Here is a 133146-nt window from a genome sequence, read left to right as displayed (position 1 = left end):
CAACACGGACACTCAGCGTTATACCACCAAAAGGCACAATTGCGAATTGCTATTCCTACCTAGTATACTTCAAAGGGACCAGACAGAGGTCCACCTCCCACACTGTTTGACACCCCCCCCCCCACGGTGGAATAAGGTCTGTCCTGTTTGATTACATTCATGTTCTCCGCATGATCAAAGTTAGATTTGTTATTATACTGTTGCGTTACTTCTCATCTTCTTATAACGTTACTTCTCATAGATATGAAAATTGTTAGAAGATAATGGAGGCACTGTTTGGCTGGGATCCGTGATGTAATGACTTCATCACTGTATGCTACCACCTAATCACTCTATACCAATTTTCTTTATTCTGCATCCCAATGCTTTGCTTCAATAAAAATCATATTTACAAAAAAAAAAAACTGTTCTTGTTGCATGAATATAAAATCTATTCTCGAGTAGCGTTTGTGGATCGTAGAGTAGTGGGTGTATTCCCTGTCATCGGGATGCATTGCGCGCCAGCGAGGTACCTGCCATTTGCATCCGATAGACGGTCCTCTTCGCGGAATTGTAGCTTAGCCTTTAGGAGGATAGCTACCCCCGCCCTGTGGGCCGTTGGGTGATTACTACAGGCGGCGTTGGGATAGTGCCTACTTGAAGTGCGTCTCTTGTAAGAAGGCTATAGATATACGTCTGGCGTAGAGGTCCCGTAGGAGCTGTGCCCTACGTTCCGGGATGTTGAGACCATGGCAGTTCAAAGATAAGACTCGGTATGGATCGGGCTCGTGGGTCATGAGGGGGTGAGGGGCCATGGCCACTCTCTGCGGCATCATGACCCACACGGGCGGAGGGGGGGTCGTAGAGAGAGCAAGAATTGAGGGATGAAAAAAAAAAACGGGAGGGAAGGGAAGGAGGGGGTGGAGGTTTTAAGAGATAGCTTGAGAGAATAGAGGGGGCGACAGTCACCCCTTAACTCCCCTTCCCCTTTCAAGCGACGTTACCTCAGTTAGAATTGAAGTTAGTAAATGAGAGGTAGAGTGCTCGCCTCAGATGAGAAACGGCAATTACACATATATGTAGGTGCAAAGGAACCCTCCTAGGAGGTTGTTTTCGTGTGACCACGGTGGCAAGCGACAGTCGGGTCTGCTAGAACAAGTCCAGCAGCGTCCAACTACCGATTCCCTGTGGGAAGGGTTTGTTCACACGAGTATGTTCGGGGTTAGTGGGTGTGTCCGGCAAGCATCACCACCCTGTGTGATTCCTCTCCTGTGTGAAGAGTTAGATTAGGGTCGTGGGTAACCTACGGGTGCTCTGCCACCTCGTCATTAGTCATATGTCACTTACGTGGATTAGTGTATACAGCAAGTTGTATCATAGGCCTAAGTAGACCTCAATGATGGGGGGTCATACGTCGCCTTTTTAGGAAGTACGGTGTGGTCTTGGCGGGGGCTAACCTGACCTATATCACAGTCTTCTGTGAGGGCAGTATGAGTCAGTGTAGGTCGTCAAGTATTGTTGCAAGGGGGGGGGGGGGCGGGTGGGAGCACAACATAACCTCGGGCAGGGGGACTAAGGTCCGTAAACAGGGGTGTCGACCGGTCAAGTTGGATGCGCCCAATGCTCATCATAAGGTCCAGTGTAGCGTGGGGGTGTCGGGAGGGGGGCCAAGCCACCACCACCAGCAGTAGCTCATGCAGCGTTTTCTGTGTGACACGAGGTGTTAGTGGTCTAGGGGGTGGGCTAGGTCAATGTCATCTGCCTACCCGAGGTGGGGAAGGTGCAGACATGTCACATGGGAAAAGGTGTAACATACATGACATGTCACCCATCGCATTGATGCCTAAACTTGAGACAGCCAGGTATATAAATGCCTGTATACATGCACATGGTCAAATGCATAATACACATTACATTCCTCCCTTAGCATGTAGGCCTGGATTTGAGACAGTTGGTTAAATAATAGCCTGTATATATCACACAGTTCCCAGGGTTGCCCCTCTTCCCCCTCCACCCCACCCCCCCCACACCCCTGCAGAGCATCGTTATCTGTTTATTGTTCCACTTTTTGCTAATTCCTTTGTATTCCTGTAGTTTTTTCCCCCACCCAACCCAACCCCCCCCGTTTCCCTTTTTTTGTTTTTTTTTTAATTTAAATTATATTATAGAATAGTGATTCATGTATGCTCTTCCCCTTCCACATCCCCCTGCACACTGAGCTTCCCAATCCCCCCTCCGCCCTCTGTTCTCCCCATCCCCGCATAAACCTGCAGTGGAGTGTCCTGCATTCCGCCAATCATTCAGGTGTAGGCAGTCCAGGTGTATCCAACAGCTTGGAGGTTTCAGGTGTAGGGGGCGGTAGCGCAGAAGACAGACGTCCCATGTCCCATGCTGGTTTCAGCCAACCTCCTCAGGCGATAGAACTCTGCCAAGCTAGTAATGCCCATCCCAGGTTCCCCTCCCAAAACAGCCCGGCCAGTTCTAGGAGGAAGAAAAAGGAAAAAACATGGGGGCAAGTGGGGACCAAGTCGCCGTAGGAGAGACATGTGGTGGTGGAAGGCCTGTATCCTGACCTCCGCAGTGAGACGAGGGAGCCTCCCACCCGGTCCATGGCAGCAATACCTGTAAACCTATTCCCGTCTCCCACCCAAAGACACAAAAGAGAGAAATAATAAAAGAAAAAGAATTTAAAAAAAAAAAAAATTCAAGTGGTGGGCCTGGTGCCCCCCCGAACCGGTCGGCCAGCCAGCCATGGCTAAGGTGTAGCTTATGGACAGCCTTTCACTGGAATTCCGTCTTGTGTAGACCTACTGGGCCATCAGGTCATAGGTGGGCTTGTTTCCGGCCGTAGCATCTATTCTTCTGGATTAGTCGGGTGGGGGGGTATGACGCCCGGGTGGTTCTCCCTGGAATCCCTCCATGTTCGCCGTGGTGGTCTCTGGGGTCTGGGTTCCCTGTCCAATGGTTCCAGGATCCAGTCCGGCACAGCTGTAGGTGGTAAATCCAAACGCTGCAGGAAACGCGGGATTTCATTTGGCCAGCGTGCGGCTACCCACTCATTGCGGTGGCGCACCTGTATGCTGAAGGGGAAGCCCCATTTATATGACATATTGCGTTCTCTGAGGGCAGCTGTTATGGGTCTGAGGGCTCATCACGCTTCTAACGTGGCAGGGGAGAGGTCTTGGTATAGAGAGACCTCAGTGCCCTGGTATTGCCATGTGGGCCGTGTTCTGGCGGTGCGCATTATGCGTTCCTTTAGTGGGAAGGAGTGAAGACAGCAAACAAGATCTCCGGGGTCCCCCTCTCGGAGTCGGGGTCTCAGGGCCCTGTGCGCTCATTCAAAGCGTATCTCCGCTGGCGCATCTCCCCCTAGTATTGGTCGGAATAGCCCGGTCAGCAGGACCTCCGCATTTTGTCAGCAGCTGATGTGTGGCGTTGCGTGGTCTGGGCCTGTGCTTCCAGAGCCTGTATCCGGCCGTCCTGTGCCTCCATGTCAGTCCTCAGTGCAGTCACTGCTGAGGTGAGGGATGCTGTGAGGGTAGAGGTAAGAGATTGCAGGTCAGCTTTTGTGACCATGTTACTTGCCAGGCGCCTTATCTCTGCTCCTATATCTGCCAGCGTAGGCTGCTCCTGGTCTAAGCTGGAGGAGGCAGGGGAGACCGGTGCCATTTTGGAGCCGTGCGCGTCGTGGCTAGACCCCAGCGGGGTTTGAAGAAACCCGTCAATCGGGCCCGAGGAGGATGCCTGGGGTGCAGCCCAGGGGGGGCTGCGGGTGCTCCGCTCGCTTTGTGCGCCCATCAGGGTCGGTGTGCATGCGGTAAGTGGCTGTTAGGAGCGTGGTGGTGAGGAGCTCAGGGTTTAGGCGGCCATGCTGCTTGGACCTCAGGCCACGCCCCCCTTTTATGTTTCTTATCCCTCTTTGTGACTTACAACTTCCTTTAGTGTATTGTATTCCCACATTTTCCTATTTGTGTTCTTACACCGCCTTGTGTGTCTCTTAAACTCCCAGAGTGGCTGTGCATGAGTCCAGCCCAGGTTTTCTGAGGAGATGGGGCTCACTGCCTAACAAGGTAATTAGCCTCACCTGTAGGAGCTGTGATCAGCTTTATAACTGCGGTTAAAGCAGGGTGAAGGGAGGAAGTGTTTCGTGGAGAAAGAAGGTTGGAAGGTTTTCTACTATTTGTAAGCATTGCTGCTTTGTATATCCTGTTGTATCTTGATGTACCTGGCTACTTACTACCAACAGAAAATAAACAGGCCAGTGGCCTTTTAAACTAGACATTGTCTTGACCTGGCTTCCTTACCCTAGAGGGCTGTGCAGTTGCCCAAAGATCCTGGACAAACACATGGAGGGAAGAACTTTTGTCCCATATGGTGGAGAATGCGGGCATTGCACTGAAGAAGCCTGTGGGTATTAACTGGGAACCAAACAAGTCTGGAGGAATAAGGGGGAAGATGTGAAAGTTTTGTTGCAAACTACAGCGGCACAGCAAAAGGCTACAGCCATACAACAGGAGGCTACAACTGTACAGCAACAGGCCACAGTGGCTCAACAGGAAAATATTTCAGCCCTAAAGCAATTTGTAATCATGCAAAAAGCCAACACAGATGCCATGATCTTGCAGGTTGTGGCAGCCAAAGCTGAGGCAAACCACCTGCTCAGGGAAGAGCAACATCAGGCCACCAGCATGATACAGAAGGAGCTACAGGCTTTGACCAAGAGACTGACCAGAGTTTCTGATGGGACACAGTCTGACGTTAAGGCGATCAAAGCCAGCCATTACATGCAAAAGATGACACCTACAGATGATGTGGAAGTACACCTTCTAGCTTTTGAGAGGACTGCTGAGAGAGAAGAGTGGCCAGTGAGTGTAAGCATACTGACACCTCTGATTGGTGAACCCCAGTAGGCTTTCTATGACCTGGAAGCAGCGCAAGCAGGGGTCTATTCCAAACTGAAGGCTCCTTTCATGACTTGGTGTGACTTCCCCGTTCATGCCCAAAGATTTTATGCCTGGACTTTCTACCAAGAGAAACCTATTCGCTCCCAGATGTTTGACCTGATACACCATGCTAGAAAGTGGCTACAAGATTTTTCAGGGTTTCAGAGACACAGAGACACAGAGACACAGAGGAACAAAATACATATTCTCAGAGACGCCATATGCTTATGCCTAGAAATGTTAATCCTGGAAAAGGGTCTAGGTGGGGGACAGATAATAATATTTAATGTTTTCAGTGTAATGAACTTGGACATAAAGCTAGATACTGTCCCTTGATTGCTGTGCTGCTGTAGTTTGCCACAAAACTTTCACAACTTCCTCATATTCCTCCAAACTTGTTTGGTTCCCAGTTCATACCCACAGGCTTCTTTTTTTTGTGTATCTCTTTTGCTAAATTCCCTCTGTGTGTCTCTTTCTCCCCCAGCCCCTCTGTATGTCTCTTATGCCCAGCCCCTCTGTGTGTATCTTTCTCTTCCTCTCCAGTCTCTTTTGTGTATCTCTTTCTCCCTTTCCCCAGCAACTCTGTTTGTATCTTTCTCCTCCAGCCCTCTAAGTAACTCTTTCTCCCCCCAGCCCCCTGTGTGTCTCTCCCCAGCCACTTTGTGTGTCTCTGTTCCCCTTCCCCAGTCCCTCTGTGTGTCTCTTTCTCCTTCAGTCCCTTTGTGTGTCTCAAAAACAGGGGAAAGGGGGAATATTTAATGGATTTCTCCTAGATGGGGGTTATCCCCTAGTCCATTTATTCACCAAAAATACAAAGGTGGAGAACGAGTAGGGAGAAAGATAGAAAAAACTGTATATGAATAATCCTAATGGAGTGGGTTTCCCTCTCGCGGGAGAGAAACAAGGTGGGAAGTGCATGATGCCTGATTCCTAATTTCCCATGGTTTAAAACTTAGCTTTTAATCTAAAACTAAATAAAATCAAAGATCACGGTTAGTATGGTGACCCACCAAACAAACTGTATATATATAAAAAAGAGAGAGAACGGCAACTATGAGTGTACGGCCAATATAACACTGAAACTGTGGGTGATGAAAAGTATTTTGGTACACTGTTAGCAACAGAGTGTCTAATAAAGTTCATTCGGCGGTCTGTGATCTAATAGTCTGATTGAAAGAATGTCAAAAAAGTAACGTTGCTGCAACTATGTGACAGAATCAGTTTTAAAGAATTGATAAATAGTTAGCAAGATAAATTCTTACAAATACGCTTAGGTGAAGGAATCAATTTCCAACAATTGTTATAATCACTTGTGCCAGTGAAAATAGCCAGGTGGCCAGTGCTAATTCAGACGCTCTGTCCGATCTATATACGGATGAGAAGGGGGGATGAGGGGGGGGGCTGAGACACCCTCCCTAAATATAAGCCGTTGCAACACCCAAAGTTATTAACGTGCTGGCTCCTGAACTATGCGAAAGAGCCAATGATGCAGTGATCGTAGCCCTGTTGTGATAATAGCAGGGATACGGAAAATATGCACTGATGGTGCAGTGGATTAAGGATAACGCCAGGTAAGAGCCCCTGACGCACGTTTCGCCACTCTGGCTCTTCAGAGGGGAACTGTGCTCATGTTAGAGTCCGGTTTAAGTAAGAGGTGAGGTTGGATCTCATTGGTCCATTTGAAAATTTGTGGACCAATGGGAGGTTCGGCTTCAAAGGTGGGAGGTGTAAAGAATACTTAACCCTTTCAGTGCCGTTTAATTAAATTCCAACCTTTGTCTTTGAAAATCAAAGACATTATATTTATAAGTATCTAGCATTATCCATATTTAGAGGAGAATGAGAAAGCTAAATAGTATTCACAGGAATGTATTCAGAGATAAATGCATTAGATAGAATATGGAATCATAATATTATACTGAAAGAAGTGCTGTACACGAAAATAAGTTAAATAATATGTACACATAATAATGCTTTTTTAGCTGAGGAAAATAAATGGAAAATATATATGTGAAACTAAATTCACAAAGAGACTATTATTTATAGTTATGATTTTGCAGAGTGGACTGTGGCATGCCGGAGGGGGATCCATGGCAAAACTCCCATGGAAAATTACATAGTTGATGCAGAGTCTGGTTTTAATCCATAAAGGGCATAAATCACCTAACATTCCTAAATTGTTTGGAATAACGTGCTTTAAAACATCAGGTATGATGTTGTATCAATCAGGTAGTGTAAGGGTTACGCCCGCTTCACAGTGACAGACCAAACTCCCCGTTTAACGCACCGCAAACAACTGCAAACAGTCCATTTGCACAACCGCAAACTCCCCATTTGCACATGTTTTAGTGCAAACTAGTCTAACTACTAATATAGTTGAAACATGCTACTTTTATTCATGCCAGACAACCATGCAGGCCAGACTAACAAACATGCCAGGGCCAATCATAGTTAACCACCTCAGATAGTAACATGGCTCCCTCTATATACAGAGTAAACATGGCTCCCTCTATATACAGAGTAACATGGCTCCCTCTATATACAGTGTAACATGGCTCCCCTCTATATACAGAGTAACATGGCTCCCCTCTATATACAGTGTAACATGGCTCCCCTCTATATACAGAGTAACATGGCTCCCCTCTATATACAGTGTAAACATGGCTCCTCTCTATATACAGAGTAACATGGCTCCCTCTATATACAGTGTAAACATGGCTCCTCTCTATATACAGAGTAACATGGCTCCCCTCTATATACAGTGTAAACATGGCTCCTCTCTATATACAGAGTAACATGGCTCCCTCTATATACAGTGTAAACATGGCTCCTATCTATATACAGAGTAACATGGCTTCCCTCTATATACCGTGTAAACATGGCTCCCTCTATATACAGAATAACATGGCTGGCTCCCTCTATATACAGAGTAAACATGGCTCCCTCTATATACAGAGTAACATGGCTCCCTCTATATACAGTGTAACATGGCTCCCCTCTATATACAGAGTAACATGGCTCCCCTCTATATACAGTGTAAACATGGCTCCTCTCTATATACAGAGTAACATGGCTCCCTCTATATACAGTGTAAACATGGCTCCTCTCTATATACAGAGTAACATGGCTCCCCTCTATATACAGTGTAAACATGGCTCCTCTCTATATACAGAGTAACATGGCTCCCTCTATATACAGTGTAAACATGGCTCCTCTCTATATACAGAGTAACATGGCTTCCCTCTATATACCGTGTAAACATGGCTCCCTCTATATACAGAATAACATGGCTGGCTCCCTCTATATACAGAGTAACATGGCTCCCTCTATATACAGAGTAACATGGCTTCCCTCTATATACAGTGTAAACATGGCTCCCTCTATATACAGAATAACATGGCTCCCTCTATATACAGTGTAACATGGCTCCCCTCTATATACAGAGTAACATGGCTCCCCTCTATATACAGTGTAAACATGGCTCCTCTTTATATACAGAGTAACATGGCTCCCTCTATATACAGTGTAAACATGGCTCCTCTCTATATACAGAGTACTATGGCTTCCCTCTATATACAGTGTAAACATGGCTCCCTCTATATACAGAATAACATGGCTCCCTCTATATACAGAATAACATGGCTCCCTCTATATACAGAGTAACATGGCTCCCTCTATATACAGTGTAACATGGTTCCCTCTATGTACAGAGTAACATGGCTCCCTCTATATACAGTGTAAACATTGCTCCTCTCTATATACAGAGTAACATGGCTTCCCTCTATATACCGTGTAAACATGGCTCCCTCTATATACAGAATAACATGGCTCCCTCTATATACAGAGTAACATGACTCCCCTCTATATACAGTGTAAACATGGCTCCTCTCTATATACAGAGTAACATGGCTCCCTCTATATACAGTGTAAACATGGCTCCTCTCTATATACAGAGTAACATGGCTCCCCACTATATACAGAGTAACATGGCTCCCTCTATATACAGTGTAAACATGGCTCCCTCTATATACAGAGTAACATGGCTCCTGAGCTGCGGGTGGGGGCCCTATAAAAGAATAATGGGGGGGTGGACCTACTGTCCTCCCCCCGCCCCCACCCCTGAGCGGCGGGTGGGGGTCCTAAGTTACAATAAGAGGGGGGGACCTACAGTCCTCCCCCCGGCCCCCACCCCTGAGCTGTGGGTGGGGGCCCTAAACAACAATAAGGGGGGGGGACCTACTGCCCCCACCGGCCCCCACCCCTGAGCGGCGGGTTGGGGCCCTAAATGAAAATCCCCCCCCTCCCCCATCAAAGGTGACTAGGGGTCCCCAAGCCCATAGTCACACACCCAAATAAAAAAGCCCCTACCTACCCCCCTCACCCTAAAAAATAGCGAGGGGGGAATAAGATTACTACCCTGTAAAGTAAAATTCAACTTACTATTCAACGCCTTCTTTTTTCTAAAATCTTAATTTTTCAGCCCCAAAAAAGGCCAAATAAAAAGCCATCATACCCGTCGAACTTAAAAATAAAATAAAAAACCCGAGCGCAAAAAAAAATATGAATCCATCTTCACCCATGGAGGGCTCCGCGGAGACTAGGGTATTAACATATACCCTATTGTTACAATTGTTACTTGAAAAGCATGAGGAATGCCGTTGGGGTACCACATGCTCATTTGTTATACCTCCATGCACTACAAAAATAAAGAATTAAAAAAATAAAAATAAATAAATAAATAAATTTAAAAAAAAAAATGTATGCTGCTTCCAAATGAATCTAAAATGGATGCTGTCCAGGAGGAGGGAGGGTCTGCTAGGGAGGGTGTGCTGCTGATTGGCTGGAATGTGTCTGCTGACTGAGGTACAGGGTCAAAGTTTACTCAATGATGACGAATAGGGGGCGGTTCGAGCCGTTCGGTCTTTTGAAAGGAGCATCTTGGTTACCATGGTGACACACAACTCTGTACGCCGTCAATAGGACACATTAGAATACAGTGAGTAATCTAATTGTTTAATTGTTTGTGCTATACAAAGGTTTATTATTATGATGTACATTGTCTTGAGAAACAATTCTATGCCTACAGTCACCTGACATGTAAATCCGTTCCTGGAGAGGTGGTGAAGATTAAACTGCATTCCTTACCTTAGGTATTTCAGACTGGTTCTACTGTTGAAGGAGAAATACGATCTTGTCATAAGTGTGAAAAATAATTTAATTTAATTTGCTAAAATAAATTATTTTACTTCCTTTGGGTAATCATTTTTAAACTGTTTTGTGGTTTGATATGTTTAATGAAATGTCTGTTACTTTGCTATTTATAAATACTCTTATGCATGAAGTCAATCTGTGTTTTTATGTATGGGTTCTCTACATATTTGGGTTATAATCCTTCAAAAAGATTATCCATGTAATTTTTTTTTATGTTTAATGAAGTGCTGTTTGATATACTGCTTAATACTATGGATACCTTTAAAGGAACACTCTGAGCAGTGAGCACCAGCAAAGCTTAAATAAACACTTCTGACATCATAGCCACTACAGCATATGTAGAGTTTTGGTGGTTAACCCCTTAAGGACACATGACGTGTGTGACATGCCATGATTCCCTTTTATTCCAGAAGTTTGGTCCTTAAGGGGTTAAAAGTACCACCTGTACATTTATTGAAGTAATATTTGGATTTCTACTTTTTATGACAAAGGCCATACTGCATTACAAAACCTATGTAGGATAAATAAGGAATGAAGGTTGCCATTTGCTAAATACAAATATCCAGCGGGTCATTCTTCTTTTTAATAACCCCTCCATGTTGATCATTCCAAATCTAGTTAATGATAGCTTTAACCCAGAGCTTGCAACATTGCTATCCACATTTGGATTCATAACAAGTAAGGGAAATTCCTCAAGAAATCTCATCTTACTGTAATGCCCAATTTCAATGATCCTACTAGGAAATCCACTGTAAACATCTATTCCTAATGCTATAGTGATAACTTTCTAGGTGGCGGGACCCTCTCCTGTGCATTAAGATAATTTATTTCACTCACCTTGTATTCCTTGTCACACTGGTATTCAAGCTGGTGTCCCTCCTCCAATCTGATGAGCTCAGCCAATCCAATGCTTCTCCATAAAGAAGCATTGGAAAACTGGTGTGCATACGTGGCAAATCACCACGCTGCAAATTTGGTCTAAGGCAAAGGTTAGTTATTTTTTTACAGTAAATACAATAAGGATGTGGAATTCTCTGTTCGAAGAGGTGATTTTATAAGAGTATGTACAAAAGTTTAAATAGTGGATGAATACTTTCAAAAAACATCAATTTCAGGGTTGTAATTTTTAATATGTGGGTAATCGCTTCTTGATCCAAGGAGAGATCTGACGACTGCCATTCTGCAGTGCATGTCTGATGCATGTCTCTTTTCAGCCTATGTAACTATGTAATGCATCTCTACGGTGAGTAGTCAACTTCTCCATGCACAAGAGTTTGGAGACGCTGAACATAGGGCCTGCAAAAAATATCTTGGAAATCCCTCTAATGGCTGTCCACACAACCACTAATACAATATCTCTACCAGTCCTGTGGAGAAGGTCACCATCTCTTATGTGAAATGGGGAGTTGCTCTAATATGTAGGTATGCTGCATTAAGTAGGTCTTGACATTTGATGTTCCAGCTTACAGCACTCTCACTTACTTACTTTTTCTCCTGTATTTCTTTCTGTATTTCAAACTTATCTAGAGAAACAAAGAAACTGAAGAAAAAAAAAGGAATGTCCATGCGATATGCCATCATTAAATGTTTTATTCGATCTAGGTTGGGTCCTCCTTTATTCAGGAAAGATCTACAATTATTGGACAAGGTAGCTTCAACCCATTTGCTAAAGTCTTGGAATTTAAAAAAAACTACCCCATTTTCAGCCTCTCCCTCCCAGTCTCCCTCCCTCCCCAATCCCCATTATATCTTTGGTGCACTTTCTTTGCTTTGTGAGGATATCTTTTCACTGGTGCTCAGTAGATTCAGTATTCTATCCACTGCAAAGACTTTGGTACATGAACTCTTGAAAACCACTGATCTGGGTTCAGTGTGACAGGTATTAGCAACTTAGTCATCTCCACCGCAGATGGCCAGCAGGGCTTTGCGGTAGTCCCCAGAGGTTTCACTCTGTAAAACAGAATAATAAATAGTGAATCCATTCACCCATCTATCCATCCATATCACACTAATTAAATCAATGCATGGCTTAGAGCCGAAATGATTACTGATAGTATTGTTTCTTCCTCCCTGGCTCATAAGCATACCACAAGTTTTAGTTCCGTGTTGGAAAGTTCAGCAACGCTAAAGTTTGGAAGAGGAAAAACACGCTAAATATGCCAAAAAAAAATTGATAGGGCAGTTCTAAAGTTCTAAAAGATTATTTTTGCAATTTTACAAGAATGTTGTGCCTGCTTAACAAAACTATCCTATTCACCCTCTCTGTAGTCAAGTAGGTCCTTCACTTACAGTGAATTCTATTTAACAGAGATTTAAGACTTATCCCTTTGATTATACTGGTAAGCTCTTAGTTTTAACATAAATGTGTTCTTTAACATAGTAAGTGAAGAATACTGACTAAGAGAAAACATTATATATAATAAATATATATACATAACACTAACCAGTTTCCTGGAGAAAAAGCCTCATTCATTCTGTTCGCTCTGCAGGAGTTGTTGCGTGAGGTGTATATTTACTTTTTTCATTGAACAAAGTCAGAGAGGACTTTTGCTCAATTTAGTGGTTGTTTATGGATACAGATACTACTTTTTTTACTTGAACTTTTCTTATATTTAACTTTTTCAGTGCAAAATCTTTCCATTTCTAGTGTCCTCACATCTTTGGTGAATGTAAGTAAAAAGAGAACTAATATTTAGTCACACATGTGCTTATTTTGTCACCCCACACCCACAAAATGGTCCTATAAGATTAACCTCAGTTTTGTTGCTCACCTCAATACAATGATGCAGAGACTTCTCGTACATAGTCTTAAACTCATGACGGATGTTCAATAAGTCAGTTTCACTCCTGGAAATCAAAATCCTGTTAAGTGTCCTTTCATCTGTACCAGCCCCCTGGAAAAGAAACAGATAGAGATACATTTCCTTTGAATTTAGCAGTGGAACGCAGTCAGTACTGAAAGTAATAATATAGTGCTAGCACTGAATACTGCACAAACTTACAGGGTTATTCACTAAGGTAGAAAATTGATGATATACTTGCTGTAATTTTCTTTTTCTTGGTTATGTTACATGGCAGTATCACTTAAGGGTAGCTCGTCTCTAACCTGAGAGATGATAAATTAATCAATTAACTACAGATAAAAAGAACCTCCTCTCTGAGCTCCTCAGTATGTTAGAAAGCTGTATACAAATCAACCTCGAAAGGAGGGAGCGTGATGTTACCATGTAACATAGCCAGGAAAAGGAAATTACAGCAAGAATGTAATTAATTTTCTGCTTTTCTGGTTAAACATGGCAGCATCCATTATGGGTACTATCCACCCTCCACAGAATTGAGTGAAAAGAAACACCAAGAGATTTATATAATGCAAAGAAACTTTATTAGTCATGAAAAACCACCAAGGCCAGAATACCTTTTCCAAAATTAGATCAAGTTTATAGTACTTGGCAAAAGTGAGGTCTGAGGACCAGCATCTTTGTCCTAGAAACCCAGAAAAGTGCCAATCCTCTCGTAAATGAGTCCACTTTGGAAAATGTGTCCACTACAGATTGTAGTCTTGAAAGCTGCTTCCCCTTTGCATATCTCAGAAGGAAAGATGAAAAGTCTGCATCAATTTTATTCCATGAACATTCTTGTGGAGACTTAGGATTGGAAAAGAATGAAGCAACACTATCTCATGTTGAAGGTGGAATATAGAGACTACATTGGAAAGAAAGTATGGCCTGGGAACCAAAACTTTATGCAATTTAGAAACCCTTCTAGCTGATATAATCGGAGCCAGTAGCAGAGGTTTTAAAGAAAGCAAAGAGAATTCTATCTCTTCCAAAGGTTCAAAAGGTGAGTCCGATAGGACTTGCAAGACTGTCTGAAGATCCCAAGGAGGTGTAAGGTATTAAAACAGAAGTCTAAAGAACTGCATTAAGAACCTCATGCCAGATATGCTTTCTCAGGTCTGAGTTCAATCTTTTCTACATAGGCTCCTTCAGTTATGTCACTCTGTCAATATGTAGAATAGCTTTCTTTGCCAATCTCATGACTGCACCATCTACCTTAGGAACTGCACCCCATGGTTTAGACTCCTTTGGACAAAAGGGGTATTTTTGGTCAACTTGGATTAAAAGAACAACCTTTATTTCTGTTTTGCCCATTCTGATTAGATAATGTCTTTAAGTCTTCAAAATAGATGTCAGACATCCTGACATTTGAGCCTTCTCTATACTAATGTTCAGGGTATATCTGACCAAGTTTATTAATTAATCCATAGTTGTGGATAAATTAATCTGATTCCTGTAGAAACTGCATCTCCAGATTGTCATTCTGCCACGTCTTCCAAACATTGTAAACATAGGTCCTCTCCTTCAGGGGCTTTAGAACAACAGCCTGAGCAGTAATTAGACTATTGTTTCTTCTTTTTTGGAGGAACATCTTGTGATTATCTAGGGCTGACAGGGCCTTATGTTAGAAAACATTTAAACCGTCACTGCACTTTTGTTTATCCAAATGCAGGTCTCGCTCATTTTGAATTAATATAAAATGCACCTTGAATTCACTCTCAATTTTCTACTTTATTCTTAAGGTATAAAAAAGTCAGGTATATATATTCCAATATTCCAACATGACAGCTATAATACACAGGGGCAAATACAGCCAAAAGGAAATACAAAGTACTTATAACAAAAAAAAAAAAAGGTATTTTCAAACTGTGATCAGGTGAGCAGTGTTTTGAAGGATATGTGTTTCATATTTATTTATATCCATGGATTCATTTTCCATTTGTTCATATATTTATCCCTGTTGCCTGGTAAATGATCCTTTAAACATGGTTAAACTAATCTTTCATACTCATTTTTAAAAATATATCTCTTTTTAGAAAATGATGGTGTAATTGTTGTTAAAGGATTGAATGATTGCTTAAATGCAAGATTAGGTACATTCAAAATGATATTCAACTTTGAAACAAGTATTAAATTAAATAACCAAGACATTGTTTAAAATCATTGGCCCTTTCCAGGAAGCTACAAATGTATGCTTTGCAATAAATGGACTCAAACAAATCTTTGTGTTTTCCCATGACTGTGTGTAGAGGAAAGAATAGAACCAATACAATCTTTCACAAAATGCATGGATGATAAAGTCAAAATCAGAAAGCTATAAACATCCCATTATGGTTTAGCATTCATTAAAGGGACACTATAGTCACCAAAACAACTTTAGCTTAATGAAGCAGTTTTGATGTACAGATCATGTCCCTGCAGTCTCACTGCTCAATTCTCTGTCATTTAGGAGTTAAATCACTTTGTTTATGAACCCTAGTCACACCTCCCTGCATGTGACTTGCACAGCCTTCCTAAACACTTCCTGTAAAGAGTCATCTAATGTTTATCCTTCCTTCATTGCAAGTGCTGTTTAATTTAGATTTTCTTGTTGCCTGCTATGTTAATAGCCTGCTAGACCCTGCAAGAGCCTCCTGTATGTGATTAAAGTTCAATTTACAGAGAAAGAGATACAATTGTTTAAGGTAATTTACATCTGATTAAAAGTGAAACCATTTTTTTTTTTCATGCAGGCTCTGTCAATCAAAGTCAAGGGCTGCATAAACAGAAACAAAGTGATTTAACGCCTAAATGGCAGTGAATTGAGCAGTTAAACCTGAGAAGCATAATCTATACACTAAAACTGCTCCATTAAGCTAAAGTTGTTAAGGTGACTATAGTGTCCCTTTAAAGTATGACAAAAGATTAACCGTACCTTCATCGCTTTCTTGAGTTGTTCTGCAAAGAAGGCTGGCTTATTTTTCACACTGCGCACTAGAGAAGTAAAAAAGTGGAAAATCAGCAATCCAAAAAGACATAAAATATTTTTGTGTTAAAGACTTAGGGCTCACAATCCTTGTCTTGTTTCTGTCTGATAATATCTGACCTTCAGCCAGTACTGTATGTTAACTTAAAGGAACATTATAGCATTAGAAATATGAAACTGTATTCCTAATGCTACAACATCCTCGACTTACGTACTCCCACCCTCCCGCCTGGCTTTGAAAAGGTTAAAACCCTTTTTTCACTTACCTGTTTCCACCTCTGAGATTGCTCGGCACTGGATACGGATCTGGATTCAGTGCATAATTTACGTCTGTCACTAGCGTGTACAGCATGCTACTGACAGATGTAACAGCTTCTCCCTTGCAGAAAGAGCTCCTGCAAGGGAGAAGCTCTTGTCTCCTCTTCCTCCCACATTATTTGTACCCTCCAGCTTCCCTATCCCCATGCTGATATATATTTTCATCCCACCCTCACTCCTACTCTTTTACCTCCCTCCCACTCTTCCTTTCCCTCTCCCTGTGCGGGGTCAGAGCGTAGGGTATACATTCATTTGCTAAAAAGTGTTGTCAGTTGTTTATTAAATTATTTAAAACTGTAGAATTTGATAATGATAATGGCTCTAATAAAATGTATGTTGATTGTTTGCAATCTCTTCACTGCTTCACCACTTAACGAATAGGGACATTTTTTGTTAAATCCAAAATACCAAGGCCTCACGTGACTATTGGGCATTTAATGAGACAAACACACATTTTTTTGCACATTTAGATATTATAATTACCAAAACATATGTAGATGCATCTAAGAACTGTGTTGAGAACTCACCTATAGCTACAAAAGCACTCTTTACATCTCCTGACATTTCTTTCTTTATGGTGTGTTCCACATCATGGTTTGTCTGCTTAATAAACTCCTGGAAAACTAACAAGACAGAATTGGAAAGATATATACCGTAAGTACTAAAGAGCAATGCAGAGTGAGCAACAAAGACAAGTCCAAATAAAGAAAAAAAAAAACAATAAACTAAACTAACTAGATTAAATGAGAGAGAAGGATTACCCAAGGATGATAAATTATTCAAACCTGAGGTTTGGTGAACTCTAAACTATCTGTCTATTAGTTAACCCACCAGAGAATAAATTCCACATGTATGTGGACAGCTTTACTGAAAAGTAACTATCTCTATGATCTGCAGCTCAAATAATCTAATGATTTATGGTTATATTTGGAGAATCTACTGTTGATCATTTTCACTCCTGTTCTATAGGAACTAGAACCTCCTTAGTCAAATGTACTTATAATATAGAGCAATATCCTCTGTATATTTTTTCCGTCCTTTGTATTCCAGTGTTTTCATGTTATTTTTTTTTATAAATTCTTTATTTTGTTTGTGCGTTATTTGGTTTCATGCAATATACTGACAAATACAAGAGGTTAGAATATGCATTTCACGGTATGTAGTCAAGTTGTTCAGCACAAATTTTTCTTTTTTATAACATGTTATGTAACGGTTGTGTGTATTAGTGCTTACATATGGTTCAGGGTGTATAACCCTTTGTGTAGTAGTATTAGCCCCTATTGCTGCTCTTCGTAGTTAAGGTCATATGTTTTTACTCTTAATGAGGCTATGAGTTACTATGTGTAAGTGCACTGGTTTGTGGTGTTCATGAGAAGGCATGGGTGGTCTACCCGTGGTGCTACTTTGGCTGTGGTCAATCTCTGTGAGCCAGTCGGCTATAAAGTAGTGTCATCGTGGGGTCACAGCTCTTTCCACGGTGTTGAGGTCCCCTAACCTAGGGGGACAGCGGGGGGGGGGGGGGGAGGAGGTGTAGGTAGCTTGTCTGGAGCTTCCCTGCGTTGGTGAGGTCTCTTATGGTTGTCTCTGTGTGTGTGACTATCACTTAGTGCGTGGGTGAATGAGTGCGTGGGTGAATGAGTGGCACAGAGTGTGTGGGTTAATAACGGAGGTAATAACAGGTAAAACAAAATAACCAATCAAAGATATAAGAAGAGTAACAGTTCAGTGTGCAGGTGTTTTAGAGTCCGCTTGAGCCGGGTTGGCTATGTCTGCTTGCAAGTTGCGTCAGGTTTCCGAGCCGGTGCTTGGGGATCGGGGGGTAAATGGTCTCGTAGTGGCTGTATCTCCCATCCGGGATGGTCCTGTCTGGACTGTTGACTGGGGAGCGTCCGATAGTCCCAGGAGTGGTAGGATTGCAAGAATGTCTGCCTCCGACATGGCTCTATGAACGGTCCCGTTGTGCGGAATCAGCAGGGTCCGCGGCATGCCCCATTTGTACTGAATGCCTGCGGTTCTCAGGCGTCCCGTTAAGTGTTTTAGCGATCTCCGCCAGTGTAGTGTCGCTCGAGTGAGGTCCTGGAAGAAGAGCAGGTTGGAGTTTTCGAACGGTAGGGGAGTCTTGCCTTTAATTGCTGCCAGTATTGCTGCTTTATCATGTGTTGTAGCACATTTTAGTATAACGTCTCTAGCCTCCGCGGCTGGTGTGTTGTTCCCTGCTGGCAGACGAAATACGCCCTCTAGGGTGAGTTTTCTGGCTGTGGCTGGCGGTAGTATGGAGGTTAAAAGCCTCCTCACAAAGTGGGGCAACTCCTCTGGGGTGATTCCTTGTGGGACTCCCCTGAGCTTGATATGGTTGCGACGCAGGCGGTCCTCCTGGGTGGCCACCTGGGTCGCTAGTGCTTGGTGGGCTGTCTGCAGGGATTGCAGGGCTGCAGTGAGATTTGATGTCCCACTTGTCAGTGATTGCATGTCCCCTTCCATGGCACTCACCCTCTCCGCGGTTTTACGTACGTCCGTCTTGAGGGTACCAATATCCGCGGCCAGTAGGGATTGAATCTCCTGCATCCATGTTTGTAGGTCTTGTTTCGTAGCAAACATGTTCTCGCTTAGCTCTGTGCCAACCAGGGGTGATTTGGGTCGCTTGTCCTCAGGACTTAGCTCCGGTGAGTGAGCCCGCTCTGGTAGCGCCGGCGGGAGGCCTACTGTGGAGGATCTCGTGGCGGCCATTTTGGAGGGTGCATGTCGTTGCAGCATTTCCCCGATGTTCGGTTGGTCTGCTGCCGATGTCGGGTGCTGTTTTTGCGTGCGGCGCCCCATGCTTGCAGTGGGACTGCTGTGTGGTGTGGGGGTCGTCTCCTCCAAGTCCGGGCTGTATTCCGTCTCGATGCCGTCTAGGAGAGACCCCAGGCCGTATCTCGTGGGAGTGAGGTAGGCCCGGTGTTTAAGTTTCACCTTTCCCGGCTTCGTTTGGTGAAAGAAGGGCATTAGTCGCCTCCTCTCGGTTACCCAATGCTCGGAGTGGGGTTGATGTCGGCGAGAGGATTAAGATGCTTGTGATATTTTCAAGATTATCGTTGCAAGGTCGGGAGCTGTTGGAAATGGCGTCCGTTCAGCTCAGCTCCCAAGCCCCGCCCTTTCATGTTATTTTATCTTTTTAATAATATATATTATATGTTGTATTTTATGTGGCAATTTTATTATGGATGTGTTTAATTAGGATAGATTATGCTCTTTCGTTTTTTTGTTGAAATGCTGTAATATGTATTTGCGAGATCCCACACATGGGTAGATCTGGTGTCCATTAGTTATACCCGGGCAGATTTGGCCTGCGTTTGCTTCAGGGCCTTTAAAAATATTTCTGTGGCTATATGCGTCAGGGTGCAAATGGGTCTAAAGCCAGTACCGTGCTTGCCCGTCTGGTAGGCCGCCATAGGTAATGCTACTGTAGTACGGGTCTCAGGGCTTGTGAGTACGATAGGACAACCTAAGAGAGTGAGTGCTGGATTCATAAGCCCCATGTGGAGGTTGCAATATTTGTGTGATATGTGAGAGGCTGATCTGAAGAGTAAGAAGCTCCATATCCCTGGAACTTAAGGGGGAGGGGGGGGGATGACGGGGAGAGGTGATTGCAAAGCACATCAAGGGTTAATTAGGTGCTAACCATAGTGGATAGTGAAATGGTCAGTGGGACCAAGAGGGCATGGAACCACATACTAAAAGGTCTGAGTCATAAGTTTCATAACGGTAAACAATGCTAACATATTAAATGAAAAAAACAAAAAACTGAAAATCATATACAGTAGTGTTGGTGAGTTAAGCGCCCCTGTAGGTAGCTTCAGCCAGGGGCCGATGAGCCTGCTGGTTGGAAGATCACCATATTAGTCTTGTCCCACTGGTGTGCCATTCTGGTGGAGTTGGTTGCTGTGGCAGGGTCAGAAAGTCCCAGTGAGTGCAGGAACATGTCAGCTTCAGATGCAGATGTCAGTCGAAAGCGTCGGACATCTTTTTCAGCTATAAGGGCTCACGGGTGTCCCCAGTTGTAAGTGATGGCGGCTGACCGTAGCTGTGAAGTTACCCCCTTCAGTGATGAGCACCACTGCAGCTTTGGGCGACTCAGGTCTTGGAAAAAACTTAAAGATTGTGCCTCAAAAATATAAGGTGTTGAACCCCTGATTGCCTTCAGTAGTGTGTCTTTATCAGACCTGGATTTGAAGATGACATCATTGGGTGTCAGGGTGTTGGCATTGGGCCTTCCCGGGATTCTGTAGAGTCCACCTAAAGATAGTCCCTGCGCCTGTTTAGGTGGTAAGGTAGCCTCCGAATGAATTGCGGAATTTCTGCTGAGTCAATGGTGTCAGGTATGCCCCGCACCTTCAGGTAATGTTGTCGCGTGTTGTCCTCTCCGCACACGTGTTGGTAACCTCCAGTAGTTTCTCTGCTGTTGAATCATGTTTAATCCGTATGTCATGGATATCTTCCTCTGTGGCTTTGATGAGTCCCGTCAGCGTGCCCAAGTCTTCCCTCAGCACCGCCATCTCTGAGGCAAAGAATGCTTTGAGGTCTGTCACCATGGAGGTAAGATCTGTTTTGAAAAACAGGGGAGGTTCGGGTCTTGGTTATACCCTGCTGCTGCGGCGAGGGGATGGTGCTTCCGACAGTTCGAGGTCCTCGTCCTCCGAGGCCGAGAGGAAATCTTGTGGCGATTTAGGCCATAACTCTGCCATATTGGGCCTACATGGCTGCGATAGAAGCATGCAAATATCTCAGGTTTGGCTCTCGATATGCCCTCGGAATTTTCGGGAGTGCTTTCCCATGGTGTATTGTTTCCCTTTGAGGTGTTTTCAAGGGCCCAGGTGCGTGAAAAATCAGCTTTAAAGCGAAGTTTAGCAGGACCTGAGGCGACATGCGTCTAGTCTGATTGTTGGTTAGCTCCCACCCCCCCCCTCCTCCCCCCCTCCCCCCACTTTGGTGCTAATTTTAACAGCTTACATGGAGCTGGGTGTTGGCACCCAGGAAATCCGCCAAGATAAGTGGTAACTTACATATATTGTTGTTAGCTAAAAAGCCAAATAAGATTTATTTAAACAAAGACTAAAATCAACTCCAAAATCTACTTGAATGTAAAAATATTTTTCCTCCTTTGAAATTTTCTAATTGTCAATAACATTACCAACATGCTATTTAGTTTTCTATTGCGTATAGAACCTGATATCAGCTGAAGCCTTCTAGAGTGTTGAAGTTTGTATGAGTAGGAGAATATTAGTAGGCTTATTTGTAGTGGAGGCCAGGCCATTGAATCCACCCAATGACCCAATGGATTACATAAGGTGAATCACCAGTTTCACATGTAGCATATATGCAGTAAAAGTTTAATAATAATAACAATGAATAGACAGCAGAGTCTCATGCATAGATCTTCAGAAGGGTTGTGACTGACCTCTTCTTAGATGTGGATAGCTCCGAGTGCACAGGATGGTCATAAAGCGTGTTTCCAAGGAGCTAGCATCACCTGATCCAGAATCAGACACTTCCTACACAAAATGATTGATTCAAAACAATGGTTGATCAATATCAGACAAAAAAAAATTAATATTTAAAAAAATAATAATGCATATAGCATTTAAGAGTAATGACAATCAAAACACAAAGCATGCTAAACCCCAGATTAGCCATGAATTTTTATAGGTTGTAATATATGGATTTATAGAAAAGCTCTCATGACACAGAGAGTATAATTGACATGGGCATTTACTCACCAAGACTGAAGCAAGAACCTATAGGCAGAATGAAGAGAAAAAGGGTAAGGTTAATACACAAATTTAAATTAACTGCTTCAAGACATGGTTAGGCTAATTCTGTGTTCTTCAACCATACTGACATGTCACTGACATTTAACAATATAAACATTTTCAACAATATGATTTGCAAAAATGTGGGTTTTTGATTATTCTTATTGGGGTACATGGAACAGTTTTATAGAGGTTATATAAAGAACTCAACTGCAGCTATAACAAAGTAGCATTAAAGGACCACTCTAGGCACCCAGACCACTTCAGCTTCATGAAGTGGTCTGGGTGCCAGGTCCCTCTAGGATTAACCCTTTTTTTTTTTTTATAAACATAGCAGTTTCAGAGAAACTGCTATGTTTATAATAGGGTTAATCCAGCCTCCAAATCCTCTAGTGGCTGTCTCACTGACAGCCGCTAGAGGCGCTTGTGTGATTCTCACTGTGAAAATCACAGTGAGAGCACGCAAGCGTCCATAGGAAAGCATTGTAAATGCTTTCCTATGAGACCGGCTGAATGCGCGCGCAGCTCTTGCCGCGCATGCGCATTCAGCCTAAAGGGAGGATCGGAGGCGGAGAGGAGGAGGAGATCTCCCCGCCCGGCGCTGGAATAAAGGTAAGTTTTAACCCTTTACTCTCCCCAGAGGCCGGCGGGAGGGGGTCCCTGAGGATGGGGGCACCCTCAGGGCACTACAGTGCCAGGAAAACGAGTATGTTTTCCTGGCACTATAGTGGTCCTTTAAAGAGACACTACAGGCACCTGGACAAATTTGATACATTTAAAGGTGATTTTTTTTGTGTGTGTGACCATTTTATAAGAATGAATGTATTGTGATCTCACCTTGGCATCCTCACTTGCTTTATCCAAATCCTCATTATTTTCATCTCGGTTACCCTAACAGGAGACAGATATACTTTTTAAATAAATAGTCCCACTCCACGTTGTCCTATTGTTTCACAATGGCAATCATGTTTGCAAGTGTATTGACAGTAAATTTAAAATATATCATTGGTACACAAACATTTCAGATAATCCTCTCATCTTGGCAATCTTGTACTTTATCATTAAAACACATATAGGCATCTATAGCTCCTTATTGATTTATAGAAATACACATTTATGAGTTCATTGCACAGCATTATTATTTCATTATTGGCAAATGACATGGTACATTTATTTATTCGGTGCTAGGTTGCTCCTCCTATAGGTTGAAAAGAAGTATAACAATACAGGAGGTGAACATTTAAATACAAGATTCACTTCGCCTCTGCTGGCAACAACCTCGTACTTTCTAGAGATCCATCTTAATGATGGATGTCCAGTAGCCAGCAGGCTCTTTCCCTTCATGGAATGTTTTTTTCTTTATTTTTTTTCATACTTCCTTTAACAGCTCCATTTTATTAGAGACCAGGAGCCCAACTATGTGAGCTAGAGTATAATAGGTGGGAGAAGAAACTATCAGTGCAGCTAAAGGCACAGCTCTGTGGCTACTTCTTACAAGATCACCAGGTAGAGATTTGTAAAAATGGGGGTAATAGTATAGATTTCTAGTACTGCAATTTCTGTTTGTGGTGTTTTTCTCAGTGAATGATCTATTTTCTTTGATATGGGCATATCATTCTTTATCATGTCAAGAACATGGTTTGGAAATACATGGTAAGTGGACTACCAACCGATGACAGTGATACAAGGATACGTTTGAAATGTCCGGATGTGTCAGATCGTACAGCATCTTCCAGGGACTTATGATAAGCTGTTTGGAAAGAGGAAGACAAACAATGTTAAAAGGACAAATGTACGATATATGATATTACATTTTGTTTTACAGGGTTGTGGTATCTTTTATTGTCGTAGGTAAACCTGTGGGATTTGTTGTTGTTTACTCAGCTATAACAATGGAAGACAAAATGTTTGACCAATACGTGTAACAAAAAATAAAAACATCTCAGCTTCGAAAAAAATCAAACCATCTTATAGTCTATCTTTATTTTGGTAGATATTCTTTAAAAAACTCCTGTTATTTTATTCAATAATGTATCATAATTGTAGACCGGTGATTGTTTTGCATTTTGTATTGAGCACCTTCATTTCCAATAATACACAATCTATGCTTTCCAATAATACACAATCTATGCTTCCAGATCAGCCACTTTGGCAGATGAAATTAATCTTGAATTCACTTGAATTCAACTGAATTGTTGCTTTAGTAAAGACACCTGAATAATCCACGATTTGCCTTAATTTCATTAGGGGGAGATCATGTTTCTAAATTGTATTTCATCGTCTTACCTTCCTGATAAGCCTGATTTATGGCATGGATGTCTGCATTTGTTCTTGTGGCCAAGATTTCAATGAGGGCATTTTCATCCGTTCCTGCCCCCTGTAAGTACAAAGAATGTAATCACTGCCTGGGTGATGTTTGGTTGTAGTAAGGGATCTATGGGTTTTAGCTATATATTTACAAGGGCAGGAGACTAACTTGTGATTTTAATCATCTTATTAAAGCCACAGGTCACCAATATTTTTAATGAAAGAATTTTAGCATTAGAAAGTTGTACCATTTTATAGTTATTGCTTCAACAGACTATATAGGAAACACAAAAATGTCACTGTGTTATTCATTTGCAATATGTAACGTCCCTAACTGTATGCAGTGGGCCTTTAAAAGCAATGGTTGTTATTGGAATACAACATTCAAGCCATGTGTTCAGTGCAACCCAACCTCTCTACAAAAAGAGAATGTTTTATTAAAGGAACACTCCAAGCACCATAATCCCTTAATGTATGTAGTGAGAGTGTTTGCGAATGGATTGACTTTTTACCTGAACTTCTGCCAGACACTAGTCACATCCCGCCATGCAGGATTTACCTCAATGCAAAGCGCTCTTAGCGAGGTGGTGACCGGTGTTTGGCGGAGGATCCCAGGTATGAAGTTAAATCATTATAATTGGGGGCATCATTCAGAAATAACAAATAAAATAGCAGAGAAAAATTCTGAATGGGATGGGAAGACGCAGTGAAGACTACATTAAACCATATTCAATGGTAAAAGATCGATGAACCAACTCAGCACTGTGCAATCCCCTGGAAAACTCCAATAGTCAGCCTATAATCTTCTTTCCATCAGGTATAAGCCCCCTAACTGTTACACTCTGTAGCCTCATCGCTGCAGCTGCTACCTCCTCCATATACGGTGGGACTGCCCTATTATGACCATTTTGGGCTAAAATCCTTACTTTTTAAAAGACATTTAGTAATAATGCCGCTCCACTGTTACACGCACCAATGCTACTGCATCACACAACTATTTGAACCTCATTATATAAAAAATATATGACAATTCAAGTATTGAATATTGCCAAGGGGCTCTTGGCCAATTTAACTGTGACATTCAAAAGGCACCAGAATGCAGAATCATTTAATATTTAGTATTTAAACTTAATTGAATTTTGCTGTAAAGCTTTGCCTTCACAGACCTGCTCAAACAAATAATACAAACAAAAGTAGAGAGCTCAGCTGTGAGAAGAGATGTACAACCAAAAAGGTAAATTTATGTTGAAACATTGAGAAAATGATGTCACTTTCTAACTGGTTACAAGAAAGATACTTTCTCCTATGCTTTTGGGCTATTGTTTTTCTCCTGTTAAATTTCTCATGCATTAAATAGCTCAAATAATTCACATTTAGCAAAATGTAGTTACATTTTTAACATTTGCTTATTGCAGTAGAGGGTAATGCATCATATTATTTAGGGTTGTAACAATTAATACAAGTATTTTTAAATTTATATTACTATGTAACTATGTAACAATACAGAAGATTTATTAAAAACACTGAAGCAAAGTTGTGAAAATAAGAAAAAAAAGAAATACCGCAATGGCTTTGTTTATCTGTTTGGCATCAAACTGGGCAGGAGTTAGCATAAGACCGAGGATCACTTTGCCCAGAGTACCAGAAACTTCTGATTTCAGATCTGCCATAAGGTCCTACAGAATAAGACAAAAGATTACAATTATTTGATTATTGCCGATTCACGCTATAGTTAATAGTTAATAGAGAATACAAATTTAAACGCATGCTATTGTCAGCCCGAGTGAAACTACAGCAATTGTCTGGATACATTTGATGTCCTGATTAAAATCTCTGTTTTGCATCCAAATCCTATACAAAGTATAGGATTCTGAAGATTTACAAAGCATTGATATTGATAAATACATTTCAGCAGGATATTAACAAATTGTTGTTTACTTGCTTTTATGCCATTTGAAGTATTATTGGCCAACTGACAGTGCTAGCACCCAGTGGGCAAATAGTTAAATCGCCCTCAGGATTATAATGGTTAACCATGTGGTGGCTGGCCAGCTCTTCTTAGACAGCCGTCCCATTAAAATAGTAAATATTGACCCCCATATTACTACAACAGAGGTTTAAAACCGCCCTATGCCTTCACCTAACATGCAGGAGGTGGGAAAATGGGTCCCCACTGAATATTATAATTAAGGCCCTGACCCATAAGAAGGGTGCGGCCCTTGAGGAGAACACTAGGTCCTCCCCACTTTAATATTATAGCTAAGATCCCCAGACGCTAGACATGGGTGTGGGCAGAGGGTGGACAGTGATCAGTCCACCCCTCATTATATTTTTAATGTCTACCAAGCAACTGATACCCACGGGACGAATCACAGTTTTTTTTTAGTTTAACAGATATGCCCACATCTGCTGCATTACAAGCAATGGGGGTAGGAAGGAGTAGTACTTTTCTGAAAGTACTATAGGATTCTAATTTACCCAATTAAGGACTTTTATAATGTTTTATTTTACTTTTTTTAATGTGGCGGCTGCTCGCAAATAGGTTTGATTTTTTTTTTAAAAGCATCTGGGCCTGAAGTAAAAACATATGTTCTGACTTTTAGCAGTCTGAAATTCGCTGTCTGCTGAATCTGGTTTGGTGAAATGCAGGCCTGGTCAGGGTTTGAATTGCAAAATCTGGACATTGTTGAATAACGGGAACAATGTCTGGACTTTACAGTTCACATGACATATGGAGCTGGATGGATTTTCCCCATCTAGTATGGAGCCATATGGACTTTAGTGAATAACCCTGTAAAATATAATATGCCACACAAGATAAGTCCAAGTTACACTATACAACCTGTTATTTTGATGAATTACATTTATCCTATCTGTACAATTGCATTTTCCACCATAAATGAGAGATTGAAAAACTTGGTTCCATCTACCCTATATGTCATAAATGGCTTAGCTGCCCTTCCATAATAAAACTATCATGTTTTAATTAATCACATTTGTATTTAATGCTGGGACTTCTCCAAAAATACTTACTCGCCCAAAATGGGACTTAAAAGCCTTCAATATTTCTTGCCTTTGGTCATTAGTGCGCTTGGTAATTATATCAATAATGGCATCTTCATCGGTACCTGTAATCAATAAAAATTCATTATATAAAACAACATTATCATATTACATGATCACCACTGAAATTACAGAGCATAAAGCATGCACATCCAGAAGCATTTTATTTTAAAATGGACAATGTTGGTCACTTGGTCAACACCATCAACAGTATAGTTTACCTCAATCTTTTTGGTCTCATACAAAGATGCTGAGGCGAAGCACTAAAACATGCATTGGGCGTTATGGCATTTCCAGTATTTAGGATGCTTTCAGGTAGCAATTATAATTTTTGTATGATTTTAGTTTCATTATGTTTAGGCATTAGGTTTGGTAGTCATGTATAGGAGTTTGGAAAAAAGTGAAGATGACTCTCTCAGTCACTAAGGAATGGTAGCTGTTTTGGTATTTTCAGTCACTATGTGAAGTCTGTGATTGGTCTACGAGCGACCTCTGTGACATCAAGGGAGGCGTGGAAGTCAGCGCAGAAGCTTTGCTTAGTGCTGGATTCCAGGTAAACTTTTTTTTACAGGTTTGCAGGGGAAACCTTTTCCATAGTGTCCAATAGGGCATTTTATAGTGGAAATGTCCCCACCTCATAATGGTTGGAGTAATCCTTTAAATCGACAATATAGTTACCAGAACCACTGCAGCTTAATGTAGTAGTTATAGTGTTTATATACTGACCCTGCAGGATTTTCAATGTAAATGCTGCCTTTTCAGAAATCAGGCAGTGTTTGTATTGCTGCATACTAACATCTCTAATGGCAGCCCCTCAGACAGCCACTAGAGGTCCTTACGGGTTCAGTTTTGCAATGTTTGCAGCATTTATGCTCAGTGTCTTCATGCTCTGCATTGAGAAGCTGAACACTCCCTACAGAGATATGCATTGGGAAGAGAATACTGAAGACACGATTTAGTAATTTACCATAGCTCATTGACCAGATAATTGAAAAACAGATCAGGGGATGTTCGTGCAACACCAAGCTGGACAGACACTAATCTAGCATGCACCTGTAGACTTGCTGATTTTAAAACCAATTCTGACTTGTACTGTACACCTATCTAACTTGTCTAACTTGTGAAGCGGTTTGCCCTGTGTTACTCCACAACTGAATGTTATATATGCTTTTCACAACTAAAACCTTGTCTTCAATCCTGGAGAAGGAAACAGCGTATCCCTTCCTGAGTTGGTTGGAGTTATCCTGGTCCCCTCCATGACAGCTCAGCTGTATTTCACATGTTATGGCTTTTTATGGCGCAGATAGAATGAATGATATAATTTCCTACGTTTGCTGCCATTTCCGATCAAGGAGAAGCTATCAGATGGTCCTAGGGTTTTTACTCTTGGGAGTTTCCCATTCCTCATCAGCCTTTTATGGTGAATCGGACAGTATCTGTAAACTAGATATTGGGTGACCATATTTGTTTACTACCTGCAAATGAACACACCATTTATGGCTATTTTATTTTTTTCTCTATTTCACATGTTGATAGTCCCTGTTTTGCTCTACGTGGAGCCTGCAAAAAAGGAATTGCACTTGTTTTGTCTGTCTATGCTTACTACTTACAGCATTTGATTTTGTATTTTGTTGATTTTTATTGTGTTATATGCTAATGCCACAATTTAAATAAAGATTAAACAAACAAAAAAAAAAGAATAGCTCACTGAGACAATGTTGCATTTGAACAATAGTTCTTCATGCTAATGTTATGTGCATAATGTGCGTAATTTGAGTCCTTAATAAAATTAGTTACCATTGGCAAGAAAAGTTGGTTGATACCTTTGGACATGTGTAGTTATCGCATACTTTGGAAACCAGATAACATTAAAGGACCACTATAGGCACCCAGACCACTTCAGCTCAATGAAGTGGTCTGGGTGCAGGGTCCCCCTAGTTTAAACCCCGCAGCTGAAAACATAGCAGTTACACTGCAGGGTTAATCCAGCCTCTAGTGGCTGTCTCCCTGATAACCACTAGTGGCCGCTTCTGCGATTTACATGGAGTAAATCGCACTTATTTGATGCTGGGCGTCCTCATGGAATCCAGCGTCAAAAAAGATCCCCATAGGAAAGCATTGAGTAATGCTTTCCTATGGGCGGGTTTGAAAGCGTGCGAGTGCCTCTGGCCGCGCATGCGCATTCGGCTCCACTCTGGAGCTGACGTCGATGGAGGAGGAAAGGTCACCAGTGCCGAGGGAGCTGGATTAAGGTAAGCAAATAAAAGGTTAATGAATTAAACGGTGACTAGGGCTCTATTGCATTAGGAACACATATTTGTATTCCTAACGCTATAGTATTCCTTTAACATTTTAAGACAATGAGTCTGGCTCATTGTACACGAGCATGCCATCTTACTTAATGCTAGTCACTTTTGCTACCATGTCCTGCTGGCTCGTGTAGGAAAAAAGTATTGCTAGTTAGCTTTCCCATAGAGCTGTCATTAAGGGGCACTTTGAGCACCATAAATGCTACGGACGATTGTAGTGGATATAAGCTGTCAATGCGAATTCCTCTACAATCTACACTTACATCTCTTTAATGTGATATTGGAATGAGAAATCAGAGAGCTTCAACAGCAAATCTTACCAAATCCTTTCATTGCTTTCCTCAGAGCCTTGCCGTCATTGTCTGCATTGAAATTATCTGCTGGGTATACTGTTCCTTTCACCTGGAGAGAGGTAGATTGAGAGTTATTAGTAACCTTAACATCTAGACAGTTTTCTGTCTTAAAAAAATTATTTAACTTTTTGTGATCTTTGCCATTTAACCTTTTTAGACATATGCAACAGGTGCAGTATAATTTCCCATTTATATGGTAAATTAGATTATTATCCTGGATGAATAGCTCCAGACACTTAAATTGTAATGACTATTTACAATACTTTGTATACTGAATTAATCTTTCAGACATCCCAAGCTTTATGACCTGATTAAAAGAAATGTAGAACGTTGTGCTGTTGTATGAGAATGTATAAGGAATGTTTGTTGAGCACTGCCATTTTACACTTACAGTTTCAATTTATTATTCAGCCTAGCATTCAGGACCTTGTCAATGACTACATGCTATATCATAGGGCCTTGTGTACTCACTGAAGCTTGACTTCTATTGTGTTGTTGGTGTATAAACCTGTATGGGGCCTTAAACTGGGACTTTAACTAACATCAATTTATGCATAGTTCTGGAGTTTATATACAAGTTATTTTTACGTGCTTCTTACATCTCTCAATAATGATATTTCCTTATGGTTATTAATGGGATTAGGCAAAAACATAAATGTAAAACAAACAGTAGGCCATGATCATCTTTTTTGGAAAGCATTATTATGTTATTTGTAGTCCAACAGAAATTGGGAGGCACCTATCAATTGTCCTAGCCAGTGGCGTACATACCGGGGTCGCAGGGGTCGCGGCTGCGACCGGGCCCGGCCCACCAGGGGGCCCGGCCGCCCTGCGACCCAGGTATGTACCCACAGGGCCAGCCTCTTCTGCTGGGGGGCCCAGGAGCCAGCCACCTCCGGGCCCCCCGAGGCTGGCCCTGCTGTCACCCGGCTGGCTGGCAGGCGCGCGAGGGAGCACTGTCCCCTGGGTGCTCCCTCTTCAGCTCCCTCGCGCACCGCACTGAAACCGGAGCCGGAAGATGACGTCATCTTCCGGCTCCAGTATCAGTACGCGGCGCGCGAGGGAGCTGAAGAGGGAGCACCCAGGGGACAGTGCTCCCTCGCGCGCCTGCCAGCCAGCCGGGTGACCAGCAACACCACTGGACCCCAGGGAATCCCCCCAGCTCTCACACAGGTAAGGAGGCTGGGGGGATTAAATTTAAAACAAAATAAAACAAAACGTGTGATTGTGTTAGTGTGAGTGATTGTGTTAGTGAGTGTGTTAGTGTGAGTGATTGTGTTAGTGAGTGTGTTAGTGTGAGTGATTGTGTTAGTGTGAGTGATTGTGTTAGTGAGTGTGTTAGTGTGAGTGATTGTGTGAGTGTGTTAGTGAGTGTGTTAGTGTTAGTGAGTGTGTTAGTGAGTGTGTTAGTGTTAGTGAGTGTGTTAGTGTGAGTGTGTTAGTGTGAGTGTTAGTGAGTGTGTTAGTGTGAGTGTGAGTGTGTTAGTGTGAGTGTGTGTGTGTTAGTGAGTGTGTTAGTGTTAGTGAGTGTGTTAGTGTGAGTGTGTGTGTGTGTGTGTGTTAGTGTTAGTGAGTGTGTTAGTGAGTGTGTTAGTGAGTGTGTGTGTTAGTGTGTGTGTTAGTGTGAGTGTGTGTGTGTGTGTGTTAGTGAGTGTGTGTTAGTTAGTGAGTGTGTGTGTGTGTGTGTGTGTGTTAGTGAGTGTGTGTTAGTGAGTGTGTGTGTGTGTGTGTGTTAGTGAGTGTGTTAGTGTGTGTGTCTGTTACTGAGTATGTTTGTGTGCGTCTGTCTGTCAGTAAATGTGTGAGTCTGTTCATGAGAGTGTGTGTGTGTGTGTCTAAAGCACTTACCTTTCTCCAGCGCCGGGCTCCCTTGGCGCTGGGGATCTCTCCGTCCCGATCCGCCTCTCAGCTCCGAATGCACATGTGTGGCAAGAGCCACGCGCGCATTCAAACCGCCCATAGGAAAGCATTACTCAATGCTTTCCTATGGACGTTCAGCATCTTCTCACTGTGATTTTCACAGTGAGAATCGCAGAAAATCCTCTAGCGGCTGTCAATGAGACAGCCACTAGAGGCTGGATTAACTCTCAGTGAAACATAGCAGTTTCTCTGAACTGCTATGTTTTCAGCTGCAGGGTTAAAACTAGAGAGACCTGGCACCCAGACCACTTCATTGAGCTGATTTGATCTGGGTGTCTGTAGTGGTCCTTTAAGTGTATGTGTTTATGCATGCACTGGCGTACATACCGCGGTCGCACGGGTCGCAGCCCTGCTACCAGGTGCCCGCCGCCATGTGTTGCGGCCCCAGCCCGCGCAGAGTAAGCGCGGGGGGGGGGGGCCCACGGATCAGTTTTCGCACCGGGGCCCCATGGGTTGTGTGTACGCCACTGGTCCTAGCTTTAAGAAAGTAACCAGTAAAAACCCAGCCATGGAAAATCTGAAAAAAATGTGATATGTAAATACTGAATTTATTCTGAATCCACTCATAGGGGTCATATAATACTGGAGTAATTACAATATCAGCAAAATCAAATACTTTGAGAACAGAGGTAAAATTAAAGATAATTAGCCAGGGCCGGATTTTCCATATGGTAAACTAGAGAACTTCCTGTAGTTTTGTTATTTTTAGACAAAAGGACCAGGACAACTATCTAAACCCTACTTCCACCCTTCTTTATGCCATTATCTCACGTCATCAAGAATGTGCCCTTAAAGACATTATTATTAACTTTCCTATCCATAGATGGAATTGAGATGTAAATCCGGCCCTGTAATTAAATCGCTAGCATTGATTAAACAGAATAAGGATGCATTGGAAAGTTAGCAAGAAAGCCAAACCAAACCAGCAAAAAGTTACCGGTGATATCACATGAGTAGGGAGCGTGTTAGCAGCCACAGCACATCTAGTGAAAACCAGGAAACTATTATTAGCGTGTTAATTACAAAGCATAAATTACTAAAAATCAGCAAGCAAGCAGCAGAAGTAGGATAGCTAGTATTGGCCGGTTTATAGTGACCACTGGGGAAAAAAGCAGAAGGTGCGGGAAGGGGAGAGATTATGGTTTCTGTTCCAACCTCAACATGTCTTGAAGCGCTATGCTCCCACATCTGATAAGCTGCTTGGGCTGCTTCTGGGAAATACTCCCCAGCGGCACTAAAAAGGAAAGGAACAGCTGGTCTGTGATAAGTGCTAGAGTTTGAAGAGGTCAGGCATCAAAGACGGAGCACACTGTAGATCAGTTGATTTTCTGGATCTAGTATATATTATTGTTATACAACATACCTTTTACTCATAAGAGACAATATGAACACACTGTGTATCAGTTGATATATTTATTTTTTGTTTTCCAATAGAAACTAGCCCTCTAGTGTAAATTAGATAGATAGATAGATAGATATACTAGTTAATTATATATTTTTGTTTTGCTTTCTTTTTTGTCTATTGTGCCACTGTATATCTGTACAAACTCACAAGTCGGAGATGGGAAGACAAGAAAGAATATATTACCAGACCTTAGAAACGCCAGATTTAATGTATAAAGAGAAATAGTGAAAATGGAAATTCTAGCCAAGATCAGGATAACAGAAATACAGGAGAATTTTTTAACTAGTCAGGTCTGGATTACAGAGATCAACAAGAGTCAGGTCAGGATTACAGAGGTCAACAAGATCAAATAACAAGCCAAAGTCAACATACCGGAAATTCAGAAAATACTATAACACACTGAATGAGCAATAATTTTATTTAAATACTGAGGTGGGTTTTATTGGTCCACGTCACCCCCGCAAGACTAAAAAGTGCAGTAACAAAGTTGTAGTGCTGACACAAATCTTTTGTAGCCAAGTAGAGGGGTACTGCTAGTGCGGTGCATTTGGAAGGCAGAGAGACCGGAAGAAAAACAGAATCACAGCCTCCCGATCAGCGCACGCAAATATGCTGAGCAGCGAGTCGATTTGGTAGCTCCCGTGACAATATCTGAATTACAGGTACTAAATAAATCCAGCATTTGTCAGTCGTGTAACAAGTGGACAAAAAAAATGTAGGCCAGAATGGGAAATTTGACAGATTTGATTATTATATTATAATTGAAGATGTCCTGACACTTGCTACCACTCTGTAATGCCAACCATGGATGTACATACTCATCATCCCCACCGCACAGGTTCAGAAGCGCCTTCTTATATTCCCCTGATGTATCATTCTGAAACACAAACACCAAGGTAAGACACATTTTATAGCACTATTAATTTCTTAAATTAAATTTGATGTTGAAATCTGAAAATATTACACAATGTTTACACAATGAAATGAAGATTCAGATTTTGGATGCCAAGGTATAAATCAAAAAGTTATGTGAAAAATGTTCTTTAACATATGCAGGTATATTTACACACATTATTTTTCCTTCAGTAAGTTCTATATTGTCTCTGTAAAGGGAAGAATTACTTATCAAAAAGGGTGTATTCAGGTAGTGAGGGCTCCAACCATTGGTGTCCTAGTGGGATGAACATTCTATACACAGATCTAATTTTTGCTTACTCTGACACTCTTCATTGTGTTACAGACTCAATGTGCTAGAATTATAAATCAAGTTACCTTTTCAAGGGTTACCTGCTTGATGTTATTAGGATTTAAACGGAATTATGAAATTCATTGACAATCTGTAGATCCAATGGGGATTTACCTTTATCATTGAGTACAGGGACTTTTCATATTGTGTCCTGAATGACTCCCTAATGTCCATCATGTCAACTTCACTGCGTGAAACCATAATGCGAATAAGAGTATTATCAGCTGTGCCCATGCCCTGAAACGAAATGAGCAAAATGGTAAAAAAAATTAGTAAATTTCTTAACATTATTTAGGCACTCAGATATTTTGTGTAAATAGGGACATTTATAGATACATTGCAATTTTAACTTCCAGTGCTTGCATGTCTAATACAGACTGGAAATCGCTTACCTTCATGGCTTTGTACAGTCTTGTGGCAAAATAGTCCTTTATGCTACGGACACATTTTACTAAAGAGAAAAACATAAATGCGATTATAATAATGTGCGGCAGCCAGGATAAAATAATTGATTCAATATTGAAATTGTCAAAATGGTAACACAGACATATATTTGATGCTAATATGAAAGCCGACATCATGTCTAGTCTGGTTCGGACTGGACCTAAATAGGAATCTCAGGCTAGGTAATTATTTAGTTTTTATGTATTCAGACGCAGCACAGAGGGAAATCATGGTGCAGATAAAAGTCCATGAGGTCTTTACCTTTCCTGACATGGCAGACACAGTTGGAGTTTTAATTTAGCAGCTGACCAGTGGAAAGACCACATTACTATTTGTAAATATTAGCAAGGTTGCTCACTAGATGGTTAATTGAAAGATCCAAAGGGGATATTAAATTTTAGGCTACAGTAACTGAAAACATAGCTAGTATTAATATGATTTGTGTGGCCTAAAATGTTTAATTGACACAAATACACAAAATATAAGAGACATTATGGATTCCGTTACTGATGTGTCTAGCCTTCGGTACTAACATTTTTAGATAAAAATGTTTTCTCTTGTTAGGATGTGCATAAAAAAAAAAAAAAAAACGAAAAAAAACCTTGCAAGTGGAAAATGTGTATCTGACAAAATAATACAATAAGGAGTTGAGAATCAGGCAGTGGAACAGACTGGCACATATAAAAAATAGACAAAGAAAAATAGACTACACTTTCCCATTATTTGATAAAAGTAAAATTGGGTTAATTGTCCTATCCAATGGTTCAAGTCCCAAACAAAATAACTTTTAAGATGCCTGGCATTTGTGTTTAAGTAACACTATGGTGTCAGGAACACAAACATTTATGCCTGACACTGTAGCGCTAAAATAACTATTTAGGTTTCCGGCCCCATCTATTTGCAGTAAAAAGGGATTTTTACTCACTTTTTTTTGCACCCTACGCTGGCCTCACCTGGGCTCAAACTTGATGATCTCAGCCAATCCAATGTTTTCAAATCCAAAATCATTGCTAGGCTTTTGTGCCGTGTCAATCAGGACATTTTCATAGAGATACATTGAATTAATGCATCTGTATGGAGAACGTTCAGCATGTTCATGCAGAGCTTTCAGCATCTTCCAGTGCAACAATGACACTGGACTGCGACTAGAGGTGTTCCTAGGCTGTAATGTAAACACAGCCTTTTCTTTGAAAAGGCAGTGTTTACATTTAAAAACCTGCAGGGGCAGATTATAGACACCAAAACAACAACATTAAACTGTAGTTGTTTGGTGATTACAGTGTCCCTTTAATGATACCTTTTTTTATATATATATATATATATTTTTTTTTTTACTACTTTTGTATAAAATAGAGTATGTTTACCAACATTTAAGATGCAATGAAAATGTGCTCCCCCATAAGTGAGAACTTATAATACAAAAGTAAAATAGGGCTGTATGGAATTATCTTTTTTTTTTAATAATAATTCTTAACTTAGAATTGGTTAGTTGGAGGTCCAGCAAAATATATTAATGCAGATACATAGGTCACAACCATGAAAAGATAAATATAGCTTGACTAAAAAAGAGAAAAAGGCAATAAAAGAGACACACACAGCAATAGCCAGTCATGAATTTAACACTTCACAGAAAGATAGATTTTGATGTACTATAACTGTCACTATTACAGACAATTTATTCATACTTACCGTAATTTTCTTTTCCTGGCTATTCTTCATGGCAGCATTTAACATATGGGTTTAGCTCCTCTCTCTAACCCTCAGGACAGGAAACACAAACAATTAAACAATTAAGCATACCTTCTACTGGTATAATATGAACCCCATCAGCCATCACACCTCAGTCAAGTAACAAGACAAGTATCCAAAAAAGGGTGGGAAAACCAAATGCTGCCATGAATAATAGCCAGGAAAAGAAAATTATGGTAAGTATGAATACATTTTCCGTATTCCTGGCTAATCATGGCAGCATTTAACATATGGGATTCCCCAAGAAATAATGACACAGGGAGGGAAATACATGCTACAAAATAGTTTTATAAATAAATCAGCTCTGAGGATTAAAGGAGTTCAGGACAGACAGGCCAAACTCCGAATCCAAGCGAGAAGCCACATCCACTTTGTAGTGTTTCACAAAGGTCTTTAGGGATGACCAATTTGCAGCCTTACATATGCTCTCTGCATGAACACCTGACTCTGCAGCCCATGAGGTAGCAATAGATCTTGTGGAATGTGCTCTGATGCCTTTGGAAACAGGAACATTCCTAGCTTTATAAGCCTTGGAAATCGCAGATACTGTCCAGGAACGAAGAGTGGAGACAGAAGCGGCTACCCCTTTACGAGAACCCCAAGGTATAATAAATAATTGAGAGGATTTCCTCCAAGCAGCTGAGCGTTCTATGTACATCAGCAAACATCTCCTAGGATCCAGCATGTGACACTTTGACTCCTCAGGAGTAGAAGTATACTGAAAATAGGCAGGCACGACAATCTTCTGTTGGAGATGGAAAGGTGTAACCACCTTGGGAAGAAATTCAGGTCTCGGGCAGAGAATGACCCTATCATCGAAGAAGGAAGTCTAAGGTTCCTCGGCTGATAAAGCTCTGATGTCAGACATCCTTCTAGCTGAGACTAGAGCCAGCAATAATAGGGTCTTCAGAGAAAGGATGTGCATCTGAATTTCGCCAATAGGTTCGAAGGGAGGATGTGTGAGAGCCTGAAGCACCAGAGGCAGATACCAAGGAGCCGCCAGTTGTCTAATAGGAGGTCTAATATGTAAAATGGCCTTGAAAAAGCAAACCACCATAGGATGAAGCGCCCATCGAATGCCAGAAAGAGCAGAGATGGCTGAGCAGTGCACTTTAAGGGTGTTAAGACTAAGACCCTTCTCTAGGCCAGCTTGTAGGAAACCCAAGAGAGATCGTAGGAGGACTCATGTTCTGCACGGTTGTATTTAACCATATCGCAAAGGCTTCCCAAATTCTGTGGTAGGTAGAGGAAGTGGAGATCTTTCTGGAACATAGAAGGGTAGAGACCACCTGGTCTGATAAACCCTATTCCTTTAAGGATTGCCTTTCAGAAGCCATGCATGAAGCCTGAGCTTGTAAGGTTCTGGATGAACCACTGGGCCTTGTGTCAGGCGATCTTCTGTGACCGGAATTTCCTAGGTTCCTCTATCGCCAACCTCTTCAGAAGAGGAAACCAAGGACGTCTCGGCCAGAAGGGGATTACAGTAATCACTCTGCAACGTTCTATGGAAATCTTCCTCAGCACAGCATGAGTGAGAGGAATGGGGGGAAAAACATACTCCAGATGAAAGGGCCATTTCATTGAAAGAACATCTTGATCCAGTGCTTTCGGATGGAATTTTCTGGATACAAAACAAGGGACTTGAACATTCTGAGTCATCGCCATGAGATCCACTTGGGGAAGACCCCACCTCTGGACCAATTGTTGAAACACAGGTCTTGAAAGCTGCCATTCCGTGGCTTCCACCTGGTGTCTGCTGAGGAAGTCTGCTAACACATTCTCCTTTGCTGAGAGAAAGACTGCATGCAGGCCTTCCACATGTATTTGTGCCCAGTTCATGATTGCTGTCACTTCTTTCATCAGCGAGATACTCCTGGTGCCTCCTTGATGGTTGAGATAGGCGGCAGCCGCCTTGTTGTCTACTCTTATTTTTACCCAGGCTCCCTTTATCTGGTGCTGAAAGTGGAGAAGAGCCAGAGATGTCGCTCTCAACTCCCTTATATTTGAAGGCAGGTTCTGTGCCCTCTGAGGCCATTCTGCTTGGTTAAAAGATTTTCCCAGATGTGCTCCACATCCTTACTGACTGGCATCTGTCGTGATGACTACCCAGTCGATATCCTTCAGAGGAAAACCTCTGGAAATGTTTTCCTCTTTCAGCCACCACCAAAGCTTCCTTTTCAGATCTAGAGGAATGTGGATCTGTCTTTCCCATTCCTCTGAGCTGGTTCTGAAGTTTCTCAGAAGATACTGCTGAAGTGGACGCAGGTTCCATTGCGCCCATCTGACCAGATCTATCGTAGAGGTCAAGGTACCTAGGAGCTTCATAAACTCCCTAGTGGAAGCAGACGTCATTCGAATAAAGGTGCGAACATGATCCTGCAGTTTCAACCTTCTCTCTTGAGCAAGAGATACTATTGCCACGAGGGTATTGAAGCTTGCTCCTAAGAACACCAGCTCCCTTGTTGGTTGTTGATGACTCTTCTCGTGGTTGATTAGCCATCCAAACTGAGATAGAGTCTTGAGGACCAGCTGTCTGTGTCGAAGCATCGTCTCGAAGTCTGAAGCCACTACCAGGATATCGTCGAGGTAGTGGTAGATGGCAACATCCATCCTTCTCAGGAAAGAAATAACTGTGACCAGCACTTTTGAGAAAGTCCTCAGGCTGTACTTTTCCCAAAGGGAAGAGCCTGAAACTGGAAGTGCTCATTTTTTACACAGAATCGAAGAAACGTCTGATGCCTGGCCGTGACAGGAACATGGAAGTAGGCGTCTCTTACATCTATTGAGATTAACCGGTCTCTGTGGTGTACCACGGGAATGATGGAACGGATGGATTCCATGCAGAACCTTCTTACCCTTAAGAAGAAATTGAACTGGTGTAGGTCTAGAATAGGTCTCCACTTTCCTCCCGGTTTCTTTACCAAGAACAGGGGAGAATAGAACCCTTGGAACCTTTCCGTCACTGGTACCGGAGCAATGACCTTTTCTCGTAATAGATTTGCTACATAATGAGTCAAGACGTCTCTCTTTTGTCTGTTGACAGGGAGTCTTGTTCTGATGAATCTTGGTGGAGGGGAAAATTCTTCGAACTCCAGAGAATAACCTGTTGTGATAATGGAATTCACCCAGGCATCTGGAATCATATTCCAGGTCCTCTGGAAGAATGTAAGACGTGCTCTGACATGAGGGACCTGGCCTAAGCCACCTTCAGAACTGTCTGGTGGGGCGAAAGGAAGAATTTTGTGCCTTAGGTCTGGAAGACTTTGAGGTTTGGCCACTCTTCCAATTGGAGAACCGAGAGTATTCTCTGCCTAGTCGATAGGTTTTACTATCCCTGTATCCCCCTTGAGGCCTGTAAGGACGATGGTCCTGTTGCGGTCTTTTCGGACGCCTGTCTTGTGGAAGCATGATTTGCTTGACCTCAGCTGCCTTTTTAATGGCTTCTTCAAGCGGTCTGCCAAAAAGCACCTCGCCCAAGAATGGTAGGGTGCATAAATTATTCTTAGAAGAGAGATCAGCTCCCCAGGATCTCAACCACAGAGCCCTTCTGGCAGTAACGGAGTGTGCCATAACCTTTGAAAAAATCCTGATGAGGTCTGTGGAGGATTCCAACAGCCAGTCACTGGCTAATTTAATCTCCCTTAAGGAGTCAGTCATGTGGCGTCTACTCACTCCTCTCTCTATATCCTCCTCCAAATCGAGGATCCATGAACGTAATGCTCTGGACAAAGCAGAGATAGAGACTGCAGGATGACATCCCAAGCCTGCTGTCCTGAAAACCTTAGAAAGGTCTGCATCTATTCTTTTATTCATGGGTTCTTTGAGAGAAGCATTACTATCAATAGGCAGAGTTGAACTTCTTGCCACTTTAATAATTGGAGCTTCAATCTTTGGGACCGCCGTCCACATTCTTGAATCCTCCTCCTTTATAGGGTACAATTTTGACAATCTGTCCTGATTTGTAATCCTTTTCCCAGGAGTATTCCATTCTGAGCGTATCCGCTCCTTAATGGATCTGTGTACTGGAAAGGAAGTTCTCCTCTTGTGGAGGTCTCCGAAATGTCTATCAGAAGTCGAAACTTCTCTGACTTCTTCTGGCAAATCCAAAGTTTTCCTGACTGCCATGATCAGGTTCCATGGACTTAGCATCTAATGAGCACGGTTGCTCCATGAGCTCTTCCTCACTAGAAGAGATAGGCTCTAATTCTAAGGAACCAGCCGTGTGTCTGAAGTCTGGGTCTTTTACCTCTATTGGATTCTGAAATCCCTTCCGCCACAGCTTGCTTTAGTCAAAAGGCTATATCCTGAGCCGAGGATGTAGACGCTTGAGGTGACCTGCGGAGTTCCGACTCTCCTGCGACCATGGATAAACACTTGCGGCATAGCCTGCCGTTATACAAAGGTCGTTATCCAAAGGCCTTGCGCCACATCCAGGGCAGGCTGCCGGGTTATCCCTCTTAGATGGAGATCTAGGGCCAGACCGGTCTTGAGGGCTGTAAAACACAGAAGTCATATGACTGTACCCTCCATGTACTCTTTTTTAATCATAAGACAAGGTAAAAAATTCTAATGCTCAGCTATGACCAATTGCAGGTCTTGCTGATTTTGCAGGAGATGCTGGATCCATCCTCTTAGAAAAGGCTATTTAACAAAAGGTTATCCCAATTGAATTCCATTGATAAATGCTGGGCAGTGTTATTATGTAAATGAAAGCATAAAACATACCTGCAGAGAATGAATAAGGCACTAAGAGAGCAGTGTAAGACCAAAGGAACTGAAAACACTAGATAATTTCAGGAAAAGACGCCATTTTCAAATTTCCCGCTCTGTGCCTTTAACCCCTTAAGGACACATGACATGTGTGACATGTCATGATTCCATTTTATTCCAGAAGTTTGGTCCTTAAGGGGTTAAGGAGGCGCGCATGCACCGATTGGCGGCAAGTCCGCGGCTTGGATGAGGGCAAATATGCCAAAAATCCAGCCGTGGGCATTGCGCATGCACGGGCGTCTTACCGGAGGGGTGATCATCTTATCGAGGTCTGGATTCTTTATCCTGGTGAACACAGGCTCCAGATGCCAGGGAGACTACCCACCATGGCTCCCAGGGGTTCCCCACTCGTGCAGAGAAAGGGCTACATGTGCCTGGGCTTCCTGTGGAGGGAGGCTGACCTCCATAGGGTGAACATGATCAGGTGAGCATAAAAAAAAAAAAAGTTTTAACCCTAGAAATTCAGGGAGATAAAAAATTAACAACTGTCCTAGGGCTATGAGGACAGGAAAAAAGACTGAGGTGTGATGGCTGATGGGGTACCTATTATACCAGGGGAAGGTATGCTTAATTGTTTAATTGTTTGTGTTTCCTGTCCTGAGGGTTAGAGGGAGGAGCTAAACCCATATGTTAAATGCTGCCATGATTAGCCAGGAAATATATATTTTTAATTTTAACTTTTGCACAACTATATCCAATTGTAACTGTATAGGTCACAGAGAGGCACTTCTACTCCAGTCATAAATTTCAGTACAATTAACTTGATTCAACGGCTTTTAAAATAGAGTACAGTAGACAAGTCATTGACAGGAGGGTAAGGAGAGTGAAAGAACCTTACCTACAGCCAACATCAACTTCTCAAAGTCTCCAGAAAGTTCTCCCTTAATACTTTCTTCTATAGGTTTCCCGGCAATTTTCTCATACTCATCAAGCACTGCATAAGTGGTGGGAAAATGGCAACATTATATTAAACATGGCAGCTGCTAAACAATAAAAAAAAAATTCTCATGTCACGTTCTTATTCAATTTTAATGGACATGAAATGTTAATGAAACCCTGACATTAAAAAGCCATCTTTTGCTCAGCATCAAACAGCTGCTTTTTATTATTCACATTTTATCATCTGAGATTTCAGATCAGTGTTTCTGTGAGTGGACAGCGAAGGGTTGGCATCATTTAAAGTGCCACTGTCAGAAAAATTAGACCTCCATTTTTTTTTGCCATCTCGGTCCTTTTGATATCTGTTTTGCAATTTAATTTTAAGGACTAAAACGTTGGGGTTGTTTTGGTCTCCAAGCTCTAGGTCAGTCAAGGACCTAAACATTGGGTTTGGTCTCCAAACTCTAGGTCAGTAAACCTTGTTTATATTTTATGGGTTTTTGGTAAAAGCACTTTATTAAATATGCATGCAGTTTTGTACATTTAATAGTATTATCTGTACCCCTGTTTTGCACAATTGCACTTTTTCATTAAATATACATCTAAAGCTTATCTGTACCCCTGTTTTGCACAATTGCACTTTTTCATTAAATATACATCTAAAGAAATAAAATAGTCTTAGTACTAAAATATCTGGTGTGTTTGGGAATTATTTGCAGGTTTTTCCCTTTAAGCAAAAAAGTTTCTTTGTTTCTGCATGCCACATCAAAAATGACCCATATTGGTTGAGCTTTGACTTTAATATTTTGTTTGCAATTTAGTTTTTTTTTTTTTTTTTAATTCTTTATTTTGATCGTGCATGGAAGAACACACATTATAACACAACCACATAGCTTGTACTGCAGAACATTATAACATACATTTGATAGCTTTTGTGTGGCCTGTTAAGTCTTGCACTTTTTATGTGTTTTAGTCGCGTCCTAGTGAGTGGTACCTTATAGCTAGAGGTATGTGCCCGGTTAGTGGTGAGGGCTTGTCGACCCTATTAGGTATTGTCGCCAGATATAGCCTGTATGTGATCTGTGGCTTGCTGTGGCGGTGGGTCCCTGACCGGCTCGTAGTGTGTATGTGAAACTGTCCGGGCCATACCCTGTTATGTGTGATGTTCGGGTGGCAGGTTCCCTATTCGGGTAATACCGCCCATGCTTTGTCTCGTCGTGTGTATTACGCCTGGCTGTGCCGGGTGTTGTTGTGTGCTAGACGCTATGCTCCTGTCAGGCGGGGGGGGGGAGGTGAGTAATGGCCTATAGGCCGTTCGGTCGGTGGAGGTATGAATGAGTGGAAAGTCGCGTCCAGTCGGCAATTATACATAGGTGTACTAACGGTGAGAAACAGTTAACGTAGAAAGAAAAAAGTAAAAAACAGAACGAAACATATGGGTTAGACAGTGTCCTTGTTGGGACGTGACTGCTTCAGGTTGCTGTTGCTTCATCTTGGTCCCGGTGCACTCTGCGTGGGACGAAGGGTTGCACTCGGTCAGGATTCCACTGGTGAGTCGAAGCTGACCCGGCTTGGAGTGTTGTAGGTTGGAAAGAGTCTTTAGCCAGGCCCAGGGTGTGTAACAAGGCTGCTGCATCTTCGAGGGAGCTCACTGTGTACCTGGTATCATTCTGTTGGAGCCAAATAGCTCGTGTCTTCAGCCATTTGTAGGGTATTTTTTGTTGTTGCAACAGCGTGGTAAACGGCCTGAGCGACCGGCGCCAGGCGAGTGTGCTTCCAGTCAGGTCAGCATAGAACGAGAGGGTCATCTTCTCGAACTTATATGGGGAGCACTCCCTAGTCGCTGCCACAACCGCCATCTTGTCTTTAAGGTGCTGGAATCTGATGATGAGGTCTCTGGAAGCCGCGGCCGGTGCCTTCGCTGGTTTCGGGGCCCGGAAAGAGCCGTCTAACTGCACTGTCTTGGCATGTCTTGGCGGTAGCAGAGCCGTTAGCAGACGCCTCAGCATGTGTGGGAGCTCCGCGGCCGGGATATCTTCTGGGATGCCTCGAATTTTTAAATTCTTGGTCCGCCTTGCGTCCTCTATTGCTGCGAATTGGCGTTCATGTCTGTCGTTTTGGCTTTTGAGGCTTTGTACTTCCCGCTGTAGTTCAGCTATCTGGGATGTGTGGCCTGTGGTCGATGTCTCTAGGGTTCCGATTCTCCCCGCTAAGCCTTGGATGTCCTTTGGAGGGTCCGTTGGAGGTCTGCTAATAGGGACTTTAGAACCGCCGTTGTCACCGGGGAGGTGTCTGCTTCCCGGGCACTTGGCCTTGGTGGTGCCATCTGAGGTAGGACTGGTGTTTCCTCCCCGGAGGAGAAATCATCTGACAGTTCAGAAAAGGTTTCAGGGTAGGCGGCCATTTTGGGCCTGGGTGCCCCCTGCGTGTGTCGGAAGAGTTCCGCGATGTCGGGGCCTTGTCATGGTTTATCTGGCCTGGGCTTCTTCGTTTTACGCCCCATCTTGACGACCAGGTGCCCAGCGATCTTGTGGGCTATAAGGTTGCCGGTTTGGAGGTGGCAAACGGGTGAATATGCCTCGTTTTTAGCTGGTATAGCGGGAGCTCGTATGCTGTGCGACTTTCCAGCTTGGCTGCTAGCTCTGCCCCCCTGCAATTTAGTTTTTAACTCACAACCATGCACTATTTAATGAGATCCCCTCCTCCCCCCTCCCCTCCACATAGATTCTTTATCTTAATTTGACCTAACTATATAGTGACGCATTAATAAAACAAAGCCTGACTTCCATTCACCTGCTCGTGTTAATTTATAATAGGAGGAAGGATGGATACACAAGCTCAGACCTCTACGTAAGAAAATTAATTAATTGCATATAACTACAAGCATTACTCAAAATCCTGCCCGGATATTACAGTCACATTGCAGTGAGAGTCTTTCCTGTGTGAACTATTGGCTTTTAAAGCTAATGACTAAAACACATGGATTGATGTTCTCTTAAGTGCACATATGTTAGTGACAGGAAGCAAAAATTACTTTCTAATATCACTTTCGTTCCCCAGCTTTCATTGGCTGGAAATTGTAAAATTCACTGTTGACACATTTTCAGACTTGTATGACCGGGTCTGACAAACCCCAGGAACACAGTAACTAATATTGTTTCTTCCGACGCCTAACTGTTTGAGTGAAATGCATAATTAGCTTTCTAATGTTGCATGTTACTCTAACCTTACTTTTCACTCACCCTGTTGAGCCCTATAGATTCACATTTTCATAGATCTTATTCTTAACTAAGCTAAACCCATATTCACTCTAGCTCCTTCCAACCTCTTGGCACGCTCATGTTCGTTAGTGCACAATCACTGATGAATGCTACTAAACATCCACAAATTATAATAAATGGAATCTTTTTTAAAAAGAAGACTGGTTTTCTGCCATTACAAATCTGACAGTTTCCTTCTGTAATGTTGATAAATATTATTTTATTTTGTGGCTTACTGGTACACCTCTGGTACCAAATACACCATGCTACCCAACTTTCAGAATACTACAAATATGGCTACTGGTGTGCACCTTCTCAGGCACAAATGATGTGTGTGTCATGCATTTTGGGTTGGACACCTTTATTAAACACTGCATATTCTGGTGGCCAACTTGCAGGACGTATCTATGATAATCAGGTATGAATAACATATTTGCCAGCAATTTGCTATTACAGTGAAGACATTATATGGGTTATGTATAAATAGTGTCATGTTCATTTATTCATGGGTTTTGTTTTTGGTGGTTTTCTTCTATTTGCAATAAAACAATCCATAGTGTGTCTTTTTCATTATTTCGTGTTCCTGACCCAGTTTGGTTCCTTTTGTTTTTTAATCTAAAATATGATTGCTTCCAATAGGTTTCAAAATTTTGTGGAAAAATGCACATTTACTACTAACAAATTTCAGCTTTTAGAATCTTCATTTTTGCTTTAATCTATAAAAAACATTTTTATTGCAGTCACATCTTTTTAATAAATGGTAAAATAGTAAGAAAAACATGAGAATTTGAAAGAGAAATAAAAAGTTGCAAAAATATGGAATATTTTGGTGCACTACAGAAAGGCAGAAAAAAAGCACCAATGTAGAAAAGCTTTATACATAAGAAATGGCGTGAGTGCACAGATATTATTTTCTTTTTTAGGTAAACCCATATGTAGTTATCGCAGGCCTTTAGTTTTCTGTTATCCACACTTTTAGGGTATCATTAATAGGGCACTAGGGTCTCTATGAAACCAGAAACGTATGCTTACCTAGTTGAAGATGTGTCTTGCTCCTGCTTCCTAAAATATAGATGAATTGAGCCTCATCGGTTCCCCATTTCTGTTCTCCAGCTTCAAATAAGTCCTGGATAAAATTTTCAACAATGTATGGCATTGTTATAAAGAATGCAAATGGTTATGACATGATATTCTATAAAAATCTTAAACACACTCTAAAATTCAGAATGTATCGTTATTAGCAGCATACTGTGAGTTTTTTTTATGGTTAGAAGTAGAAGTACATTTTACTTTACATATATTATCATGAGCAGGTAATTGTTATCAATCTCTTCCGAAATAAGCAGAATATTATATTTGAAACATCTCAATTCTGTCAAGATATTAAAACAGTTAAATAGCTATATCTGAGTATGAAATAAAACTATTTAATGTAGTATACACTAGCTGCTAAAATATCCAACATTGGGGGCGGAGCCAATTGCCTAACGAGACGGATGCACATTAGCGCACTTGGAGCGTTTGCCTTGTTAACGGCAGCTACCGGCCAAAAAAAAACAAGATCGGCGACCAGACTAAGGACTTACCTGCTCCACAACTGATAGGGAAACGATCCAAAAAACTCTGGGCCAATAAGAGCCCAGGAACCCGAGATATCGGCACGTTTATGCAGCAGCCTGCAAGGCCCGCACCAACAAAGATGGCGCCGGCGGCGGTCTCCACCTCAGACTCCTCTGATGCAGAGAGCTTACCAGAAGACCTCTCCACCTTCCCAGAGGTACATAATGCCACACAACAGCTCCCAATAGGGGGAGATACTGCCCCTTCAACCAAGGAAGACATTAAAGCCCTTATATGTGAAATACGGTCCATGTTTCAAGCGGATGTGGCTGGGGTGCGGGAAGAGGTGGCCACCCTTACTGACAGGCTTGTCAGAATAGAGGATGATATGGACACGACAAAAGTGGCACAATCAGCCACAGACACTGCCCTTAGCTCACTGCAAAAGAGCAATGCGGACATGCTCAACTGCCTAGCTAACATGGAGGACAAAATGAAGGCAAGAAATGTGAGGATCAGGGGGGTCCCAGAGACCATAACTACTGGAGAACTGCCTCACTTTATCAGAAGACTCCTTTCCACACTGCTTCCCCCAAAACAGGCGAAACAAGTTGTCATGGATCATTGCTTTAGACTACCTAAGGCCCCTAGAGCCCCCCCAGAGGCATCGAGAGACATCCTGGTTAAACTTGTCCGAGACTCCGGCAGGGGCGCTATCCTGGCGGCGACCAGAGATTCCCCCACCACCGCTTTCGAGGGTCATCAACTGACGTTGTACAAGGACATATCCCGCCACACCATTGCCTGGCGGCAGTCACTCCGCCAACTCACTCAGCACCTCCGGGACAGCAAGGTGCCATATAAATGGGGCATACACAAGCTTACAGTCGAAAAGGGGGGCAAGACACACTCAATTACCCACCTCTCTGAATTACATAGCTTATTATGGGAACTGGGACTGCCCGAGAGCACCTTCCCCTTGCCGCAACAGCCCTCATGGTCTGTGGCCTGGATCACCCCGTTTGTCCCCAGAGAGACCGCAGGGGGATCCCGGGACACACCAACGTGAAGTGGACATTTGCACTACCCTGTTCAACATTCAACATCCAAATACGCTCAATGTGAACTCAAATCGCTCCTCTCTCTAATTGCTAGCGATGACACTATATATTGTTTCAGGGTTCCCACAACCCGATTTGGCTCCGATAGTTGAAGCTACTCTATCTATGACAAGTTGTACACCCCCCACCCCTACCTACCTAACTACTCCGTTGACTATAACCAACAGTATTCCCTAACTGGTAGACGCTACGTGATACAGGCTGGCAATATCTCATTTTACTATAAATAACTCACTATGACAGCAGACTGAGAACAAAACAGCAGATATAGCCATAGCAAATGAGCCATAGTTCTCACTAAAGCCCCCCTCCCACCCATCCCCCCCCCCCCCCCCACCTCTAATAACCAAGAGGTACTCTGGCTTTAATACCCCTCCTGACGACGGACAACTGATCTCCCTGTGTTGTAAAATTTGTCTTAATATTTACACTATAAAATGTGCTGTATAACTGATATGTTCTGTTTTAACACTATGACCCTTGTTACACTGTTGATGACATGTCTTATGACAAGTTGTGCACCTTATAAAGCACAACAAAAATAAAGAATACAAAAAAAAATATCCAACATTGCCTACCACCTGATATATGTGCAACATGTATTCTTTGCACTGTACCTGTCTATATGTCTATATCCCCTTTCTTTCTATGTTCTCCTTCCTTGGATTCTTTATCTCTTCATTAGAGGTACTCCTCTTGGTTAATTATTGAACTGTTTTATTTTGCGTGCTTAACTGCAAATGTTTATTAATATTAAAGGGACACTATAGGCACCCAGACCATGTCATCTCATTGAAGAGGTCTGGGTGTAGTGTCCCTTGTTCCCTTAACCCTGCAATGTAAAACACTCCTTGTTTGAGAAATTACAATGTTTACATTAAAGGGCTAAGACTGTTTCTAGTGGCTGTCATCCATACAGTCACTAGAGGCGCATTGTGAAGTTTCACAGAGTTTTGACGTCCTCATGCTATGCATGCTAAAAATTCCCATAGGAAAGCATTTATACAATGCTTTCTTATGGGGAAGGCCTAATGCAAGCAAGAAGCTCGCCATGCATACGCATTAGGTCCCCCCCGATCGGCTGACATTGGCAGACAAGTGCAACTCAGCACTATATAATATAATATTAAAATATATAATTTTTCGCATGTTTTTCTGGCACTTTTATATTTAGTACAGGGTGACAAACAGGAAGCCAAAGATGACAATATTCTTGTTTCTCCTCTTTGAGTGGGAAATTTCACACTGTTCCTCTTTATGTGTATATTGTGAAGTTCATTAAAATTAGTGTTTACATTTCTTAAATACTATTCTATATACTATACAGATTTGCCAGTAAGCAGGGTATGACTGTCCTTAAATGTATAGATGTCAAGCTGAACACTGAATATTATTTGTTTTTAGACCTATATTTTATATATTTTTTTTGTATCAGGTGCTACATTGTGGGTGGATGGTTGAGATAATGCCTGACTTTCTTGTGCTCCCTCCAAATGGGGGATCAAGTGACAGAGTTCTTTGTTTTTTCCTTGGTGGAAGAAGTAGATGAGCAACATTTGTGTCTAGAGGCACCTGAGATATAAATTTAGCCATACTTATACTGCAGAATGTGTTTACTGCTTAAAAATAGAAAATTAATAACATGCATGATGTGTCTCTGGCCAGACATTACCGTGGCATCCTGCATTACCAGATCCTCACTCACAATGTCATCTTCTTCTCTTGTGCCCTGGTAATAAAAAAAAAAAAAATGCAAATAGTATATCAGAACAGAAACAAATAAACAAGCACACAGACATGTTCAAAAATATACAAAAAAAAAAACAAGTTTGGAAATATCCATGTTTGTGGTCTTTTTCAAAAGAAACATTTTATGAACATTTCAACCATAACATTTGTTGCTTACGTTGCAGACATTCAGCAGCAAATTGTAATAGAAAGTGGAACATGACCTATTTGTATTGCTACAGATGCCCCCTTTGTTTTGGGCAGCTGCTTCACATCTATTTAAGCACCAAGCAAACAGTTTACTAAAAATGAGTATTCCTGGTGATGTAATCTGATTGCACACATCCTACATGATTCTCATGAACAACACTTGGGGGTTATTTTACTACATGGAATCGCCAAATATTTCTCACAGAGCTGTTTTTTAATTAAAAAATGTAGTTCACTAACTTGCACAGTTAAGCAATGATGCCATTAAAATATGGCTGCAATTGAAAACCATAAAAAGTGTGTTGCCATTTATTCTGGTGGAAAACTTATATTTATAGAGACAATGCATAATAAGAAACGGTAACTGATCGCTAGCATAGCCTGACTTCCCTATTAACCCTGAAATAGGAATGGAGAGATTTAAAAAATAATTTAGGGGTTCCTTAAAATTGTCCAGTAGAGGGCTTCCTTGTTACCCCCTCTTTCTTCACCTTGTGTGCAAAGGTTATAGGGTAATTATTACCAAATAGGTACACGAAGAACTTTACCAACCTTTTCCTCCACTCTTTTTGAAGAGGGGGAGGGAATGCATTACAAGTTAGGTTCCTTTTTAGCATTTGCCCCTTCTTCTACCCCCTAGCATACCATTACATTTTATTCCACAAGCTGGGTGCGCATGAAGGTATAAGGGTAATTTTCAGGGTCTCTGCATGGTAATGCTTTCCTTTTACCCCTCCAGGATTAGGAGTGCTCTTACTTAGAAGGTATAAAAATGGCACGAGGATTGATTTCATTCCGTATGAAAGCATGATACTCTATCTTTGCTTTTAAATCATAGCCTGTGTGCTATTCAAATGTTAGATAAACACACATGCGCATGCTCATACATTCACATTACCCTATGCTATGAAAATTGGAAAGGGTACACGGATTGGTGATATAAAGTGGTTTAATTGGTGATTCTATAGTGTACTACTATCTCAAATAGTTTGGGCTTGTATGAGTTTTTGCAATATTCTGAATAGTTCTGCCTGCTGCCCATCACCAAATGTTAAGTTGCATTTTTTAGAAATCACATAAAATAATCAAGGAAGAGTTCCACTTCCACACAAACTGGAAATAACCATAGGAATAAAAAGAACATGCATTACCTGCAGTAGAACAACAAGCATTTTCTTGAAATGACCACTGGTATCTTTAACTACATCTGTCTCCAGATCACGGCCATATGCTGCAATCATATACAAACACAAGTCAACATACAGTATATTTGATGTATACTGATATATATATATATATATATATATATATATATATATATATATATATATATATATAGCAGTATATATACTAGAATATGCATATATTAACAATAACAATGCTATAATATCGGTCCATTTCTACGTTTCTGTGCATACGTAAGATGGGGATTCAGTAGGCATTTCCTCCTGTAAGTTAAATTCTGATCCCTTAGCAGATATCTGGAGGGGATCTGCATTCTGCATGTACTCACCATCTTTATAAGCCTCCACCAGTGCATGAATTTGCTGGTTATCACGAGAGGCCAATATCTCTATAAGGCATTTCTCATCTGTGCCAACACCCTGTAACACAATCAGTATAATGCTTAATGAGCAATCTCCAGATACTTAAGAGCTTCAGTATCTCAATGTACTTTTCTATAAGTTGATGAAGAAGGAGGTTTATTGATCTTACATTAAAATACAGATGTCAGAATAAAAACACTATTGAGTGGTGAAATACCCCATGCTTACTCTGAAAAAGCCTGTGTAATAGACAAATATCAACAAAAACAACCAGTGGTGAGAATGAGATAAGGCAAAAAGTAATGGGGAGTTTATAGGTATAATCTTAAAAAAAGAAACACAGAAATTAGGTTCTCACCATATACTTACAATAAGGCAGCAGCCAATCTTACAAGGATTCCCAAAAACTTGAGGAAATAAAGTTATAACAAAAAACAGACAATAGCTAAGCGCGCCTAAAAAACAATATAGCACATAAGCGAAGTCACATATAAAACATATATACGTACATATGTCTATGGTTCATATGTACGTATATATGTTTTATATGTGACCACAAATGGGCTAAATTGTATTTTAGGCACACTTATCTAGTGTCTGGTTTTTGTTATGAGTTTATAGGTATAGTAATAGATATTACTAAAAACACATACCATTAATCTGTTGGGTATTTAATCTCCCAAATGAGGAACATCCTGAAGATTTTAACACGGTCGTCAAAAACTTTCATAGGCTAAAAAACAATTCTAAAAATATATAGTGCAGACTTTTTTTTTTTTTTTTTTTTTTTTTTTAAATTCTTTATTTTTTTGTGCAGAGAAAATACAATATGGTCCGCAGTGCCACGACAGCAGAGCCAACCAAGATATACATGCAGTTGTACAGTGTCATGTCACATAAAAGAAATGCACATTTAAATTTTTTTTTTAAACACATTACATTTTTACATTGTGGTAACGTAGCTACCCTGCACAATGCTAGTGATCAGCTTATTTACAAGAGAAAACTTGAAGCAGGGGCGATGATTGGTTATTCAGACTAATGTTTCAAGATATTGCATTATAGGTATAGACCTAGGTTTCATTAGGCAAGGGAATACATTGCAGTTATACAGGCTTATGGTTATGTGGAACATTAGCTTATCTTAAGGTGAGTATTGCCCTAACAAATATGACTACATAATCTTAGTAATGTACTGGCTTGGGTAGATCATTGTTTGCAGACTATGCTAGGCACATTACTGGAGCTCAATGTAAACTATAAGTAACAAAAAGGAAATCATATTTAACTTGCAAGGCACAGAACATGGCTTTAGCTGTATTCCAGTCCGAGTGTGAATCTTAAATGCCCTGGAGAGTAGAGGGGAGCAATATAACAGCAACTTGCCCGAGATTACCGGGAAGGCATCATGTGATGTGGTTACTGCAGGCATTACATGCTCACCGAGTGTCCCTGAGGGTGATTCACCCGATGCCCCTTGGTGGGAGGCTGAAGGTCTGTGTATGCCAAAGTCCCATGTGGGTCTGGTCTCCTGTTGGTGGATCTCCATTGGCTGATAATTGCGGGTCGATGTGCGTCGGCATGGGTGTCCACTTGTGTTGCAGGGCTGTCGGTAAGCTCCTGTTGCCGCAAGGTCGATCACTGTTCACCCTCTGCCTGCGGGTGTCTTGTAGTCTCGTGTTCTCTGGGTGATTTGATGCCGGGGGAGCCTGTGCTACCTTCCGCTTAACCTTATGTGGGTGATCATGTGGCTCGGTATCCGGCTCGGCCTCTGGGTCCGTCGGGAACAGGAGGGCCTCCAGCTTTTCCCAGAAGACTTGGAAGGCCCTGTCCAGCCGATGCTCGACCTCTGGTAACTCGCTATAAGTGCTGGTGTGGCACGCCGCCTCCGCCATTTTTGGTGCTATGTTGTTGCTTGTAGTGGGCCTCTGTGTCATCACGGCTTTCTTGCCGGGCTGTATCAGGGTCCCCTGAGGGCGGACCGGGATAACCCCCACCGGTCCATAGGGGGGGGGACGGGGGTCCGGTCTCCATTTGTTAGCCGTTAGTGCCAGCGAGGGAGCGGCCGTCTCCCTCACGCCGGCCATGTGTGTAGGCCTCATGGGAAGAGCAGGTGCAGCAGGGCAGAATCGTAGCTTGTGTGGCATCGATGTATTCCCCTGTGTTTTGCCTGTCATCTGGTGGTCTTTTTGGACCGATCAGATCACGTTTCGGCTATCAAAATTTGTTTATTTAGGGCCGCAGAGCAGGAGCTAAACGAATCTGCATCCTCTGCTCTCAGCGGTCAGGCCCCGCCCCCCATAGTGCAGACTTTTTAACTCACTATTGTTTTTTTTTTATTGATCGATGTCAAAATAAACCTACTTTTTCCAAACCTCATAGTAAGTAATCATTTAGTAGAAAGCATTTGCTATGAACAATGATTTTGTGATAATTAGATCAATATTCTAAATGCAATATATGCGTTCATGGGCTCTGAAGTCTTAGCTTTTTACACCGAACAGGCTCATGTAAATGTTTGGTATTTGTTTGTTTTTGTTTGTATTTCTTTATGCTTTATGTATGTCATTCTTGAACTAAATATGGAATTTTATACTGATACTATACGATGACAAATTGAGTCTTTTTGTTTATGCATGGTCTTAAAACATTATATTTAATAAATAATTATATACTAAATACAATATGTGCTGCCCAGTACATTAGAAACATGAGAGACAAAGACAGACCGTTAATTATACAAGAAAACTATAGAAATATTGAAAAATGCTGCTGTATTGTTTATGTGTACAATTAAAGCACATTTTACTTGGGCTTCTTTCATAATTTCCACTTTTGCTCATTAATAATTGAAAAAATTGATTGTTCGGCTTCATGAGATTTCCATAAAATGCTAGATCGGGCAGATTATTTATTGATTAAGAGGAAAAAGACTTTTGTTACACATGAAGTATGAAAACATTGAAGGGCCAATATAGGCATCAAAAGCTGTGAAACTGAAGAGGCATGATCTATACACCCAAACCGCTTTATTAAGCTAAAGTTGTTTTTGTGCCTGTAGTGGCCCTTTAAACCAAGATTGTAAAAACTGAAAAAGATACCTCAATTATTATTTAATAATAAATGTGCCTCATATATAAATAACAATATCAATAAATGAAAAATAAATTAATTAAACCACTGATTTTAGAACATGTTATTTTTTTTTTACAGAAACTGTGTCTTCCTCTGCACAAAGAGGTAATGATTAGGAGATCAAGAAGTTACAATATTTATTCTGATCAAATATTAAAAAAATGCTGACCCGATCATTCTTCTCGGCTATAGAAATACTTTAATGAAAGAGATAACAAAATGAAGATTGGATTTATTAAACTTCAAGTAATATCAATCTTTATTGGGTCTCATACTACACCCAATGTTAAATGTTATAGCAGCCAAAAAGTAGAACAGAGTTTGGCTTTGTTGGAGTGTACTGAATTTTCACAAATTTTTAGAAGAACCCACAATTTAGTGAACACACAAGTCTCCAAACAAATATAAACTGATAAAAGATATCAAAAGTTTAAGATTGAATTAATGGAAATGACAACATGAAGTACTTACATCTATGGCATCCTTAATTTCCTTGGCATCACAGTATGCAGGAGGGCGCATCAACCCTACTATGAGTCTTTCAAATTTTCCAGTCAGTTCATATTTCAAATCTTCAATAAGATCCTTTGAAAGAGGAAAATAGCTTTTTTATTATAAGTAGCATCTTGCATGTAGCATCTGTATGATCATTTATTAAACACTTTATTTTACTTAAAGGGACACTATTGTCACCAGAACTACTACATATCAATGTAGTGGTTCTGGTGTCTATAGCCTGTCTCAGCAGGCATTTCAATGTAAACATTGCCTTGTAACACCCTAGAAGAGGAGCCTAGTAACATCTCTAGTGGCAGACAGTCACTGGAGATCCCTAGTAGAAGTGCCTAGTAACACCTCTAGTAGCAGTCACTCAGTCACTGGATATGTTTCCTATGCAGTGCTGCACAGTGTGAACAGAACCTTCTTCACAGAGATGCAGCTATACGGGAGATGCTGATTGATTTCCTATAAGAAAGCATTGGACTGGCTGAGATCATCAAGATTGATGATCTATAATAAAGTGAAAAAGAGAGCGCACAAAATAATATATATAATCAACTTATATGGAATGGTACAAAGTACCTCTAGATTGCAGCTGCTAAACAAAAAAAAGGAATTTCCCAAATTCAAAGCAATTTTTGGGGGGATTGTGTTGTCAGCGCTTAGTAGATAGTCCCCTTAGATTGAATTAGGGGTATACACTTACACAAATATACCTGCAACAATTAAATGGCAGGGTCCAAAGAAATATGAGGAAGTCCACAGAGTCGTTGGAAACATGCATTTATGCTTGAAATCCCTTAAAAAAGACAGAAAATAAACATAGTATAATACTGTATTTAAAGGGAAACTCCAGTGCCAGGAAAACGATCCGTTTTCCTGGCACTGGAGGGTCCCTCTCCCTCCCACCCCCCAATCCCTGGTTACTGAAGGGGTGAAAACCCCTTCAGTCACTTACCTGAGGCAGCTGCGATGTCCCTCGCCGCTGTCTCCTCCTCCGCGACGCTCCTCCTGTCCATTGCGTCGGCCGGTGGGTGAGACTGATCCCGCCCACCGGCCGATGAGACCTAATGTGCATGCGCGGCAATGCCGCGCATGCGCATTACGTCTCTCCATAGGAAAGCATTGAAAAATCATTTCAATGCTTTCCTATGGGGTTTTGAGCGACGCTGGAGGTCCTCACACAGCGTGAGGACGTCCAGCGACGCTCTAGCACAGGTTTCCTGTGCTATAGAGCAGGAAGTTTCCTCTAGTGGCTGTCTAGTAGACAGCCACTAGAGGTGGAGTTAACCCTGCAAGGTAATTATTGCAGTTTATGAAAAACTGCAATAATTACACTTGCAGGGTTAAGAGTAGTGGGAGTTGGCACCCAGACCACTCCAATGAGCAGAAGTGGTCTGGGTGCCTGGAGTGTCCCTTTAATGTCTTAGCATAAAAAGGGAATTCCCCTCCCCAACATAGATTTGGGTTTCTATGTTTGGGAGGGGAATTCCCTTTTTATGCTAAGACATTAAATACAGTATTATACTATGTTTTATTTTTTGTCTTTTTAAGGGATTTCAAGCCTCAGTGTATGTTTCCAACAACTCTGTGGACTTCCTCATATTTATTTGGACTCTGCCATTTAATTATACACTTTGGACTGCTATATTATTCTGCTTCATATTGAACCTTTATTGTTACAATCAGCAGCATTGATACTTTTACGTTCTATATTGTATCACATAGCTGTTGTCAGGGCCGTCTTTAATTTTGATTGGACCCTGGGCAAGCATTTACTTGGGCCCCCCTGACTACATATAGATACACACAAATACACTACCTGACACACATGCAGATACACACTGACCGCATATAGATACACACAAGAACATACAGATACACACAGACACTGACACACACACAGATACAAACACTGACATACATGCAGATACAAAAGGTACACACACACTGACACACATGCAGATATACAGATACAAACACTGACACATACAGATACACACACACACAAACGCAAATGGACAACATACAGATACAGAGACACATTCTGACAGACGTACTGACACAGACAGCTATACTGAAACACACATACACAAAGACATACTGAACCACACAGACATACAGATACACTGACAGACATACTGGCACATATACACACAGACAGATGGACATACTGAAACACACATACACTGACAGACATATTGACAAACACAGACATACAGAACCACACGGACATTGACAGACTCACACAGACATTCTGTCACACATACACACAGACAGACATACTGAAACACACATACACACAGAAACTGACAGACATACACATATACAGACATTTCGACACTCACAGACAGCCATACTGAAACACACATACATACTGAACCACACAGACACTGACAGACTCACACACACACAGACATACTGACACACTGACAGACATTCTGGTACACATACACACAGACAGACAGACATACTGAAACACACATACACACAGACACACACACATACAGACATTTTGACACTCACACTGAAACACACAGACATACAGAACCACAGGGACACTGACAGACTCATGCACACACAGACATACTGACACACTGACAGACATTCTGGCACACATACACGCAGACAGACATACTGAAACACACATACACACAGATAGACATACATATATACTGACACACACACACACACACTCAGACATTCATGCAAAATTCAAATGCAACAGTGCTCCGTTTTCCAAAATTCAGTAAACGATTTTACATAATCAGTTGCAATGTGATTATTTTATTTTTCCCAACCCTCTCTTCTAATCAAAAAAAATAGCTCAAGTTATTTAAACGTTTGATATTTAGGTATGACTGCACATAAAGCACATGATGTATGTATTAATGTGTTTCCTCGCAGTGGGTTTACATATCATCCAAAATGGTGAATAAAAAAATACATGTATAAAAAGAGTCAATGACATCTCAATGTCGATAATGATGTCAAATGCCAGGGACAGAGATTTTGCTCTAGATTTACATAACAAATGCTGTTTATTTCGTTTAGTGAAAGCCCGAGAAGTAAAATGGTAACTGATTGCTTGTAGCTGTTTTTAGACTGTGCAGCCGTGGATATGGTTCTCCTGTACATATTTCTGCACATAACAGATTTAATCATATAATACATACATTCCTAAATGTTTACATAAACACTCGATCAATGCAGTGCAGTGTATTTTTGCATGAATCATTTTATGCCTCATAAGGAGTATGTGTATTTCAATAAGTCCCTTCAGTTAAATCATTGTAAGATGAAAACACTTTTCTTTATTCAAACCGAATAGCTTGCGCAGTGAATTATTTAATTTAACTACATCACTGCAGCTTTAAAATTATATACACATTTACAAAAAAACAAACAAACATTTTTTTCAGACATTCTGGCACACATACACACAGACAGACATACTGAAACACACATACACCAAGATAGACATACATATATACTGACACACACACACTCAGACATTCCAGACTCAGACTCAGAGTTTCTTACCTTTTCCTGGAGGTGGATTCCCTGGGGTCCAGTGGGCTGGCTGGGGTGGCTGGGAGTTAAGCTCTCGCTCTCTCCCGGCCTGGCCCCCTTCTGAGCAGCTGGTCCTCCTTCCTCCCGCGCGGTTCCGGTTTCTGTGGGAGGAAGTGACGCGCGGCGGTCACTTCCTCCCAGACGGCTGCCGAAAAGCAAGGGCCTGGTCGCGCTGTTAAAGCGCCACAGCGCCCGACCGGGCCCCTGCTGACACAGGCCCACCGGGTGGCCCTAAGTGCATGGGCCACCCGATGGGCCCCCATAGTCTGCGGGCCGGGGCAAACGGAGCAGCTGTCTTGGGCCCCCCAGCAGGGACAGGGCCCGGGGCAGCTGCCCCGTTTGCCCCGCGTTAAAGACGGCCCTGGCTGTTGTTAATTGTTGCAGGTATATTTGTGTAAGTGTATACCCCTAATTCAATCTAAGGGGACTATCTACTAAGCGCTGACAAGATTGATGATCTAGCCATGGAGTCTAGAGCCAACACAGCGTGAGAAAAAAGGTGAGTAAAAACCTTTTTAAAGTGATGTAGGGGAAAGACCTAAATAGGTAGTTTAAAACTATAGTATCATGTATACATGTTTGTATTCCTGACACCATAGTGTTCCTTTAGGCAATATATATATATATACACTGCTCAAAAAAATAAAGGGAAAAAACAAAAATAACACATCCTGGATCTGAATGAATTAAATATTCTTCTGAAATACTTTGTTCTTTACATAGTTGAATGTGCTGACAACAAAATCACACAAACATTAAAAAATGGAAATCAAATTTTTCAACCCACGTAGGTCTGGATTTGGAGTCACATTCAAAATTAAAGTGGAAAAACACACTACAGGCTGATCCAACTTTGATGTAATGTCCTTAAAACAAGTCAAAATTAGGCTCAGCAGTGTGTGTGTGGCCTCCACGTGCCTGTATGACCGCCCTACAATGCCTGTGCATGCTCCTGATGAGTTGGAGGATGGTCTCCTGAGGGATCTCCTCCCAGACCTGGACTAAAGCATCTGCCAACTCCTGGACAGTCTGTGGTGCAACGTGACGTTGGTGGATGGAGCGAGACATGATGTCCCAGATGTACTCAATTGGAATCAGGTCTGGGGAACTGGCGGGCCAGTCCATAGCATCAATGCCTTTGTCTTGCAGAAACTGCTGACACACTCCAGCCACATGAGGTCTAGCATTGTCTTGCATTAGGAGGAACCCAAGGCCAACCGCACCAGCATATGGTCTCACAAGGGTTCTGAGGATCTCATCTCGGTACCTAATGGCAGTCAGGCTACCTCTGGCAAGCACATGGAGGGCTGTGCAGCCCTCAAAGAAATGCCACCCCACACCATTACTAACCCACTGCCAAACCGGTCATGCTGGAGGATGTTGCTGGTAGCAGAACGTTCTCCACAGCGTCTACAGACTCTTTCTTGTCTGTCACATGTGCTCAGTGTGAACCTGCTTTCATCTGTGAAGAGCACAGGGCGCCAGTGGCGAATTTGCCAATCTTGGTGTTCTCTTGCAAATGCCAAACGTCCTGCACGGTGTTGGGCTGTAAGCACAACCCCCACCTGTGGATGTCGGGCTCTCATACCACCCTCATGGAGTCTGTTTCTGACCGTTTGAGCAGACACATGCACGTTTGTGGCCTGCTGTAGATTATTTTGCAGGGCTCTGGCAGTGCTCCTCCTGTTCCTCCTTGCACAAAGGTGGAGGTAGCGGTCCTGCTGCTGGGTTTTTGCCCTCCTACGGCCTCCTCCACGTCTCCTGATGTACTGGCCTGTCTTCTGGTAGCACCTCCATGTATATACAGTCAGTGGTCACATGCACATTTGTGGCCTGCAGTGGTCACATGCACATTTGTGGCCTGCTCTGGCAGTGCTCCTCCTGTTCCTCCTTGCACAAAGGCGGAGGTAGCGGTCCTGTTGCTGGGTTGTTGCACTCTTACGGCCTCCTCCACGCCTCCTGATGTACTGGCCTGTCTCCTGGTAGCGCCTCCATGCTCTGGACACTACGCTGACAGACACAGCAAACCTTCTTGCCACAGCTCGCATTGATGTGCCATCCTGGATGAGCTGCAATACCTCAGCCACTTGTGTGGGTTGTAGACTCCGTCTCATGCTACCACTAGAGTGAAAGCAAAAGTTCAAAAGTGACCAAAACATCAGCCAGGAAGCATAGCAACTGAGAAGTGGTCCGTGGTCACCACCTGCAGAACCACTCCTTTATTGGGGTGTCTTGCTAATTGCCTATAATTTCCACCTGTTGTCTATCCCATTTGCACAACAGCATGTGAAATTGATTGTCACTCAGTGTTGCTTCCTAAGTGGACAATTTGATTTCACAGAAGTGTGATTGACTTGGAGTTACATTGTGTTGTTTAAGTGTTCCCTTTATTTTTTTGAGCAGTGTATATACAGTCAGTGGTGTATCCTGGTTTTGTGCTGCCCCCCCTTCCCCGCCTTCTAAATACACACACACACACACACATTTACTGACAGGCACGCATACACTAGCTAACAGACATACACACTCACTAACAAACACATACAGTCATTAGCAGACACACACACTCTCTAACAGACACACTCCCTGAAATACACTCACTAACAGACACACACTAACAGACACACACAGACACACTCACTAACAGACACACACACACACTCACTAACAGACACACACACACTCACTAACAGACACACACACACTCACTAACAGACACAAACACACACACTAACAGACACAAACACACACACTAACAGTCACACACACACTAACAGACACACACTAACAGTCACACACACTAACAGTCACACACACTAACAGACACACACACTAACAGACACACACACTAACAGACACACACACTAACAGACACACACACTAACAGACACACACACACTCACTAATACACACACGCAAACATGAACATGACGTCATATTCCGGCTCCCGGCATCACTCTGAGGGCGGCGCAAGGCTAACAAGCATTTGCCCTGGGCATTTAGGGTGGCTTTTTTTGCCGCCCCCTGGAAAATGCCGCCCAAGGCAAATGCCTTGTTTTCCTTGCGGCTAATACGTCCCTGTATACAGTGCCTTGCAAAAGTATTTACCCCCCTTGGCATTTTCTGTGTTTTGTTGCCTCACAACCTGGAATTAACATGGATTAGTTGAGGATTTGCATCATTTAATTTACAGAACGTGCCCACAACTTTGAAGATTTTTTTTTTACTGTGAAGCAAACAACAAATAGGACAAAATAACAGAAAAAGAAAATGTGCATAACTATTCACCCCCCTAAAGTCAATACTTTGTAGAGCCACCTTTTGCAGCAATCACAGCTCCAAGTCGCTTTGGATAAGTCTCTATGAGCTTGCCACATCTTACCACTGGGATTTTTGCCCATTCCTCCTTGCAAAACTGCTCCAGCTCCTTCAAGTTTGATGGTTTGCGCTTGTAAACAGCAATCTTTAAGTCTGACCACAGATTTTCTATTGGATTGAGGTCTGGGCTTTGACTACGCCATTCCAAACATTTACATATGTGACACTTAGATTGCACACAGGTGGACATCATTTCACTAATTATGTGACTTCTGAAGGTAATCTATAAGAAGAAAAACTAACACAACAAGAGGACATAGTCTTAAGTTAGAGGGACAAAGGTTTAAAAATAATATCAGGGAGTATTACTTTACTGAGAGGGTAGTGGATGCATGGAATAGCCTTCCAGCTGAAGTGGTAGAGGTTAACACAGTAAAGGAGTTTAAGCATGCGTGGAATAGGCATAAGGCTATCCTAACTATAAGATAAGGCCAGGGACTAATGAAAGTATTTAGAAAATTGGGCAGACTAGATGGGCCGAATGGTTCTTATCTGCCGTCACATTCTATGTTTCTATGTTTCTAATTGGTTGCACCAGAGTTTTTTATGGGCTTCATAACAAAGGGGGTGAATAGATACGCACATGACAATTTTCTGTTTTCTATTTCTAAAAAATAGTTTTATGTATATATTTTTCTCATTTCACTTCACCAACTTAGACTATTGTGTTCTGATCCATCACATAAAATGCAGACTAATAAAACATTGAACCTAATGCTGTAATGTAACAAAATAGGTCAAAAGTCAAGGGGGTGAATACTTTTGCAAGGCACTGTATAGTTTCCATACCCATAACATCCTAGTAAAGTGAGCCACATCAGAGTTTGAAATCTAGTGCAGAGAGTAAAGGAGTATTGGGGATATCACACTCTCAACAAAGAGCCAGAGTTCAGAGTGTCCCAACGAGGACCACTTAATGACTCTCTGTTGGTGGATTTCCCTGTGGTAAAGGGACTCCTTGTCCACTTCTACTGGGCAGTAATAGCAGATACATTTGATACAGCACACATAAATAAAATCACAAAACAGATATAAGCAACTTGGTTCAAACAGATATAAGCAACTTGTGTAGTGGTAAATATGCCACTACACAATGAGCATCTTGTTAGTAAAAATGTTTTTTTTAGCCCAATGTGCATTCTGGAACATAGCTACTGTACACATGGTGAAAATTCTAGTCTCTGGATTTTTCATGTAATTACTCGTCCTAAACAAGTGGATCTCCACCTTTATTTGATAGGAACATTAGCACAGTGACTACAATTTAATAAATAGTAAAATTCATTATTTCAAAATTAGACCATTCTCTATTTTAGATAGGACAAAGGCAGCACTGCTAAATTAACTAGTTTAACTTGAGAAATTGTCTAAAGATTAATTAATATGATGTTGGGGACCCAAAAAAATACAATGAGCAACCAAATTTGGATCTCATGAAAAACTGTCCTAAAGAATCCTGTCTTGGCAACTAGATAATCTCAGCAGTTAAGAATTTGTGTTTTATGTTTTTTTAGGTACCTAATCAGTTAAAAGATTATAGGTTTGTGTACGGACCTTCCCATAGAGGGATTTGTAGGCCTGGATGATTTCAATACGCTGGTGGTTCCTCCTGGTTGTGATGAGGTCCAGTATGGCTTCTTTATCACTGCCTGCAAGAAAGGAAAATACAATTTAAAAAAAGAAAATGTTTATGACTTTTCAACTTCACATAGATTGAGGATGAAAAATATAACTTTGAGGTTCACACATGACCCAAAAGTATCAGTAAGACAACACAAATGTCAATGAATAGGGGGTCATTAACACATGCGAACGACTGATGCTATATAAGTAATGTTAATGATGGTTTCTCTGTAAATGTTCTCATTGGAATTTCTCACAAGTTGAGCAAAAAGTAACAAAACAGAAAGAAATATCTGTGTACTGAGAATGTCTACACCAGGGGTAGTCAACCTGATCCCTACTGCCCACTAGTGGGCGATTTGGGATTTCAGGTGGGCGATGGTGGGTTCTGCAGAAAATGCCCAGTGAGCCTCGATGGCCATGGACCAAGGCCGTCAGAGGGGTTCCTTTCATCTCCTCTGCCAGCCCATGCAGAGCAAGCCTTACTGTAAGCCCTCAACAACTCCCTCACTGGCCTGCTGGCACTTAGTTCCAGCAGAGGAACATTATGCCCCCCCATCCTGGTAAAAGGTAAGAAGGGGGGTGGGAGGGGGCGACATCAAGATAGATATTCACATCTCACCCACCTACACACAGCTTAGATCCTATGCACCCTTCACACACACCCTACACTACACACACCTTCTGCCCCCTCACTCACATAATGACTGCCCCCTCACACACAGACACTGCCCCCTCACACACACTGCCACCACACACAGATTTCCCCCCACACACACATTACCTCTCACATACATTCTACCCCTCACGCACTCCACCCCTCACACACACTGCCCCCTCACACATCCAAAGCACTCCGCACACACAGCACCCTTCACGCACACACAGCAACCCTCACAAAAGCACAGCACCCTCACACACACATGCACAACATACACACTGCCCCCTCACACACACTACACAATGCATGTCGAACTTGTGGCCCATGGGCCGCATGTGGCCCATAATGGTTATATTTGTGGCCCACATGCCCTGGGGCAACTTTGTGTTGTGACTGCGACAAGCCGCAAGAGAGGAAAGATATTTCCTTTCTGATTCTTGTCTTCCTTCCCATGGCCGATCGCATGCCACACTCATCCCACAAGCAAGCCACACTCATTTTGAGGTAGTGTAACATGGGTTTGGGGGACCATAGTGAGGTAGTGGAAGAGGGGCTTGGGGGACCTTCCTATGTTGCATGTTAAATTGAGGAGGGAGTGCAGTGCATTCATTTGAGGGAGGGCAGGCATTAAATTAAATTGGAGGAGGGAGTGGGCAGTGTGTTTATTTTATGGGGGCGGGGCACTGTATTAGTTTGGGGGGGAAACGCGCAGCTTTTTCCTACACATGCACAATAGCCTTCCAAAGCTTTCCAATAGCCTGCCAAAGTGAAGAACAGACTCATAGGACTTCAAAAATCAACAAGATAACGTTGTTTGTTTTTTACAGCTGTGCAACAGCATACATTCATTATTTCAGTCCTATTACCAAACTTTTCTTAATATATCAAGGTAGTTGGAAACATTGGTTATATGCAAATGCACATCTCCTTTAAATACATTTGCTCTTTTGTTTACTTTAAAGTCCTACGAACGTGAGGACATCCAGTGTCAGTTAGGCAACTTTTTTTATACTCTACTTTTCTAAATAAACCTACATTTCTATGAAAACTGAAGTTTTAGTTTTTTTTGCTGCCTACATGAACTTAAAACTTGTTTATTTGGTCCGTGTTAGCCTTTGAGTTGACATGCTTGCACTACACCCTTACACTCACTGCATACCTAACACACACACTGCACCCTTCACACACACACACACTACACCCTTCGCGCACACACACACACACACACGCAGGGCCAGCGCCACCGTTAGGCGAACTAGGCATTCTTGTGTCGCCCCCAGTGCCGGGCCGATCCTCATGGTGCCTGAAGGTGGGGGCGCCCACAGAAGCCTTGTCGCAGGGGGCCCAGGAGGTGGCCATCTGGCCACCGCAGGGCACCACCAAGCTGTATTAGGTAAGGCAGAGCAGGCACCTGCTTACCTTGATGGCAGGTGCCTGCTCTGCCAAAAAATGCCAGTGACCTGTCCTGAGGAGAGGGGGACAGAGAAGCCAGGCGATGAGGGAGGCTGTTCTTGCAGCCTCTCACTCCTCCCTCGCACGCAGTCTGTGATGCCTGGAGCCGGAATATGACATCATCACAGCGGGCGGGAGGAGTGAGGAGCTGCCCCACACTGGACCCCAGGGAGGTGAGTGTTTGACTGTCAGTAAATGTGTGTGTGTGTCAGTGAGTGACACACTGTGAGTACACTGTGTGCTTATATTGCTTTTGCAATTTCCATCTGAGTGCAATAAAGAACCCAGTATATTATGAACCATATGAAGAATCTTGAAGAATATGGAGAGTTCAGTAAGAATTTCTACTTACGTTTTATCAGATAGAGGAACTGACTATCCAAAGCAGAACTTTGTTTCTACTGCTGTTATTAAACTGATGCTTGAGTGAAAGTGAAGGGTGGGGAGGCTTAACAGACTAAATAAACTTTGTATTCAGTGTATACACATAAAGTCAACTTACCAAAACCTTTCATGGCTTTATAAAGAGTTTCTGCATCTTGACTGGCATCAAAGTCTGGAAAATCCTTCACTGAGCCTCTATAACGACCTCCCTGGAAAAGTAAATAGAGAAGAAATCAGATAATAATCTGCATTTATAACAAGTGTTGTTGTAAATATATTGGAGTAAACACAAGTGGAGATAAAAACATTTACCGTGGGGGGCGGAGCTAGCAGCCGAACGGAGCGGCCGCACTTTACCCGAGCTCCGAGCTTCTGAATTAATCTACAGCGATAAAAGGCCAAATAGAGCCAAAAACTGGCACCAAGTTACCACATACCTACCTAAGTGTGTGATGGGTCGGAAAAACAAAAAACAGAGGGCGGATAGAGGCCCCCTTTGCCACGATATCGGTGAAATGCTGCGAGGCCCTCAACGACAAACATGGGACAAGATGGCGTCGGGAGATGAAGGTTCCTCATACTCCTCTGAGGATCTCTCTTACACCCCTGGGGTGGGGAACCCGAAAATACAGACATTGGAGCCAAAAGTCAGACCTCCAGCCGCCGGTGATCCGGTCACAGCTGCCCAACTTAAGGACATGCTCTCGGAACTGAGAGAGAATATAGCGGTGCAAAAAATAACCCTCCTGGAGGTAAAGTCAGACACACAGGACACCAGACTCACGGCTGTGCAACACACGCTGGCGGAGCTGCAGCAAAGGCAAAGGGCCGCAGAGGACAGAATGGAAGCCCAGGAGGAACGCAGGAGACGCACCAATTTGAAATTATGGGGCGTACCAGACTCTGTGAGCCCAACCAACTTGCCACACTATATAAGACGCCTGCTTAATACCCTGCTGCCGCCAAAACAGGTCAAGGCGATCAAGCCCGAGGGCATGTTCAGACTAGCGAAGCCAACTACAGCTCCAGCAGAGGCGTCAGCAGACCTAATAATCAATGCAATTAACATAATAGTGTGTTTGATTACTCTGGTTGTTTTACACAATTGCCCCAAATATCTGCTCCTTGAAATCTGCTTCGTATATTATAATTCACCAAACAATAACTTATAGAAATTTTACAAAGGAATTATATGGTTTAAGCAAATATAACTAATTTGAAGAATTTTTCCTGGGTCCCTATGTTGACCCGCAATTTGCAACGACCTTGTCAATTCTTAATCCAGTTTAGTGTATAACATGATTAATATACAATTTTACTATATACCATGTTCCCATAATATGAGAAATAAATATTTTAACTCTTCTTACATTTACATAAATGTATCACTTTTTCTTGTCTTTTGCTTTTTATTTGAAACATGTTTTATTCTTACAAAATTCTTATTTTTCACCATATTACAGGTTCTCAATGGATAACAAATTTTGGATTTCATTTAGAAAGAAAAATAAAAGCAGAAACAATGTAGTAATATCTTAGCCAGAAGTACCATAACTATGTGTAAAATGGCACTATTTCGTCTGTATCTTGGTAGACAATGCAGCTGGATTTACAATGTCTCCAAATAATGTAAGCCTGGATTATCTTAATTTCTTGGCCCCTAGCCTTTAACCTCATGATGCCCATGATTTATAGTCATATGACAAGACCAAACGTATCTAATGGACTCTTCTCTTATCTCTAAATTTTTTTATCCTTATTTTAAATCCTAGTTTTAGATGATTCATAGAAAATCACAAGTTGGGCCAAGATAGCCAATGTTTTTAGAAGTTATGCGTGTATTAGTGTATTATGCTATGGTAAAGGTATCTACAATTAAAAATTATCAAATATCATGGTAACAAGGGCGATTCAAATTGCAGAAACTATTTTCAATGTTAAAGGATCACTATAGTGCCAGGAAAAACATACTCGTTTTCCTGGCACTATGGTGCCCTGAGGGTGCCCCCACCCTCAGGGTCCCCCTCCCGCCGGGCTGGATGGAGAGGAAGGGGTTAAACTTACCTCTTTCTCCAGCGCTGGACGGGGAACTCTCCTCCTTCATAGCGACGTCATCGGCTGAATGCGCATGCGCGGCAGGAGCGGGCATTCAGCTAGTCCATAGATAAGCATTCTCAATGCTTTCCTATGGACGCTGGCGTCTTCTCACTGTGAAAATCACAGTGAGAAAAGCGGAATCGCCTCTAGCAGCTGTCAATGAGACCGGCACTAGAGGCTGGATTAAGCCTATTATAAACATAGCTGTTTCTCTGAAACTGCTATGTTTATAGAAAAAAGGGTTAACCCTAGCTGGACCTGGCACCCAGACCACTTCATTAAGCTGAAGTGGTCTGGGTGCCTATAGTGGTCCTTTAAGTTTTCCTTTCTGCCTGTATATCTGTAGGCTATATTGATGCAATTTATCAGAGGATTGGTATAAAAAGATTTCTATGGCTGCTTCTTATTTCCCAGTCTGGCCCTTCTGGTATGCTCTTTTTGGGGGTTATGTATCTTTTATATAACTCGCAATAATGTAGTCTGCTGTACACTGTGTTGTCTATGAATCTTCTCCAAGTACGTTTGCTTCCTTGTCAATGGACCTGAATATTATCATTGGAAACCATAGCTTATTAAATATAGTGTCTCTTATACAACTTAATTTAGTTTTCTACATAATCCTTCCAATCCAACACATATTGTTTTTCCATTTGGTGCTCATAGAAGGACCCTAGCCATTATCACCACATTAAACAAAGATCAGTGGTAATCTGGAACAAGATAGAGGTGATCACATGACAGGGGACACAGGACCACGAGTGTGGCAGGGGTTGGTAATAACAAATGGGATAGAGAACCATAAACCCTAAACACTCCTCTAATTGTAGGTTGCCTTAAACCTGTTTCTTGAGGTACATGTTGTGGACCAATGTTATTACAGCACCTGGTAAACAGCACTGTAATAATGCTGGTAATAACAGTGTTATGACTATTTCAAGGCAGCAATATTTCAGTGTTGCATTTACATAATGACTGGAGCCTCTTCGTAGACTTTTTTTCATGGACTCTGTTCAGAGTGGATAAAGTGTTTCTAGAAGGAGAATTGGTTTTCAAATATTAAACATTAGGAGCTATACATTATTTGTTGCTTGTTGATAGCCCATAAATCACTCTTTATTACTAAAACTTAATTACCTAGAACATTGGCTTAAAAACAGAGTACAAAGAGTTGTCGTTAATGGTAAATTTTCAAGCTGGATAGAGGTGGCAAGTGGTGTCCCTCAGGGGTCTGTTCTGGGACCCCTTCTATTTAACATGTTTATAAATGATCTTGAAGACAGCATTGAAAGTCATGTTTTAGTGTTTGCAGATGACACAACACTTTGTAAAATAATACAATGTGAGCAAGATATTACTTTGCTGCAGAGGGATTTAGATAGACCGGGGGACTAGGCACTGAAATGGCAGATGAAATTTAATGTTGAAAAATGCAAAGTTATGCACTTCGGCGTAAAGAATACACAAGCAACGTATACCCTTAATGGAAGCAAATTAGGGATAACAACACACGAAAAGGACTTGGGAATTGTTATAGACAACAAACTATGCAACAATGTGCAATGTCAATCAGCAGTGGCCAAGGCCAGTATGGTATTGTCATGCATGAAAAAGGGCATTCATTCTCGGGACGAGAATATCATTTTGCCTCTTTATAAATCACTGGTAAGACCACACATTGAATATGCTGTGCAATTTTGGGCACCGGTTCTAAAGAAGGATATTATGGCACTAGAAAAAGTGCAAAGGCGGGCTACAAAATTAATAAAAGGAATGGAACATATCAGCTATGAAGAAAGGTTAACACATTTAAACCTATTTAGTTTAGAAAAACGTCGCCTGAGAGGGGATATGATGACATTATACAAATATATTCGAGGCCAATACAAACCATTGTGTGGAAATCTATTCACAAACCGGACTTTACATAGGACACGAGGTCATGCGTTTAGACTAGAAGAAAGAAGATTTCGTCTAAGGCAAAGGAAAGGTTTTTTTACTGTAAAAACAATCAGGATGTGGAATTCTCTGCCTGAAGAAGTGGTTTTATCAGAGTCCATACAGATGTTCAAACAGCTACTAGATGCATACTTGCAAAAACAGAATTTTCAGGGATATAATCTTTCAATGTAGGGTAATAACTGCTTGATCCAAGGATAAATCTGACTGCCATTCTGGGGTCAAGAAGGAATTTTTTTCCTAGCTTGTTGCAAAATTGGAAGTGCTTCAAACTGGGTTTTTGTTGCCTTCTTTTGGATCAACAGCAAAAAAACATATGTGAGGAAGGCTGAACTTGATGGACGCAAGTCTCTTTTCAGCTATGTAACTATGTAACTATGTAACTATGTACCTTAACGACTCTTGGTGTCTAAAACAGCATTCCCTGGCTGCATCCCACTTGTTTTACAGAGTGTGGATTTATAAGCTTTAACTACGTGTCTGTAATAAATATATATATATATATATATATATATATATGTTAAGGGTGCTTAAAGTCTTTTTATTAATATACTTTGTAATTTTCTACAGTGAGTTTAGTAGAATTTCAGGTATGGGGTTACTCTGAATTATATAATTTAATAATAACAGTGAATTAAGACAGATATTTTAAATAAAGATATATATTCATGTTTGTAGCAAGTAGATAGCCGGTAGGTACCAGGTCTGTTCAGGTTATAAGAGTTTTTTGCAGCCTCACAACCTAGGTGTAAATACACTGCAGTGGGCATGGGGCAACATAATAAGGAGATCATAGGGTGTCTACAAATTGCAAGGGATATTAGGTGAGGTACATTGATCGACATTTAAGGAACTTGAGTGACGTGTTGGGCAGTATTGACATGGGGGCATATTGCAGTGTTTTAAAGATGTGGAGATCTGTGATACACTTATGCACATTATATATTGCATGCAAAATGGTAGAAAGCTAGGAAGATTGACCAATATATGGTCATTGCTGGTGGTTTACTTTTTGCATGGACTAATTCATATACTATTAATGGCTTATTGACACAGATATATTTGCAGAAAACAGAAGGTTTTGGATACAACTGCACACTTTCCAGATATATTCTTTTTTATTTATAGAATATCCATTGTCATACTTTAGTCTCCCAATCCCAAGACAGTGATTAATAAACACTGATACAATTAGACATAATGTGCAGTGTAAGGAACTGTTCTTGGAGATGATATATGCATGGAGTCAGGATCAGTGTAGAACAAAAACATACAGACTATAACACAATAAATAGACAAGCCATATATAGATCCTTAGAGGAGACCACGGTAGTAGGGTAACGGTAGAGGAGTTAGAGACGTTGCCAAGGTTAAGGACAGGAGAAATGTGGATAAACGTTATAACAAGCTAAGGTCAAAGGATCCTGTAGATCAGGAGAATTCAGTAAACAGACTAATTCGGAAATGAGGAACAGGAGATACAGGCAACCTGCTCTTGGATTACTAGAACCACAACAAGGCAACATGGAATGGTAGAGGTAATTCAACAATAGTATCCGAATTAGGTTCAGCAAATTCGCCATTTGAACCCGAATCCAGGTGCCCATAAAACCCTGCGGCACGCTAGTGTTCAGTGTCGCACACAATGCCAAGGAATTCGGTTGAAAGGTTAACGATCCCAACACATGCCTACTTGATATCTGAATCGAGATATATATTTTCTAGGCAACTTGTAAATCAGCTGAGGCCTTTTGAAAGTTTCCCTGAAAGCCACAAATACCCATGTTACCTAGGTTAACCGCTTCCCTACTAGAATCGTGCATTCATGTAATTACTGAAATTTCTGTTTTATATTACATGTATGTGCTTGCTACTTTTTTATCATACATGTGCTAGCCATGCTTTAAATACTTTATGCTAATATATGTTTGCAACCAAAAATTGCATGGTAGTGTAGAGGTTAAGAGTTGTTTTTTTTCCAGTACTTGGTGTTAAGACCTGCAGTGGTTATGGTACTGCGGTCTTCTATTCCTTTCCCAATAGCTGAGCATAAGTGATTACAGATGCAGCAGGGAGTAGAGAAATAGTGTAGATGAATGCAGCTTCCAAGACGATTCTCCCCAGCAAATAGAATATTCCCCAAACATGAGCCTCGACTTCATGAAGGGTGTAACAGAAATGAAGTTTATTGAAAACACACAGGCTTTTATGAGAAATCCTCCTGCAAGAGGACCTCCCACAGCGAACAAAGACAATAACCAATCACCATACAGTTTTACAGTAATACACGCCTTCCCTCTGCACACAATTTCCCCAAAAGTTGGAACACCCCTTCCCCCACAAGGTATCCCCACAAATTACATATCCCCTGATAGCCCCGATCTGGGGGACAAACATATCCAAATTTCACCCAGATCGGTTCAGGGGTTCTTAAAAAGTATGGAAGCCATATGTCACCGACCACACACGAGGCTCCTGCCCAAAACAGTTCCACGAATTCAGCGTGTGCGGTCGGTCAATTCAGAAAAAGGTAAAAAGCGAACAAAGTACCGAATGGATCCTCCTGGCTCATAGGAGCGATTGCTCCCCTTGTCCGTACGAACAAAACTACCGAATGGCGCTCTCCTGGCTGTTCGGTAACTAAAGGAAGCAGGCGTTTGGTAGTTTCAGCGGTGGTTCGTGAGGTCGAGTGTCCGATTTTAGTTCCAGACACTCGACGATCAAGTCCCGCTGACTCCCCTCGTGCGAACAAGATGGACGCCATTTTCTGTTCCACGTGGCGTTTGGCTATACGAACAGCGGCCACCCAGGGAGCACTTAATAGTCGGTTCTTTTGAAGTTAATGAGCCAGGAGGGTGGTCGGTGTTCGGTAGTTTCAAACTACCGAACCAATATTCAATATCCATGCAGTAAATGGAGGAAAAAGCCAGAATAAAGAAGAAAATATTAGATAAAAGTCTACTTTCTTCACACTTGGCATTTAATAAAAAGTGGTGGTAGTGTGAGAGAATGTCCAGGTCAGTAGTAAAATATCTCCAAGTTCTGAAACCAGTACACTCATCCAATGACTCAAAAGTCATTAATGAGTCATACCATGATATATTAGTGAATGCCTATGAGTTAAGTCAATGCTATTTCAAGTATTAAGTGGTCTACTCATCTCACTATAGTTTATAGTAAGCAAGCAAGATGGCAGATTTCCTCCAACATCTGCTTCATTCTTCTTTATTCTCTAAATTTATAAATATCTCATCATATGTGTAAGTAAATTCTCTGCATGCCTTGGCCCAGTATCCAGTCCCATTATTCTCAGTTCTATTTACCAGCTTCCCTCTATGCCAAAGTCCTAGATATTTATAGTTAACAAGTTAAAGCTGATCTGGAAACATAACATTTTAGAAACTGAAAAATGTTTCTTAAACTTTAAATTTCACACAAGCCTATTCCATAGAACTAGTAAGTGTGATATGTGACTCCTAAGCTTTCTTCAGACATCTGGAGTCAAAAAGAGGAGTGGTGCTATAGACAAGGGGAAGCTAAGAGATGCTGTGATGGCAAAGAATTTGGGATAGCTGAAAGTGTTTGTGTATGCCTGCTGTTGATAGGAATGTCTGAGAGACCTAAGGTGGCTGAGAGAAACTGAGGTAGCTGCTAAAGGACACCAGGGATGACTGGACACCAAGAGGGTTATTTCTATCAGCAATGTGAGACCTACACTAGGTAGCTTATTTACCATCCATAACTGTGGACAATGAGAACTAAAACAGGAAGAATAAAAATGCACATACATTGACTGAATCTGGTTTGATGCAATACTATTACAAAGGAGAAAATAAATTGCATCTAATTTATTTAAAAAATGTTTGGTGATAATTAGATATTGCTAAATATGACACTCATGTTTAGATTGTTTTTTAAACTCTAGCATTTTTCCCTGCCCCAAATGTGCCATGTATGGACAGTATAAAAGCAACATGTTTAGTACAAGTTCAACATTATATAAAGTGGTAAAGTTTACATTAATTTTGGCTATTTTATTTTTCTAAATAGGCTGGGTATGAATAATGTCTGTTTCTTTACATCTGGTTTAAAATCAAAACTCAGAGGTTTACATGTTTCATAATGATCTAAAGGAAAACACTGGATAACAACATATTTTTCCAATAAAAAAATTATGTTTTTTTGTTTGTTTTTGTTTTTTACCTGTGATGACATGTTGATCAATTTGAATCAGAGGCTGGTAGAAAGACCTGTAAATATACAAAACAGTGATTATGAGTAACATTAACATAATCTTTAAAATAACAACATCTTGTGGACATGTCAAATATTTCAATACAGTATACAATGCTGCTCAAATATTGTGTTCACATTGCTGGAATGGTTAAACATTTTTAAAGATATATTTATGACTAATTTCAACCAGCACTATTCATTATTCTACATAAATTATGGGCACTAATATAAATTAATCCCAGTTTCAATTTTCTGTGTTTATCAAATAATACATTACAAAATTTGGGAAGGTGAAAAATAACCAATCCAGGAGAGGCGTCTAGGTGCATGCTGGGAATGTGATGTGAAGAAAGCAGGAAATAACATAAATTAAAACAAGTGAAACAATTAAAAACAGTTTTTATCCTGGTTACATATTTTATAGTATTGTGCCATTTATTCCTATTTTAGAGTTAATTTTTAATAGAGTATTATCATAGATATTAAATAATTGCAATCCCTAGTTAATTCCCAGTATATTCTGTTGTTACACATCAGAAACCACTGTACATTATGTGTCTGAACTTTAAATCAGGTCAGTTGTAATTAAAGGGGCTGGAGAATACTGTTGTCCAAGCAATTAGACCTAGTTAAACCCTGGTCCGTTATCTTTATTGAGGTATTTGTTTTGGGGGTGGAAGGGTTAAACCTCCTCTGGGGCACAGTAAGAAGCTCAGAATGCTATTATAGCATTATAGACTGGAAAAACTATTTTCAGAGTGATTGATGTCCCAATAACATGAACCCGCTTTATTTCATTCAAACTTAACAAACTTTATTGACATTGCAGAATAAAACACATGTCCATAGTAGATATAAAGGAAATAGGAATATGTCAGATTTTACATTATGGCAATATTTAAAAATGTACTTTGCACTGTTGGTGAATGAATATATATTGTATAGTATACAGTAAAACTAGCTGTTTCAACTGTAAACTATTCTACTTTCAACTGGTACTCAGCATAACCCCCTCCCCCTTGTTCACTCTTTCAAATCACTGTAAGATCCTTTTAGGGAATCTTTCTGGCTCTTGATCTGTGGCTTCCTGCAGACTCTATAGTTTAAAATATGTGCAGGTTTGGTTATACACAAGTCTGGAAGTGAGTCATTACTCTATGGGCAAATTATATGAGGTCAATCACAGTATAATTGTATATAGCTTTATCTTACAACTACACTTACTTTCCTGCAAACATAATAGAAGGAAACATTTTGTGAACAAAATACATTTTTGTATAATGGATTTAGATTTGTTTTTGCAGTATAAAGATACAGATATTTACATTGTGTTCTATGTATGACATTTCCGTGCATATGCTGTATGTTCAATATTGATAGTCTTAGCAAAATAAACTACATTGTATATTAAGTGAATATTAAAGTAAACTCTGCCTTCATAAGTCTGCAAATAAACAAGGTTCTCAAAGTCTAAACCAGTACTCGTGTTAGAGACAAACATGTAATCGTGTCTAAAATAAAATGTAAAGTACCTAGCAATTAACTTCATTAGAGGTACTATGTATAACACAGCCAAATGCTGCTATGAAACCCCATTCAAGTAATTTAATGTGGTTAATTCAAAGTGAATTTCTAAATTTAAGCAAAAACAGTCAAATTAGAAACATTGCTTGTCAGCTATGTTTTCATTTCAATTATGTGACCTAAAGTTTTAAATTCTCTTGGAAATTACTTTTAAGGAGATCCTGTCACCAAAAATACATCTAATTTGCTTCTACATAACTCCCTGTGTCGGGATACCTATTTTTTTTTTAACTGGAGCTCTTCTTTATATAAAATATATTAGTAGGGACTAATTTTCCTTATGAACAGCAGTCAAGTTGAAAAAACCTGGAAATGTGTGGGGCTTAAGACAAGCTCCACTAACATTGTCAAATTATGTTTTCTCATAAGTCTATTGACTGATAACACAACTGAAAAGACATGGAATTTTGCTATGAACGACTACGGAAGGGCAGAGGAAGGCAGTGAACTAGCGTTATTGTCAAAAGATATAATATGGTGACCACCAGTATGAAGATCCAGCAGAGTAAATTACATTTATATTTTAAATAGGACCTCGCCATACATAGTATGTTCCCTCCTCTGGTATCCTAGTAACTGAAGTTGTTTGGAGAACTTCAAATTATTCCAGTACAAATTCTATTTGGCCATTCTGCACACTGACGCGTTGGACTTTGTATTGTGTTACTGGAGATTTTTAGGATGATTTGTTTCATTGGTATGCCTGGGAAAATATTGTACATCACTTAGTAAATAAGCCTGTAAGTGTAAGAGATACGCTACTCCCTTGGCTTTATATATTTGAAGGTTCATATAGATGTGTTCAAGAATTAAAATTATTTTCAAATTATTAAGGCATTTCTGCCTAAATATTATAATTTTCATATGCCCAGTATAAACTACCTGTATACCCCTTTCAATTTTACCATCCAACTCACAATTTTTTCTCCATCTACATCTTCCAGCCACCTCTGCATACAACCTCCTTCATTTGTAGGCTCTCTATTTACAGCCTTCTTCCTATACACCTCCCTCCATTTACAGCCACTCCTTTTTACAGCCCCTTCTCCCCCCCCCCCCCCAATTAGACCCCCCTTTGACACACCACTCTACATATGTTGAGTGGATTAATAATAATAACAAATTATTTAACATGGAAAGGTACATTCAGATTGCTCTGGTTTCCAAGCAAGTCCTGGGGATGTTACTTTTGCCCAACGCAATCACACATTCCCCATTAGAATACCAGAGGACTGGTGGCACAGTGGCTGAAACAGCAAGTGCAAGCATCTACCTGCCATTACTTCACTGTGCTTCACTGTGCTCATTGAGGGAGATTTATCAGAATGTAACCAACAAAGGTTTAGCTCAATTTTTTTCTTGTTTTGCAAATTAACCATCATTTTTTTTTTTTTTTTTAAATTCTTTATTTTATTGAGGTATGTGATTATTGTGGTACAGAAAAAAGAGAGGGAGACTTGCAAGAGTTGTACAGATTAGGGTCACTATAACAGATTACAGAAATCTCCTAGGATTATCAACCTCTTTTTATATTATATTAACAAGCTTAGACCATAGGTGAATAACAGGTGTAGTATTTGCTAAACATTGCGAATTTCCTGATAATAGTATTTTCTGTTTCTAGCTTAGTTGAGTAGGTTTTTGCTGTAAGCCTTTAAAACACAGGCTAAACAAACGGAAAGGGATTAGCGAACATGCTCACTATTGACATGGAGCTAGAAAATAGTATGGTTTAAGCATGTTGGGTTACAGGCTTTGCAAAATAACATCAGTTACAGTTTTCTGTAGATTTAACCACCAGGGGACAGTGGAGAGCCGGGCTTGTCAAGTTGGGTACATATGTAAGCTTATGCATGTTAAGTGCTTTCTGTGGGGGGCTGCATAGGTAAAATCCACTGTAGTGAATTCAATGTGGTGTTAAGAGTAGTGCACTAAAATAAAGATTACACAGTGATATGTTGTTACTTTAGGTGTATGTGGTTGGCAGTCGCTTGGTCATTCCTGCAGCTGTGTCTGGCCGGCTGGCTTTCTGGTTGTGATCAAGTTCCTTGTTTCATGCTTTGAAATGCTTGGGTACCTGCCGGCCAGGAGTGTGTTCGCTGTTACCAGCCTTGGGTTGGGAGTAGCGCTTGTGCCCGTGTCCATCGCTCCGCTATGTCTAGGCAGGGTCAGAGTCCGAATATAGTCCCCACAGACCCGCCGGTGGCAGTGGGAGGTGTTGTTTCGGATGCTGTGAAACGAGCTGAGCCGGCGTGGTGAGTATGTACCTTTTAGGGTTATCCGATATACTCTGTTGCCAGCGGGCCGCGTTCAGTACACTGTGTACTTGTCAGCGTCAGTTCCCAGACGGCGCCCAGCCGTTGCTCCGATGTTGTGGCTTGTAGTAGACGCGGCGGCCATCTTGTGTCATGCGGTTTCAGGTTAGGTTTTTCCCCCTGTTCAATTGTCATGGGTGGTGATCTCCACTTCCCCGGTGGGGTCCGGGATAACCCCCCCGGCCCACAGGGGGGGGAGAACGGGGCCCTCTGCAGGCAAGCGAGAGGTCCCGACGGACCAAGTGCAGGGGATCGGCCGCTTCCCCCACCAGGGCCTCACGGCAGGCCGCAATCCCGCCCGCCTCTCAGTCCGCGTCGCCGCAGGACGGGAGCCAACAGCCGCCCCGAGGATTCATGCTTAGATCCCCTTGCTTTCTTATTAGTGCTGATGATTTTTCAGGCGAGATGGGGTTGTTTAGGGCTGATTTTCGGGGATTCCTCGGGGAGCCGAGGTGCCCCGCGTCCATCCAGTTCGGCGGTCAGGCCCCGCCCCCCAACCATCATTTTTGAATATATGCCATTCTTTGTGATTTAAAGAAGGCAGCTCAAGCAACCCAAACCAGAGTCTCTGGTCCTTATCTTTGCAAAGATATATCAGAAAACATTTTATAAATTTTAGAGTGAGAATTTTGTAAATTCCCTTAAAAAGATGACACTCATTAAAAAAAAAAAAAATATATATATATATATATATATATATATATTTAAAAGGCTATTTTTGTTTTCTCAGCAACAAACAATGGTAATAAATAAAAAGTATTTTTAACACATGCATATAGCAAAATCATTATTACTTTTTCACCCCACTGGGTGTTTTATGGATCTCTGTATTAGCCCACGGATTACCAAGCATTTTTTTCCTGCAACACTCACCCACACAACATCTCTACAACCCTTCATTCGTCAACTCCCTGGAATGACACAGATGTCTTGTAGTACAAACCTGATATTTCAGAACAGCTGAGTGTGAAAGACAAGCACACAAAACCAACTAGCAAATCAAATTAAATATTTAAAGCTGATATTGTACACATCTACAGTGTCTTCCATCTCTTATACAAATGTACCAACTAAGCCGCCACTTACTATAACCTGAAAAATATTAAGCACAATATGTAGAGCTTTTGTGATTTGTTTGTGCGATTATTTTACGAATGGTTTAGATAATTTAAAGTTATGAGGGAGAACATTTAACAAACTTTGTTTAATAAACAGCCTCACAGAGTGGTTTGGTTGCTGAACTGTATTGTCAAAGTATAACCAGGAAATGTAATGCTAGATTTGAGTAAATAAAAATAGTGGCCATCAAACAGAAATTCATTTGAGACATCTTTCCTCGTTTGTTATGTACTATACTGTACAATACAAATATATATGGGGTGTGCACTAAAGTGTGAGAATTTTAAAGGGAATTTGAATGCAGATCAAAATGCGTATTAAAAACAAACAGTTTTGTGGGTTTTTTTTTGCAATTTCACTATTTTGGCTAAAAATTTGAAATTCGTATTAAATTAACTTTGTGTTACCAGCAATTCACACTTTAATTAATAACCCTGATAATATATTTTACAATTATTTTGTATTAGCAAATATTAAAGAACATTGCAAGCACCAAAAGTAGTTTAGCAGCACATTCTTAACTTTTAAAGTTCTTAAGTATTACACACTATGTTTAGCTAGTGACAGACATCAGCCTACCACTGTTCAAACAAATGAGAGCAACAGAGAAGAGGAAGCCGAAACAGTGCCTGGTGACTCTTAAAGGGATACTATAGACCGCCAGACCACCTCAGCTCACCAGAGGCACTTCTAAGTTTACCGGACTCTAAGTCACCTAACTGACTCTGGATTTCCTCACGCTCTACATTAGTATATCAAACAGTAAAATCCCTATAGGAAAGCACTGATTGAATTGAATGAAGAGGGTTTAATGCGCTAGCAGTGCATACCACACATGCTCATTAGGTTCCCCCGTCGGATGATGTAGGAGGAGGCAGAGCCCCGACCTAGCACCGAGGGACATTAGCGCTGGAATCGGGTGAAATTTTTTTTTACTATTTTTAACCCTTTATGTTCCCCAGAGGGGTGAGGGGCCCGAGGAAGGTGGGGACAAAAGGGCACTATAGTTTTAGGAATACAGATTTGTATTTCTAACACTATAGAATCCCTTGAAGTGTTAAACCATTAAAAAACAATTCAACACTTGAAGGTAAGAAGGCGGGAGTGGACCCAAAGCACCATAACCACTTCACTGACATGAAGTAGATTGGCTGCCAAGATGTTCTTTCAACTTTATATACAACATAATCTTTATAATCTCACATCCACCTATGTATGAGTTGATAGAGTGAGGTTATGTAAATTATAAATGTCAGTTTACTTCTATCAATTTTTCTGTTTCTGTTGTATTTGCCATTAGGAAGTTATGGTGACCCAAGAGCAGTATGTGGGACAGGCAATATTTGGATGTCTCCTATTTCAGCAGTCGTAGTAGTCCAGCTTTAGATTCAAATGTGTTGCTGTATTAGTCATCATTATATAATATATATCACTGGGCACTGCAGCTCCTGACATTACGTCTTGCTAACTCCCCCATCTAGGCTGACTGTATAATTTCTACATGAAAGAGAAGCTGAGATGGTTCAACAGGGATCTATTTTTAAACCATAAGTGGAAAAATATTTTCTCCATACAGCTTTGCTGTGTTCTAGTGTATATGGAAATTGTACCTGAAAGACTTACTTCACAAGATGATCTCTGCTCTGAATAGGCTCAGTCATTTCTTACACGCTTACTACAATGCTCAGGCAACTAAGAAATAAATATTGCAAATGTGCCTTTAATACAGCGACCACGGTGTGACCTGGTAAGGTGACCGGAGTTTTGTCACAACCATGCTCAGAAGCAGATAAAATGCATCTGTGATCCCAAGAAAGTACAGAAAAATATATGACAGTATGCATTACACTGAAATAGAAAACATACCTAGTTATAAATAAATGACACTATAATACTTATACATAGAGGCTTCATCTCTAGTGTCTGATTTTATTTAAGTATGCTTTCCGAAAATGTCTTTATTTCTCCAGTATAAAACATAAGGAGGGGGTTTTATGCTGCCATTAAAAAGGATATCCTAAAAGTATGCATTGCGGCAAGAAAAATAAAAACCATACATGAGCTGTATCTATGCAGAGAAATGTATGGGGGTTAATCAGAGAGTTGTGGGACGTTCATATCAGAATTGCAAAAATAGGATGGCTGTAAAAACAAACTAAATGGGGATTTTGTTTTCATTGAGCTATTTTGTCCTAAATTGTGTTATTCTGTTTTAAAACTGTTATGATGTTAAAATGTTACTAGAGGCCGTCTGGTCAGATGGTGAATTTGTATGCAATACATGAACATTTACAAATACTCACATATACTTTCAACATTCCAGGATTTAGAAACATTTAGGCCTCCTGCCATGCCTGTGTTTGTTCCCTGAATGCCGGCTTTGTGTAGAAGCTAGAGGTGGCTTGTGAAGCACAGTGTGAAGGCATCATTAGGTATATTCTGTCTGTGCAGTCCTTCTTAGAGAGGAGGGTTCTACACACAGGCAGCCCACTGAACAATGTGCCTCGGTCATGACCCGTTTTTACCTGTTCCACATTCATATCTTTCAATGTTGGTAGGTATAAACAGAGGAGTACTCAGGACAGCTGCCACCTGGGCCGACTTGGTCTGCTATCACCCACCTGTTTTAAATAATAAATGGACACTCCATGACCTTCATTTCTCTCTCTATCTTTGCAGGTGTCACTCATCCATCTCTTCACCCCCCATGTTCTCTTCATCTTTGGATACTGGGTGATTTATTTTATTGGCCGTACCATATTTCACATCATACACACACACAATGATTTTAGTGCTGGCTGGAAGGAGCAAATTCTTATTTACAAAGATAGTGATATGCCGCTGTGACATCTGCCCCATTATACTAGTCTACCTATTACAAGATGGTAATACAATGTTTCTCTGTGTCAAACACCTATTATTGAATATTGCTACACTATGGGGAATTCACATGACATTACGAGCTGTTCATATAATATACCATGCCTGAAGATATTAATCCATTAAAATCATATTCTTCAAATGGAATATTGTATAATATTGACGTTGTTGAATACTGCTAAATTCAGAGTATGTTCTAGCTCAGTTTACTTTCCCTATAGTACACATTGGTGTGTTGCTGGTTGAACCAGTTTAATGTGAAGCTTAATTTTACCCTAAAATTTTACATTTGGTAGTGTTATGGTATATTTTGAATGAAAACTTGATGCAAGCAATTTATTTGCTGTTAATATGTGCTAATACAAGAAGAAAAAAAAACAATTTCTTAAAGCCCAGTTCTCAAAGATCAGTAGTTTAGAAATCGTGATACATTCACTTGTGTTAAAAAAATTACATTTATTTGGTATACCACACTACATATTCCAAATTAATAATTGTACTAATTTGACACTGCCTTAAAAAAACATCATTTTCTGTCCACTATACAGATCTATCTTGGTTGCCTCTTATGGGTGAAGATAAAGAATATTAAAATCTGTATACGACCATGACTATCACTAGAATAAAAATCTGTATTTTGTGACTCACATTTAAATGTTTGTTAGTAGTTGATATTTAGCTGGCACCAGTGTTAGGTAATGGTTTCATTACTTAAATGAGTAATCAATATTCAAAAACATAAATTCAAAAATACAGTACATAACTGAATGTCATTTATAAATAAATAATTAACTATTCAGAGCAAATAACATTTGAAATATTATACAGAAAATGTTGAATCTTATATTTAGATGTAATGATATTGGGATATTGTTACGAGATAGTAATAAATGATAATACTGTATACCGTATTGTATATAGAACACAAACATATATAGCTTTACGAAAGTAAGAAATTGATAAACACTCTAGTGAAGGAGATAAGGGTAATGAATAAAGGTCGTGGAGGGGCTTGGGTATAGAACAGGGGTAGGCAACCTTCGGCTCTACAGATGTTTTGGACTACATCTCCCATAATGCTTTTACAGCCATATTGCTGGCAAAGCATCAAGGGAGATGTAGTCCACAACATCTGTAGAGCCGAAGGTTGCCTACCCCTGGTATAGAAGGATGCTCTAACATTGACAAATGTAATAGAAAAATCGGATGTATGTTCTGATGCAGTAATTGGAGATATGGTGATGAAGAACAGAGGGGAATGATCTAGCTCGTAATCCGGGGTGAATAAGGGTTGCAGTGAGTGAGGGGAGAAAATGTTAAATAATGAATTGCGGAAGGTTTGTTTGCTAGCACTGAGTTAGGATATGATATCGTGGATGAAGAGAGATGAGATAGTTTTAAAGCAGGTGAAATGTATCTATGCATTACGCTGTTTATGGAGGCAGATTTAGAGGAAGGGACTGCAGAGTCAAAAATACTTCAAGGAAATGGGCAGGGCAAGGGTCAAGGATGTGGCAGTGATTAGTGAAAGAGAGGAGTATTCTGGGAAAGATATCTTAGAATAGAGATGCTTGGGTGAAATAAAATCACAATCTAAAGTAAGGATAGAATTAAGCATATCACTATTAATGTGGGGGAGATTAGGTCTGAGACAAGCCATTGTAGGAAATGAGTGGGAGGGAAAAGGTTGTAGTAGAGAGTTATTGGTAAAGTACAAATTTAAAGGGACTCTATAGTCACCAAAACAACTTTAGCTTAATGAAGCAGTTTTGGTGTATAGATCATGCCTCTGAAGTTGCACTGGTCAATTCACTGTCATTTAGGAGTTAAAACACTTTTGTTTCAGTCCATGCAGGCCTAGCCACTCCTCCCCTGACTGTGACTGACACATTCTGCATAACAAAACAAAAAAAATACTTTCATTTTCATTTAGATGTTTATCTCCTGCTCTGTAAATTTAACTTTCATTACATACAGAAGGATCATGCAGGGCATATCAAACTATTAACAGAGCAGGAGATAAGAAATTCTAAATTAAACAGAATTTGCAGTAAATAAGTAAAAACAATAGATGACTGAAATATTTAGGAAGGCTGTTTAAGTCACATGCAGGGAGGTGTGACTAGGGCTGCATAAACAAATTGATTTCACCTCTAAATGGCAGAGAATTGAACAGTGATGCTGCAGGGGCATGATCTATACACCAAATCTGCTTCATTAAGCTAAAGTTGTTTTGGTGCCTATAGTGTCCTTTTAAGTTTCTAAGGATTACAAATGGCTTGGTCATAAGAGAGGTAGGGATAGTGAGGTGAGAGGGCAAGAGGAAGATCTAAATTTTACAGGAAAGGGGCATGGTAGTTGGGTTTGCTGGACTACGTGACAAGACAAACCCAACAGCTGTATCCAGCTGGGTGGAGAGCGAAAGAGAAGACAATTCTGAGCAGTAGTTGTTTCAGTATATATGGGGAGTGTCCCTCTCTCTTTTATGGTCTTGAAATTGAAAGTAAAGGGATATTACTGATGTGTGGGATGGAGGAGATAATAATCCCTGTGATGGGAAATATTGAATGGTGCATAATAGCCTGGGTCATTTAGAATTTACACTAGCAGGGTCTTAACTAAAGGTTAAGATTAAAGTAGCTGAACTGGCAACAATATCCAAATCTGCTATGCTATGTTTAGCTATGATGGCCTTACATTTGAAATTCACGTTGAATTACCAGCAACTCTCACTGTAGTGAATAAACCTGTAGGGTAGGTATTCAAAGATGATACATTTTGATATGAGTACGGATGTACTAATTGTGATGATCTGAGAAATCACATTCGGCAGTGGAAAGTTAATTCGTAAGTGATCGTGGATACATTTCGAGGAATAATATAGACATACAATGTCATAACAAACACGTACTGGCAATATAAAAATGGAGTGCAAGCCTATGGGTCTGTGTTAGCTCAATGAATGGTGTAATTGAAAGTAGGACTGCAACCCCTAAGAACCACACCCTTAGGGCAGTTATAGGATACATTCATTTACATACTGTTAGCTACTTGCCTTTAGTTTATCAAGAAACATCAGAACAAAGTAATGTATACCAGTACACTGCAGATAAAGATCCAATAACCTTTTACTAGTATCAAGAACAACTTACAAGAAGGCCTTTAACAAATGATACTTAAGTCTAGTTTGTGAATAACAAATCACCACATTTTATTTTGCATCAGTTTGCTGTATCACAGAACAGGAAATTGTAAATTCTGCATTTTCCCTTAGATCCGCTTATCGATGCATCAGCATCTTTAGCGTAACTATTAATAACTTTTTACAAAATCAGCCAAGCTTGCACTACATCTTAAAACGCTACAAAAATTACATTTAAAAAAAGGGAAAAAACAAGTGAACAACATTGCAGTAACCCTATGCTTGATTTGCAATCAGATCTTGAATTATCTCTGAGTCTATGCAAGGACAGTGACACACCCAGTCCCTATCACAGTAAATTAAAATCTGCCATCCTGGCATGTACTAAAATCTTTAATTCTGAGGTGAATTAAAGAAACAAAAACTTATGGTTCTTTTTTCCAATGATCATAAAATAACTATTTACTCTTCTTATTTGCCTGTAAATCAAGTATTATTAGTTAAAGCATTAATTACACTATGGTATTATGTTTACTGCAACTCCAGCCAGCCCTAATGGGAGTTGTAGTCCGTTATGGCTGAAGAATGAGATTATCCATCTGGGTATAGCCATATATATATAGAGAAACACAGTTAACCTAATAAGGCTATACTTAATGAAAAAATTCCAAATAGACAAAACAGGGTTTTTAAAGTTACCCAGTACACACACAATTATGGTTACAATCTATCATTTAATTAAAATGCACTGTAAAGTGTAAACTGTAGTGAAAACCAAGTTGCAAAAATCCAGATGAACTGTACTGATGAAAAAAAAAAAAAATCCAAATCCATAACCTTGAGTTACTGGATTGGCTATTCTAGCCTACATTTTGCAATTTGGTTTTCACTTTGGAATTTAGGGTTTAGTGAATAAATCCCAGATTAAGATTTTTACGTAGCCAGGCAAAGAGTTGTTCAGTTTAGTACATATGGAATTAGCAGAACTGAGCCACATGGAAAGGATTAGAGATTTTACGAATGCCCCTAATTTCTAGGCTGTGGGCCAGCGTCACAGACTATTGTGCATTTCAGTGCCAGGAAGACAGGGGATATGATTGTAACTTACTTTATTCGTCAAGTAGGTCACAGCAAGCGAATAGTTTCAAGGAGAGATGTGGGAGACCACTTGACGACTGCAGGGTTCCTTATAGAGAAAACCTTTAACAGTCTCAGAGGAGAGGAGGAAAGAGACTGCCCTCCTATATTGCAGCAGCTGCTACCAGAGCCGTCAGCATGATGTCACAAGGCTGCAGCCCAGACTGCTCCTGATAGCTCTAAAGAGACTTATAAGGGGGGAGGGCCTGACTATACCCCTAGACACAGAGACACAGTAGGGCCCTGTGCCAAGGTGCTGCAGAAAATGGAAGGCATTGAGAGAAACACACAAAGCACACAAATCTACCATCATTGTATAATTGTATTACATAGAGACTAATCACATTTTATTTATATTAAACACATAAAGGTTTGAATGTTGCATTCTTAATGATACATAATATAAATAAACACAAAACAACTTCTTTTATCCAACTTGTTTATTCAATACTTCAATATTTCACCTTGGAGAATGGCCGTGAACCTTTATTACGGATTTCATAATTCCACTTTAAACATAAAACCATAATTTAAAACCAAACCGAAATATGAACCATTAAAACTTTCCACCATTAAAACTTTCCAAGGCTCCGCCCCCACCAAAGCCAGGAGCCATAAATATATATCATAAAACCAATTTTATAAGCCAAATCCACCCTCCTGTGATGCCCAGGAGGGTGACTTATATCCCATAATAAGGTCACGACAAGAAGGGAGGGTGGGTGGGAGCAGCAGCTCAGTTATATTTAAAAACGGCCAACCTTGATAGTTGTCTGGCACAAGCTGAGGTAAATAATTTGGCGCCTTTAAATTTATACTCCTAATTTTCCCGCCACTTCTTATCTCGTGCTGTGATCTACCAATCAGGACTCTTGCCCTGATCGCGACCTTCCCGCTCTGCTAATAGCGCGTGCTGCCCTGCACCTAACCCTCAGTGCGCTCTGCTGCTATCCTAAACTCACCAATACTTACCCAACAGCCTCTGCTCCATCAAACCTCAGGGGGCTTGCTCCTTATGCAGTCCGCGTGCCCGACATTACCATAAGAATATACTTACCCAAAGAGTCCAATATGAAAAAATAAGTAAAGATTTGAATTTTTCTGTCTCATTAAATATACCTTGGGAAACCCATAGAATTGAACCTCATAGAATACATGTGGTGTGGGGTGAACTAAAGAGGAGGGTCCATCAGTGTCAACCTTGAAATTTGAAAGATCTGGAGAGATTCTGTATGGAGGAATGGCCTCAGATCCCTTGCCACGTGTTGTCCAACATCATCAGGCATTATAGAGGAAGCCTCAGAGCTGTTTTACTGGCAAAGGGAGGTAGCAAATAGTATTGACTAATAGGGTGCCAGTAATTGTACCATATGTATTTAACAAAACTATATTTTTTGCTGTGTTTTGTTGTGTGGCTCTGTTTTTTGTTGTGTTGTGTTTGCAATTGTTTGATAGCCATGGAAACAGATTGAACAATAGATGAAGTGAACAATAGATCACAGGTTAAACAATGAAGACACTTTTTCATACCCTTCTTTGCTCATATATGCCATGGTTGCCAATATTAGTAGAGGGCACTGTACTTTACAGAGTGACTTGTGAACAGAAAGAAACTGGGAAATAGAGCAACAAGACTGTTCCATTAGTTTCCATAGTGCTTGCTCTACTTTTAGAACTTTGTCCCAGAACTGAAGCATCAAAGTGCACCTGTCATGACAAATATACCTTAATGCCACTTTACAGAGGATAGCATTTCATCTTTACCAGTGCATTTTAAACTCTTGAACTGGACCCAAATCTGTGTTTGCATGCAATTTACGGGGTTTTCAGTGACTGGGAGAGGGATATGATATTTATCACCCCTCATGTAACTGCTTACAATAAGATTGTTACTGTAGTAGCATTGACTTCCTCAGTGCAGTGGAGACTGCTCCTCCCCAACACTTGGAAGAGTCTAATGAACAAGTTATCTGAAATTTAATTAACCCCTTAGTGACCGCTGACGTATCAGGTACGTCTGACAAAAAACTTCCTATGGGAATTGGAGCGCTGGAAGCTCTGCCTGTACAGAGTGCCCCGAGGGGTCGTAAAAAAAAAAAAAAAAAATTAACTATCTACCCTCCGTCCCTCTCCCTCCCCATGTACTTGTCGATCGCCGCTATTCCCCCGCTGGCGATCGGTCTTCTTCTTAAGGGGGACTCTCTGAACTGAGCCCAGAGAGTCTCCCCTCTGCAATTTAGAACCCCCATTGGCCATGTGACCGCTTTTAAAAGATACATACATACACACGTATTAAATGTGTGTGTGTGCATATATATATATACAGTGCCTTGCAAAAGTATTCACCCCCTTGCCATTTTCCATTTTTCGTGTTTTGTTGCCTCACAACCTGGAATTAACATGGATTGTTTGAGGATTTGCATCATTTAATTTACAGAACATGCCCACAACTTTGAAGAATTTTTTTTTTTTTTTTACTGTGAAGCAAACAACAAACAGGACAATATAAAAGAAAAAGTCAATGTGCATAACTATTCACCCCCTTCTAAAGTCAATACTTTGTAGAGCCATCTTTTGCGGCCATCACAGCTCCAAGTCGCTTTGGATAAGTCTCTATGAGCTTGCCACATCTTACCACTGGGATTTTTCCCTATTCCTCCTTGCAAAACTGCTCCAGCTCCTTCAAGTTGGATGGTTTGTGCTTGTGAACAGCAATCTTTAAGTCTGACCATAGATTTTCTATTGGATTTAGGTCTGGGCTTTTACTACGCCATTCCAAACATTTACATGTTTCCCCTTAAACCACTCAAGTGTTGCTTTAACAGTGTTTTTGGGGTCATTGTCCTGCTGGAAGGTGAACTTCCGTCCTAGCCTCAAATCACGCACAGAGTGGTACAGGTTTTGCACAAGAATATCCGTGTATGTTGCACCATCCATCTTTCCCTGAACTCTGACCAGTTTCACAGTCCCGGCTGCTGAAAAACATCCCCACAGCATGATGCTGCCACCACCATGTTTCACTGTGGGGATGGTGTTCTTTGGGTGATGTGATATGTTGGGTTTGCACCAGACATAGTCATTACTTTGATGGCCGAAAAGTAAAATTTTTGTCTCATCAGACCAGAGCACCTTCCTCCATAAATTTTGGGAGTCTCCCACATGCCTTTTCGCAAACTCAAAATGTGCCATTTAGTTTTTTGCTGAAAGCAATGGCTTTCTTCTGGCCACTCTGCCATAAAGCACAACTCTATGGAGTGTACGGCTTATTGTCGTCCTATATACTCCAGTCTCTGCTGTGGAACTCTGCAGCTCCTCCAGGGTTACCTTAGTTCTCTGTGCTGCCTCTCTGATCAATGCCCTCCTTGCCTGGTCTGTGAATTTTGGTGGGCGGCCGTCTCTTGGCAGGTTTGCTGTTGTGCCATGTTCTTTCCATTTAGTTATGATAGATTTGATGGTGCTCCTGGGGATCATCAAAGATTTGGATATTTTTTTATAACCTAACCCTGACTTGTACTTCTCAACAACATTGTCCCTTACTTGTTTGGAGAGTTCCTTGGACTTCATGGCAGTGTTTGGTTAGTGGTGCCTCTTGCTTAGGTGTTGCAACCTCTGGGGCCTTTCAAAAAAGGTGAGTATATGTAATGACAGATCATGTGACACTTAGATTGCACATAGGTGGACATCATTTCACTAATTATGTGACTTCTGAAGGAAATTGGTTGCACCAGAGCTTTTCATGGGCTTCAAATTAAAGGGGGTGAATACATATGCACATGCCAATTTTCTGTTTTCTATTTCTAAAAAATAGTTTTATGTATATATTTTTCTCATTTCACTTCACCAACTTAGATTATTGTGTTCTGATCCATCACATGAAATTCAGATTAATAAAATGTTGAACTTAAGGCTGTAATGTAAGAAAATAGGTAAAAAGTCAAGGGGGGTGAATACTTTTTCAAGGCACTGTATATGTTTATATATATATATATATATATATATATATCCAGGAAGAGAGGAAAGCACCCCAGAGGACTTGTTTTAAGCAATTTATTCCGTGAAAAAAAAATCGACGTTTCGACCCGCAAGATGATATTATATGTGTGTGTGCATATATTTGTAAGTATACACACAAACACACACGTATATTATATATATATATATATATATATATATATATATATATATATATAAAATATTAATTGAAAAAAAATGTATAAAAAAACAAAACAAAAATGCTAACTTTGGCCAGCGTTTGTGACTAAGTGGCTACAACAAAAGGCTGGAAATAACCCATTTGGAATAGATGAAAATTTATCCATACTTACCGTAATTTTTCTTTCCTGGTCATAGGCCATGGCAGCACAACAATGGGTAGCTCCTCCCTATCCCTAATTAGACAGGAACAGATTTAAATCAGGGGTATAAATACCCCCTCCCACCAATAGTCCCTTAGTCTTTGTTAACAGCAATATCCCAGGGCGGGATCTAAGTGCTGCCATGGCCTATGACCAGGAAAGGAAAATTACGGTAAGTATGGATAAATTTTCATCTTTCCTGGCCATATCCATGGCAGCACAACAATGGGTAATACCCAAGCAATAACCCAGGGAGGGAAAAAGGAAAGAAAAACACAGATTCAAACATTCTTTTAAATGCTGGTGTATTAGAAAACATACGTGCAATAGAAAATAATCAAGTAGAGTTAACTGCAGATAAGGATTTGCCAAAAGGAGTCTGAGTGGCTGGCTTTAACGTCAATCTGGTAGTGCTTAATAAACGTGTTCGGAGAAGATCAAGTGGCTGCTTTGCAAATCAGTTCAGGTGACAAATTAGCTGCTGCTGCCCAAGATGAGGAAAGGGACCTCGTGGAGTGGGCCTTGAGCCCATCAGGAATTTTCATCTTTGATGCTTGGTAAGCCTGAATGATGGCGGCAACAATCCATCTACTAATGGCCATCTTAGAAGCCTGAAGCCCACTTCTGGGACCGTTGGGGAAGACGAATAGTCTTTGAGAGATCCACCAGGCTGAAGATCTTTGTAGATAGATAGACAGACATCGCACAAGATCGGAGAAGGTAGAGGTTCAGCATCCTCAGTAGAAGACTCCGACTGAAGAGCCGGGAGTACTATTTGTTCGTTAATGTGAAAAGCTGACACCACTTTAGGACGAAATTCGGGAACAGTCCGTAAGATAACTCTGTCCTTATGAAAAACTGTAAAGGGCTCTTTAGTTGATAAGGCATGGAGCTCAGACACTCGTCTACCAGAGGCTAAGGCCACCAATAGAACCGTCTTAATGGTAACTGAGGAGAGATGGATTCGAGAGGCTCAAATGGAGAATTGCTCAGAGCTTTCAGCACCAAGGGAAGATCCCATGGTGGGGCGAAGGGCTTGATAGGAGGCTTGATTTTTAAAACTGCAGCCATAAATCTGATCACGTCTGTGTTCAAGGTCCATCTTTGATCCGTAAGGGCCGAAAGAGCTGAAATATGTACTTTCAGGGTATTGTAGCTTAAACCCTTATCAAGACCGGATTGTAGAAATTCCAGAATCTCCTTGGTGGAGATAGACTGGATATTCCTGTGGTTGGATGCAGCCCAGGAGGAAAAAACGTCCCAGATTCTGTAGTAAGTGGAAGATGTAGAGCGCTTCCTTGCTTGTAGTAGAGTATCAATGACAGCACGAGAGAATCCCTTGCAGATCAATCTTTCCCTTTCAATTTCCATGCCATCAGCTTGAGGGAGGCAGGGTCTGGGTGGAGGACAGGACCCTGATGCAGAAGGGAAGGAATATTCGGAAGCTGCCAGGGGTCTGCACTGCAAAGGCTCAACAACAGAGGAAACCACGGTCTGCGAGGCCAAAAGGGGGCTATGAGGATGATGGATACCTTCTCCTGCCTCAATCGTCTCAGAAGGGGAAAGATGAGGGGTGTAGGAGGGAATGCGTAACCTAGGTGAAATTCCCACTCGATTGAAAGAGCATCCCTTCCTGAAGCTTGGGGATCGAAATTCTTCGAAAAGAAGTGCTTCACCTTCTTGTTCTTGTGTGTTGCCATTAGGTCGACTTGTGGCATGCCCCATACTTGAGAGATGTCTTCGAACACCTTGTATGACAGACTCCATTCCCCCGGATCTACTCTGCTCAGGTAATCTGCTATGGAATTCTGGACTCCCGGAAGATGAATCGCTGTTAGGCCTGCTAGATGCTTCTGGGAGAAGGACATTAGTGGCCTCATAATGGACATCAGTTGTCGACTCCTTGTTCCCCCTTGATGGTTTAAGTAGGCAACTACAGTGGAATTGTCTGATCTGATCTTGATCCAATTGAAGCGAATGAGGGGCAGGAGAACCTCTAGAGCTTTTAGAACTGCCAAAAGTTCTAATTGGTTGGAGCGAGTCTCTGTTGCTGGAAAGGTCCATTTCCCTTGGACAAACTGATGTTGGAGGTGAGCCCCCCATCCCCACTGGCTTGCGTCTGTGGTAATAACAGTCCATGTAACGTTTCCCAATGGAAACCCTTGGAACAGGGATTTCTTCTGTAACCACCAAATCAGAGATTGATGGACGTGAGGGGGAATCTTGATAGGCTGAAGTGGATTTCTCGTTCTGAATTGTAGGATGAAATTCTTCTGGAAAATCCTCATTCTCCAATGGGCCCATCTTGTCAGTCCGATGGTGGAGGACATTGTTCCTAACAGGCTCATGCATCTTTCTGCTGAGGTCACATTGGATGCCAACATGTCTTTGACCTTGTTCATCAACTTCGTACCTCTTTCTGGAGACAGTCGCACTGTGCCCGACAGTGTGTCGAATATGGCCCCCAAATATTTCATCTCCTGAGCTGGCTGTAATTGGCTCTTCTTCTCGTTTATCTTCCAACCATGATGGCGTAGAAAACGTAGACAAACCTGCCCATGGGTCTGAAGGGTAATTGAGTCTTCTGCCAGGATGAGGATGTCGTCTAAGTAATGGTAAATGGCTATGCCTTTGAGAATGTTCTTGGAGCCGTGCTGAGACCGAACGGCAGGGCTCGGAATTGAAAATGCCCTTCTTCCACCGCGAACCGAAGGAATTTCTGATGTTCTGGAGCAATGGGGATGTGGAAATAAGCGTCTGCCAAGTCTATAGAAATCATCCATTGGTGTGGAAAAACGACCTTTATGATGGATTGAATAGACTCCATCTTGAACTTTCGGATGAGGAGATGCTGATTTAGTCTGCTTAAGTCTAAGATAGGTCTCCAACCGCCTGAAGCTTTCCTGGTGAGAAACAGGTGAGAGTAAAACCCTTGACCTTGCTGTTGCTGGGGAACTGGAATGATGACATGTCCTTCTTGGAGTGTCGATATGAAATCTTTTAAGGCCTGTCTTTTTTCTGCGTCTCCTGGCCACTTGGTCGTTTGAAAGGAGCAAGCTGGAGGGGGTCTGAAGAATTCCAAACGATATCCTCTTCTTATGATATCCAACACCCATTTGTCTGTGGTGGATAGTTCCCATGCGTCTTGGAAGAGTAACAGACGTGCCCCCACACCTATAGACCGGGGGGGGGGACCAGTCATAAAGATCTGGGGTTCTTGTTGAACGAGGCACCTCTAGACTTACCGCCTCTGGTAGAAGACTGTCCACCTCTCCAAGGCTGGGGTCTACCATGCTCCCTTCCTGGCTTGTAAGATCTGGCATCTCGAAAGGAGAAATAGTCTGGGTATCGTTTGGATCGAAAGGAACCTCTGGGTTTACGATCCTGCGGAAGAAAAGCTCTTTTGCCTTCAGCAGCTCTCTTAATACAGTCATCCAAGTTTTTACCAAACAACATGTCGCCGTGGAAAGGTAAGGCACATAAACTACATTTTGAAGAGGTATCTGCTATCCAGGACCTTAACCATAAAGCCCTTCTGGCTGAAACGGAGAGGGCCATATTTCTGGCAAAGGCCTTAACCAGATCCACCGAAGCGTCAGAAGTAAAGTCTACTGCAAGCTTTATATCGTTTAGACTGTCCAGAAGACTGGATCTGCTCCTGCCTCTTTGGATGTCTGCTTCTAGATTCTCCATCCAGATCTTTAAAGCTCTGGAAACTGAAGTGAGAGCGACTGCTGGATGGAGGCCTGTGCCAGCAGCCACGTAAGCCTTGGTGAGGTTCAGATCCATTTTTCTGTCCATAGGGTCTCTAAATGAGCCAGCGTCATCAACCGGTAGAGTAGTGTGTTTGGCCAGTCTTACTACGGCTGCATCTACCTTAGGAGCCGAATCCCAACAGCTGGAGTCTTTCCTCTCAAATGGATAAAGACGAGCAACCCTGCCTTGAGATGTCAGTTTTCGACGAGTATTAGACCATTCGTCTTGAATCAGCTCCTTGATAGTCTCATGAGCTGGAAATGTGGCTCTCTTTTTATTTAGATCAGCGAAAAATCTACTGGAAGTAGAAGGTTGCTCTGAGGATATTTCCTTGAGACACAAGGATTTGCGAACTCTGGAGATTAAATGGTCAACTTGAGCAGGCTCCATGAATTCTGGGGCATACGATTCTTCCTCTGAAGAGGACGGCCCGTCCCTGTAGGGGTCCATGGACTCATCTGAGGATTCCTCTTGAGAAAACCTGAAGGATTCAGCAAATCTGGGTCTCTTGTGGGACTTCCCAGCTTCTCTGATGCCCTGGGAGACCGCCTGCTTGATAAACTCCATCACATCTGGAGTAGGGGCAGTAGTAGAAGCACCAGCGGCTGTAGACAGGCATTCTGCGCAGAGACGTTTGCCTTCTAGTGGTTTACTGCTGCAGGCTTCGCATCTCTTCTTCATAGGCGACTTGCCTTTGGAAGTTCTGGATGCTTTAATTCCTGTAGAGCTGTCATAATAGGGAAATACAATTAAACCAGGCACTCTTTTGTTTGGTATAGATAAAGAGAGAAAAAAAAATAATGATGGCTTACCTATAACCTTTAGATTGTGACCTTTGTTTATGGATGGATGCCTCAGAGTCCGATGAGAAAGACTTGTCCATCTTCCCTGATATAACATAGGAAAGAATTGATATATTTATACCCAAAAAAGTATAAAAATTCAATATGTGAAAAAAAGGGGATGTGCCTTTAAAAAATAAAACCATACCTGAGTACAGAAAACTGGAGGCTTGAAAATAAATGAACAAAACTGGAACAAAAGATGCTGCAATAGCTCCCAGGTGTCCAGGCAACCTGAAACAGGTAAAGAAATTAAATTTTGGCGCCTTTTTAAAGGCGGCGAATGACGTCACCGATGACGTCACCGCGAACCCGGAAGAATGCTCCGCGCATGCGCGCGAATACACCGCGCATGCGCGTAAGACCGTATGACGCGCCCCAGATCCGCGCATGCGCAGAAACATCTACAGACGCAGCCACCGGTCCGCGCATGCGCGGGAGAAGCATAACGCGGCCGTCGGACCGCGCATGCGCCCGCACGGGCGCAGAGCACCAAGAGGACGCCGCCAGGATGGCGGCAAGCCGGTAAAAATTAAAAAATTTTAAAGGGAAAGAAAGGAGAGCACAAAATCCTTATTTGAAGGAGAATGAATGGCACATACACAAATAGGTGGAAGGGGGGAAACCTGACAGCCCTTAGCAATTTAATACATAAAAAAAAAATGCATTTAAACTTACTATGCCCGTCAGGTAGAGGTGAGAAGAATCTTCTGAAGATGAGGTTCTTCTGCCACTTCCTGCTACCGCTTGGTTACTGCAGGGAATGTTCCTTATTGGCAATTTTTTCCTTGCTACCCCTAGGGTCACTGCAAGTGGCTCCTGGTCACTAAAGGAGCATCTCCAGGGGGTTATCCTTTGCGCAGGGCCACGTACTGGAGACTTCCCAAGGAAGAGAGGCTAAAACTCCCTTGAGGCCGAAGGTAAAAACCCTCAGGTAAGCCAAAAAGAAAAAAGTAAGTTCACAGTCTACACTGACTGGAGTCCTATAGGGATAGGACAGGAAAAAAGACTAACGGTTCATTGGTGGGAGGAGGTATTTATACCCCTGATTTAAATCTGTTCCTGTCTAATTAGGGATAGGGAGGAGCTACCCATTGTTGTGCTGCCATGGATATGGCCAGGAAACCCTGGTTTGTCTACATATGAAAATGGTATGCCATGATGGGCAGGGGTCAAGTCCTGGAGGAAAAAGTGTGGGAACTCACCCAAGATCCACTGCAACCCGCCCCTCCCCCTCCCTCGCCCCCCCCCCCAAAAAATATATATATATTTTGCAGAAAATTCAGTGCTACATTTATTGTAAAGTGCCAGTTTACACAAACAACTGCAAAATTCACATGCAATAAACAAATATATATAGAAGAGTTGGAACAAATTAAATTAGCTATGCAATAAACAAATGAATCTAGAACAGTTGTAACAACTGTGATAAAGTTAATGGTGTTCTTTGTGAGGGAAGTTAACTTGTTAGTCATACTAACAGAATAATCACCACAATGGGTGATCTTTCCCTTGCAGGGAATTTCTAAAACAAATAGTGTATAAAAACTAAACACACAGCCCATTAGAAAATATCCCACAAACTAGAATAACATTGCCCTTGCCGTGCAAGATTATCAACTTTTCGTGATTTAGTATCATCTGCGCTGCGATGTGTGGTCAGCCATTTTGTGACATATGGTAAAGGATCCCATAAATGCACAGGAGGCCCAATGAGACTAATAAACAAAAGAGAAGACAGGCGTTCAATGCCAAGCCCACTCCTAATGGGTGACATCACCAAATTAATTGTACTGAAGCCCCTTTCACAATCATGTCACTGGAAGACTGTTAACTGCTGTCACCACTGGTTTCAGATTTTCAGGAATCTCTGCACCACCATTATCATTGTAGTCTCTGAAACCTTCACAGATGGATGCATAGCTGAAACGGAATCTTTTGCACAGCTGCTCCAGCTTCACTTCACCTTCAAACCACGGACTGTCCACATTGATTGTCCAGCGTTGTGAATTCAGGATGTCAATTTCAGAGACAAGAGTTTCAACTTCACCTGACTGTGATGAAGCTGCAGGTCTGTTGCTCGCAGTTAAAGTAAAGAGTCTGGAGCGTAAAGTATCCACCAAACTTTGATAAAATTGAGGGAGATTTATCCTCACTTGGCCTTTTGTACTCTCTGGATTGATGGTCACACCTTTGAAATTCCCTTTCTCCAGCGATTCCATGACTTCTTTCAGATGTTTGCCAGGCATGTATTTCATTTTTTCAACTGCATGAACTGAACGATTAATCAGCTGATAGCTCGTGGAAGTGTGATGTCATCTCTTTATAGAGATTCAGATAACAGTCCCATTTCCTGAACAGCATCCACAACCCCTGCAAGGTTTAACAAATAATCTACTGATGTCAAGACCTTGTTAAGGCCACTAAATACAGATTTCTGCTTACTGTTATGAGCTGAGCTCAAACTTGCTTTCGCAAAATGACTGTGTAGGGCAGGATATGACTCCCAAACTGCTCGTATAGCTTGAAGCAACCCATCTAACTGAAAAAAACTTTTCCAATTTTAAGAATTTGTACTTCTAATTCTTCTTCACATTCTGAGAGCTCTGCCAGATTTTTTGGTGACTGATGATACACAGCATACAACTTCTCAAAAAAATGATGTTACATGATGAAGACCAGGAATAGAATCAATTGTATCTGAAATGCACAATTCAAGCCCATGACACAAGCAGTGCCATTTCACAATCTGTGGATATTTTTGACTGAGTCGTTCCAGAACACCCGACTTTCTTCCAAGCAAAACACATGCACCATCACTGCAAGCCCCAATCCAGTTTTCTGCAAGAAAGTCATTACTGAACCCAAATTTAGAAAGACAAGCTAGAAGAGTGGCTTCAATAGACTGTGCATCTGCTTTAGGCAAATCAAGCAAATCGAGGAGGAAAGTGACTGGGTCTTTTCCATTAACAGAGGCACGAATATAAACGATTAACACTGAATGAAGAAACTGTTGTAGACTCATCAATATAAACAGAAATTTTTGGAGCCTGCTCAACAATTGCTTTGCAAAGCCTTTTTCTCATTTCACTAGCAATGCAATCTATTATTTGTGCTGCTGTGTACTCACTATAGAGAATACATCCTAAGTCAGCTCCATTTGCAATTTGCAAGCTGATAAGATCTCTGAAGTCTGTGAAAGGGCAAAAATTAGTTTTCGCACAAAAGTAGGCAGTGAGAAATACCTTAGTGGTGGACGCAAACTTATGCTTCTGCTATTCTGCAATATTGGATTGCAGAATCTCCTTTCTGTATACGGCTTGGATATCTCCTGCCTTTACATGTGCTTCTGTAATCTTATGTATGTGGATTTTACCACATGACAGGAGGCTTTGTATTTTGCATATCTCTCTTTACTAACTCCATACAGCAGTAAAGAAAAACATAGAAAAAAAGAACCAATCACAGGAGAGCAGGATGTACACAAGGCAATGTGACCTTATCATTTCCTCTTTCTTTACTGCTCCATCAAGCAGACAGGTCAGAGTATTACTTTATGTTTACAGTGCCTCTTTGAGGTTGTTTCTGTATTATATATTTTATATACTTTGCTGTATGTTCTTGCTGTGCTTCTGTACTATGTGCAGCTGTGTTTTTTCTATGTTATTTCACAGACATTATGTAGATTTAATGTTATACTTATTTCATAACCTTTAGTACTTGTGATTAATATCACTTGTAATTTATCAGTTTTATAGGCATTTCATCCTTTGTTTTGATAAGTATTATATGTACTTTATATGTATTTAATAGATGTCATATGTATTTTATAACATGGATTTAATAGGTGTTAGTCGTAAATTTTATTATTGACTTGATAGGTTTTATGTGAAGTTATGGTAGATGTACTTTATACCATATGTATCATGACTTTTCTGTCGATTTTCCTGGCCTTCTATACCTGGAGCATCTGGGGACCCTCTTTTCCCACTTTCCTCCTTCCCCTCAGGGTCTCATGGGGATTCTGGGTCTGGCTGGGGTTTAACCCCTTCCCTCCCGCGGTTCCCGTCGGCTCCCACGCATTAACCCCTTCTTCCGGCCTATCCGTTCGACCCCTTCCTCCTACAACCCTCAGGGGGACGGCCGGACTCACTGCCCTCGCACTCTCAGGCTGCCCCATACAGTGCACCCGGTAATGTGCTGGATACTTCCCAACATCCACTACCTTGGTGCAGGGCAGTCTGTGGGGCGACCAAGCATGACGCGGTGGCCATCTTTGATCCCGCGTCTACCAAGACTCCAGGGACCACGTTCCCCCTCCTTTACCCTCGGCGGCCATCTTTAATCTTGCGTCTCGCGAGATTATGGGCGGCCGTTTTGCAACTCTTGGCCACCACGATTTCGGCGCTCGAGAGTAACATATACCTGGGCTGTCAGTTAGACTTGCTGCTCTTGTGGCTCACGATTCTCTGACACAGACGTTGGACCCCAGGGTCCATAGTTCGAATCCAGGCAAAGGTAAGTATTCTAACTGGCCTATTATTTACAGATTTGAGCCGTACTCATGTATAGTGGTTCGAGGTACTGGAACCTTTAAGGGATATCACCCCAAAAAAATCCCTTAAAGGGATAGCACCCTCAAATTCCTTATAGATACCATTCTTGGACCCTTAGAGGGAACTCCTTAAAAGGATACCACTCTGGAACTACTTAAAAGGGATACCAAATCCTTAAAGGGATATCACCCTTGAATTCCTTAAAGAGATAGCACCCTTGGACACGGAGTATCAAGATGGTACTGTATATATACATATCAGTGATGGGAGATTTGAAGGGATATCACCTGGATCAGGGTTCAGGAATCTACAGCAAGACTCTATGTCTGGTAATGGATGCTCAAAGGGATGACCCCTATCACTTAAAACTACCTGTCAGAACACGACGGAGCTTAGAGCTAGTGTTATATCCTATTATCCCTCAGAGGTCAGTCACTTTTGTCTCATTACTGCCATATTAGGCACTAAAGGGCTTATTAACTTGTGCCTGCCTGGAGTGCTGCCTCTTTTACCGTGCTGCTTTTTGGAGGTCGCCCTGTGGCCACCTCTGTGATCCTGGGTGAGGCCCAGTTATACAAATCCCAATATTGTGGTTTGCCCTGCTGGGACAATTTGACAACAAGTGACAGACACAGAATACCCTGCCGGGGTTATTACACCTTACTGTAATTTATACAGACCCTGCTGGGGTCCACTGGCATTATTTACACTACAACAGATACCCTGCTGGGGTACCCCATGTCACACACCCTGCTGGGGTTGTTTTGGTACTTTGAGACAATAAATTGCACACAATAAGTGCACACTACTGCATATCACACACCCTGCTGGGCTTGTTTTGGTACTTTGAGACAATAAATTGCACACTACTACACCCTGCTGGGGTCTGCATGGTGCATTGCACACAATGAAACGGATTGTGCTCTCATCCAGTCTGTTTTATTTGGGTGCGACCCACGCTGGACGGGTACATACCCCGCGCACCTGAGGTATAACGTCGTATAAGGTCTGACGAGGTATAAGCCAATCTATTCGGCAAAAAAGGGGACAGAGTCGCAAGCTTCAGCGCAGAATATCCCCCATGGCGGTGCATTAATTATTGATAGAGCTGTAGGACACTCTCTATCAGGCTGATGGCCAGCACTTATGGGTTCATACCCTGTGCAACCGGGGTGAGTCCCCTACAGCACTGCTGCTTCTACTCCTACCCCTCTCAAGAGCGAACTCGAGGATTAAAAATCTGAACTTTGGATCTGGGACCAGCACTTACAGGTTCAGACCTGGTGCTCTTGGGGTGAGACCCCTACGATAGGCGAGTCACACTACCCGACCGAAGGAAGTCTTACGGCAACAGCCTCTACCTACAGCTGAAGGAATACCTCCATTGATAATGAATCATGATACGGTACAGGTTTAGGCCCTGTACCTATTCTGCAGCCTGCAGTTAAAGGCCCACAGGCCCAGCTAGGCGTGCACTGCACTAAAATGCCGAACAGAGGCATGCGGTTACAACCGCTGAACAGGAGTTCCGAGCCGCCTACTTAACAATATATATTCCCCTTGAGGTGAATTTAATAATGGAAGAGGTGACTGACACTCTATCAGGGCAATGGCCAGCACTTAAGGGTTCATACCCTGTGCACCCGGGGTGAGCCCCCACTATACGTGCGCTGCACGGTGCTGCTGAGCAGAGGCAATGCTATGGCAACCTCTATGTACTGGGTGAGCCCCAGTCTGTTTTATTTGGTCATGATTCGGAATAGACCCGCAAGGGTTTCTGTGAACACTGCCTACTGTCATAGTAGACTGATCTGTTTGCCCTGCATCCTGTGCCTGAATACTGGTTTGTGCCTTACACAGGGGTTTCCCTTACTACGATAAACCTACTTGACAACGTTATGCACTCGTGGCTTTGCAGCCTCTTGCTTAGAATGTCCATATCCGCTGATGGTCGGACAAACCCATGCCCTTCCATGCCGGTCAGAACGGCTCAAACGACTATAGTGACCAACGGAGGAGGTCTTTCAGGATTCACGACCTTACCATGGGCGATGCTGGATGCCGCTAAACATTGTCCAGGAACGGGCATACAACTTGGGTATATGGACTCAAAAAACAGTTTCTGCTCCTCGCAGGAAACTCCAGTGTTGGCCTCTCCCATAGGATGCCCATAGCAGCACTCCTCCACACTGACGGATGGTTGACGGTACTGGGCGCCAAGATAGTCGGAACCCCAGGCAGAAGGTACAAAGTTCAGAAGGGAACTTATTAGACACGCAAGGGCCCAAACCCCTAGGAAGGAGGTGTTATGCGATTACCTTTACAAGGGATTCTTTGGAACCGGTTGGCAACAGAGCCGGTCGTCGACCACTTCGGGACATCTGACCAGAGATCCGCTACCGCTAGCTCTATTACCCATATAGAGCGAGAGTCAACTAATGGTGCTCCAGATAAGCGGACAGAGAACACGGTACACACAGATACCATCAATATACCTCCTACTACATCCACAGGGGATTTCACCACATCTAGGTGAAAGGCACTCAATCCTGGGGAAGACCACTTTCACGTAGTCAACCGACTTGCCTTCAGGACCTAAAGACACGTCAGGACGGTCTTCTTGCTTCCCACTCGACCACCTTTCCCAGTTTTCAGTGGACATCCTCTCCTTTCCGATCCAGTAGCTCGGAGCCTGGCGGGCCCTGATAAACTACCGAAAGAAGTAATGAATACAGGCGGGGAAGACGAGACACTCTCTTCTGGGAGAACCTCATTCAGATCACTCCAGGGAACTGAAAACTCGTCAACACCCACGTTCATCCGGGAACCAGCTGGAACCTCTTGTAGAAAACTATTCGCTCAGAGGCTTCGTAGACTATTCCACAACTTGGGAATATTCGTACGACTCTCCGCGGCACCACCGTGACCCTGTACGTTTTATACCTAGACTTCTTGGTCCTATACTTCACAATACATGGATTGATAAAGAAGTACTAGATCGGCTGCACCCTACTGCAGGTAACCACAGATTAGGCGGTCAGGTTTCACATCCACCGGGATGGACCAACTCACGTTTATCAGACAACATGTAGGCTCCTTCGATCCCTGTCTTCTTCACAGAAGATCAACCCATCTCCCGGGGGAGACACATCTCATAGGGGCCGACGGATTTGGATATTACCACTTGTCACAGTATAAGTCGAGGCACGATGGTGATCGCGCTCAGTCCGACCTGACCTCCCCAGAGGACTTATGCTTCTCATGCTTACAAGGTCTACAGTAATTCTCGAGCAGGCGAGGATCTTCTCCTGCTACATTCATGGCAAACAATTACTCATGGAGCCGTAGGGTACTCACATCTTCTATCCCAGGAGGGCTACCTGGGGACCTGGACCCGCTTTGGGGGTTTCTTCACAGGTTAGCGGACGATTGCAGGCTGCCAGGGACCTCTTGGGAATCTGGGAACCCAGGGATGCGACGACCCTACTACTACATCTGGACATTCCCAGCCTGTCTGGTTCGGTCCTGCACCTTGATCCCTTATGTGAGGATGGAGATGGAACTGCAGCCCGTGTCACTACCTGAGGATGCCCAAGGGACTAGGATCCTCTAGGATACCAACTACCCAATGTCATACATCTCCAGCTTATGAGTTGTGGAGGTCGTTCTCCTTTCACTCTATGGGACTAAACATCCTGCTGACAAACGGTCAGACTTGGTCTTGTATAATTTCCCGTTAGATGGTGTATACGTGGGCGCTCAACGGGGAAGACCTCCCCACTATGCCGAATACTGGGTCTCTCGGCACACCGTAGGACTCTTATTTAGTTCTATACTCTTTTCTCAGCATTAAAAATGCAAAATACGAAGCCTCCTGTCATGTGGTAAAATTGAAGATTATGCTAGCTTTAGTGTACTAATAATCTTAATTTTAATAATGACAGGAGGCGAGTATTTCCCCCCCTGCTTCTCTGCCCACCCTTTCTGTTCGTTTGCTTTGCAGATATCAGGTGCTAAGGTAGGTTTGCCTCTCACATTGGTGCTTATATGATATGTTCGTACTTCCATTAATATGGAATCCTCATTAGAGTTCTCATTACAATTACTCAGTTATCAGATTATAGTTTCTATATTCTCCAATGGGATGTTAGGTGGTACTTTAATTGGAGTTACATGTTCGTGACTATGTCTAAACCTGTCACACATTCTCTTTTCACTATTATTCATCTCTGAAGATAATTGGCAGTTCACGTGAAACTATTGGAGATTTTATCCTTCGGATTTGTCTCAACCCTGAACTCTTTTTCGTTGTTCGAATATTCTTTGGAAGTTTGCTCCTTCGCACATGGGAACTTGGAGTTATTATTAGTTTTATTGTTTGCTATATATTTACTTCTGCTTGTTGTCGCTTTATGAAAGAGGAAATAATAAGGTCACATTGCCTTGTGTACATCCTGCTCTCCTGTGATTGGTTCTTTTTTCTATGTGTTTCTTTACTGCTGTATGGAGTTAGTAAAGAGAGATATGCAAAATACGAAGCCTCCTGTCATTATTAAAATTAAGATTATTAGTACACTAAAGCTAGCATGATCTTCAATTTTTTTACGTAGTGAGGTCAACATATCTTTTCTGTTTTGCCATATGGAGTCATTGTACCAGTGCTCCATTCTTTAGAAATGGATACACCCTGTGAAACAGACACTCCAAGGTGTTTAACCTCGCGACACACTTTGCACCCTAAAAGACCATTGTCTACAAACAGCCAAGGGTACTTTTTCTTCTAGCCACTAATCCTGGTCCCAACATTCTGAAAGAATGTTATCACTGACATCGGCATCTTAAGCCACATCAGTAACCATGTCCACTACACTGACTGGTGTAGTTTCTGCAGTGGACACCACCTGCTGAAGCAAAGGCTCAGACTGAGTGGAGCAACTTGCAGAATCAGCATGTGTTTTTTTTTTGGATGCCTTTGTGAAGAAATCTGTAATGCTGCTTTTCTGTTTGCTCATTTCTGTACAAATAAAAACAGTTTTAAAAAACGGTGTAAAATCATTTTCTGATTTAAAAAAAAGAAATTCTGATAAAAAGACCTCTTTAGGCAAATAATTCCCCATCCGTTCTGTTATTACCTCTTATTGTGAAAAACTCTTTCCTCTGTTGTCTCTGATGGCAGTGGTGGGGGTGGTCCGGTGACTGTGAGGTGCAGGGTAAGGTACAAATCAGCACAATTGTATGAAATAAAATGTATCATTATTCTAAAAATTATTTTAAAAAACAATTAAATGATCTAACAATTAGTCTCCAGTCCAGTGGATGTGACACAGATATCAGTTATTTTACATATGGTTTGAGATTCTGTTTGCCACCCTTTACACATTGTGATCAAAACAAAACGTAAACACAAACTGGAATTTGCGCTGTATGTCTGTTCAGGCGTAATTTGCCTCTTCATATTATGTGCACCCACATTTATTATATATTATTTTATTCAGGAAAACAGGGCTTTCATTGAACATGAAATATTTAGGTATGAAACATAATTTAATATGAATAAAATATTTTAAAAATGGGAAAAAAATAAGAATTTTAAAACAAATCTTAGTTCTACGAGACATTTTAACTGTGAGTGTCATAATACTGTTTGCTTTTACTGCAATAATATACACATATTTGTATTCAGCGATGTCTCATGTGTAAAACAGTACCCCCTATGTACATGTTTTATGGTGTTTTGGGAAGTTACAGGGTCAAATATAGCATGTTACATTTTTCAGTTTTTTCACATTGAAATTTCAGATTGGTTACGTTGCCTTTGAGACTGTATGGTAGCCCAGGAATAAGAATTACCCCCATGATGGCATACCATTTGCAAAAGTAGACAACCCAAGGTATTGCAAATGGCAAATGTCCAGTCTTTTTTAGTAGCCACGTGGTCACAAACACTGGCCAAAAGTAGTGTTAATATTTGTTTGTGTGTGAAAAATGCAAAAAACGAATTTGAACACCAATTTTGGCCAGTGTTTGTGACTAAGTGGCTACTAAATAAGACTGAACATACCACATTTGCAATACCTAGGGTTGTCTACTATTGCAAATGGTATGCCATCATAGGGGTACAGTCTCCAAGGCAACATAACCAAACTGCCGAATTTCAATGTGAAAAAAACCCTGAAACACAAGCCTTATATTTGACTCTGTAACTTTTGAAAACCCCATTAAACCTGTACATGAGGGGTACTGTTATAATCGGGAGACTTCGCTGAACACAAATATTAGTGTTTCAAAACAGTAAAACATATCACAACAATTATATCGTCCATGTAAGTGCCATTTGTGTGTGAAAAATGCAAAAAAAATTCACTTTCACTGACGATATCATCGTTGTAATACATTTTACTGTTTGAAACACTAATATTTGTCTTCAGCGAAGTCTTCCGAGTAAAACAGTACCCCCCATGTACAGGTTTTAGAGTGTCTTGGAAAGTTACAGGGTTAAATATAATGCTAGCAAATTAAATTCCCTGGACTTTTGGCCTGGGTTGTCAGGCAGGTCCCACAAATTGTAATTAATAAAATGACCTAATTGTGTGAAATCATTACATAAATATATACGTAGAATTATTATATATATACACGTGTATATATATATGTATAGAATGTTTTTAAATTATTTTTATTTACATATAGGTATATATATATATAGTGATATATACATATGTACTTATGTATATAGATAACTATATATGATTTCATTCTACTTGTATTTTGATATCAATATATATATTAATTTTAAAATACAGTTAGAACGAATTTACACACATATATATATATTTTATATTTATTCATTTTTTATTATTTTTTTAATTTTATTTTTAACGTACTTACATATTTATTTATTTTATATTATGTATACATATATATATATATATATATATAATGAAAATTATATATATGATCTAAGTATATATAATTACATTTTCAACTGTTTTCAACTGTTTTAAAGCACAGCCGTCCATGTGATCGTGAGGTCCTCGCAAGGACCTCACGATCACATGGCCCAGGGGGGCCGAAGAGAACGGAGAGGGACTCCCTGGGCTCTCAGGTAAGTCCCCATACCGCGATTGCCGGCGTGGGATCGCCGGCGACCGGGTAAGTAGAAAGGACGGTTTGGGCATTCTATGCCACCCTCCGGCGTTTAGAGCCGGTTCCCTAAGGACGGCATAGAACGCCCGCCGTCCTTAAGGGGTTAAACAAATGTGGTGATATTAGGGTTATTTGATTTATCATTACACTAGCCCCCCACCCCCTCCATCCACCCCTCCACCCCTTCTCCATCCACCATCCCCCTTCTCCATCCACCCCTCCCTCTGCCGCCCTAGGCAAAGATCCATTTTGCCGCCACTCACTCACTGACAGATACACACATTCATTCACTGACAGACAGATACACACACTTACTGACACACACACACTCAGTGACATACAGAAACTCACTGACAGACAGACACACACACACTTACTGTCACTTACTAACACAGACATGCACTCACTGATAGACTTACACTCACTCATTCACTGACATCCACTCACTCACTGACAGACATCCACTCACACACTCACTGACACACACACACACACACACACTTACTGACAGACACACACTCACTGACAGACATACACTCACTCACTCACTGACAGACACGCACTCTCACTCACTGACAGACACACTAACTGACAGGCACACACACAGACACTCACTGACAGGCGCACACACACACACATACACTCACTGATAGGCACACACACACACACACACAGACACTCCCTGGCATACATACTCACTCAATGATACACTCACACACAGACACTCACTGACATACATACTCACTCAATGACACACACACACCAGCAGACACTCAGTGACATGCACACACACACACTGACAGTCAAACACTCACACACTCACTGACACACACACACAGGCAGAAACTCACTGACATACATACACTCAGTCACTGACACACACACACACAGGCAGACACTCACACACACTCTCACTGGCAGTCAAACACTCACCTCCCTGTGGTCCAGTGTGGGGCAGCTCCTCACTCCTCCAGCGCGCTGTTTATGCCGGGGCCGGAATGACGTCATATTCTGGCTCCCAGCATCATGGAGGGAGTGCGCGGGAGGGAGGAGTGAGAGACTGCAAGAACAGCCTCCCTCGCCGTCTTCCTTCTCCGCCCCCCTCTCCTCCGGACACTGGGATATGTTGGCAGAGCAGGCACCTGCCATTAAGGTAAGCAAGGATCCTCTCGGCGACCCCACCTTTGGGCGCCTTGATGATCAGCCTGGCGCTGTAGGAGGGCAGCTCAAGAGCCGCTCGTCAAGCGCTGCGGACCCTGACAGTGGCAGGCAGCTCACCAGGGAGCATCCCGATGGGTGCCCCCAGCAGACCGGCGCCCTAGGCGAATGCCTACTTTGCCTAACGGTGGCGTCTGCCCTGCCTGTACCTTTTCAAACCACCATAAACCCTGTACATGGGGGGTATTGTTATACTCAGGAGACTTCGCTGAACACAAATATCAGTGTTTACAACAGTAAAACTTACCACTACGATGAAATCACTAATAAAAGTGCAGTTTTTGTGTAAAAAAAAAATGCAAAAAACAAATACAAAATGCTAACTTTGGCCAGCGTTTGTGACTAAGTGGCTACTACAAAAGACTAGAAATACCCCATTTGGAATAACCTGGGTTGTCTACATTTGAAAATGGTATGCCATGATGGGGTTATTTCATGTTCCTCGGCTACCATATGGTCTCAAAAGGAAACACAGACCCAGCAAATCAATCTAGCAAACTGAATTGGGCAAGCCCTACATTGATCCTGTACCTTTTCAAACCACCATAAAACCAAAGTTTACTCAATGATAAAGAATAGGGGGCGGACCGAACATCGCATGTGTTCGCCCGCGGTGGCGGACGTGAACATGCTATGTTCGCCAGGAACTATTCGCCAGCGAACCGTTCGGGACATCACTATACCTGCCTAACACCCTACTACCCACCCTGAAAAACCCACAAAAAAATAAATAAATGTACTGATCGAAGTTTAGGCTGCTGCGACCAGTACAGAAAGGGTTAATTTTTATTTTATTTTTTGTTACCCCCAAATAACCCCCCAAAAAAGTCAGCCTGATCAGAGAGCCCTCTGATCACAGTGATCACTGGTACAATACTGTACAGTAGCGATACTGTACTGTACAGTAGTGATACTGTACAGTACAGTGATCACGGCAGCGGGAAAAGGGTTAAGGGAGATTTGGGTTGCTGCGGCTGACAAAAGGTAAAAAAAAATGTAAAAAAAATTTTGGACCCTAAAAAAAAAAAAATTAATAATAGTACAAATGTACTAAAATCCCTAAACAGGCTGATCACAGTGTTAAATGCTGTGACCAGCACTGGAAGGGTTAAAAATTATTATTATTTTTTTTACTTTTTCTTTATTCTTTAACAATTCTCAGGACACAGGACTCTCCAGCAACGATCTCTCTGCCTCTCTCTCTCAGATCGAAGTGAGGTGAGGAGAGGGGCAGAGACAATGTGTCAGCCAGTGATTTAAAATCATTGGCTGACACATTGTAACAGTGATCGCAGTGACTGGCTGTCACTGCGATCACAAACTGCAGATCACCACGGATTGGCCACACCACGGATTGGTTCCCAGGCAGGTCCCCCAACCGTGATCTGCAGTTTGGGAGGGATCGGGGAAATGTGGGTGGGCTTAAACGCCGCAGCGTGTTATGCCGCTGTGAAGGCGTTTAAGCCCATAAATGCCGGGACGGCATAGCATGCCGTAACGGCGTGAACGGGTTAATGCAGCATGGGAAGCAGGTAGGAGTCCCTGCTTCCCCAACACCCAGCCTCCAGGAGCTCCATGCAGGAGGTAAGAAGCAGGTCAGTGTGTCTGTGTGTGACTGCCTGTGAGTGTCAACTGTGTGTGTGTATGTGTGACTGTGTGTCTGTGTGTGAGTGACTGTGTGTGTGTGAGTGACTGTGTGTGTGACTGTCTGCATGTGTGTGTGTGTGTGACTGTCTGTGTGTGTGACTGTCTGCCTGTGTGTGTGTGACTGCCTGTGTGTGTGTGTGACTGTGTGTGTGTGACTGTCTGCGTTTGTGTGTGTGACTGTCTGCCTGTGTGTGTGTGACTGCCTGTGTGTGTGTGTGTGACTGTGTGTATGTGACTGTCTGCGTGTGTGTGACTGTCTGCCTGTGTGTGACTGTCTGCCTGTGTGTGTGACGGTCTGCCTGTGTGTGTGACGGTCTGCCTGTGTGTGTGACGGTCTGCCTGTGTGTGTGGCTGTCTGCCTGTGTGTGTGGCTGTCTGCCTGTGTGTGTGGCTGTCTGCCTGTCTCTGTATGTGTGGCTGTCTGCCTGTCTCTGTATGTATGGATGTTTGCCTCGGTGTCAGTGACTGCCTGCCTTTGTGTGTGTGCATCTGCTAGTAAGTGAGCGAGCGAGCTTCTGTGTGTGTGTGTGCGTGCGCGCGCATCTGCTAGTGAGGGAGCCTCTGTGTGTGCGCGCCTGCTAGTGAGTTTGTGTGTGTCAGTGAGCTTGTCTGTAGTGAATCTGTGTGTTAGCGAGCTCTTCTGTAGGGAGCATGTGTGTGCATCAGTGAGCCTGTCTGTAGTGAGCATGTGTGTGTGACAGTGAGCTTGTCTGTAGTAAGCTTGTGTGTGTATCAGAGTTTGTCTGTACTAAATTTGTGTGTGTGCCAGTAACCTTGTCTGTGTGTGTCATTGAGATTGTCTGTCAATGAGCCTATTTGTGTGCATCAGTAAGATTGTCTGTGTCTGTGTGTGAGTATACTTTACTGTATAATTTAATTACCCTGAAATAACTAATATTTTGAATTAGAAGAAGAAATGTATCAATAATATATATATATATATATATATATATATATATATATATATATATATATATATACACAAAAATTGGGTATTCCAGCACTCCAACTATAGTTGCAGATATTGCCTGGTGCTCAGTCAAAATACAATACATAGAAAAAAGAAAAGTAATACCGGTACTCTAGCTCTTCTAAAAATGTGTTTGTTTATTGTAAGTCAATCCAGAGGGTCAACGTTTCAGCTCCCGTTTGGAGCTTTCATCAGGACACATGATTACTTTTCTTTTATATATATATATATATATATATATATATATATATATATATATATATATATATATATATATATATATATGTATATATATATATATTCAGGGCATGACAACCATAACTCAGGTTGCTCAGGTCGTCCCGGGCCACACATTATCTATGTGTACACATATATAGCAATTAACGCTATATATGTGTGCACTGTGGGCCCCCCGCTACCTGTATTCTGCAGGGGGCCCAGCACACTTGAAATATACTGCCCAGCTACTCTGCTCTGTTGAAGTCTCGCGAGCGACGCGATCGTCAGAGTGTTGCCACAGGTTACCATGGCAACGCTCCGCACGGCTCGCGAGACTTCTACAGAGCAGAGTAGCTGGGCAGTATATTGCAAGTGGGCTGGGCCCCCTGCAGAATACAGGTAGCGGGGGGCTGCACCATGCCTCAGGACTTCTGGCTCCAGGGCTCCAGCCAATGTGATCTCCCCCCTCCATGGCCACAGGTGAGATACAGGGAGGGGGGAATAAAACATTACTATCAATGGATGGAAAAAAAAAACTGTAAGCTTTTCCCCCCACATTTTGCAGCCCCATACATTTACGCACACTATTCACTAACATTTACACACACTATACACTAACATTTACACACACTATTCACTAACATTTACACACACTATACACTAACATTTACACACACTATTCACTAACATATACACACACTATTCACTAAAATTTACACACACTATTCACTAAAATTTACACACACTACATCCTTACACAAACATACACTCTGCAGTCACTACACACACACTACATCCAATACACAAACACACATACACACATACACACTCTGGGGGGGGGAAGGGGCAGCACTTTGGGCGGGCTCTGGTCTATATATATACACAGGGCTGCCATCAGAAATTTTGGGGCCCCTGACACAGCTCAGGGTATATATATATATATATATCACCAGGGCTCCAATATCCAGGCAATTGAAACAGTTGGCTGCACTCTCAGATTTCCTTAAAACGTAACTTTTATTGAAATATTTAAGAGAAGATCAATGTTTCAGTCCCTCTTGTGGACTTTCATCATGATCCTGATGAAAGTCCACAAGAGGGACTGAAACGTTGATCTTCTCTTAAATTTTTCAATAAAAGTTACGTTTTAAGGAAATTCGAGAGTGCAGCCAACTATTTCAATTGCATATATGTATATATATATATATATATATATATATATACACACACCCTCATAGCACAATGAATTATGGGTCTGGCATAGATTTTTTTCCAGGGCTGCTTCGTATCCCAAGTCCGGCCCTGTGTGTGCATCAGCAAACCTCATGTCAAGTAGCACATAGTTATTTTTAAATTTGCAGATGATTTCCAGACCCAATTCATTTATAGTGTGAACAATATCTGGAATTAACAGTCTGAACTTTTGGGACTTTAGTGAATTACGCGAATTACATGAATAATCATCTCAGGGTTATTTACAAAAGTGAATGTCAAATTTAGGGTCCATGTATTCAAACTGGAAGCATATGAGTTAGAGAACGTTTCCAGATGGCTATTTTTACCTCAAATGTAATTAAATAAGAGTTCCAGCTTTAAACTTGATAAAGGGGGGACTCCCAAAAGCTTGTCACTACACATTTCTGTTAGTTCAATTAAATTGGTATTACAATAAAGCGCAGCACTTCATTGTCTTGCATCTACCTTGAATTTGAAATCCACTTTTAGATCACTTTTAATTCTTACGTTAGTAAATAATAATGTAAATGTAACAACTGCATCGTTATTCACTAAAGTGAGAATTGTGAATCTAAAGTGAATTTCATAGTGAAGGCCAGAATAGTTCTGGTGTTGAGAATGCATCATGCCACACGTGAATCTCGTTCAGGGCATTCCGTTCCTTGGGTCACTTCTATATGGTTGTTCCCCCTTCTTGCAGGTGCCGTTCTTTTGTAGTGTGTGAATGTGTGCAATGTGTATGTGTGTAGTGTGTGTATCTGTTTGTATGTATGTGTGTTTATCTATGTGTTTCTACGTGTGTATCTGTGTGTTTGTCTGTGTTTAATGTGTGTGTATGTGTGTAATATGTGTTTATATGTGGGTGTATGTGTGTAATGTGTGTGTGCATATGTGTGTAATGTGTGTAGTGGTTGCATCTGTGTGTATCTGTGTATGTGAGTGTGCATATCTGTGTAGTGTGTGTGTGTTGTGTATGTGGTGTATGTGTAGTGTGTGTAACATCTCATTTCATCTCCAGCACACACTTAGACACACACTTCACCCACAGCACACACACAGGCCCAGACTTCATTCCCAGTACACACACAGACACTACCATTGCAGAAGCATATTTTTATTTTTGGGGGGGGGGGTAGGGGGGTGAGCATTGTCAGCACAATGTCTTGGGCCGGCCCTGCTATAGCCCTTTAATAAAGTCGAGTTTAATCAAATAAATTCCTGCCACTCTATTCTGTAGTTATAACAAGGTTTACTGGCTTTGTCATCTGTGCCACATTGTTTCAAACGAAGATTTTGTGTGTAGTTGAAATTTATGCAAAGAAAAGAAAGCACAGAGTTTGTTCTATTCTGGGATTGGTGCCAATATCACAGCAAATTCTAAACAAAGAATCTTTTTTTTTTTTTTTTTTTTTTTTTTTAAAGTCTGACAAAATAGATATGTGTGCTGCATGGTTTTATTTGAACAATTTGAATGTTAATTTACAGAAGCTCCATTAACCCATGTAAACTAAGTATAAAAAAAAGAAAAAAGAAAAAAAAGAAAAGAAAAGAAACTCCAGTCTTGATAGGTTGCACATCTGAGGTGTTTTATTTAATAAAATTTAGCAATTTAGCTTAGGTTTAACGTCTGGGCCAACTGAGTCCCAATTGGGTTCATGGGATCTTGGCACTGCAGTTAAACTCAGAATTAACTCTGCAGGAATCTCTGAAAGATGTTATGTTGTTGATAGGTACTCAGCAATATACAGAGACCTGCTTCTATGTGATATCACCAGGGGTAATGATCTGAGAGATATACTCCAGACACCACCCCTACATGCCTGTTGGTTCTAGTGCTCGTGCTGGTAACCTGATTGATAACTTTAAATACAAATATTATACTGAGCGTGGTTATCACATATGTTGAAACTCTTAACGGTTTAAGATGAACCTTTAAAATAATCTCCTACTTCACAATTTTAAATATTTTAATCTTCTTTGTTATGCTTACGGTAATTTGATCTCTGAAAGCTTAAAAAAAACCTTGGACTACAGGGTCTAAAAGATTTCCAGTATAGGTTTAGTTCCAAAGCATTGTGTTTTCATTTATATATATATTAACAACATCATATTACTTCTGAAATGCTGGAAGCTTTTTTCATCTCTTTCTCTGAACCAGGCATAATGTCCATGTGATTCCTTTGTTCACAGTGGTTTAAGGTTGTAAAACTATATAGCCTTCATAGTTAAAGTGACCCTATAGCAGTTTTGGTGTATGGATCATTCCCCTGCAGTATCACTGCTTAATTCTCTGTGATTTATGAGTTAAATTACCTTGTTTACAGCTCTTATCACACCTCCCTGCAAGTAATGTGCACATCCTTCCTAAACACTTCCTGTAAAGTGAGATCTAATGCTTATATTTCCATTATTGCACAGTCTGTTTAATTTAGAATTTCATATCCCCTGCACTGTTAATAACTTGCTAGACATTTCTGGAGCCTCCTGTGTGCGATTAAAGTTCTATTTATAGAACTAGTTTATGAGATAACATTTTCCAAAGTAAGTTAACATGGAATCATCATTTTTTTTTTCATGCAAGCTGTGTGAGTCACAGTAAAAGGAGGTGTGGCTAGGGCTGCTTATGTTACTCTTAAAGCAAGTCAAAAAGCCAAAGTTTAGGGGTTTAGATAGTTTTTTTTTTTTAATGATAACTACAAGCACAATAACCAACACTGTCTGCTCCAGTGGTTATGTAGCCAGGAGTACTATGGCCTTGTCAACTTTTTTTATTTCATTCCAAGCAATTGTCTATAGGAAAATATAAGCACTCCCTCCTTCCCACCTGCTTAATTACAGAATTGATTGATACAATATAAAATTCAGAACCATAGGGGAAATAAAATACTCCTGGGGTCACTGATGTGATCAAAATAGGACTGTAGCGGAGCGGCAATATTAAATCCCACGATCTCCGCTGGTATTAAAGGTAAATCCATAGTCAGCGCTGAAAAGTAAGGCAATATCACAAATTACCCAGTAACCGGACAAAACACAGTTCTGGGAGTCAACTGAGGTCTTTATTCACAGCTTCCAGTATTTATGCAAGTCCCCATGCAAGGGGTTTCCTTACTGATATAGCAGGGGTAACACAGTAAGGGACTACATGGGGGACTTAACATTTGGAGCAATTCTCCCATCAGGCACTGCTGCACGAGAGGGACACTCCCACTGGAATACACCATTAAGTGGATTATCCCTCCGTGCAGCAGAACCGGCATTTCACATTTAAATCCATAACTCCAACAATATTCACATTATTTGCACGAACAGACATTCAGTAGATAGCTGGGGTCTGAGTGCACATTACGTGTAAATACCGCTCAGATCCCAGCTGAGACAACCGAACGCCGCACGAAATACATTTACTTATTTAATTTGTTTAAAAGTACCGAACACCGATGGGGAACCACAATAGGAGAAGACCGGAGCTCCCGAACGGCCTGGAAGTACAGCAGTGTTCGTGTCGTCGAGTAGCCGTTTTTAGTTCCACGCGCTCGACGACCAAACACCGCCGGGGATTCAAGATGGCCGACCGCCGCGTGGTCGGTAGTCGAACGATGGCCACCTAGGAACACACTTAATTACCGATTGCAACAATGTTGCAATCTGGTAATTGGTGCCACACGACCCTCAGTGTGTGGGCTTGGGTTCGGTACCTAATTCGTTTCACGAACAGCCGGTAAAGTTGCTGTTCGTGAAACGACCATGTAAATGCTAGCGGCTTTCGGCTGCTAGTATACGAATACCATAGGAATACAGGCAAACATACATTTCAATACAGAATGCAAATTACATTCAAACACAATATGGCAGCAGTGTTTAGGACAACCTTTAGAGACCCAGTTGTATAGTCTGAAGTGGCTAGGTTTGCCACAATGCTCCCCCAGAACCAAGTCGGCATACACAGTCTGATCCTAACGGATCGGCTTGGGGATGTCCGGAGGAGTACTCACAGATCATTTTTCAAGTTCAGTTTGTCTGGACAACCTGTCAGCGTTACCATTCTGCTTCCCTGGCCGGTAATGAATTGTAAAGTCAAAAGGCTGCAGCGCCAAACTCCAGCGCAGCAGCCTGGCATTGTCCCCGGCCACACGGTTCAGCCACACCAACGGGTTGTGATCTGTGAGTAAGGAAAAAGGTTGTCCATACAAATACAGCTGGAACTTTTTGAGAGCCCACACCACGGCCAGGCATTCCTTCTCAATGGCGGCGTAGCTTACTTCACGTGGCAATAACTTTCGGCTCAGGTAAGCTACGGGATGCTCTCCGCCATCTGCTCCAACTTGGCTCAGCACTGCTCCCAATCCAAACATTGAAGTGTCTGTGTGGACAAGAAATCTTTTAGTTGGATCAGGAGCAGCAAGTACAGGGGCATTAGTTAGAGCAGTCTTTAGTTGCTGGAATGCCTGATCACACTCTGGGGCCCAGACAACCTGTCGAGCAAGGTTCTTGCGGGTCAAGTCAGTCAAAGGTTTGGCCAGGGCACTATAATTGGGCACGAATTTTCTATAGTACCCTGCAGTACCTAGAAACGCTAGTACCTGGGTCTTTGTCCTATGGGTGGGCCACTTGGCTACGGCTTCAATTTTGGCTGGTTCGGGTTTCTGTTGCCCGCTCCCCACCCGGTGGCCCAAGTACTGCACTTCTGCTATCCCTATATGGCACTTGCTAGGTTTCAGTGTTAACCCTGCCTCCCCGATACGATCAAGAATGGCTCCTATGTGTTGTAGGTGCTCTGCCCAGGTCTGGCTATATATGGCGATGTCGTCCAGGTATGCGCATGCATATTCCTGGAACCCGTCCAATAGCCGATCTACCATCCGCTGAAAGGTTGCCAGGGCGTTTTTCATCCCAAATGGCATGAACCAAAATTGATACAGGCCAAACGGGGTGACAAACGCCGACTTGGGGATGGCATCCTCGGCTAGTGGAATTTGGCAGTATCCCTTACATAAATCTATGGTAGTGAGATACTGGCCCCGTGCCATCTTATCCAGCAGCTCGTCTATCCGGGGCATCGGATAGGCATCAGACACCGTTTTGTCATTTAGCCTCCGGTAGTCGACACAGAAACGTGTCGTGCCATCCTTCTTAGGTACCAGCACTACCGGGGATGCCCAGGGGCTATCGGAAGGTTTGATAACTCCTAGCTGCAACATCTCAATCTTATTCTTCATATGTGCCCTGACTGCTTCAGGGACACGATATGGAGTCTGCCGCATAGGTAGCTGTCCCGGGGTCTCAACTCGGTGAGTGGCTAGCGGAGTGTACCCAGGCAAATTAGAGAAGGTTTAGCTACGATCAGCTCTTGTACCTGGGCACGCTCCTGAGGGCTTAGCCGCTCTCCCAGCTGAACTCCCTTGGAGGGCTCTGTCTGTTCTTCCTGTTCCAATAGGTCAGGTAGGGGCAGATTCTCCTGATCCTCAGAGGCGGAGGCGCATATTGCCGCCACGTCCTCTATCCTCTCATGGTAGGGTTTGAGCATATTCATATGGAGCATGCATCTCTTCCCTACCCCTGAGCAGGGGCCAATCACATAGGTGGTGTCACATCTCTGTTCCACCACCTGGTATGGGCCTTGCCAGATGGCCTGCAGCTTGTCTGTGCGGACAGGTTTTAAAATCAAAACCTTTTGTCCCACCTGAAAGCTGTGGTCTCTGGCTCCCCTATCGTACCAGTGGCGCAGGCGTTGTTGGGCCGCCTGAAGGTTGGTGCGCACAGCCTGAGTTAGCGCCTCCAGGCGGTCCCTCAACTCCAGCATGTAAGATACAATAGGGGTCCCATCTGGGCTATTCTCTCCCTCCCAATGCTCTCTAATTAGGTATAATGGCCCTCGCACCCTTCTCCCAAACAGCAATTCGAAAGGGGAAAACCCTGTCGACTCTTGGGGTACCTTTCTATATGCAAAGAGCAGATGGGGTAGAAAACGCTCCCAGTCTTTATGAGCCCCTCCAAACGTACGGAGCATCTGCCTCAGAGTACCGTTAAACCTTTCGCATAAACCATTGGACTGGGGATGATACGCAGAATTTACTATTGGCTTTATGCCACATATCCTCCACAGTTGTTGGGTGACCTCGGCGGTGACCTGGGTGCCCCTATCGGATATGATTTCTTGGGAAAACCCCACCCTGGAAAATATTCTCATTAAGGCCTCTGCCACAGTTTCGGCATGAATATTGGAGAGGGCTATAGCCTCGGGGTACCGGATGGCGTAGTCTACTACGGTTAAAATATATCTTTTCCTGGAGGGACTGGGCTTGGGTAAGGGCCCTACTATGTCTACGGCCACCCTACTGAAGGGTTCTTCAATAATGGGAAGAGGACATAACTTGGCTTTGTGGCGGTCACCTCGCTTGCCCACTCGCTGGCAAATGTCACATGAGGTGCAGTACTGCCTCACATAATTAGAGATCCCTGGCCAGAAAAAAGCGTGGGTCAACCTGTATCGGGTACGTGTCATCCCCAGATGCCCAGACAAGGGGATGTCGTGAGCAATCCTAAGCATCCTAAGTTCTTGCCTATACTTCTGGGGAACTACTAACTGTTTAGTCGTCACTGTTACCGACCCCCCCACTCCTCTTTCAGCAATGCGATAAAGTAGCCCTTTCTCCCATGTGTACTGCTCCCCCTCTACCCCGGCCTGATTGGTGCGTACTCTGTCCCTGTATATCTGTAGCGTGGGGTCTAACTTCACCTCTGCCTCGAATTTAGTTGGGGTATCCCAGGTCATACGTGTCGTGTGGGGGTCATGGTCTCTTACCTGAGCCTCAGAGTGTGCTGGTGGAACCATGGTGCGAGCCTGTGTGGTCACTGGATGGACTTCCTGGTGTGGAGCCTGGGGTATAAAAGCAGAGGTCATCTGGCCCAAGTCATTCCCCAGTACAACATCCACCGATAAGTTCTGCATAAGGCCCACTTCAACAGTCCCCTCTCCCACACCCCAATCCAAATGTACTCTGGCAGTGGGTAGTCGGTACACTGCTCCCCCTGCAACTCGTACTGCCACTGATCCGCCAGTGTGTGCCGAACCTGGAACCAAATGGGGGGCTACCAATTTTAGAGTGTCTCCTGAATCTCGGAGCCCTTGTACTTCCTTCCCCTCTAGTGTCACTAGCTGGCAATGATGCTGCCTGTTGTCGGTGGCTCGAACTGACATCACTTCGTGCAGTATTCCCAGTGGTTCTTCTGCCTGAGCGCTCAATATCTCCTGGGTGGCTGGTTCTACTTGGTAATGATGGGCAGCGGCCCTTGGTGCCAGGTTCTGTCAAACTTGGTTCCACGCTTGTCTGCTCCGGTTCTGAGTGCACTCTCGGGATATATGTCCCCACTGCTTGCATGTGTGGCACTGGATGTTAGCCCGGCCATTATATCGGGAGGGTGGTGGTGGATTCCCCTGCGTCGGTCTGGACAGTGTTGCTGTTGGGCCAGTAGGCGTTAAGGTACTGGGTTGTACGGTGGGTCGAGGGTAATTGCTAGTTAGGGGCCCGTGATGCATCCTTGCATCAAAATGCTGGTCTGCTAATCGGGCTGCTTCAGTTAGGGTGAGGGGTTTTCGGTCTCTCACCCATTCTTGTGCCTCTGGGGACAAGCCATTAAAGAATTGTTCTAACAGCATCAGCTGTCGCAGCTCCTCCATAGTGGTGGCGTGGCTGGCTTGTATCCACCCTTGTGATGCTTGATCCAGCTTGTGCGCCCACTCGCATGTGAATCTTTCTCCGGTTTGCGCAAGCCTCTAAACTTGCGCTGGTATGCCTCCAGGGTAATGGCATATCTTTCTAGAATCGCCCTTTTTACTTTTGTATAATCCTTGCTGTCCTCTCGGGGTACAGCGCGGTAGGCTTCCGCTGCCCGACCTGACAGTTTGCCTGTTAGTAGCGGTACCTACTGCCGGTTCCAAGTCATGCAAATCACACAGCCTCTCAAAATCTTGCAAATACCCGTCAATCTCATCCTTTTCTTCGCAAAACATCTTAAATGCATGATATGGGATTTTGGATTTTACCTGGCTGTAGATGGAGGCAGTAATAGATTCTGCCCTGGACGGTGTCTCCAGTGAACGGTGTGCCATCAGATACTCATGCACATCTGACATCAGCACGGTCATTATCTCCATGGGTACTGGCTGCGGAAGAAACTCCATCCTGGTTCTCAGCTCTCTTTGGTATGGGGTATCTTCCATGGCTGGTGGAGGTGTAGCGCTGCAAGCTCTGTCTCCCTCCATCAGTTCAGCAATCAGCACAGCTTTGGATTTATTGCTGGCTACTTTACCCCTGGCTTCCAGTAGCTCCTTTAATGTCTGCTGTTTCAATGCAGCATAATCTATCTCCATTCACCTCGTTGTTTGGTTCTTGGTTCCATATGAATTGCCCTTCACTTTTCTTGTTCGGTAATTTCAATGTACCCGAACACCGCTTTTCGGCTGTAAGGTTGGATCCCGTCACTTGCCACCAATTGTAGCGGAGCGGCAATATTAAATCCCACGATCTCCGCTGGTATTAAAGGTAAATCCACAGTCAGCGCTGAAAAGTAAGGCAATATCCCAAATCCCCCAGTAACCGGACGAAACACAGTTCTGGGAAGTACAGCGGTGTTCGTGTCGTCGAGTAGCCGTTTTTAGTTCCACGCGCTCGACGACCAAACACCACCGGGGAGACAAAGGATCCAAGATGGCCGACCGCCGCGTGGTCGGTAGTCGAACTATGGCCACCTAGGAACACACTTAATTACCGATTGCAACAATGTTGCAATCTGGTAATTGGTGCCACACGACCCTCAGTGTGTGGGCTTGGGTTCAGTACCTAATTCGTTTCACGAACAGCCGGTAAAGTTGCTGTTCGTGAAACGACCATATAAATGCTAGCGGCTTTCGGCTGCTAGTATACGAATACCATAGGAATACAGGCAAACATACATTTCAATACAGAATGCAAATTACATTCACACACAATATGACAGCAGTGTTTAGGACAACCTTTAGAGACCCAGTTCTATAGTCTGATGTGGCCAAAATAGTAAAAAACAAAAAGTTAGCATTTATAAAAAAAACCAGAGTGAGGAAGACAGAATGACCTATAAGATTAGGCAGAAAGAGGCTAAGCAAGTTATCAGAGCTTCCAAATCACACACAGAAGAGAAAATAGCACAGTCAGTAAAAAAGGGGGACAAAACTTTTTTTAGATACATAAATGAGAAAAGAAAAGTAAAACAAGGATTAGTTAGATTAAAAACAAAAGAAGGAAGGTATGTAGATGAGGATAAAGGTTTAGCTGACTGCCTCAATGAATATTTTTGTTCGGTATTTACAGCTGAAAATGAAGGAAAGGGACCTCCGTTAAAAAAAAAAAAAGGATAAATGAGTCATTTATTACACGTGAGTTTACAGAGGAAGAGGTTCTATTTCAACTGTCAAAAGTAAAGACAAATAAGTCAATGGGACCTGATGGAATACACCCAAAGCTATTAAAAGAGCTTAGTGGTGTACTAGCAAAACCATTGACAGATTTATTTAACCAATCATTGTTAACAGGAGTAGTCCCTGAAGATTGGAAGTTAGCGAATGTTGTGCCCATTCACAAGAAAGGTAATAGGGAGGAGTCGGGCAACTATAGGCCAGTAAGCCTTACTTCAGTAGTGGGGAAAGTGATGGAAACCATGTTAAAGGATAGGATTGTTGAACATCTAAAAACACATGGATTTCAAGATCAGAGACAACATGGGTTTACTTCAGGGAGATCATGCCAAACTAATCTTATTGATTTTTTTGATTGGGTAACTAAAATTATAGATCAGGGTGGTGCAGTAGACATTGCTTACCTAGATTTCAGTAAGGCTTTTGACACTGTTGCACATAGAAGGCTTATCAATAAACTGCAATCTTTGAGTTTGGATTCCAATATTGTTGAATGGGTAAGGCAGTGGCTGAGTGACAGGCAACAGAGGGTTGTAGTCAATGGAGTATATTCGAAGCTTGGGCTTGTCACCAGTGGGGTACCTCAGGGATCTGTACTTGGACCCATTCTCTTTAATATTTTTATTAGTGATATTGCAGAAGGTCTTGATGGTAAGGTGTGTCTTTTTGCGGATGATACTAAGATATGTAACAGGGTTGATGTTCCAGGAGGGATAAGCCAAATGGCAAATGATTTAGGTAAACTAGAAAAATGGTCAGAGTTGTGGCAACTGACATTTAATGTGGATAAGTGCAAGATAATGCATCTTGGACGTAAAAACCCAAGGGCAGAGTACAGAATATTTGATAGAGTCCTAACCTCAACATCTGAGGAAAGGGATTTAGGGGTGATTATTTCTGAGGACTTAAAGGTAGGCAGACAATGTAATCGAGCAGCAGGAAATGCTAGCAGAATGCTTGGTTGTATAGGGAGAGGTATTAGCAGTAGAAAGAGGGAAGTGCTCATGCCATTGTACAGAACACTGGTGAGACCTCACTTGGAGTGCTGTACACAGTACTGGAGACCATATCTTCAGAAGGATATTGATACCTTAGAGAGAGTTCAAAGAAGGGCTACTAAACTGGTTCATGGATTGCAGGATAAAACTTACCAGGAAAGGTTAAAGGATCTTAACATGTATAGCTTGGTGGAAAGACGAGACAGGGGGGATATGATAGAAACATTTAAATACATAAAGGGAATCAACACAGTAAAGGAGGAGACTATATTTAAAAGAAGAAAAACTACCACAACAAGAGGACATAGTCTAAAATTAGAGGGACAAAGGTTTAAAAATAATATCAGGAAGTATTACTTTACTGAGAGGGTAGTGGATGCATGGAATAGCCTTCCAGCTGAAGTGGTAGAGGTTAACACAGTAAAGGAGTTTAAGCATGCGTGGGATAGGCATAAGGCTATCCTAACTATAAGATAATGCCAGGGACTAATGAAAGTATTTAGAAAACTGGGCAGACTAGATGGGCCGAATGGTTCTTATCTCCCGTCACATTCTATGTTTCACATTCTATGTTTCTATGGCTAGGTTTGCCACAAGGACCATCTGGGCACTGTGATAGCAATCACTAAACAAGGATACATATGATTCTCCTTTCCAGGATGCTTTATTTGTTCCAAACAATATCTATCGCCATACCAAAAGCCTTCCTCCAATCCTTTGAAGCTCTGATATGATTTGTATGGAAAACTGGCCCTCCTAGAGTTAAACAGCTACAATTAACCCTACTGAAGATGTTGGGTGGAGTTGGTCTCCCATCTTACCGCACAATCCACCTCCTTAGGCTACTCACTTGACATGCGCCCCACATGCAGAAACTATGGATAAACTTGAACAGGTGCAGGTTCAGGTTCAGTTTCATCTCCCTTCCAAAGCATGGTTAGCAGAACCACTCAAAGAGAGACAAGTACGTGAGTATCCATTCATTGGAGATAGACTGGAAGTGTGGTGCTCACTCTGGACATCTTTTCAACTTAAAATGAGAGTGTCCCCCTGGACCCTATAAACTACAACCCATATGTGGCAGGTGAAATCTCATTCAGGGATCTCGAGGAAATTCTGATTGTGCATAGTTTCAGATATCATTAAATTCAAATCTTTTATGCTTCCATTCTGGGCAAGCATCTTACACATAGGAAGTTTAACCCATTTGAGGAACTATGTGCTGCTTGGGAGCGCTTACATTGTTTGATACTATATAACATGCTGCTCATGTCAACATCCAGAGTCACTGCTCTGCACATCGTGGCTTGAGAATGGAACACTGACATCACCCTTTCTACATAGAAACATAGAAACATAGAATGTGACAGTAGATAAGAACCATTCAGCCCATCTAGTCTGCCTAATTTTCTAAATACTTTCATTAGAAAGCAGATGATAGCAAATGGAAGAAGATTCATATTCTAGTGCATTAGAACACTATAGTGAGTACTAATGTACAAGATCTTAACTACAAGTTCATCGCAGGCAGTGGCGGATCCAGAACCTGATCTCGGGAGGGGCACTTGTAGATTATTTAAAGAAATAATCCAGGCACAATAACCACTACAGCTCAGTGTAGTAGTTATGGCGCCAGTAGTGCCAGGATCCCATCCCAGAGTAAGTAGTCAAACCGTTTAAGAACAGTTTGACAACTTACCTGGGGTCTGCTGGGATATTGGGCATATGAGCAGTGGTATGTGTTAGGGGTGAAGTGTGTGTGAAAGGTGCAGTGTGTGTGTGAGTGGTGAAGTGCGGGTGCGTGAGGGCGGCAGTGTATGTCAGGGTTGCAGTGTGTGTGTTAGGGGGCAGTGTATGTGTGGGGCAGTGTGTGTGTGAGAGAGCTGCAGTGTGTGTGTGTGTGAGGGTGGCAGTGTGTGTGAGAGTTGCAGTGTGTGTGTTATAGGGGGCAGTGTATGTGTGGGGCAGTGTGTGAGAGAGCTGCAGTGTGTGAGGGTGGCAGTGTGTGTGAGAGTTGCAGTGTGTGTGTGTTTGGGGCGGTGTGTGTATGGGGGGCAGTGTTTGTGGGGCAGTGTGTGTAGTGTGTGAATGGGGCAGTGTTTGTGGGGCAGTGTGTGTAGTGTGTGTATGGGGCAGTGTTTGTGGGGCGGTGTGTGTATGGGGGCAGTGTTTGTGGGGCAGTGTGTGTAGTGTGTGTATGGGGGGCAGTGTTTGTAGTGTGTGTGTATGGGGGCCAGTGTTTCTGGGGCAGTGTGTGTAGTGTGTGTATGGGGGCAGTGTGTGTAGTGTGTATGGGGGGAATGTGTGTGCATGAGGGCAGTGTGTGTATGGCGGCAGTGTTTTGGGGGCAGTGTGTGTAGTGTGTGTATTGGGGCAGTGTTTGTGGGGCAATGTGTGTAGTGTGTATATGGGGGGGCAGTGTTTGTAGTGTGTGTATGGGGGCCAGTGTTTGTGGGGCAGTGTGTGTATGGGGGCCAGTGTTTGTGGGGCAGTGTGTGTATGGGGGCAGTGTTTGTGGGCCAGTGTGTGTAGTGTGTGTATGGGGGCAGTGTTTGTGGGGCAGTGTGTGTAGTGTGTGTATGGGGGGCAGTGTTTGTAGTGTGTGTATGGGTGCAGTGTGTGTAGTGTGTGTATGGGGGCAGTGTTTGTAGTGTGTGTATGGGGGGCAGTGTGTGTAGTGTGTTTATTGGGGGCAGTGTTTATGGGGCAGTGTGTGTAGTGTGTGTATGGAGCTCTCTCACACACACACTGCCCCACACATACACTGCCCCCAGTGTTTGTAGTGTGTGTATGGGGGACAGTGTGTGTAGTGTGTGTATGGGGGGCAGTGTTTGTAGTGTGTGTATGGGGGGCAGTATGTGTAGTGTGTGTGTATGGGGGGCAGTGTTTGTAGTGTGTGTATGGGGGCAGTGTGTGTAGTGTGTGTATGGGGCAGTGTGTGGTAGTGTGTGTATGGGGCAGTGTGTGTATGGGGGCAGTGTGTGGTAGTGTGTGTATGGGGGCAGCGTGTGTAGTGTGTGTATGGGGGGCAGTGTGTGGTAGTGTGTGTATGGGGGGCAGTGTGTGTAGTGTGTGCATGGGGGCAGTGTTTCTGGGGCAGTGTGTGTAGTGTGTGTATGGGGAAGTGTGAGTAGTGTGTATGGGGGGCAGTGTGTGGTAGTGTGTGTATGGGGGGCAGCGTGTGTAGTGTGTGTATGGGGGGCAGTGTGTGGTAGTGTGTGTATGGGGGCAGTGTGTGTAGTGTGTGTATGGGGGGCAGTGTGTGGTAGTGTGTGTATGGGGGGCAGTGTGTGGTAGTGTGTGTATGGGGGCAGTGTGTGGTAGTGTGTGTATGGGGGGCAGTGTGGGGCAGTGTGTGGTAGTGTGTGTATGGGGGGTAAGGAGGGTAGGGAGGCTTTTTTTTTTATTTAATTAAAATTAATATATTTATGTCCCCCCTCCCTTGTTACCTTTCTGGGAGGAGGGGGGACATATTTTGTTCCCTGGTCGTCCAGTGGGTTTCCCTGGTGGTCCCAGTGGTGGTGAGGTGAACTCTAGCACAGCTTCAGGGCTAGAGTTCACTCTCGCGAGATTTGGAGCGTTGCCGTGGTTACCGCGGCAACGCTCCAAATCTCGCGAGAGGAGGACCCGGAGGAGCTGCAGGTAAGAGCTCCTGGGTCCTCTCTCACTCCCTCCCCTGTCGGCTGTCAGCAATGTGCCTGCGGACCGGGGAGGGAGATCTCGGTCCGCAGGCACATTGCAGGGCTGGCACTTGGGCAATGCCAGCCCTGCATTAGCCGGCAGGGGAGAATCTCGGGGGGGGGGGGGGGGCAACTGCCCCATTGCCCCCCCCCCCTGGATCCGCCACTGATCGCAGGCTGGTATAGACAGCTTCAGAGACCTGATGGAGATATGAATGTGAGGCGGGTATGGACATTCACATCTGGTGGTCCTGTTCTAGGATTTCATAGTCTAATATTGGAAATCTTGGACACGATCTGCCTAAACAACCCCCTCCTATGCTTCTACATCATATGAAACTACCCTTGGCAAAGTATAAGAAATCTCTGACACAACACCTGCTAAACGCTGCTAAAGCATTGATTCCTGTCCAATGGCGCACGATGGATGTCCCTACAACTCTTCAGTGGATAACTAAAGTGAACGAATTGTATGACATGAAACTTTAACTACTTCTCTTAATGGCAAATCGTGAGTGTGTCTGTCTGTCAGTAAGTGTGTCTGTTTAGGTTGCCATGCCCCCACCTTCTCTGAAAAGGCATTGTTTACATTGAAAAGATTGTAGGGACCAGCAGTAGGCACCTGAACCATTACATTAAGCTGTAGTGGGTCTGGTGACTATTGTGTCCATTTAAGAATTATAGTTTTGCATTGAAAATGAAACTGTTACTATAAAAAAAAAACTGGCTCCTAACCTTTTTAGCTGGCTCCTAGATTCCAAGAAATTTTGCCCTGAAGTAGAGACTTCCTCCAGTATAAGCAGACAGAGGAGGAGAACATTTGTTGATTCTCATTCTGAAAATACCTTACATAGACAGCTGGTGATCGCCAGAAACACATGTTCTTTATCACTGTTTGAGTGATTTTTTTTTTTTTAAAGAAAGTTTTATTTAGATCCTCTGATGCTGCATTTGAAGCACATATGGCTCTTTCAACAGCACAGGTGTACATATCAAAATAATTAAGGATAGAATGATTACACGAGGATAACATTAACCCCTTAAGGACGGCGGGCATTCTATGCCATCCTTAAGGAGCTAAGCCTAAATGCAGACAGGCGGCATAAAACGTCCGCGCTGTCCTATGCACTTACCTGATCGTTGGCACGGCGAGTGTTGTTCCCGTCTGGGAGGAAAGCCTCAGAGCCCAGACAGTCCTCCCTCTGCAAATTACGTCCCTGCGGGCCCTGTGATTGCTCTGACAGAGCGGTCGCATGGCCACAATAGGCGTCCATAGTGCCTATCATTAGTTAAGCAAATATAAAAATATATATATATATATATATATATATATTTATATATATATAACAAAAAAATTATCTGATAATCCGTGGGGGCGGAAATGTCAATATTCAATTTAATGAATAAAAAGCATCAACTTTAATATTTTCAGACCCTCAGACCCCAGAGTGCACTTGTCTTGATATATCTTATTTGTTTAATGTCATACTAAGTGTGTTTTTTTACTAATATATACATATATTAATATACAAATACACTTAGAATTAAATTATATATATATATATATATATATATATATATATATATATATACACACATACACATATACAAAATATGGTAAGATAGCACTCCCAGGACTTTACAAAAATAAAAATAAATTTATAAGCACCGGGCAAGACTATTTAAATCACAGTGAGTGCAGGATCCCTTGGATTTTTTTATTGAAATATATATATTTAAATACAAATCCAAGAGATCCTGCACTCACTATGATTTAAGTCCTGGGAGTGCTATCTTACCATATTGTGTATATGTATATATATCAATATATATATAACAAGTAAATAAAAATAATTAAAGAAAATGATTTAATTCTAACTATATTTTGATATTGATATATTTATTTATATAAAAAACACTTACAATGAAATTATATATATATATATATATATATATATATTTATATATATTTATATCTAAATAAATGAAAATTATAAAAAATATAAATATATCCATATACAAAATTAATTTCATAAATATACATGTAGACTTCAAATATATAAATATGTATATATATATATATATATACAAAGAAAAAAGGAGAAAGTTCTTGCACTCACGCTATAGTATGCCTCGAGAACCGGGTGCTTTGCCAGGGCTTGAATATCCAGAAAATCCAACAAGGTAGCAGCACTCACGGAATAATTTTAAAATCCAATCTTTATTTCGAACAATTTAAAATGAGGTCGACGTTTCAGTCCTACAAACAGGACTTTCCTCAGGACCAAACACATTAATACATGCATACAATTCGATTTATATACAAGATACATAGCATAAACGAGCTTACCCTCAGGTGAAGTGCATTTCCTGATCGGCGTCCTATGCCGCCCTGTGCGCATGTGCAAACCAGGCTCCGCCCCTGTGACGTGATGACGTCATCACGCCCGTTTCCATGACGACCGGAAGCTTAACGCGGTCACCATGGGAACGGAGATGCAACTGCCGAAGTCACTGAAAAACACCCTGGCCGTGAGGGGAACTATTGAAAAAAGATTTGTTGATAAAGTGCATTGAGTGTGTGATTGACTAATGGAGGTCTAAGTTTAATAAGGCAACTTACTGTTGCTACTAATAGTGCTATCTATATAAAGTGCTAATAGCTGGAATACATTAAAGTGCAAGTGCATATATAATTGACACTGTGAATATAGCAAATATAGCAAACTGTGCAAACAGTGATATGTACAAGAAGTGCTCAAAAAATATATATGTATAAAGTGCTAAAAGAATATTTTCTAAAGGGTTCATCAACATCACATGCCATATATCTCATGATTACTTAACAAGAATTTGCTTAAAAATTTTTTTCTAAAAAAGTAGTTTAGTCATTTTTAACAGTAATATCCTGGTGCATGTATATCTCTCTCCACCATAACATACACACAGTACAAATCCAGAGAATCTATCATGGACTATACTGTGTAATTATAAACATCTTTTAGTACTACATAGGGGAAATTTAACAAGCTACTCTGTAGTATACTCATTAGAATTTTGCTTTTTCTAGTTTATATGTCATAGTTCCTCCTATGGTGTATGTTATGTAATATACTGTGCACTCTACTGTGAAACTCCACCTAAAATTTTTTTCAAAAAAATTATTGTTATTAAGGTAAAACTACTGCATAATCATAATAAAAACATTACAAGCTGGAGACAAGGTTCATAGGAATGAGAGGTACGATATGGTTTCATTAAGTCCCTTTGGAGACACCGTATCCAGCTCCGAGATCCAAAATGTTTCCCGATTCAACAACGCCTTCCCACGATCACCAGCCCTGCGTGATACGGGTACGTGGTCTATGCCCAAAAATTTCAATGAAGCTAGTGGGTGATTAAACTGTAAAAAGTGCTTAGCCACCGGCTTGTCTGACTGGCCGTCCCTGTAGGCCAACCTGATACTGGAACGGTGGCCTCTTATCCTTTCACACAGGGCGGTCTCAGTCTTACCCACATATGCCAGTCCACAGGGGCATGTGAGTTTATAAATCACATGCGTCGTTCTACAAGTAATGGTATGCTGTATGGTATACTTCTTCGTTGTGTGCGGGTGGTTAAACATCTTGGAAGGCGTCATATGTCCGCATGTTACACACCCTAAGCAGCGTACTGACCCCCGTTTCTGGGTGTCAATTTCTTTGGAGTAACTTTTGTATGGGTCTGTATGCACCAAAATGTCCTTTAAATTCTTATTCCTCTTGTGGCAAATGAGGGGCCTTTCACGGAACACCTTGGGAAGCGTATCATCAGTCGCCACAATTCTCCAATTTTTTCGAACGACAGCTGAAATCTGAGGACTAAGTGTATGATAAGTCATCGGAAGGACTAACTGCTGAGGTGGATTTGTCTCCTTATGGGCTCGTGGTGCTCTGGCACCTTCTAAGGCCTTATTCAAACTGTGTCCATAATATCCACGCTGCAGGAATTTGTCAGTCATCTCCCTTATCTGTGTTTCTTTTCTTATCTCATCAGAGTTATTCCTCATAACCCTAAGGTACTGTGCCTTAGGTAACGATCGTTTCAGTGGTTCCGGGTGTGCACTTTGTGCATGAAGAAGGGTGTTTCGGTCCGTATCCTTGGTGTACAGACTGTATTCGATGTTGTGTTCGCCAACAGTCAATTCAACATCCAAGAATTGTACCTTGGTCGGACTAATGTTGGCCGTTAGTCTGATTGGTGATGGTAATAAATTCAGCTGCTCAACCATTTGGTGTGCTTCAATGAGTGTGCCATTCCATACTATTAACAAATCGTCAATAAAGCGATAGTATCCTTTGATCAAATGGGCATATGTTGCTAAAATATTTTCTTGTTCATAGACGTACATGTACGCATTGGCGTACATGGGGGCCATAACCGCCCCCATAGAAGTGCCCGATGTTTGCAAGAACCACTCTTCCTCGAAGCGGAAGTAATTTTGTTCCAATGCTAGTGTCAATACTTCCAAAACAAATTCTATAGGAGGACCCTTGTACAATAAAGAGTGCGTTAAAACCGACCTCATAGCCTCTACCCCTTCCGTATGTGGGATCACTGTATATAGGCTTTTTACATCCATGGTAATTAACATGGGTTTATCTTCTTGAAATGTAATTTTACTAATTTTTTGTAAAAGGGTCGGCGTATCTTTTATGCAAGTCTCCAATGCTTCGACTGGTTCTTTAAAAAGTGCGTCTAGCCATTTGGCCAGTGGTTCAATTACTCCCTTGATCGCGGACACTATCGGGCGTCCTGGGGGTCGTTGGGAGTCCTTGTGGATTTTTGGAATGCTGTATATGATCGGGCTGCGTGGATGTTGTTCATATAGGTAGTGGTACAGCTCCACATCTATATAGCCTGCCCTTAGACCCATTGATAATGTGTCCTGTATGATGTTTTGGATCCTTTTAGTAGGGTCTCCATTTAACCTCCTGTACGTGTTATTATCATACAATTGCTGTTTTAGGTCTTCAGAGTAATATTGGTAGTCCATCAGGACTATCCCTCCCCCTTTATCTGCCGACCTGATCACTATTGAAAATGGATGAATTTTTACTCCAAGCTGGAGCAATGGCAGAACAGGCTGAAACATTACAATTTTCCCAGGAGGAGGCTCAAAATATCTTATGGGCACAAACTGGATTGGAATTACCTTATAATGTCACTGCTAAAGAGGTGTACTTTAAATTGTCTAAATTGCATAGGAAAAGTATTGACCTTGACCTGCATGGTGTTTTTCTCTCTGATTACTACAAAGCACGAAGAATACCGAGAGGTTTTAGGATATTAAATATTCCAACCATAGGAAGAGGGAAAGCCAAGGTGTGTAGAGAGTGGACTATGGTATTGAACAAAGCATCAATGGATATGATGTTAATCATCATTAAGGATGTTAAGGAAGATCTAGTGGGAGTCAATCAAAAAATCCTAGAAATTGAAATGGAACATGCTCTGTTACTTGCATCTACAGAAGGGTTAAAATTACAACAGAAGCTAAAAGAAGACCTACTCAGATATAAGAATGAATTAATTACTTTTAAAAAACAAAAATTTGAGAAGGTACAGCAGGATTACCTAGACCATAGGGTGTATAGATGGCTGTCTGGGAATAACCCCAATAGACCGAGACGACAACGGAGAAGGATTGTTAATCCTAGAATACCTACGATCAACAATACATCAGGAGAGTCAGCCTCAGATAATGACAATTCCGGATCTACCACTACACCTGTAACAATACCTTTTTTAGGGGCACCAGAAACTGGCACAACCACCAGGAATCGAAGAAAAGAACACGCAGGACCAGAAGAGGCCATGGTAACAAAAAGCACTTTGAGGGGCAAACCGCCTCACAAGAAATAATACCAATATTCAATTTATCACACAGACCGTTGATACAAGAGGAGATTGACCTACTGAGCCGGGGATTGTCATTTGTGCC

At 42.0% G+C, this 133146-nt stretch overlaps 1 protein-coding gene across 1 annotated transcript; it reads right to left on the bottom strand.

Annotated features, from left to right (window-relative positions):
* Nucleotides 1-11701: 11701 nt before the first annotated feature.
* ANXA6 (annexin A6) lies at nt 11702-87220 on the bottom strand. The gene is made up of 26 exons (XM_063447870.1): nt 87058-87220; nt 74877-74923; nt 66739-66829; nt 64055-64149; nt 55520-55633; nt 51880-51970; nt 51518-51597; nt 50101-50157; nt 46780-46873; nt 42447-42542; nt 35038-35096; nt 34760-34882; nt 34218-34276; nt 33150-33228; nt 30042-30123; nt 27383-27477; nt 25912-26025; nt 24329-24419; nt 23713-23792; nt 22880-22933; nt 22010-22027; nt 21691-21784; nt 16781-16876; nt 15885-15943; nt 12905-13027; nt 11702-12083 (listed from the first exon to the last, which is right to left on the bottom strand). Exons 2-26 carry the CDS (start codon nt 74886-74888, stop codon nt 12024-12026), a joined length of 2016 nt encoding a protein of 671 aa, XP_063303940.1. The 5' UTR covers nt 74889-74923; nt 87058-87220; the 3' UTR covers nt 11702-12023.
* Nucleotides 87221-133146: the final 45926 nt, after the last annotated feature.

The sequence above is a fragment of the Pelobates fuscus genome, chromosome 3 (assembly GCF_036172605.1).
Source record: "Pelobates fuscus isolate aPelFus1 chromosome 3, aPelFus1.pri, whole genome shotgun sequence".
Classification (NCBI taxonomy): domain Eukaryota; kingdom Metazoa; phylum Chordata; class Amphibia; order Anura; family Pelobatidae; genus Pelobates; species Pelobates fuscus.
Note: the sequence above shows the minus strand (reverse complement) of the source record. Positions and strands in the feature narration are given on the sequence as shown.

What these genes read in the sequence shown, in the direction of transcription:
- ANXA6 (XM_063447870.1), bottom strand. An exon ending in GAAGTTGATGTTGGCTGTAG is followed by an intron (nt 35,097 to 42,446) that starts GTAAGGTTCTTT and finishes TTTTCTCTTTAG; the next exon opens with TAAAATGTGTCCGTAGCATA. An exon ending in TCCTTGTATCACTGTCATCG is followed by an intron (nt 22,934 to 23,712) that starts GTTGGTAGTCCA and finishes GTCTCCTGTTAG; the next exon opens with GGTAACCGAGATGAAAATAA.